Source organism: Ambystoma mexicanum, chromosome 13 (genome assembly GCF_040938575.1).
Source record: "Ambystoma mexicanum isolate Mex_15411 chromosome 13, UKY_AmexF1_1, whole genome shotgun sequence".
Taxonomy (NCBI): Eukaryota; Metazoa; Chordata; class Amphibia; order Caudata; family Ambystomatidae; genus Ambystoma; species Ambystoma mexicanum.
Genome location: NC_090938.1, coordinates 661,446,982 through 661,568,877, shown reverse-complemented (window position 1 = coordinate 661,568,877; position 121,896 = coordinate 661,446,982). Strand labels below are relative to the sequence as shown.

The 121,896-nt window shown below is 46.2% G+C and overlaps 1 long non-coding RNA gene across 1 annotated transcript; it reads left to right on the top strand.

The window, feature by feature from the left end:
* The first annotated feature begins 7,254 nt into the window (after window positions 1-7,254).
* Window positions 7,255-112,387, top strand: LOC138521667 (uncharacterized). The gene is made up of 3 exons (XR_011283093.1): window positions 7,255-7,357; window positions 18,630-18,717; window positions 112,182-112,387. It is a non-coding gene; the product is annotated as an uncharacterized lncRNA (long non-coding RNA).
* Window positions 112,388-121,896: the final 9,509 nt, after the last annotated feature.

Genomic DNA, 121,896 nt, shown 5'->3' with positions numbered 1-121,896 from the left:
TTCAGGTTAGTGCCTTGTAATACACGAGATACATTCACCAATGGCTGCCCGCCTATGTTCTCCCTTAATGTATGGACACATTTCAGCATCTGTACAATCTCTAGCAGGCAGCTGTCAAATAAATGTATTTTGGCTCCTTTATCAGCCAATCGTTCGACATGAATGTGGTTTGTTATTCGGCTCTGGTGGACATATCGAAAGAACTCGGCAAACTGAAGTCGAGATCTTTTGCAAGTTCCTCGGTCAGTTCCATTGAAGCTTCAGTCTCTCTTATTTTAGGTTGTGATATTTGCACGCGAATTGAAGAAACAGATATAATTGAATGTTTGTTTGGTGGAGCATTTTTGGCGGGTGTAGATTGTGTCAAGGGGTTTGCGAGGAATTGCAGTGCATCTTCATTGTATTCAGTCTCATCTTGTCGAGTTGTCACATGGTAACAATGGTCCATGGATACTTTGCACAAATCGCCGGTCACATTACATTCAGTTTCAGGACATTGTGCATGAGCATCACAAGTCTGCTTAGTGACTAGGCCATGCTGCGCCCCAAATAGTAGTTGCTCCATTGTGAAATCAGTTTGGCAAGCAACATCTTTTGTTTCATTGGTTGTCTGTGTTGTTATACTTCGCTTTCTTCTGGGCCTTTAAAAGATGTGTTGAGAAACATGCTCAATGTATAGCACACTTACAGCAGATACCACTTTATATACAGAAACATTATATGAATAAATCAACATCTTAAAAAGTTCTACAAAGTAAACTTGTTTGTTCGTTACCCTTGTTGTCTATGTTTTCTTGAAAACCGTGGCATTGTCTTTTTCCACTGCACCAGCAAGCTGAAAAAAATTGCGTTTTTATATGGTGTACATCCAGCACATTTAATTTGATCACAAACCAACATCTGTACATATCTACAAACAGAACCAACTTGATTGAATAGGAAAAATTACAACATTAAAATGTATTCCAAATGCAATGTGATGTCCAATAGTATTCAATATTAGGTTATGTTTACCTCTGGTCCATGTGCCTCCTCTTCTATATGGTTCTTACTCATTTAATAATACTTTGTGTGTAAGTGCACAGTGATTGTGGCCGAAGTTCCAGCATCCACCTGTAACACAGTACTTGTTTTAGTACGGGTGAAAACAGCAAAATGGAACTATGACAATGAGATTCAAACAATTGTACATATAGAGGGACACTCATCCATGCCACTTAGTGTTATTTTTCATTTTATTTTAAATTGTAAGCATAACACATTTTCGTAAAGGACACATATAATAAAACTACTTGATAGGCAAGCAAACTTGATGTTGACTCTGGAAATGAAATTGATGCGTAATCTTGTTGCTTCATTTTCCGAGCATTGTCATAAAGTGGGGCAAGGGAAAAACATAGTTGTATTAGATGTGCGGGCAGATCAAATGCTCGAGAATATCACTTTGTGTATGCCAGTAGGACTCACTATTGGGACACTGGACGTGTCGGTGGTTTCTTCTCTTGTGAGGGTCTGTGCATCCATCACTGTGCTCTACGCCAAAGAAGGACCATCTCAAGCAACCGATTATGAAAACACAATGCGACTTTTAAAGGGCACGATGGCATTGTTTTACAATGGTCATAATAGTTACATTTGTTAGAGGCTCAAGAAAGCGGGGACCGATGTAGTGTAGTGAAATCTAGTATATTAAAAATTCAATACTATCTTGTAGCAGTGAAAACCTCAGTAAGACACTTTTCAAGTAAATATACACTAACAGCTACCATTTCAGTACCCTACCAGATTTTGATAGCGAGATCATTGATAGTACTTATCTATGCTGCCCATCGTCCAACATAACAACAAACACAGCTAATTCATCACGCAGGACTCACCTGAGGCAGCGTGTGCATACATTCGGTTGGAATTGCATGTGGAAGCAATTTACAATGAATTTGGGGTTGGCGCTTAGTGTACTCGGATCGGTCATCCATATGGTCGGTAAAGTGCCGGTTGCAGATGCGGAATCGTTTGGACCTCACGTCCGTCAAGACAGCCTGGGCTCTACTTTCAATCTCGTCCATCCAAAAAACCACAGTATTTAACCCATTCTCTTATTAAATCAATATCCTTTGGTAATGTATGCAGGACCATGTCCAGACTTTTTGAATGGCTCTTAGAAGGGCAACCGAGTACCATACAGGCCACCATTCTTCAATTGTCACTTAGACCTCTGTAGAAATATAGAAATAATTCCAAAAAATTACTGTATGCCAGTGATTGATGGGATTGTATTACAGCTTTCTATGTAATATTTGTTTTTTTCAAAGAGGGAAAACATGTTTAGCATTGTCGAATGAACATGGCGGTAACTGTCTTACAGATATGATTGGTATACCGCTATTCGTAACGTGTTACTCGTCCGTTGCATGTACTTTAATGCATCAAAAGGGAACATGCTTACAAACATGTCCCATGAAATATTCTATTCTATTGCAATGGACAAAGATCCAATGTGGTATTTTTTCGAGATGAAAATACTTGAAACATTAGACAATGATGAAGTCATTGGGCTAAATAAACATTACAATGGCCGGTACAATTGGCTGGAATCGTAAAACAAACAAACAAATTGAGATCGGCAGTAGATGAGTATAGAGATGGAAATTCAGTGACCTACCCCCCTTAGCTGGACGAACAAACAAGCCGATTCAGCAAGCAGGGGAGCAACTATCCCGGGAACAAGTTGCACGACGAACAGATACCTTACAGAGCACAGAGATGTTCTCCTGTTAAATGTCAAGGTGTTTATAGAGGATTAGAAAAGAGAGTGTGTATGTGACTGTGTGACGTGTTTGTTGCGGGTTCCTGCAGAGGGGAGTCTGGAGACACTGGGTCTGGAGAGGCCATGAGAACAATGGTCACTGTGCAGAAGATACGTTTTGAAGTATACATTGGTGGTTGGCACCTTGGTCGTTCACACCCACTCAGACCCCTTGCTTGAGCATGGCCACAGGTGCGAGATGCCATTGATACTAGAGGAGAGAAGGATGGGCATGGGGCAAGCGGAAAAGGCCCGGAACACTGCTGAAGGGAGACACACTTCTGTGGATTGGAAGGGCGGGGTCTTGCAGAGGGGAGTCCCGAGACACTGGGTCTGGGGAGGCCATGAGAACAATGGTCACTGTTTTTGGTAAGGAGACGATCCTTTCCCCCCCCACCCTTTCGTCGCTCTAGAAACATACCATATGTAATAACCAAGGGGGGTAGGCGTAGCCACCCCCTGTGGCATTCTGTTGCACCACAGCCCATAGCAAATAAACAATACTTTATAGCCCCGACCTCAGCCATAAGAAACAATTTGTGAACTAGTCCCAACACCATCTTTTCTACCGTGCCCGAAAAACAATCTCTATGTAGAAATGCAGCTCTCATCCATCATCCGCAGCACCTCGTGGATTGCAAAGGCAGGGTCTTGCAAAGGGGTGTCTGGAGACACTGGGTCTGGGGAGGCCATGAGAACAATGGTCACTGTGCAGAATATCGCATTTGGAGTGTAAATGGTGTTTGGCACCTTGGTCGTCCCACCCACCCAGTACTGGAGTGGGGTGTAATGAAGGGAGGATGGCTTGTTGCGGGCAATGTGAGCACAAAAAGACACCAACCATTATTTCATGTCCCTGGAAACAACTATTCATATATGCTCAATTGTATTTTATTTAGTTTGGTGATGTTTGCACAAACAAAATACAAATTGTATACTTGAGGTTGCAGCACAGTGTGTGAAAATCCACATATTCCTCCTGCATATTCAAGCCAGACATTTACACCCCGCCCATTAAAAAATTCACCAGCCGCCACAGGCCGCACAAGATATCAGGTGATAATGATCTTGTTTTTCTTAAACTGCCTGCGTCAGCGCCACCATTACTTATACCACCTTTTGCATTGTTATTGTGTGTTAGGAGGGTAACCTGGATAAGCCGCATGAGTAGCAAGAGTGTCATAGGGTTACCTGATGCTACCGCTGGCAAAAACCCTAAAGTATGCCCTGGCTGGTTACTAAGCGACCATAACGTCTATCTGCACCCACACCAACATTGTATAGGGCAGAAAAGATGAGAATGATAACGGGTAGCAAGAACTTGATTATTTGAATTGTCAGTCCCAGTATCTCTGGTGGTAAAATAAGGCTGGTACTATGATTAGTCAGCTGTAGGGTTTATAGTCTTTGCATCGAATATTTTCCATCAAGGGTCTTTTCCATCGAAAAAATGTTGCATCGAAAATTTTAGCATCTAATGCATTTTTTTTTATGGGGGGTCTCTCCTCCAACCCCCCATTTTTTACCCTTGAAAACCCCCCAAAAAAGTACCCTTTCCCCTTTAAAAACATGCATTCGATGCATATGTTTCCGATGCAAATCCCTCAATGGAAAGTAATTCGATGGAAAATCCATCGATGGTTCACCAGATACCGAGCTGTAGGCGGATACCTAGGGGGGTACCAACATGGGGGCTCCAGCAGCATTGGACTGGCCTACAGGGCAATGCCCGAAGTGCCAGCCCATGATTCTACTATGGGACAGTATATTCTGGCAAGAATGGACCACTCTTTTGACCAGAGTGGGCCAGTTTCATAAGTTACTACACTAGTTTTAAGAAAATATGCTTTCAAATGCTTTCTTTGCAACATATTTCTATCAAAAACTTCCCCATTGGTAGTTCCCAAACGATCTGTTTTGTGTTTTGTGTAGAAGCAAATTGTAATATGTGATTGTGGGCCACTTTTTCCTTGGTGCCTGCATGGATTGTATGTGCCAGTCCACCCCTGGCCTCCAGTCCCAGAATCAGGCAATTTGGCACCTCTCTAAGAGGGTGGAGGATCGAACGTGGCACTTTGTGTGAGGCGGCATTAATCCTGGCCTGAGGCCTGGGTGAAAGCAATGTTCTGTGTTTTGCAGCACTCGAAAGCTTTTAGAGATGAAAGTAAATAAATACGCCTGTGCAGCCTTCAGATAATAGCTGCTGATAGGAACCTGAGGCTGACTGGGTGTCTGCTGGTAAAGTACACGCGCCTCGTGACATTTAGGGGTGATACTTTCGGAAAATACAATATTTCTTTTTACAGAGCTGGTGTGTACATCTCCGGTTGGGGCATGTGTGGATGGAGTCCACTTCCAGCCCTCTCTCGCAAGGATAACTCTCACCTTACCCTCATCTGGAAGATATCACAGACCGACTCTTCACGCATTCCCATATACTTCAATGGGACCCCTCTAGTAAACTCAACTCTTTGTGCTTTTTAGTTGTCTGTCGTTTTTGTACTCTGTGCACCTCTTTGCCCATGGGCCACAAACTATCTCCATTGACTTCACTGGGACAGCCCTAAGAGAAAATGTCTGTCATCACCCTATTTGGAGTTTCAACAAGTTGAAAGGTGTGCTGACTTGTCATGTTTCCCAGTGTAAGGCTCAGCCACATCCACTTCAGTGGAATTGATTTTACTCTTTGCATTCTGGTACTTGTGGCTTTACCTTTCCCTTTATAAGAGAAACAGGACTGTATCAGCTACTCAAACCCCTGCCATGAGCCCGCCTCAGAGATCAGGCCCATGGCTTTAGATATGATTTGTCTTCTGTGTCACTGTTCCCGGACCAGTCATTCATTCGTCTGTAGCATGCCGCTTCCTGTAGTCTTCTACTTCGTTACTTTACTTTATTATTTATAACGCCCTACACACCCAAAGGCCTCAGAGTGCACAATAGTGTGAAAATGAGAATCCACGGGAGGATACCCGTGTTTCTCATAAAGGTCACTTGTTGCATTTGAATGTATTTTAATGCATGGTATGACACATGGTGCATTTTAATGTATTGCATGGTTTTTCATTTCCACTAATGTATTCTCATATCACACTGTATATGACTGCACTTGCATTTCAATTTATTACATGGTTTTTTCATCCCCCACTGTATTTTTCATCTTGTAAACTTGTTCCCACCTTAGACAACAGCAATCAGCTGTCAGTTTTACAGCCAGTGTAAAATCTTCAGCCTGGAGAGGGTCCCACCCCCTTCCTGTACTAAGCTTCATTGAGTACTGGGAACAGTCACCCCCTCCCAAGGGGCCTGCCTATGTTTTCTCACCTGCCTCTTTTTCCCTGTCGCCAGCCCCTCTGCACCCTGGAACAGTTGGGTGGGTATCATTGTGTCCATCGCGGGATGTTTGCCCACCTTCCATGTCCCTGCCCCCTTCTTCCTTAGTCCCTTCATACCCCTTCCTGGGACAGCTGTGGAGGAGGGGGTTGTGCATCCACCATTGTGTCCATCCAAGGATGTTTGCCCACCTGTCATGCCCCCGCCCCCTTGGTGCCTTCATCTCCTTCCTGGGACAGCTGTGGAGGAGGGGGCTGTGCATGCAAATGTCAGCCTGCCCCCAGTGAATCTCCACCCTTTTCCCTGTCACTTGGACCCAGGGAAATATTTTGACTTCCTGAGAAACTCTTCTCCTCCCGTATGGAAGGGGGAAGTGACAGCTGTGGAGGGAGACCTATGCCTGCATGTGTCATCATACATTCTGTCATACTCCATGCCCCCTTCCTCCTTAGATCCTGTGGGCAGGATTTGCAGGGTTGGAGCAACAGCCTTGTAAGTGGACAGAGAGCCACCGCTGGCTCACTTTTTTGGCTGCAGTACTGGACGCGTGGGTAGGGGAAGAGGAGCTACAGAGACCAAAGCAGGTACACTTTTCCAAATCTGGCTTACTCCCTTTCCATCACCTTGTGCCCCTGCCTCTGCCCCTGTCTCTGTCCCTCCCTCTCTGTCTGTATGTCTCCCTCCCTCTCTCTCTGTGTCCCTCACTCTCTGTGCCCCTCACTCTCTGTGGCCCTCACTCTCTGTCACTCTCTATGCCACTCACCTTGTCACTCACTCTCCCTTACTCTCCCTCATTCTCTTTCGCCCTCACTCATTCTCTCTCTCTCTCTCTCTCTCTCTCTCTCTTTCTGCCGCACCCTCCCTCTCCTTCTGGGTCTGCCTAGCCCAGAGGTCTTCAATCTGTGGGGCGCTCCCACCGTGGGGGGCGCAGCCACATGTCTGGAGGGGCACGCGATGCCGGGCGGAATAAAAAAAGAGAAATTCATATGTATTTTAATTTTTTTATTTTTCTCCTGCACTGAACTGAGCAAGTGCAATGGGGAGCCACTGACTTCCATGCACGTGCACCGCCAGTGCGATGTGGTGTGGGCGTGGCCATGAAACAGGAAATAAACGCAGCCTGGACGCGCACTTCCCTACATTTGGATCGCGAGTCCAGGCTGCGTTGTGGTGTCCTGTCTTGCTGTGTCTGTCCTGCCTTGCTTCCCGTCCTGCCTGGTAAGTGCTTCCTGTCCTGCCTGGTAAATGCTTCCTGTGCGCCCTTCTCCCTCTGTGCCCCCACATTAGGTGCCATGAGGGAGAGGAGGCAAGCAGGGGACCGAAACTGCTGTTTGCTGGTGTCCGGTGCTGTATTTCTAACGCGGCTCCCCCGGGGTAGATTGCTGGGGCCCAGCAATCTGCCACGGGGAACCACGTTAGAACTACAGCACCGGTCCCCCCTGCACCCTTCTCCCTTTGCGCACCCACATTAGGGGCCATGAGGGAGAGGAGGTGAGCGGGGGACCGAAACTGCTGTTTGCTGGTGTCCGGTGCTGTATTTCTAACGCGGCTCCCCAGTAATCTGCTGCGGGGGAGCCACGTTAGAAATACAGCACCGGTCCCGCACTTTTCATAAATATTTGTATTCCTTATCCAGGAGGCTCTTTTTTAAATATTGACTCTGTGTCAATGTATTTCCAGGCCCCTTTTTGTCACAATTACTTGAAGAGGCAGCTGCTCTAAAGCCTGCTTGGAGGTCAGATAGGGCATTGCTTTCTAATATCCACTCTTCTAGTCACATCAAATGTATTTTGGCATATATTTTGATGCTGACATTTATTAATGAGATTGGGCGATAATTGTGGGGGTCACTGCGATTTCCCTTCTTATGGATCGGTACAATCACTGCAGTAGCTGATTTGTGTTACCGGGTTTGTGTTTACCTGCTGTTATTCCTTTGAACACTTTTAAAATAATTTGAACCCCTATATTTATGTTTGAGTGAACAAGTTCAGAAGGTTCTGGGTATAAACCTGGGGCTCTATTACTTCTCCGAAGAGTTACTGCCTGTTCTACCGCTTTGCCTGTTACACTTACACACATCTGGCATGTCCAGATTAAACTAAGGTTAGCAGAATTGTTGGCTTGATAATCATATAGGAGGTCATTCCGAGCTTGGAGGGAAGTAACGTCCCTTATCGGCATGGCGTAAATAGCGTGTCCGGGCTGTCACCAGTTCGCTGATAGAGGACTATTCCGACTTCGCGGGCATGAGCTTTACGCCATGCCGGTAAGGTCATTTGCGCCATGCCGTAAAAGGCACACAAAATGCCCTTAGCGGCATCAATCATAGCGCAGATAACACTACCGACATTGTTCAATGCGGCATTAGCGGTGTCTGTAAATAGCAGTGCTCGCTAATAACGGTCACCGCTATTTACGGTCACCGCTAATAAGCGGAACCGGAAGTAGCGTCATCGTACAGGAACGGGAAGGAGCATGAAGGCCATCTTTAAAAACACAATCCATTGCCATCCTCTGTCATGAACCATCGGACACGCCCCTTCTGGGCCTCCTGGTCCTTGACACGTCGGAGCTTACACTCTGTTGTACTGTCAACATGGCCGTAAGCACAGAACGCTGCTTACCAGCCTTCACGTCCGATGCAGCACGTTCTATAAATTAGCCACACCCCCGCGGCCCCGCGCTTCTCAACGCTACTGTTAGCTGTGGCTAGACGTGTGCTACGTAGTTCAACTTCGCGGAACTCTGTTGTTTCCTGGTTCCCGGATCCTTCGCTTTCCCCTACTATCCTTTCTCCTTCTTATTCAGCCTTCTTCCCGGATTCCGTGCACCCGCCTCCGAGTGCACCTTCTCCTTATCCTGGACTTCCTGGAGTTTCCTATTGATCCCAGACATCGAAGCTGAACGAACACTGGAAGCCGAAGACGGCCGAGCGGGCTTGTACAAGACCCGTACCGTACGAAAGAAAACTCCTCCTAAAGAGTGCAGCAAGCAGCGAAAACAGGTGAGAAAGGGGGAAACCTGTGATAGATTGAGACGCCACCTAACTGAAGTCGATACAGACATGGAGGCGGCCATTCAAGACCTTATGCGCGGCATGCAAGAGCTAACGACCGAAGTACAAAACCTAAAGGCAGAGAATGCCGCGTTAAAACAATTAGTCTTATCCCGCGACTCTGCCACGAAGGAAAGTGTACTATTGGGCGGCATTGTAGAAAAATACGATGGGACAGCAAAAAACCTTTGTGGATTCCTTGATTCCTGTTTGGTCCACTTTACTTTTGAGCCCTATTATTTCTCTACTCCCAGGGCTAAGGTGGGCTTTATTATTTCGCACCTTTCCGAGAATGCATTAACCTGGGCCACACCATTAGTTAATGCTGGATATGCCCTCCTGGATGATTATGACGGATTCATTCAAGCCCTTAAAACCATGTTTTACCACCCAGAACAGGTCTATAGTGCTCAGGAACGTTTACTCGATTTCCAGCAGGGCTCCCAGGACATGCTCACGTATGTAACACGATTCAAGCAATTGGCTAAAGAAGCGGACTGGTCCTCTAAAGCCTGCTTCACTCTCTTTCGAAGAGGACTAAATGAAGACATCAAGGATGAACTAGCCAGAGTGGCACGCCCAAGTTCATACCAAGCCCTTATGGATCTCGCTCTACAGATTGACCTCCGCATCCAGGAAATGAAGGCAGAGAAAAAGAAGACCAAGTTACCCTTCCAGAAGAGCCCCATAGAGACCTCCTTGAAACCCGAATGTGCTTCTGTTCCTAGTAACGAACCCAAACTATGCAACTAGGGGCCTTCTGTGGACCCATATCCCCCCAAGAAAGGTTGCGAAGGATCCATAGCGGCTTATGCATGTATTGTGCCTCGGACAAACATTTAGTGAGAGTGTTCTATAGCCCCCCCACGGCGTTCGGGAAACGCCAGCTCCCGATCCTAGATGGAGCACAGTGTCGGGAGAGAGATGTTTGCTCCACATCTATTCCATCCTTAAACTCTCCTGGACAGAACAATCTGGTCATTTTACAGGCCTTTCTATCGCCATCCAAGAAGGAAACCTACCCCATTCTGGCGTTGGTGGACTGTGGGGCCATGGAAATATTCATAGATCAAGAATGGGTCTTTAAACACCATATTCCTTTAGAATCCCGGAATATTATGTAACCTGTAGAAACAATTGATGGGAGACCTCTTTCTTCAGGACCCATAACCCTTCAGACCAAGGAAGTTGAGCTCGCAATAAACCACCACCGAGAGAAGATAAAGTTTGACATCATAAAGTCCGCCCATTACCCAATGGTTTTGGGAATGCCCTGGCTACAAAGACACAATCCATACATTAATTGGGCAGCAGGTTCCTTGTTCCTGGGTTCCGAGCATTGCATGTCTCATTGCCTACTCCTGGACCACGCTCCCACACCATTGGAAGGACTTTCAGCAAACCATCAAGGCCCACTCACAGTTTCAAACATCATCTGGGTTCCTAAAGTCTACCAGGAATACTCTGATGTGTTCTCTTCTGCTATTGTTCAACCCTTACCTCCTCATAGACCAGAAGACTGTGCTATTGAAACCGAACCTTCAGCTGTGATTCTCTTTGGAAGGATGTTCATTTTATCCAAACTGGAGAAAAAGGCCCTCCGTGAATATCTGGATACTAACCTTGAAAATGGTACGATACGACCATCCAAATCCCCAGCCGGAGCCTCACTGTTTTTTGTTACTAAGAAAGACACCAATGAGCTTAGACCTTGTCTTGATTATCGAGGCTTAAATCAGTGCACCCTTAAGGATCACTATCCGTTGCCCTTGATCTCAGATATCCTGGAAGCAGTAAGAGGAGGCCTTCCAATGGTTAAAAACAGAGTTTACACAAGCTCCCATCCTGGCTCAACCTGATATCAACCGGCCATTCCTAGTGGAGACAGACGCCTCTAACTATGCCATTGGAGCAGTCCTAAAACAGGAATTCGACAACAAGCTGGAACATCCTATTGCTTATCTTTCACGGACATTAACTCCCAGTGAAACCCATTACTCTGTTTTAGAAAAGGAACTGCTAGCCATCCGTCAAGCCTTCACAGATTGGCGTCATTTACTTCTAGGAGCAAAACATCCTGTCCAGGTTCGCACGGACCATCAAAATCTTCAAGTATTACAGGCCCTGGAATGTAGGACTAGCCGTCAAGCCCGTTGGGCCTTCTTCTTCGCCCAATACCAGTTTCAGATTCATCATGTCCCTGGAACACAGAATATAATTGCTGACGCCCTATCTCGACGTCCTGACTACAAAACTCTGGAAGACCGGTCATTCCCTAAAATATTTCCACACACGATATTCGTAGCTCAAGCAATCAGTCTCCTGGACGAGGTTAGGATACAAACACAGTCCTCTGAACTTTGGAAAGAATTTTCAGGAAAGAACCGATGGAATCTCAGAACTAAGGATGGATTTCTTTTCAAGGATAAAGGTTTAGTCATCCCCACACAGAAACTACATCAAAGCATAATAAACCTTTGTCACGATACCCTTCACTCCGGACATCGTGGCATCACAAGCACCCTTCATCTAATACAAAGACAATTTTGGTGGCCAAGAATGAAGACTGACGTACGACTGTACATTCAAGCCTGTGCAGTTTGCAGTCAAAACAAACATGATAACAAGAGACCGGCGTGCCTCCTACTGCAGCCTGCACTACCAACAAGGCCCTGGGAAATTATTGCTACGGACTTCATTGTATAACTACCACCTTCCAGGGGGTATACAACCATAATGGTCACCATAGATTTATTCACTCATATGGCTCATTTCACACCGTTATACAAGCTACCTTCTTCCTCAGAACTTGCTGGAATTTTCTTGGAACACATATTTAGACTCCATGGACTCCCTTCCAAGATCATATCAGACAGAGGACCGCAATACATATCACAATTTTGGAAACACCTTTGCCGAATACTAGGAATACAACGTGCCCTCTCTTCAGGGTATCATCCACAGACTAATGGGGCTACCGAACATGTGAATCAAACCCTGGAACAATATCTTTGTTGTTTCACTACCAAAGTCCAGGATGATTGGTCGCTTCTGATACCTCTGGCAGAATTCTCCTATAACAATTCGGATCACTCGGCTGTCAAGACTAGCCCTTTTTTCTGCAGTCAAGGATTTCATCCCTCAGTGCTACCTTCCACCCTTCCACACCCTACACCTGTTCCTACAGTCGATTCCTGGATTGAAACACTCATCAATATTCAAAGAGAAGCAAAAGAACAATTAGAAAGGACACAGACTCATACCAAGCATTATGCGATTCCAAGAGAAGACCAGGGCCCTCCTACGCACTAGGAGATAAAGTATGGCTATCCTCGAAACTCCTACCCCGACATCTACGGTCAAATAAACTGGCCCCCGGTATTATGGGCCTTTCACCATAAAAGAAATCATTAACCCAGTGGCCTTTCGGCTCAAATTAACAGACTCCTGGAAGAAAATTCACCCAATTTTTCATACATCTCTACTGAAACCATGCATCCAGACCTCTCGGACTAACCTCAGACCCAATCCTGTACTTGTCAATGACCAACTGGAATATGAAGTCTCCAGAATATGTGACTCCAGATTTAAACGTGGTCAGCTCCAGTACTTAGTGGAATGGAAAGGATACCCTCCCAGTGAACGCACGTGGGATCCTATCTCAAACTTAAATTCCCCCAGGTTACTCAGAAGGTTCCATCTCATAAACCCGGGCAAACCTGGCGGGACGGGTTTTCGGAGGAGGCATGCTGTCATGAACCATCAGACACGCCCCATCTGGGCCTCCTGGTTCTTGACACGTCGGGGCTTACACTCTGTTGTACTTCCAACATGGCCATAAGCACAGAATGCTGCTTACCAGCCTTCACATCCGATGCAGCACGTTCTATAAATTAGCCACACCCCCGCGGCCCCGCGTGTCTCAACGCTACTGTTAGCTGTGGCTAGACGTGTGCTACGTAGATCGCCTTCGCGGAACTCTGTTGTTTCCTGGTTCCCGGATCCTTCGCTTTCCCCTACTATCCTTTCTCCTTCTTATTCAGCCTTCTTCCCGGATTCCATGCACCCACCTCCGAGTGCACCTTCTCCTTATCCTGGACTTCATGGAGTTTCCTATTGATCCCAGACATCGAAGCTGAACGAACACTGGAAGCCGAAGACGGCCGAGCGGGTTTGTACAAGACCCATACCATACGGAAGAAAACTCCTCCTAAAGAGTCCATCAAGCAGCGAAAACAGGTGAGAAAATGGGAAACCTGTGACATCCTCACCACACAGGACCCCTGGGACTCTGCTGGGTTTCAGAAAAGATACACCTCCAACACCACTATCCCCAAGGCCCTGAAGAAGGGAGCTGCCCGCCAGCGGAAAGAATGAGGATAAGCTGCAGATGCTGGTAGACGCACTGCAGTAGTGTGCTGCCACAGTGTTCTCAAGCAAAATGAAGAGGTAGGCTGTACTAAAGAAGAAAGAGACCTGGGCACTTGTTGCCCAGAAGGTCAGTGCTGTGGGGAACACCCCACGCATGAATAAAGACTGCCGCAAGCGCTGGGATGACCTGCGATTAAGGGTGAGAAACATCCTCTCAGTGAACCGCAGCCAGGCCATGGGAACAGGAGGAGGTCCCAGTTCCCCGCTCAAACTCACCCCATGGGAGGACATCTGCGCCAGCATGGTAGGGATGGAAGGCATCGAAGGTGTCGGCGAGATGGAGTGTGGCGCCACAACATCAGGCGATGGAGGTGAGTGTCCAAAGTAAAAATTGCAATGGCAAATCTGATGAAAGTCAACCAAAATGTCAGTGCAAAGAGTCAAGCCATGGTCCCCCACACACACACACACACTCCAAGCAAAGTAGACTGACGCATTACAGACACATGCAGATGCCTGGTGCAAGGCAATATCGTACGTGACACATACCACACAAAGATGTAAATGCCATGAGTCACACAGCGTGAATGGCCAAAATACTATGCATGTCAGATAGCACTGCTCTTGGGCAACATGAATGACGCTGACGTATGCCTGCATAAACCAACCATGTATCAAACAATGTGCTCATCCAAAAACAAATGGCTATTACCCCCAATTGTGTGGGTGAGCAATTGTCCTAATGAATCTATGATGCCTATCAAAACATCACTTATGCCGTCCCTCTCTTCGACCCCCACAGGCACTGACCATGACAGCGATGGCCAGGATGCAACCCCTGCACAGGCCACACCCCGGAAAGGGTCCCGGGATGACAGCGACCGGCCTTCAACTTCGAGGTGATAATCCAAGGGCGCCGTGTACCAACAGCCAAGCCACCCCAAGTAGCCATTGCACCGGTGCCACCAAGGCCCGTAGAGGGCAAAGCACCACCACCACCTCCACCCATTGGCCATCCTGATGATACATGCGAGGCACCACAATCCGAGGAGTTGAGTTTGGCAGGGGAGGTGGCAGCCACGGCACCACTGGCTGTGGAGGACACACCGGAAGACATCTGGGTGCCCATGGAGGATGACGTCTCGGAAGTGGTCCATATCCCAACTCCACTGGCATCCCCCCCAAGTATCGTCGCTCGATACAGAGCACGCCACCACCCCAGAGCAGTCTGGTCATGAGCAGACGGAGGGTCACCTCAGTCCAATTTACACCACTAGGGAGGCTGATCAGGCTGGGCAGGACAGCCAGGGGACGACTACCTCCAAAGGTGCACCCGCTGGGACGCAGCAGTCTGACCTTCTTACTGCCCTTGTGCAGGAGTTTGTCCAGGACAACAGACTGGCCAGAGAGGAGTGGCGTCAGGACTTAGCCGCTCTAGGCAGGTCCATCACGGACAACACTGCCTCCTTGGCCAGATCATTTGCTGACAACATCAGCCGCCTCTGCGAGGAAGTCTCGGCCCTCCGGCAGGTGTTAGGCCACATAGCGGATGCCATGGAGGCAGGGCATCCCGCTACACTATCACAGCAGGCGGCCACACTGTCTTCCTCCAGTCCTACACAAACAAGCCCGCTCCGCAGGTCGGCACGTACCCTGCGCCAGCAAGACATACCGTCCCCTAGTCCATGCAGTGCCAATTAATCGCCAGGGCAGCCTCATGTAGGCTTTGGAGACTCAATGGAACTTGTGTGGGGGGGTTGTGGGGGGAGGTGGAGGGGGGTGAGGGTGTGTGGGGGAGTTGTGGGGGGAGGCGGAGGGGGGTGAGGGTGCGTGGGGGCATTGTGGGGGAGGGGAAGGGGGTGAGGTTGGTGGAGGGAATTTGCACTTACGTTTACATTGTTACATTTAATACACTGGTTGTGTGACAAACAAGACCTGAGTGGACATTCATCATTGCGCATGTGTCATTTATTAATTTGTGCATAGTGTACATGTACCCCCACACCCAGTGCCCTCTGTCCAACTTTCATGTCACCCTCTGCTGCCACGTGTGTCAGATATATTGTGCAATCACAGACTGGCGCACAGCACGTCCCTCTTGTGCATCGACACCGTGATCATGTCCAGCCACTTCTTCTTCATCCCCTTCATTATCACCAGGTGGTAGCAATTCAATGTCAAGGAGCAGGGGCACGTTCCGGCGGATACACATTTTGTGCAGCATGACACATGCCATGATGATCTTGGCCAACTTCTCATGCCTGTAGAGGAGTGCCCCAGCCGACCGGCTGAGGCAGCGAAATCGTACCTTCAACAGGCCAGAGGTCTGCTCGATGACCACATGGGTACGGGTATGGGAACGATTGTAGTCCTCCTCGTGCCTGTTCTGTGGGTTTCGGATAGGGGTGAGGAGCCACGGCTTCAAGGGATAGCCACTATCACCTGCATGAGAGGCAATTGAAGTTATATGTCAGGCGAATCATGATGGACAGCTGTACTAGTCACACATGCCTGCAGGTTTAAGTTGGCCACATGCACATCTCCCTGGATGTATTGATGCCTTTTTCAGTCCTTCAATGTGTACTGTGCCATGGACTGATGGTGTGGGTTGCATCTTCAAGAAGATACATGGCGTGCACTGCCGTCTTGTTGCACATGCATCGTGTACGCATACAGCTGTGTTAGTGTCAAATTAGTGAGGTGTTGTGTTCTGTGAGATTTACTTAGAGGGAGCGTTGGCAGTAGTCTGTGCAACATTGGGCAATCAGCGCTGATCATTCCCAAGGTGACATGCAGCACTCCTGTGGGTGTGCCGGCCCTGTGCCAGACAGTGGATTCCCTAGTAGGTTCTGTTTGATGCACTCACAGGGATGCTTGTCCTGTGTGGTGATATGCTGGAGACAGTCACATAGTGCATATGCACTGCATGGTGCAGGATGGCGTTACGGAGGGTGAGGGCCGCTGATGAGTGGTGCACGTGTTGTGGGATGTGGGGTGGTTTCCTGTTAGTCATGTAGTGATAGGTGTCAACCTTACTTCATTCCTATGGGATTTGGGTCTCATATACTGTTTGTGATGCTTTGGGGCACAGTGTTCGGTGATGTGCACATCATGCAGTCACCACACAAATGACACCAGGGTGGTGTGAGCATCTCTCCCCCCATTTCAATGCCATGTGCCGGTCATGCAACTTACCAAGCAGCCAGGCACATCGTCCAGCATGTCGCTCCATGAAGCGTGGTAGCGTGAAGTTCGGCAGGACCATAGAGTCATGAGTTGATCCGGGATATCGGACACAACAATGTGTGATGATCTTGCTGGCGTCGCATACCATCTGCACATTGATGGAGTGGTATTGCTTGCGGTTGCAGTACACTGCCTCCATGGCATGCAGGACCAACAACTCCACATGCCTGCCAGTGCATGGAAGCCAACTTTTGTATCAAATATCTCCTGGGGAGTCTGTGGTAGGGGTATGTAGTCCCTTGTGTGCTTGAGGAGGGCATCCAGCACTTGGTTCAGTATCCAGGAAAATAAGGCTTGTGATATGCCACGCATGTGCCCCACTGTGTGCTGGCAGGTGCCTGTGGCAAGGAAGTGGAGCACAGACACTACCTTCAGTAGAGGGGGGATGGCAGTGCGTATTTCAATGAGGCTCACTATGTCGTTGTGTATCAGCTCCACTATGGTGGTGATAGTGTCCCCGTCCAGATGGTACTGGGTGTGGATCTGCTCAGGGGTTAGGTTGAATGGACTTGCTCTGATGCGAGGGATTGGGGGCTGCCAGCGTGGTAGCAGTGGCTGCACTGGTTGGGCATGCTGGCCCTGTCTCACCCTCCTTCTCCTCTGTGGTGGTGGCTGTTGTTGTTGTTGATGTTGTGGCAATGCAAGCATGTCCTCCAGCTCCAGTAATGCTACTACTATTGGAATCATCTTCGTGTGGGAGGGGGTGTGGGTGTGCTCCTTTTGTACTGGGCCAGACTCCATTGCCTCCACCTGTGCTGATTGTGTGAACCTGTGGCAGTTGTGAACACTGCTCAGGGCATTTTACGGTAGGTCGGCGATGCCGGTATTTATGGCATGCCGGTAAGCACTATTTCCACCTTCATGAAGCCGTTATTTGCATGTCCGCTTCACTGGTGATCTACTCCAGTTTACGGCATGCCCCTGTTGCCGGCATGGTGGGTCGCGTGCCCGCGCCCAGACCGATATTTACAGCATCGTACTTTACGATGCCGCTAATAGCGGTCGGGCTGGTCAGAATAGCCCGTAGCAGTAATCGATGCCGGTATTCCTTTACCGGCATCGTTGTTCCCTTAGCACCAAGCTCGGAATTACCTCCACAGACTGCTGAAGCATGTTTTCCACACAGCTTGGGCAATAGGTACTTCTAAAGGTGTATGGGTTTTAGCTGTCCCAGAGGACACTACTTTCAAAAATGCTCAAGGATCTTTTTAGTTTATCACTGCTGTTAGCAATGTCCCACATTAGGGCTATTTCTGGACAGCGCTGTTCTGAGTCGTCAGCCGGAGAGGTTATGCTAGGTTTGTGTGGTAGTCTGACAAAAAAAGATTCACGCTTCAAGGCAAACTAGTGAATGTAAGTTTAAGCACCACCTTCGAGCTTGGAAATGACTTATTTTCTGTAGTGTGCTCAGCATGTTCAATGCCTGCTTTTAACAGTGATGCCTCCCCACATCTGCTCTAACACCTTCGACACCCCCCAGACTCCTCCACCCTGCTGCTGCAGAACGTGCACCAGTAGACCTTCGCCTTCATGTACTTTGACGGGACTTTCCAGCCCTTCATCCAATCGTCGTATTTCCCTGGTAGGTGTCAGTGCCATTTCAGAGTAGGTGGGAAGGGCGTATTGGGGACAGGGGTGTTGGTGCCATGAGGGGCTGGGGTGCGAATCGGGGATTTCAAACCTATTTCTGGGGCTGTGCCTTTCTTTGATGCCTTTCACCCAAGAGCTGGTTTTAGCTCCTGCTCATCTAATCATAATTTTGAAGTCTCGGGTAGACCCATGTATCCTTGTCTAACTGTTCTGTTTTCGTTGCAGCAGCATTGCACTAAGTGTCAATCTATCAACTGAACCACCTGTGCCCCAGCAAGAAAAATCCAGTGAAGCATTTGCCCCATTTACGCAGGTCAGGTGTTATTTTCCCTATGTGCCATTGGATGAGTGCATATGCTGAATGTTTGTATCTACCCTGTGCAAGGTTGCGCCTGCAACCTATTCCGGGACCACACTTCAAAAAGAAATTCGAGCTAGGACTGCATGATCTGAATAGGAAGTCTTCTGAGTCTTGTACCAATGTATTTTAATCCAACACTAGTGTTTCTGACCCATTTTTGGGTGGGGTGTTTCCCACCAACCCCAACGTTTTCACATGGGTCATTTTTACTCTTTGCTTCTTTGACATTTTTACGCTTTTTTGGGATGCATTTTTAATTTTTGAAAACTGTTTGCAATGTTTCGACAGATTCGGACGCCTTTTCTAGATGGATTGTTTCCTAGTGGCCAAAGATGGTAGGGGTCTCAAATGTAAAGCAGAAGGAGAGGTAGGAACAGACGAAAGAAATGCAATAACACAGAAATATGATGACTCTTATTTGGACTTTGGGTTCACATGTATCGCAGTTGCAGGGGAAGTGAAGCCGCAGTGTGTGATTTGTGGCGCTACATTAGCAAATGACAGTGGGAAGCCAAAAAAATTAAGGCGGCATTTGGAAACCAAACATGCTGATTTAGCAAAAAAGACCAGGGATTTATTTGTACGGCAGTTGCAAGGCATAAAAAAGCAAAAAGAGACTTAAAAATGTGGCCCCTCTACCTGCAAATGCTTTGAAAGCATCTTACCACATTTCGTACTTTCTCGGCAAAAACAAAAAGCCTTTTATAGATGCTGAGAAAGTGATTCTCCCAACAATTCTCGCTGTCAACCGGGTTATGCTTGGTGAAAGTGCAGCAGAGAAATGCAAAAGCATTCCTATGTCAGACACAACAATTTGCCGCTGCATTGCTGACCTGTCCTCTGATATCAGTACAGAATTGATATCACGCTTGAAACGCAGCCAGTTCGCCCTACAGTTGGATGAGGCCACTATCAAAAGAAGCTCCCTTGATTACCTATGTGAGGTACTGCCATTGAAAAGAGATGTTGGAGGATTTCTTATTTTGTAAGCCAATTAAGGGCAGAGCAACTGCTCCAGAACTCTTTGAAATTTTAAACAACTTCCTAAGTTCCAACTCCCTAAAGTGGGAGGCGTGTGTTGGTATTTGCACGGATGGTGCTCCTTCAATGTGTGGTGCTAGAGCTGGGTTAAAAGCAAAAGTGTTGGAAGTAGCTCTACATATTGTGTGGACACACTGCATGATACACCGGGAAGCTTTGGCTGCGTACAATATGGGGCATGAACTCACACAGGCTTTGACTTCTGTTGTAAAGATTGTACATTTTATTAAGATGCACCCCACAAGAGCCCGTCTGTTTGCCCCATTATGTGCAGAAATGGGAGCTGACCATGATGCTTTGCTGTTTCACACAGAGGTCAGGTGGCTATCCAGGGAAAAGGTTTTAAATCGCATTTATTAACTGAGAAACTAAGTGAGACACTTTCTCCTGGATTTAGACCAGACGAAAGCAGAGCCTCTGTGTGATTCACACTGGCTTGTACTGTTGGCTTACATTGGCGACATCTTCGAAAAGCAACATTTTCTAAACCTCTCCCTGCAAGGCACAGAATCCACATCATTTGGCATGAATGCAAAAATATCGGCATTCAAGAAGAATCTGGAGCTTTGGAGGAGGAGGGTTGATATTGGCATTACCGATCTGTTTCCATTGTTAGAAGATGCTCTTGAGGAGACGGAGTGTGATCTTTCATGTGTTTCTGAACTAATTGGAAACCATTTAAATGCCCTCAGAACCAGTCTCGAAAAGTACTTTGCAGAGGACAATTGCAACCTGAATGACTGGGTGGTTCAGCCTTTCCTAGCAGACGCAGGAGCCCATCTCCCAATACAACTCCAGGAGGAACTAATGGAGCTCCAAAGTGACCGCCTACTAGAGAGCCAATTCAGAAAATTGTCTTTGAGTGGATTTTGGCAACATGTGTCTGCAGAGTTTCCAACTTTATCGAAATGTGCAGTCAATGTACTTTTACCTTTCAGCACCTCATACCTATGCGAGATTGTTTTCTCAGCACTTGCAGCACTAAAGAGAAAATATCGGTCAAAGCTGAAGGTGGAAGAAAACCTGCGGTTGGCTATTGCAAAAATAGAATTTTTATTATTTATTATTTATTATTGACATGCTGACTGGTGAAAGGCAGGCCCATCCTTCACACTAGTTCTCCAGTGTGCCACTGTCCAACTTGCAAGTGACAGCATTGACAGTAAGTTCTTGTACTTGAGAAACAAATTGTTAAAGCATTTCCATGGCAAATATTACTGCAGGACAGCAATATTGGCTGTTTTTGTTTGTGTGAAATAAATATCCAACACTATTTTTCTCTCTGTATTATAGCAAAATAATCTGAATGCTTTGTTAACAAATATTTGTCCTCTAATCTGATTTGAATCACATGCAAGCAATGATTTTGAAGCAATTTGGTGTTTGGCACCCACTCCTGCATTAGGGGCACCATTCTACTCCAGCACGCGATAACCGTTTGCAACCAAGCACAATTTTGGAGCCTATGTGTATAGGGGGGACTGGGCCGGAGAAATGTTTCTTAGGGGGGGCTTGGGGTCAAAAGGTTTGAAGACCACTGGCCTAGCCAGTATTCCTCTCTTCAATGCCCCCTCCTTGTACCACAGGCCAGTGCAGACAATCATCCATGTCTAGTGTGCCTAACCTACTCTGCTGACAACAAGCCTTCTTCCCTGTCTGTGATAAATGTGTTTACTGTCAAGACGATGGTGCCTTCTTTTATGTGCTCACTTTCTTGGGTAGCCTGCCTGTTATTGCCAGATTTGGGGGGGGGGGGGGCAGTCTGCATACACAAAGCACACCTCACTGGGGTCTGTTAATACCCTGACCCAAAACTGTGGCTCTTTCTGGGGTCTCCCACACAGCTGTCCCCATTTTGGCCTGCCTTTCACTTCCACAAAAGTGCTGTTGGATGAAAGGCCAGGGTTTGCTGAAGGTGTCAGTCATGGGGTGTGGGGACCAGGTCTCATGAGATGTCGGGTCACCCGGCTATCACAAGATCCAAGAGAAATGTGCGCACGTGGTTCCACACGCCACTCCATTCAGAGCGTGCACTGTGCGAGAAGCACCAGCACCACGGCACTCTTCCTGAGAGGACATTTATAATAACTCAGACTCTGTGTATAGTGTACAGTCTAATGCTTAGATGAGAACTCTTATTATGATTGCAACTGTAGTCAGCATAAAAAGTTCCTTTTGAGGTCAATAAAGACATTAAACTCACCACGGCCTAGCGTGATTCATCAGGCCACAACATTATTGGAGACGAGGAGAGGGACGCCAACCCACCGCGAACAAGATGCAATGTGCACCGCCACCCCCAGCCTTCTTGCAATCTCAGGGAGGCCTGCAATAACATGGTGTACTCCGGAGACCCCGGCCGGCCATTGATCTTTAAGATGAGATAGCTGCACCCTTGAGATGGATGTGGGTGCAGATTTATTACTCCAACACCAATCAATAAGGACAACTCAGTGGTTTGGCAAAGGGAGTCTGTTTAATGACAAGAACAAAAACGGGGAGACATGGAAATCAGCAGTGATGCGATCGTCCTTCTCGCTTCAACTCCAACGAACTTCGTACAAGTTGGAACATTTATACTCAAAACTCGTAATAATTGATGTGTAACACTCAAAGCTAACATGCAATTCTATTGGTTAGGAAAAGGTAACTTTAATATAGGTACTATATCTGTATATGGTAATGGAGTGAGGGGATTTGGTAAACACTGTCAGGTGGGTGTCTAAGCCCTTCCTTCAAAATGACTACTGTAGACGTCACTAAAAGTACAACGTCCCATTGGTTCTACTAACTATAGGACCCTAGATTATTTGGTCCATTGTGATTGGGTTGGCACTAACTCCATGCATACATTTCCACTTTGCTTAGCAGCACGCAGAACGGTCAGCCATGTGCAGGGTGCTCCGCAGCTACCCGGCCTATCTCCAATTAAGGTTCCAATCAATCATCGCTTCAGCAACTATGTGTCAATTATTTTACTGTGGTTGGCCTCGAAACTGCATCTTCTGTCTGGAAAAGTTCTGATATCTCTGCCTGGGCAGATGCCAAGCGTAGGTACGAACCCATTCTGCCCCTCGTTCTGCTGGTCACATGCTTCCCACACCGTGAATTTGTCTAGTTTCTCTCAATTTGTGCATTTGATTCTTATTTAGCTTGCCACCTTCCTAGGCCTCCTTATCTCGACCTTTCAGAGACAGGATATTCTGTTCTTAAGTTTCAATTATATGTAGCTACTGTTCATTCCTTCTATTGGTATGACCTTGGCTCTCCTGGCATGAGTTGCATCTGCTGAGTTTCGATTCAGCCGTCTCTTCTCGTTTTGCTAGAATATGAATCTCTGCTCATTCGGCCTTTAGTAACCTGGGTTGATTCTGCTTTGTTTGAAAAGTGGAATGACACTTATAATACTGTGCTTCGTTTTGAGGTAGATTATGTATAATGGTGCTTGCTGCACTATTCTTCTACTTAGCATTGCTAGCCGTACTGTTTTCTTAGCTTTCTTGCAGTTCCAAGTATATGTACAGGCGTTAGCTGGTTGTATATCTTCATTCTGTTTACAGCTTAAGCTTCTTTGTATTTCAATATCGTTCTCCCCTTTTAGGTTCACAATATCCTTATTCATGAAGTTTCGTCTCTGTGTGTCATTCTCGGGTTGTCATTTCTTCTATTTGTACATCAGTCCGGGTCCTTGTGACGTCACCATTCGTCTTCCATTAAGACCTTTTTAGTTTCTTCCGGGACTGTACTCAGGCAATCTTCATTTCGTCTCATTTGCTGGTAAGGTTTCCTTAATGGATACCGTTCTGTCCATGGTTTTATTGGTATCGGTACTTCAATAGGTGTTGCTCTTCTGATAGGTACTGGGCAGAGCTCTACTGCGGCTCTCGGATGATTTATCTGCTCATCATACGTCACATATTTTGGTGGGAACATTCCTGGTACTTCAAAATGGGCGACTGGAGTGCAGGCTTTACTTGGGAACTCCTCTACACTCCCCCCTCTGGGCGATTCATCGACCACTTTCATCTCCGTCTTTGGATTCAACTTACTCGATTCTTCTGTATTTATCTTCACTCCATCACCTGGGTTCATTCCTTCTTCATCTTCTGGGTCTATACATGATGGTTTGAAGAAGTGTCTCTTTGGAGTCCATATTTTTATTACTCCTTTCAGGCTTCCTGCTGTTCTTACATGTTCGTCTTTATTCCATGTCATTAGTTGGCATTGTCCATTTGTGCTACAATAAACCCATCTTCCGACATAATTTCTGTGCTTCCTGGGGTAGAGAAACTTTGTTCCTTCTGGTGCGTGAATACTGGTCTTCACAAAGTCTCTTATTTCTTCATCAGTCAGGTCCTTGGGCTTCCATCCTGGCTTGACATCAATCATGATCTTCATCCCTATGGCTTTCTTCGCAGTCTTCTGGCACTGAGAGATTATTATCTTGATAACGCAAAATCCTAGCAATATCATCACTAGCAGGGCTCCCAAGAACTTGAATGCATCTGCCATCCATTGCGGGACCCACGAGAATAGTGATTCAAACCAGCTGTCATCATCAACTTCATCAGTTTCATTGATCATCTGGTTCAGCAGGTTTGTCAGCATACTTATGGCTTCTGTTAGGGTTCCATTCTCCTCATTGTGAGATGGTATAAATGTGCAACATGATTCTCCGATTTTTGCACAAACTCCTCCATCCATAGCTGTGATCATGTCAAGGACATATCTGTTCTGGAGAGTCATCGGTCGGATGGCTCTTAACTCTTCCTTAATCGCATTGAATCTACCCGAGAAATGCAAGAAAATCAAAAAGGCAAAGCAAGAATACAGAAATTGGATAAAGAACAACAGAGCCCTAATAATGCAAGATAACGCAGAGAAGATACTACAGACATTAAAAAACAGAAACACAAGACAGCTATGGGCGTTACTACATGATCAAACACATTCACAAAACAAAATGATTACTGATGTACCGGAAGCAAAATGGACGGAATATTTTACAGAGATTTACGGAAACAAGAATTCATCGAAAGAAATAAGCCACAAAACAAAAAACACAGCAGGGCAATGGGAATGGGACCCTGAAGACCTACAAAAGGCAATAAGTACTCTAAATATTTTCAGAGCCCAAATATGGTAATCAAGCAGAATCCTAAAGTCTGGGAAGTGATTTGCGAGAGCATCTTCAAGATGATCCAGAATACAAAAACGATCCCAAATACATGGAAGCAAGCTACAATAATACCCATATTCAAGCATGGATCCACAAAGAACCGCAAAACTACCGACCTTTAGCCTTACTTGATCCCTTGGGGAAGATTTTTGCAAAACTCCTACTAGGAAAATTGGACAGGTGGGCAAAGACTGAAAAGAAATATGCAACAAGACAAACAGGATTCATTAAAACAATAGGTGCAAATATTAATCTCTTTCTACTAAACATACTGAAACATGAAGCCATAAGAACAAAAACGCAGATCTATGCTGCCTTTGTAGATTTACGGCTGGCCTTCGATTTCGTGAGCAGAGATGACCTATGGGAAAAATTGAAGGCATGGAAGTGTCCAAATGACATTATCGAACCGATCAAACTCCTGTACGACGACACCAGCATAAGAGTCATACTATCGAGTGACGGCTCACTCACGGAACAAATTAGAACATGGAATGGCCTGAAACAAGGATGCCCATTGGCAGCTACTTTATTCCATCTGTATATGGCAGACCTTGAAACAAACATATACACACCTCAAATAAACCCTCCAAAAATAAATAACACAGCGATACCCTGTATCATGTACGCTGACGGTATAGTGCTACTGACAAAAACACCTAGAGGACTACAGATTGCACTAGAAAAACTAGAAGAATACATTGCAAAGAACCAGCTGAAAATAAATACGCAGAAAACCAAAATCATGTCATTAAATAAAGAAACCAAGAACAATCGACAGCTTCCCTCCTTTTGTATTGGAAAAGACAGAATGGAACCAGTAAAGACCATAAAATATCTGGGAATATGGATCTCCCAATCGCCAACAAAAGAAGAATGGGTTCTACATCTCAAAGAAAAAACACTGTCCTTAGCACGACAGGTGAAACTAATTCTCCCTGACCCCAGTAGTTACTTTTTATAAACAAAAAGTTACGGCTATCCTAGCATATGGAGCAGAATCCATGATAAACATCAATAGCAACATCTGGGACAAATTGGAAGGGCGCTTCTGGAAGAAAGTGTTAAACCTGCCAATGTCATTGCCTACCACACGCATCTGAGCTGAACTTGCACTCCAATCGCTTGAATTCATCATCCTATGGAAACAGCTCGATTTATACCGGAAATCATGACCAAATCCAATACCCCACCTCTTGAAATATTCAGAACTGAGAAAATTGACAATGCAAAACATGCCCTAGAAATATGGAAAACATCGACAGAAGCAGAAAGAGAAGAACAAGAGATATCAATGGAAATGTTACTAGAAAGACCACAAAAGGCGAAAATCAAACTAAGAGAGGACGACTGGCTGAAGACCAACCAAACAAAAGCTAAGTACCGGCATGGCATATACAGTGCATTTGACAATAGAAGAATTAACCAACTACCATCGTACTTGCAAATCTTTCCGTCCTCCAAAATAAGAGACACATTCATGAGACTACGGCTAAACATCCTTCTGACTCGAGAAATAATGGCAGCCAGGAAACAAATCCCTGAAAGCAAAAAATACTGCCAATTTGGCAAGAACTTAACAATGACAGAAAGTCTACATCACATAATCATGATATGCCCGGCACTGAATGAAAAAAGACAGCAATCCAGAGAATGGTTCATGAAAACCCAAACAACCCTTACACCTGAAGATCGCTGGGCGATTTTGATTGCTGGAAATGAAAGAAAATTAGTGTTTGCTCTTATATCTTTCTGGAACAACATTACGAACAATAGACAAACAAGGATACCGCACTGCTAGGATGAAGGAAAATAAGAATCCGAAGAAAGATTCAACAAAAACGAGGAAAGCTATGTAACCTGAGTAATAAAGGGAAGATAATAAAAAGAATGAAAGGTTTGAATGTAAATCAAACATTTAAAACAACAAAAAAAAATAAGAATCCTTTTATGGTCATATTGATGGTCTGCAGTAACTCCCATCTGCTTATCTGCAACCATTTAGTATTTACTCCAATTTGGATTCTTGGCATAAAAATCATTGTAAACACTGATGAGGTGAGGCTGAATAACCTGTGTTCATATGGGATTGCATGAAAGGCTTCTTCTGATTTAGCAGAGAAGTAATTCTCTCTCTTCATCCGAGTTATCAGTTCCACAGATCTCTTCTTCCTCATGTGAGCATCTGCTTTCAGGAAACTGTCAATATTCAGGTCACTTTTCAGGATCACTAATGCTGGAATGTGGACGTTCACTATTGTGAATATACCTCCCCAGTCTCTTGGCAGTCTGATGTATGCTTTGGATCCACACGCCCAGTAATGATCCATAATTACAGCAGTTCCATGTACCATTCCTGGAGCATCAAAAACTCGTCCACAGTTCTGATTCTCTGCCATCTTCCTAGTGCCATTGTTTCTGAAGCAGAATGTTGGGCTTTCTAGTGGCACTATCTGCAAGGGTCCTCCTCTGTCTTCGACCCATGCAAATAGTTTTGCAAGTTTCGGCCACAATGGCTTGCATACGTTTCGCACTATGTTGATGGTGGGCTAGTAGTGACCGAAGACCATCCATGCTCGGCATATCACTACTCCTTTCTCCCATCCGTCTGGTGAAAGTATTGTTCCCCAAATTTGCATTTAGCCTCGATTCTTCCATCTCTGAGCTTCTTCTGGAGTTTTTCCTTATACATTTAGCTTCTGGTTCGCTTCTCTTCTTATTTCTGCTCCATTAACTCCAGGCTTCTCATATCTGATCACAATGTGTTTCGTCTTTCCATTGTTTCTTGTCTTTATGTCCTGGACATAGTTGTCTTCATTTGAATCAGTTGCTTCAGTTGCCCATTTCAATGAGGCATCACTACCCATGAACTGGCCTCTGGTCTTGCACATTGCTACGTGTGACAGACAGTGTGCTGTCTGGACATCGATTTCTACATCTACAAAGATCTTGGATTTCCCCATGCTGTATGGTAGGAGTGGACAAACAAAGCATTCTCCTTCTGAATTCCGCCTTCCAACCTCTTTCATATGCTGGTACCAAATGTTGTTTCCCAGATGTTTTGTGCTGTCCAGGTAGTCATTTAGTTCATTGTCATCTCCATGCATGCTTCTCTTGATTCTTAGTGTTTTCCTGTAATTGGCTATAACTACATCCCTAAATGCATCTATATGGCTCTTTCTTGCTGGAGGATTCTCAGGTATCCCGGTCCATGGTGCAGGCTTCCTCATCTGTGCCATTTGAGTGGGTAAGAGTCTGGCAGCTCTTTCCTTCTCTTCATACATCTTTTTCTTGCTGGTTACAAATGCCCATACCAACCACCCTGACACTGGTCTGGTGTATGGTTGTATTGTAGAACTGGTACTTGTCCCTTGTGTTGGAACATATATGCTTGGTAATACAGTCTCTGCAGTTTTATTCTTCAGTTCCTCTTGTATTTGCCTTGCTTTGGCTATGAATGGCCATACTGAGTCTACTATTAGTTGTGCTTGTGAGATCTTCCTTGAATTTGTCTTTGTCTCCATCAGTGTTGTCTCAGGGGTGTTTATCATTATAATTACTGTTGGTTTCTTCTCCAATTCCTCTTGTCTTTCCACAATGTCTGTTGTGGAGTTTCTTATGGCAAGCAGTCTTGCTGGCTTGTGGTTCTGCAGTCATTGACACTAGGCCTGTTTCGTGTGTGTTCAGTGTTTGCATCCGTGTGGTTGTCAGTAACCTTTCTTCATTCATTCTTTGCTGACCCTTTCTCCGGCTTTTCTTTTTGGTTGTTACCACAATTGTGTGTGTGTCATTGCTAATCACATCCATTTCAAGTTCATTTATTCCTCCATCACATCTTCTAGGGAGTGGAATGAATATGTAAGGCCTGGGTGCTTTTGTGGGTTTCATATGTGCGTCATTAGGTGGGTGCACTGGAATTGGAACACTTTATGCACCAATAAAAAATGCAGTTCTGATCTGATCGTTAATGACAGTAAATCAATGATGAATATGATACACAAATACATTATGCCCCTGTAAGTCAGGCGGCAGCATTTACTTCCAGAGAAGCGTGGTTGTCTCTCCTCCTGTGGGAGAACCAGATTGCTGCTCTGAATCCCCATCTCGATCATTCGCCAAATGTAAATTTTTTCGTATTCCTTTAACCAACAGTGTCTTTCGGGTTCTATGTTTAAGAGTGTTAGGTGCTCCACAAGTGTCCCCCCTCTTGCGGGTGATGAATTGTCTCTTATTTCAGGATACAGTACCTTTACTAGACCGTGGGAAAAATCAAATTAAAAAACACTTCAGTAAGTCCTTTCACTGTGCATGTTCAAAGTAAGTAAGCTCCCAGTCCATGCCTCGGATTTGCTTCAGTCCCGAGGACATATTGTATGCTGATCAGTATGAAGAAATAGGGACAAAATAACAACAAATGCAATAAGTGAAGTCCTTGACACTGCTTCCTCGATCTGTTCCTCGGCGGAAGGCTTTTAGAATCTCCTCAGATAGTTCTGCTGATGGTTAGAGAGTTCTATTTTCAGTACGATTCCATGGAAGAGCATTCCCATCTGTGCAACATTAGCTGGATCTCTGATGAATGTGAGAACGTCAACATCGATTGGTCCCCCCACTAGCTCTGGAAAGTCAGTGACTAAACGAAAAAGCACATTGTGAGCTAACCTGCTGTCTTCTAGTGAGAGGGACATCCATCCTGTCTTGCTGAGTTTTTCAGGATTGTATGCTTTCTCTTCATTGTAAACAATGTCTGCACTGTCCGGTCATGTGGAGTGCGACCAAGATCACGATTTTATTTAAAAGTTGGCTTAAATGTTCTGTATTTGCTGGGTCTCGAAGAAACGCTAGTGTGTCTGTTGTTCTTCCAACAAGAGTTGGACAATCTTCGATTATGCGAAAGAACAATGTGTTGATAAGCTCATTTATTTCCGTCTGTGTTTGGGACATTTGGTTCTTTCTCACTGTACTCAGGAAGTAGGAGAAATTATTCGGCAATGACAGGAAGCAGTCTTCTTATCGTCTTTTCATTTTCAGGATCTTGAAGAAAGTCAGTGACATTGGTGAGCCTCCCTACCAATGACGGGTATGATCTTAGCACTAGCACCACATCATTGGCGATGTCGCTACTGCGGGACACCATAAGTGATTCCGAATAAGGTCTCGGTGTGGAATGAGTCGGGATACTGTATTTGTTTCCAATGTAAGTGTCCTAAGTCAAAATTTGGCAAATTCTTTTCTCATCAAGGCTTAAGTGTGCCTTAGTCCAAAGTTCAAAGTTCACAGGCTATGTTGTGGCTTATAAGTGCAATTTTTCTTCTTCACCCTGCAACTAGGATGCACAGAGTGTCCGTTTTTTATGTCCTTATCCCCTTTTTCTGCTTAGAGGAGTGTCCAATTTAAGCCACAACTTGCAAAAAGTTCTTTGTCTTTGTCTGGCTGGTCATGCGTCCTTCTTTCTCGTCATTGATCTTGTCTGCACGTGCTGTGGTTCTTCCCTGTCGCTCGTCGACTCCTCTCATTGGGGTGCAGGCAGGGGGCCTTCTCCGATGTAGGGTTTGATATCACCCAGAAAAATCCAAGCTCTCCTGCCTTGTAGTTTCACTGCGGATGGGGTACAGTCCTCCACCGTGAAAGGACCGTTAAACCTTGGCTTGTCCCACTTTTTCCATGTATGGTTCCTCACAAGGACGGTGTCTCCAGTGAAGACGGATGGAATACGTAAACCCTGAACTGTTGTAGTATCTCCTTCTGTGTTCTGTGCTGCTATGCACCCTTTTCGTCGTTGCTGCAGCTGGTCTGAAATGACAGTAAGGCAAGATGTCAGGCAGTTCAGATAGTTTTTCATTTCAGACCCTAAAATGTCTCCTGTTGACTGGGCATCACATCTAGCTCTATCTCGGGGTGTCAAGGGACTTCTCATTCTTCTTCCTGTGTCTATCTCGTGTGGCGTAAGATGATGGTCAGAACCGGGTTGGTTCCAAAGTGCATACAGTGCCAAAGGAAGGCTGTGCAACCATCCCTTTCTTAGAGTCAGCTTCAACTTGGCTATCCTTTCCTTTGAGCTTCTCACAGATTCTGTTACCTTGCGGATGATACGCTGACGAGAACTTGTGCTTTATACCAAGCAGCAAGCTAATCTGTTCAAATGTCTTGTTTACAAAATGAGCTCCGTTATTTGATATCATGACTTCACCCCCCCCCCCCCACCTGGGGAACACCTCTCTCACAAAAAATGTGGCCGCACAGGTAGAGTCTAGGTGTGTACATCGACCTGCCTCAATCCATCTAGAGAATGGACACACCACAACAATTAAGTATCTGTACCCGTTACATACTTGAATCATGTTGACGTAATCGACATGCAAGTGCTGAAAAGGCCCATTTGGCCTTGGGATGACTCCTCTCATTACTTTTTAATGTGTGCCCAGCCGTAAATTGCTGGCAGATTATACAGTTCACTATAAAGAATGCAACCTGCTTGGTTAAATTCGGTATGAACCAGTCTTCTGCAAGTGTTGCTGCTAGATTCTCTTTTGTCATATGTGCCGGATAATCTAACTGCTCCGGCGCTATTTTTAATATGACTACAGGCATTACTGGTTTACCAGTGCTGTCGTGTTGCCACAAGCTGTCAGAGGGGTTTAAAGAACACCCTTGACGTTTCCAAATATTCTTTGCTTCCTTTGGTGCCTCCCCTTGGAGTTCCATTAGCTGTGTTTGCCGCAAATTACTGTATCCTTCAGGTGCAGTTCGTGTAACCATCATTCGCTCGTTGGCATGGATAACTTCCATTTCCATGATCGTTTCACTTTTGGATGCCATATGCTTGGCTTCTGTGTCTGCTGCTTGATTTCCGTGTGAGATAAAATCTGTCCCTTTCGTGTGGGCGGCGCATTTCACGACCTCTATGCCCACTGGGAGCTGTAGTGCCTTGATCAGCCTGTCCAATAAGGCTGCGTGCTGCACTGGCGTGCCGTCCGCTCGGAGGTAGCCCCTCCTTTTCCAGCGTGCTAAGCCCGCATGCACTGTTGACGTCACATAGGCGGAGTCACTGTACACCGTTACTTCCTGGTCTGCGTGTGTCACGCCCCTACGGAGACCTTGGTCACTCTGGCATAGATGGTCGATTAGACGGGTTGCGGCCATCTTTACTCCCAAGATGGCCGCCGCTACAGAATGTGTGGGTCTAGGCTTGCACCATTGCCGCGCGCTGGAAGGACCGCCCCCCGACTCCGGAGCCGGTTCATCTGGTCCTGCGAACAACGCGCGGATGCGTTGCTACTCTTCAACAACAACGCTTCGTGAGTTCGATACTAGGATCTATTATAGGCTCGTTTGTTTGTAATGTCTTCCGTATAACTCTACCCTTTCCTCTCCCCTGTTTTCAGACTCGCTTCCTTCTCCCAACTCATACACGACATCTAAGTCTCGAGTGGTTTCCCTCTGCATCACTCGTTCCGAATTGAAGCTCACTGACCGGTTCGCTAGTGAGACTCCCTCCCTGGCGTGCGGTACGTGAATATTGCCATTCAATCCGTAATATATCAAAGGTTAGAAATAGACCAGAAGTTACACCTAATATTCTCTTACCTGTGCAGAGAAATCTGAGAACCATTTTCTTTCGGGAACGTCCTCGAAGTTACTTCTGTCCGCGGCTCTTCGGAAGACCTGCAATATAGCCTTATAGGTGCTTCCCCCTTCCCATCAGGTACTCCTCATTTCCTCAACCTATATTCTGCTTTCTAGTTTCCTTGCTCCAACTTACCGCTTTCCTCTGTCTCCAATCAGACGGCCCACTCCAGCAGACGTTCTGGTTACCAAGAACTTCTCCGGACAGACGACATCCATCCAGTGGACATCGACACAGGGTTTTCTTCCCCAGAGGGTTTCCCTGGAATCCTTCCCTTCCTTAATCTTTGTATTTGAGGCGGAGGAAGGGTCTCAGGGAGGCACTCATTCTCTACCCCTGTCGGAACCATTTCCGAAGAAGGAGGCGAAGGAGGGAGAACGACGAGTGTTTCTCTAAGGTAACCTTTCGGTCATTCACATCTCTCGTAACAGTCTGAATTATTACAGTTAGCAACGCCCAAATATAGAAGGAATACTGGGGCTTCCCCGGTGCTGAACGGTTGCCTTGGAGAACTCGATAGTTCTAGGTGATACCATGGACGCTGCCCAACAGCAGCAATTGGTTTCTGCAGTCCAGTCTCTGACTGCGGAAGTTCAGGCATTAAAGCAGGAAAATGCCTTTTTGCGGCAACAGGTTGGAAGGGTACCTAGTTGTTCAGAACTACCTCCAGGTCCCATTCCAGGGGGTTTATATGATGGGAATCCTCACAAGCTTAAGGCCTTTATCGAAGCATGTACGGTCCAGTTCTCATTTAAAACGGCATTCTTTCCGAACGATCGAGATAAGGTGGGACATATGATAGCTAACCTGACTGGACCGGCATTAGCATGGGCTACACCACTGGTTGTGACAAACAATGCTCTGCTAGACTCCTATCCTGCCTTTCTGAACAGTCTTAGGTCCATGTTTAATAGACAAGAGATCACTGTTTTTTCCCAAGAGCAATTATTAGACTTCAAACAGGGATCACAGGATCTAATGTCGTATATCACCTCCTTTAAGCAGCTTGCTGCTGGAACCTCTTGGGCTGATGATGCTCTGATAACACTATTTCGCAGGGGTTTGAATGAGGAACTTAAAGACGAGGTGTCTAGGGTTTCTCGACCCCCAAACCTAGCGGAAATGATTACCTTAGTGATGCAGATGGACTACCGTCTACAGGAAAGACTCAGAGAACGACGTCGTAATCGTTCTGTGAGACCATTTACTATGCAGCCTTCTAGTCCTATGAAAACCCCAATTGATGAACCTATGCAGATAGGAATCACAAGAGGAAGAGGTAGACTCACCTTGGAAGAACGTAATCGACGGAGGGCGAAAGACTTGTGTATGTATTGTGGTTCCAAGGACCACCGAGTACAGGACTGCCCCATCACCCCTATCAAACGACAGGGAAACGCTTCTTCCCAACCGCACGGGGAACCGCGGCTAGGGAGCCAATAACGGGTTCCTCATCCATGTCAGTGTCTTCTCAAGTCACAGACACTCCTGATCCTCTAATGATTGTCATACAGGTTTCAATGGAATGGGGCACCTCCGAACCAATTTTGGTTCCAGCATTGATTGATTGCGGAGCTGCAGGGAATTTTGTAGACACCCATTGGAAGAATGACAGAAGTATACCATGTTCCCTTAAGACCATTGCTGTTCCAGTAGAATCGGTTGATGGAAGTCCATTGACTTCCGGTCCTATCCGGGAACAAACAAGACCTATTCGAATGAAGATTGCGTCTCATCACGAGACCATCGTATTCGATGTCATTCGCACCGCACATTACCCCTTAATACTGGGTTTACCGTGGCTTAGAGCCCACAATCCATACATAAATTGGAAGGCCGGCACCATTTTTCTAGGATCAGAACATTGCATTACACATTGCCTTTCTGGTGGAGCGTTGGGGTTCTGTTCTACACACCCCGTCCAAGAAAGGAATAGCACTACTTCAGTGTTACATAACATACAGGAGATTCCTCCTGACTACCAAGAGTTCCAAGTAGTATTCTCCAATTCAGAGTTCGCTGAATTACCTCCCCATCGTAGAGATGATTGCGCCCTAGAACTAGATCAGGGTGTTCCAATCCCTTTTGGTCGCATGTATATACTATCAGCACGCGAACGGGAAGTCCTGAAGGAGTATCTCCAGAAGAACTTACATAACGGCCTCATTCAGGAATCCACTTCTCCTGCTGGCGCCTCGCTGTTCTTTATTCCTAAGAAGGATTCGACAGAACTCAGACCATGTGTAGACTATCGGGGTTTGAACAAAATCACTACTCCAGATCGCTACCCGATGCCATTAATCCCAGATATTCTTGAGGCAGTAAAGGGAGCCAAGATATTTACCAAGCTAGACCTACGCGGAGCTTACCATCTTATCCGAATCCGCGCAGGAGATGAATGGAAAACCGCCTTTCGTACTCCCTTGGGCCACTATGAATATAAAGTAATGCCATTCGGACTTTCCAATGCGCCAGCTGTTTTCCAACGTTTCATGGATCACATATTCTCGGATATCCTTCTACACACCGTCATTGTCTATTTGGACGACATATTAGTCTTCTCAGTTTCCAAGTCGGACCATATCCGACATGTGAAGGAAGTATTACAGAGACTGGAGGAGAATCATCTTTTTTGTAAACCTGACAAGTGTGAGTTTCACAAGGATAAAGTGGCGTATTTGGGTTATATACTATCCGCTGAAGGAGTTGCCATGGATCCCCGAAAAGTCTCTGCTATAAAGGAATGGCCAATTCCACTATGTGTTAAAGATCTGCAGAGATTCTTAGGATTCGCCAATTTTTATAGGCGTTTCATTCCCCACTATTCGGAGAAGATTCTCCCGATGACGACTCTCCTTAAGAAGAATGCAAGGTTCTTTTGGTCAGACAGGGCTCTAATAGCCTTTGAGAGTCTCAAGGAAGAATTCACCAAGGAACCTATACTCCTGACCCCGGACCAAAACAAGAAGTTCATCGTAGAATCAGACGCCTCGCATCATGCTATAGGTGCCGTTCTACTGCAAGAAAATGAACAAGGAGACGAGTGTCCTGTGGCCTATCTATCTAAGACGCTCTCGCCTTCGGAGATCAACTACTCGGTCCTCGAAAAAGAATTATTGGCTATTAAGAGAGCCTTTGAGGAGTGGCGACATCTGCTGCTAGGGGCCAAATATGCCATCGAAGTACGGACCGATCACAGCAATCTCCGAGTCTTACAATACTCTCAAACACGAAATAGTCGCCAAGCTCGTTGGGCTCATTTTTTTTCACCCTATAATATCATCTTCTCCTTCATACCGGGAAGAGTTAACCTCAAGGCAGATGCATTATCCAGAAAGGATTACAACTCTACCAATCCTTTCCGTTCTGAACCCTTGTTTCCCAAGGCCAGATTTTTGCAGGAAGTCACCACCTTTCTTCAACTAGTAGCTACGGAGACCTCTCGATTTATACAGACTAATCCTCGGTTTGCCGCTATCTGGAAGCTTAACTCATCTCAGGGATGTTTCTATAGAAACAAACAGTTATTCATTCCCTCCGAAGAACTGAGAAAAGTGGTACTTCAACTCTGTCATGATTCTCCGATGGCTGGACATCGCGGTATGGCTAATACCAAGGAATTGATTCAACGCCATTTTTGGTGGCCAGAGCTGAGCCGAGATATCAGAGACTATGTGACGGCATGTGCCATTTGTTTACAGACAAAGACCTCTCGGTCTGCCCCAGTGGGTCTCCTATCATTGATGCCGATTCCTGATCGACCCTGGCAGATAATTTCGACAGATTTTATAGTCGAACTCCCTATCTCGGAAGGTTGTACAGTAATCATGGTTACCATAGACTACTTCACGAAGATGGCACACTTTATTCCTTTACCTTGCATTCCCACTGCAGCTCAGATGGCGAAAATTTTCCTTTCGCGGATCTTCACGCTCCATGGGCTTCCAGAAACTATCGTCTCCGATCGTGGTCCCCAATATACTTCACGTTATTGGCAACAGATATGTAAAAGCCTCAAAATCTCCCGGGCTTTGAGTTCTGGCTTCCATCCTCAAACTAATGGCCAGACGGAACGCCTGAACCAGACATTGGAGGGCTATTTACGCTGCTACATTTCAGCTTCACAGGACAACTGGGTTTCTCTATTACCATTGGCGGAGTTTGCCTACAACAACTCCCGTCATTCCGCCCTGGGTTCCAGTCCTTTTTTTTGTTCCTATGGATTTCACCCTTCCTGTTTTCCTACTGGACTTCCTTCTTCGTCACGATTTCCTGATGCGGATAACCTACTTCGAGCTATCCAGACAGGTCATTTGGCGGCGAAATCTTCGCTACTTGAGGCTCAGGATAGAGTCAAACGGTTTGCGGACAGGCACCGTTCTCCAGCACCCTCCCTGAAGGCGGGAGATATGGTGTGGCTTGCCTCTCGTTTCTTACCACGGCATCTGGTCCCGTCCAAGCTGTCTCCTAGATATTTCGGACCTTTTCCCATTTTACGGGTGCTGGGCTCCTCTGCTTTCAAAATCAGGCTTCCCCCTTCTTGGTCCCGTATTCATCCCGTGTTTCACGTGTCCCAACTTAAGAAGGATGTGTGTGATCGATTTTCAAGGTTAAGGAATGCTCACCCTCCTCCGGTGTCTACCCCGTCGGGTCCTGAATATGAGGTGGCGGGTATTTGTGACTCTCGCATCTTTCGGGGTCGCCTGCAGTTTCTGATTGACTGGCAAGGTTATTCTCCGGCGGACCGTTCCTGGGAACCTGCATCTGCAGTGCATGCACCGGCCCTTATTCGCCGTTTCTTCCGTAATCATCCGGGGAAGCCGGGGGGCCCTGCCCTTCGGAGGGGGCATACTGTCACGCCCCTACGGAGACCTTGGTCACTCTGGCATAGATGGTCGATTAGACGGGTTGCGGCCATCTTTACTCCCAAGATGGCCGCCGCTACAGAATGTGTGGGTCTAGGCTTGCACCATTGCCGCGCGCTGGAAGGACCGCCCCCCGACTCCGGAGCCGGTTCATCTGGTCCTGCGAACAACGCGCGGATGCGTTGCTACTCTTCAACAACAACGCTTCGTGAGTTCGATACTAGGATCTATTATAGGCTCGTTTGTTTGTAATGTCTTCCGTATAACTCTACCCTTTCCTCTCCCCTGTTTTCAGACTCGCTTCCTTCTCCCAACTCATACACGACATCTAAGTCTCGAGTGGTTTCCCTCTGCATCACTCGTTCCGAATTGAAGCTCACTGACCGGTTCGCTAGTGAGACTCCCTCCCTGGCGTGCGGTACGTGAATATTGCCATTCAATCCGTAATATATCAAAGGTTAGAAATAGACCAGAAGTTACACCTAATATTCTCTTACCTGTGCAGAGAAATCTGAGAACCATTTTCTTTCGGGAACGTCCTCGAAGTTACTTCTGTCCGCGGCTCTTCGGAAGACCTGCAATATAGCCTTATAGGTGCTTCCCCCTTCCCATCAGGTACTCCTCATTTCCTCAACCTATATTCTGCTTTCTAGTTTCCTTGCTCCAACTTACCGCTTTCCTCTGTCTCCAATCAGACGGCCCACTCCAGCAGACGTTCTGGTTACCAAGAACTTCTCCGGACAGACGACATCCATCCAGTGGACATCGACACAGGGTTTTCTTCCCCAGAGGGTTTCCCTGGAATCCTTCCCTTCCTTAATCTTTGTATTTGAGGCGGAGGAAGGGTCTCAGGGAGGCACTCATTCTCTACCCCTGTCGGAACCATTTCCGAAGAAGGAGGCGAAGGAGGGAGAACGACGAGTGTTTCTCTAAGGTAACCTTTCGGTCATTCACATCTCTCGTAACAGTCTGAATTATTACAGCGTGATTCTCAATGGCGAGTATCAACACCAATAATTCTGCAGCCTGTGCTGAATAATGAGATGGTATTTGCGCACTAATAAGTACTCGAAATTCTCCATTTGCTGTGTGTTTCACTCAGCAAAGCCTGTATATCTTTGTCCGTCACTTTGATTGATCCTCGAAGACCCGTCAATGAAGATGATCTCTCCTCTTACCAAGGCATTTTCTTTCACCCTGGGGATTTCATCATACAATTCTTCATAATTTGCACAGTCATGTGTTGGCTCTCCTTCAGTGACTGGCTCTGCTATAAACATAGCTGGGTTCACTATCTTACATTGGACTACCTTAATCGATGGATTTGATATGATCAATTCATAAGCAGAAGTTCTCTGAGATGTCAATGTGCCCTTTGGTTTCTGTAGAATGGCAAATAGTGAGTGCTCGACGTACAATGTCATGGAGCATCCCATCACAATGGTTGTAGCCTTCTCTATGGCGAGCGCTGCAGCAGCTAAACTTTGTTCGCACGGGAAATTACCTCTCATTACTGGGTCCGAATTTCCACTATAGTATGCCAGGGGCTTGTACCCCAACGTGGTTCTCTGTGTGAGTACTGCTGTCATAAAGCTGCCATTAGTGTGTGAAAAAAGGTACAATTCCTCTGCCCTGTGAGGGTCTGGTGTCACTGATAGGATAGAACAAATCAGGGTTCCCAGTGAGCTGTCTTAGTCCATATACAAATTTGGCCCACTATGTGCTAGTGGATTTCCCCCATTCCCATTGTTACTTCCCATTCCAGGGTTCGTGGTCTGCCCTGTGCTCATTGTTTGCGATAGTTGCGACGGTGCCTGTTGGGATTGTCCTTGTGGAAAATTCCCCATGCTCTGAGGTTGCATGCCTTGTTGCGCACTTTCCGATTGGTGTTGCACTGTGTGATTCTGTGCAATACCCTGCTGTAAAACTGCAGGTGGATTCGCCATGCCTGCTCCTGTTCCTTGGCCGTTCTGCATCATGCCTTGGTTTCTACATGTGTGAGCTAAGTGCCCTGTCATTCCACACAACCAACATACTGGCGGTGGTCGGATCATTTGCCCGTTTGACATATCTTGATTACCATTTTGCATATTTTGAAAAACTCCTTGATTGTTTTGGAAACCTCCCGGATTACTCTGCCATCCTCTTCCCCTAAATCCTCTTCCCCTAGCGTAAAACCCTGTATTGCCCTGATTATTTTGCTGTGGATTAGTCACCTGTTGCATGCTTGATGCAGCTGTGCTAGTTATCATGGCTCCCTTTGACAATTTCTTCTGCACCAATTTCGCTTCCTCCCTCTTACGTGCAGCTTCCTTTTTGCAATTCTTTTCTTGCAGTAATCATCAATAGTGTGCGATGGTCAGCTGTATTTCAGCCCAAGGCTTGGCCTCAATTCCCACCAATTTCTTGAGCTGTTTCTGCACCGGCTCTGGCAACCCTCGGCACAATATATGGTAAAACACAGGTATAGATTTTGTCCAAGATTCATGAGTCTGGAGCACCCATGCGTCTTGAAAATTCTGTGTATAAATTAACAGATCCTTCATTTTTCGTGTCATTATAGCTCCCATATCGGAAGTATCTGGATATAGCACTCGTAGCATTTGCCATACTGCGGCTCTACAATTGTTAAATGGAGCTCCGTCATGCAAGGTATTAATTGTGGTTACACCAGGGTAGCCTGCTCGTGCCCACAGATCGTCTGCTCTCTCACCAAGTATGGCGATTAGGATACCTTTGATGTCCCCTATGGCTAGAGTGTTTACTCCTGTCATTTCTTCTAACTCGTGTATCCACTTTCCGGCTCCCAATGTCAGTATTGGAAACTTGTTTTTCAAATTTTCTCGATCCTTGTGTGGCCATGGAATATATTGTGGTCTTACTCCCCCTTTCTCGAGTAACGGAAATTAGGATTTATAGTTCTCTCTCTCTTCCCTCATGGTTCTTCTTTCTATGGCAGGGGTAATAGTCCCGCATCGTCACCTGCCTGTTAGGGACCTAAGTCTGTCCACATAGGACGGTGAAGACACCCCCCTCTGGCCGTGTGATACTTCTTCATGCCGGTCTGACTCTGTGACTGTTTCTGATGCCCTTTGTACAGATTCACTAGTGTCTAACCATCTTATTCCTTTCTCTCTTGGGAGTCGTCTTTCACTCCATCTCCCTTCCTCATTTTCCTCGTGCTCCTCCCTTTCCGAGTCGGACATTGTCTGTCCCCAATTCATGCAACTTCTTTTATCTTCATTGTTTCTACTGATTTCTAATCTATCCAGGGATAGTTCCCTATTCCCATTACTTCGGGTGACATCCTCGGTGTCGTAGAGCTGGGTGGTCTCCAGGCGCTCGTCTTCCCCCTCCCCTTGGGGTGTTTGTTCCAGCCCCATTTCATCATATATTTTATCGATCGTTTCTCCGATGTTTCTGGTGTCGAAGTCATCTTCCATATTTGCCCTAGACGTGCCTGGTACTAAATCGTACCCAGTAAAGAATTCTTCTATGTCTTCCCAATCTACTACTGGAGCGAATTGTCTAACCTCTCTCCCCAGATATTCAAGATCGTGTGCTCTCTGTCTCCGCTTACTTTCTATGTCATCATAAAATTCTCTGCGCTTCCTCGCCCCTTCTCTTACTCTTTCTTCTTCCTTTTTCTTTTCATTTCTACGTTCATCTGCCCTTCGAATTTCCTCATCTCTTCGTCTCTTTATTCTTTTCTCTCATATTCTTTGTTCTTCCTCTAACCTTTGCTGTTCCTGTCTGTCATGATCATTTGCTGCTCTTTGTTTGCGATCGAGTTGTCTTTCTTGCTCTTTGCGATATAGCTGTTCTCGCCTTTGTCTGTCTTTCTTTCTTATTTTTTCATCTCTCAACTCCTTCTCTTTCCCCTTTCTCTGTACATCCTCTATCCTTTCCTTTTGTTTCACGTCATCAATGCCTTTGCCATCAAGTTTCAATAAAATGTGTCCTCCCATCCATTTGTTTTTTGCGAATGCTATCTCATCAGTTCTATCTTCGTTTCCCTTCCATCTCTTCCCTTCTCTCTCTTTATTAAGAGATGTGCTTGTCTGTGCTTGATCCCTTCTTTCGTCATCGCGTCTCCCCTTGTCCCTTAGGACCGTGGAGGCAATATCCCTATCCTTATCTTTCCCTTGATTTTCGTCACTACTATGCGTAGTTGACTCATATGCAGGGTTGCTATACCCCGTGGCTGCTTTAAGCTCTCTCAGCGGGTATAATCCCTCGTCCTTACTTTCTTCACCCTTTGTTTCGGATGGTGCGGGTGGTGCGGTAGGCATCTCACCCCCCTCTGAGCATATATTCAGTATCCAATCTATTGGCGGCTCCTCTCCCTTCTCTTGTGCATACATTTTCCAAAGTTCTAAAATAGCTAGGCATTTGTCTAGCTTTTTGTCCGTGTATGTGGCATGCAAATGTGTCGTCATGTGTTGCAAGACGGCTTTAGATAAGGACCCACCCTGCGGCCATGGCATAAACATTTTGTGGGTGGTTCCTTTAACCCACTCTGTACTGTATTTCTTCAGTTGGGTGCGTGTTTCGGCAACTGTTTGCATAAGTGTGTCAATGGAGTTATGTCCTCCATGCTCAAATCTGTTCCCTTTCCTCTTATATAACACTTGTCAACACTTTCGTGTGGCTTAAACAGTTCCAACAATATGAGCGAGCACCAAACACTGCAAGCTCCAATCCCGAATTTTCACAAAATATTATGCATTCTATTTTACTCAAAAAACATCAATTCATATGCGATATTATCTTAGCTAGTCAATCGCATAAAATTTAAATCAGTTTTCTCCAAGAAATGTTTTCGATGTATGACGTCACAATGGAAAATATGTAAGACAGACGCTTAACAGACTAGACCAACACCAGCTGGTCACAGGTATCTCTGCCTCTAATCATTACCAGTTCATGGAGTCTAAACGTACCCCTTTCACAGCGTCTTTAACCGTTGTGGTAGTCTTATCGCCCCCCCTTTAGCTGGGACTCTGGGTACACGTTTCTTCTAGCCGTTTGTATTAAAAGCGTAGGAATAAGGCGACTGCTCTCTCTTCTCAGGCGTCTTCCCCGGTACCCTCTCTCTTCTCGGGTGTCCTCCCCATTAACCTTTATTTACTTAATTATTCTCGAGTCATTATACCCTTATATATATACATTGTTCTCTACTTCTAACTATATTTTGTTTTCCCACCTCCCTCCGTTACCTTTTCCCTTTACTTGTTCTAAGGCATGCACTTTTGCCAAAACATTAAATCTTTTTCACTCACCGTTCTCATGTTTCCTCTCTGGATCCTCAAGATCACCGCCTTTGTTACCTCCTTCTTCGGCTTTTTACCAGCTCAGCTGCCCGCAGGAATGGGAAGCGATAGCGTGGGGAACACGGGTCCCTTCAGGCCCTGGTCTGCAGTTTTTCTTACACTACCACTGTCTACAGGGAGCTTCACGGTCTACTCGGTCGAATGGCAAAGGACTTGTGATATTGCCAAAGACCTAGAGTTACCTTATGTCGACGGTCAATGGGTATCTTATTCTAATTAATAATCGATAATCGATAAACCATCAATCTCTGCTACCAAGTGTACTCCGGAGACCCCCAGCCAGCCCATAGAGCTGAGGTTTGCTCCAAAGTACTTTAAGACGAGATAGCTGCACCCTTGAGATGGATGGGGGTGCAGATTTATCACTCCAACAACAATCAATAAGGACAACTCTATGGTTTGGCAAAGGGAGTCCGTTTCATGACAAGTACAAAAAACGGGAAGTCATGGAAATCAGCAGTGATGCGATCGTGCTTCTCGCTTTAACTCCAACGAACTTCATACATGTTGGAACATTTATACTCAAAACTCATCATAATTGATGTATAACACTCAAAAGTTAACATGCAATTCTATTGGTTAGGAAAAGGTAACTTTAATATAGGTACTATATCTGTATATGGTAACAGAGTGAGGGGATTGGGTAAAAGGTGGGCGTCTAAGCCCTTCCTTCAAAATGACTACTGTAGACGTCACTAAATGTACAACGTCCCATTGGTTCTACTAACAATGGAACCTAGATTATTTGGTCCATTGTGATTGGGTTGGCACCAACCCCATGCATAAATTTCCACTTTGCTTAGCAGCCCGCAGAACGATCAGCCAGGTGCAGGGTGCCCCTCAGCTACCCGGCCTTTCTCCAATTAACGTTACAATCAATCATCGCTTCAGCAACTATGTGTCAATTATTTTACTGTGGTTGGCCTCGAAACTGCATCTTCTGTCTGGAAAAGTTCTGATATCTCTGTCTGGGCGGATGCCAAGCGTAGGTGTGAACCCGTGCTTCTCCTCGTTCGGCTGGTCACGTGCTTCCCACATGGTGAGTTTGTCTAGTTTCTCTCAATTTGTGCATTTGATTCTCATTTAGCTTGCCACCTGCCTACGCCTCCTTATCTCGAGCTTTCAGAGACAGGATATTCTGTTCTTAAGTTTCAATTATATGTAGCTATTGTTAGTTCCTTCTATTTGTATGACCTTGGCTCTCCTGGCACGAGTTGCATCTGCTGAGTTTCGATTCAGCCATCTCTTCTCGTTTTGCTATAATATGAATCTCTGCTCATTCGGCCTTTAGTAACCTGGGTTGATTCTGCTTCGTTTGCAAAGTGGAATTACACTTATAATACTGTGCTTCGTTTTGAGGTAGATTATGTATAATGGCGCTTGCTGCACTATTCTTCTACTTAGCATTGCAAGTCGTACTGTTTTCAGAGCTTTTTTGCGGTTCCAAGCATATGTACAGGTGTTAGCTGGTTGAATATCTTCATTCTGTTTACAGCTTCAGCTTCTTTGTATTTCAACATCGTTCTCTCCTTTTAGGTTCACAATATCCTTATTCATGGCGTTTCGTCTCTGTGTGTCATTCTCGGGTTGTCATTTCTTCTATTTGTACATCAGTTCGGGTCCTCGTGATGTCACCATTCGTCTTCCATTAAGACCTTTTTTGGTTTCTTCCGGGACTGTACTTAGGCAATCTTCGTTTCGTCTCATTTGCTGGTAAGGTTTCCTTAATGGATACCTTACTGTCCATGGTTTTCTTGGTATCGGTACTTCAATAGGTGTTGCTCTTCTGATAGGTACTAGGCAGAGCCTTACTGCGGCTCTCTGCTGATTTATCTGCTCATCATACGTCACATATTTTGGTGTGAACGTTCCTGGTACTTCAAAATGGGCGACTGGAATACAGGCTTTACTTGGGACCTCCTCTACAATGGCCTCAATGGGAACCGTTATTTGTAACATATTTGGAATCAGTGGTTAGTGCCGGCCCCGCTGCAGTAAGGAAAAGGGCCACGCTGCTAAACGCACTGGGCGTCGAAGGTCAGAGAATTATTGCAGGGTTGAAGCCTGAAGTCATAGGAGATTACGCTGATGATGTTTACAAAGAGGCTGTGAGGATGATCGTTAAGAGGTTCTCCAGCAAAGAGAATAAAGTACTACATAGATCAGATTTTACAGGCGGAAGCAAGAAAACACAGCCAGTGGATAACTATGTGACAAAGAAGAATGAAATTGGCTGTGTTACACGTCTTTGGTGATACTGCTGAAGACAGGATTTGTGACATGTTAACATTGCACACTAACAATGATACATGTATACTTGAGAAAGAACTACAACTCAACAAAGATATTCAAATTGCCAAGGCAGTGGAAGAAACTTTGTGCAGACACAAAGAATTGCTGGGAAGTCTGCCAGTCCCAGATGTGCATGTTGTGAAGTTCTGTGGGAGAAGTGACAAATGGCAGCCAGAGTACAAGGAAGAGAAAGGGGGGAAGCGAGAACCTCTGAAATGTCATAGGTGCATCAGCACCCGCCATCTTGCGAACGACAGAGAGTGTCCAGCCAAGAATAAGGAATGCTCGAACTGCAGAAGATTTGGCCACATAGCAATAGCCTGCAAATGGCAGGATAAGAAAGTAACTGCGTCTGTAATGAGTGAAGACGCGAGTCCTACCATAATAATAGTGAACTGAGGGATGGCCAGAAGGGAGAAACCACACTGCCTCATCAAGGTGGATGGCAATGAGACGAGAGTGATGGCTGAGTCAGGGTGGGACCTGACGATACTACAAGTCACCCGGTATGGAAATAACAGTGGCGTTAAACCCGCCCCCACCGTTGTTTCCATACCGGGTGATCTCGAGTCCTGCAGGCGGAGGTGTCATTCCCGCCAGGTCTGACCTGGCAGGTTTAACACCGCCCGCCTGCAAGCGGACGTGGAAACACTGGCACCATCACGAGATGGTGCCGGTGTTTCCATGGTCCCCATTCCCATTGAATCCTATGGGTCTCAATGGGAATGGGGATTTACTGAATTCCGCCTCCGGAATTCCCGGGTCACCGGGGTTGTAATGCGCCGGTAATTCCAGGAATCACGGAGGCGGAATGGTAATACGGAAAAACCGGCAGGTTACCGCTGGACTCGTAATGAGGCCCATGGTCTGCAAGAACACAGTAGAGGTTAAGAGGACGAAGCACAAACCCAAGGTCTTTGGAGGTGCCATCGTAAGCCTGTTGGGGTACGTCCATGGCATGATTGAATTCAAAGGCAGGGTGATGAAAACCAGAGTCTATTTTTTAGGGTGGGTGGGATGACCAACTCAAATTAAACATCAGATTAGATCCCAGCATATCGGACCAGGTATTATCAGTGAATACAGGAGGAGCGTTGGTGCCCAGAGAAGAATGCCTCTGATTATTCTCTGATATTCCAGGGAAAATAAAGAACTATGTGCACAAGATTGACTAAAACAAAATGCGGCTCTAGTAAATCATAAAGTGACGCCAGTGCCAGCAACTGCACGGGGAGCTCCACAGGCGGAATTGGAAAGAATGTTAAAGGTACAAAAGCGACTGTAGAATCATCCGAATGGCTGCGCCCGGTGGTTCTGATTAAAAAACAGCACTCAGAATATATCAAAGTTTGTAATTTTAATTGTTTATTTATAGAGCGCTTATACACAGGTGAAGTGCTTCAAAGCGGTTCAAAGTGGGAAGGGAACAGGGGAATACATAGACATTCTTAGGCCTTGAAATTTCCGAATGATCTTGCAAAAATAACTAGCAGACTTGGCCTGACAGCCTTACTACAAGTGTGGTGTAAGACAAGGAAGGCGCAGAGGGGGAGGAGAGGGAGAAGAACATACAGTCATTAAAGGGTAAGTGCGCAAAAAAAAATGTATTGTCCCGATCGTTCGGGCATGTATTGTTAAGCATACTGTAATAGATCATACATTTTTTTCCTATGCATCTTAACTTAGTTTCCCTCACTTTTACACATGCGAAAACAACAGGTTGTGCGCAGCCATCTTATGCCATTCTTATCTGCTGATGCATCGCCAGGTTTAAGTGCGCCCGTGGCAAGAATACAGATCACCCGCCCCTGAAACTAACATCACTAGTCAAAACGTTATGCTCCACCGATTTTCATGACGTTCGTGGCCAGCATAGCCAAACATGCCCCGTCATCACCCACACCAGAACGTTACTTAATGCAGAACCAGGAAGATAAACACATACATCCTCTCCCAGACCGTAACTTTTCTTTCTTGTCCCATATAGGATCGGAAAACATAATATTTTAAGAAAACATCAATAGTCTGCAATGCAACAAGTGCTTTTATTTATCAAAGATTGCTCACAAAAGAATATTAAGTCCACGAGATGAACAGTATATTTTTGCCATATAAGTTATACATAGCGAACATTGCATGCTTCGAATGTTGTTTAAAACTTTCTCATGATACGCCGATTGCGATCAACAATCGATTAATCCCAGTACTCCAATTCTTGTGTATCCTCATTCTACACCAGCAAAACTTTCTAATGACGCACATGGTGCTCCTTTTGGGAGAAGATATCAATTCTTTGCACTTTGAAGTGCAACGCTTTCGCTTCAGCACGTTGTTACATCGTGATGGCTGACAGGTTGCTCCTTATCGCTGGTACCGCCAAAGGGCAGATTGGTCCCTGTCTGTCGTCCCACAGAACGGTTATGCAATAAGCACCGTTTATGGTTAACCACCAATGTTGATTGAAGAATCCATCCGACGGTAGCTGGAAACTATGGCATATACAGAATGGTACAATATATCTGTGTAGATAACAGAATAAAACAATAGATTTCAGTAGCCGTTCTGTAATCGAAAATAACAAGTTACCGTATAATTCATAACCGGATGAAACCTAATCACACAAACCACACATATTGAAGACAAACATGACAACATGTTATGTTATGTGTTTGTTTATAACGTGCCGATAGCCCGCAGGCATCAGGGCGCGGGAGTGTCCGAGGTAATTCAGTGCGCATAATATTATATGCTGTAGAGGGCGGTCTGCGGAAAGATTATGAGATTATTATTGGAAGAGTTGGGTTTTCAACGGTTTCCTGAAACTCCGGTAGTTCTCTTCCAGTCGTAGAGTTAGTAGCAATTTGTTCCAGCGTTTTGCTGCCTTCACTGGGAAGGGTTTCCCCCGCCCTTGCACACGTTTAGCTCTAGGAATATTCAGATAAGCCTTATCCTCTGATCTAAGGCGTCTTTGAGGCAGGTACAAAGAAAATTGCTTCTTAAAATATCTCGGGGCTTCTCAATACAGACATCTGTGAACTATGCTCATCGCCTTAAAGTGTACTCTCTCTTCCACTCTTAGCCAGTGAAGGGATTTTCTCCCAATAGTCACATGCTCCCTTTTTTTGATTCTCTTGGTAGTTCGAACTACGTCATTTTCCATGACCTGACACTTTTGTATATCCCTCTTCGTGGCTCCTACCAGTAAGGCGTTATCGTAGTCAAGGCGTGACAGAATGACCGCTCTTTCTATAGTTGCTGCATTCGCTTAATTAATAAATGGCCTTATGGCTCTCATGAGACGCATGTAGTAGGCAGGCTTTTTCTGCAGGTAGTTAACCTGAGCCTCGGATCCTACTGATGCTTCCACGACCATCCCTAGGGTTTTTACCCTAACTTGGATCTGGCCTTTTGCGTCCCAAAAATCATCAGTTCGGTTTTCGCATTATTGAGACACATCCAATGACGTTGCATCCAAATGTCAATAATGCGGTAAACCTCTGATATTTTCGCACTGTCGATGCAGTATTCTCCCTTGAGTTAAAAAATTAGCTGTGTGTCATCGGCGTAGTTAGTAAAGAACACGCCGATTTGTTCCAGGAGCTTGCATAGACTTCTCATATATAAATTAAATAGCAGCGGTGACAGGCTAGCACCCTGGGGAACACCAAACAAGATAGGGGCAGCCTCAGGGAATGTGTCACCCTAGTGCCAACATGGGAGAGTATGTGAGACCACGAGGTTCATTAAGGGTTAGTGTTGTGAAGTAGGTATAGCTCCCAATGGGATCGAGAACCAGATGGAGAACATAGGACAAATGATAGCAATGTTTAATGTTGAACCACAGTCAGGTGGCATTATAACGGAACTGGTAAGATTACTGATCGAAAAGCAACCAAGTGCCCATGGAAAATGTTCATCCCACGCCCCTATCCCCGAACACCAACTTTATGATCCTCAAGGTTGCAACGTTGACAGCATAACTGGATATTCCACTGGACAAAGCGGTTTAGCTATCAGTAGCCGGCATACAGTTTGTGGTTGTGGGTCGTCAATGAATAATCATCATAATATGCTCCAGCTAACAACCCATAACAAGGCCAGTAAGCAATACTGCCAAAAAAAATCAAACCTCTATTCACTCCTCTTTAAATTATACACAATTAACAATCAATACTAGACAGATAAACAAACCGCAAGTTACTCACTCAGTTTTTTATGGTGCAAGTTATATATATAAATCAACATAACATAATGTGCTGTGTCTATTACTTTGGTAAAATCGCACATTCGCACGTTGCTGAATTAGTTATTATGCATACAGTACCCAAGCTGTTTTTTTGATTATGTACAGTTGAACTTACATAATTTTTTGAATTTTCCATTGTCTCGTTGTCACTCTGAGTAACCGCTCCGAACAACAGATCGCAGAAATAGAAACTAACTTTTTATATCTCCACTTTCAATATACTAAATGTTATCATTTTTTTGGCTATTCGACACCTTGGGCCTCATTACGAGTATGGAGGCAGCCATGGTGCAATTAGCGCCATGGCTGCCTCCATAACGGGCTCCAATACTGGGTTCCTTCAATGGGGAATTACCGGGTCATTCCAACATTGGAGGACCCAGTAATTCCTCCTTGAAGGAACCATTCCCCATTCCCATTTGAGCCCCCATAGGGCTCAATGGCAATGGGGAGGGAGGTGATAACGGTCACATTACAAATGGCCTGTTATTAGCTCCCTCTTCCCATTGCGGGACCCGGAAAGGACTTCTGGTTTTACCAGACGTCTGTTCTGGGTCTCGCAAAGGGAACCTCGTAATAGGCGCTCCCGTAATGAAGGGTGCCGGTCCCGTACCGGCACCCTTCATTACAGGACCGCCAGGGTCGTAATGAGGCCCCTTGTGTCCTTCAAAGAGTTACTGACTTTCGCTCAAGGCCAAATAACAATAGCAGCCTGTTTTCGTCCATTGAAGATAGAGATGGGTAGGTTTCGATTTGTTGAAAGAATGCCTCCAAAAAAAGAGCTGGTCAACACAAGGCTGCGTGCGAGTAATTTAGAAAACCAAGGACAGTTACAAACAGCTATGCAAAATATGTTTGAATGTAGGAACTCCATGAATATATCATCTGTGGATGAAAATTCAATAGAACCCCCCCCTCTTCCTCGTCCAGCACTGTTTCATGGCACCAAGCGCAGAATGTGTTGGTCAGTGTGACTGTATTATTTCCAACGTTCAACCGTGGCAGCATCCCACGAGCATTGCTGTGCATTCCGTAGTGATGTAGTAGTAGGCTTAGCATATTATCATACTTTTCGCAATGTGACTTATGAGAGACCTGACCTTCACTCCGTTGAGAGATGTGCCGGGCTGACCCACGCGGGAATCCACAGACAGCTGAGTAACAAAACATTTGCCGCGGCATCCCCTATGTAGCAGGATCACGTATACTGTTTTACCAATCAACAGGGCGGGTTCAGACTCTATATGTGATGTCATTACTGACACTGTGGCCTCTCAAAGGCACCAACATTCATTCTGTAGTCTGAACGTTGGAGAGCAGCAGAGACCTTTGCTAATAGTGAGCATAGTGGGAGACAGCTTTCAATTGCACAGCGCCTACTGTAATTGATGCATGTCCGTTCATACTCCCATGCGCACCTGAGGTAGCCCGCTCTCTACCTTCATGCAAGACAGGTGACAATTCATGTCCATACTAAATAAGTTACATTCATGCTCCGACTACGCCTTCTGCCAATCGGCTGTGGGAGTGTATAGGGTAAGCAAGGAGTACCCTATGGGTGTACAGGTGCTGGAGGAGGGTGATAAAATGGATTAATAAACTTTAACCTGATGTAACACGCTACGAGCATTAGACCATTTTTCGGAATCGCTCCCTAACTTTCGAGTCCAGCCCTGAGAAGTGGGTAACCTTGTTCTCAACATTGCAGTAGTGACTGAAAGCACACGATCGTGCCGTTGAAGCAAAAAGTGGTTCTTCTTGGGAAGGCTGCGGCAAGTTAGGAAGGGGCCTGAGGCGATGACAAATGGGTTGCCACTATTCGAGTAGGATGTGCCTTTGGCGTCAGATCAGTTTTCAAAAGGTGAGAATAGCTGGGGAGCGCAGGCTAACCCAGCCAACATCGAATAACTTTATGGGATATTCATGCTAAAACGGTATTGGTTGTGCCGGTTGGAAACCGTCAAGTGATGCAAGGGCTTGATCCATGTAGCCAATTGGAGCCATGGGATAGATTTTTTTTTTTTTAAATAATATTTTTATTTGATTTCAACTGACGAATACAAAATTAACAGGAGCACAAACAGTAGGACTTTCTAAAATACAAATCCCCCTACATTCCCACAACAATTCATTAATAATGTCAACTCATTGGTTTACAATGATAGCAACTAATCAAACCCTCTACCATGTTAAATTCATTAAACAATTCACTTAATTATCTGAGGGTTGTAGGGGAAAGCTGCGGGAAAGCAGGTAAGAAGATGGTAAGAAAGGAGGTAAGGGGAGAGATGAATGGAACAAGGAAGACAAGAAGCAAGAAAGAATGAGAAGAAAAAAAAAATTATTTAATTCATTGGGTCATCATTTATAATGAATACATAAATCTAGAGTAACATCACCTGTCAATAGTTTATAATGATAATTTCATTGGGTCATCCTTGCACCCTAAGGGGTCGTAAACATAACATCTGCAGTCCTGCTATGGGTTCATAAAGTGCTTTAGTAACTGCGGCTGAAAAAACATCTGCTCTCTATCAGAAACATATTCTAGGAAAGGGCCCCAGGTTCTCCAGAATCTCGGGAGCTTACCCTCCACGATGGCTGTAAGTTTTTCAAGTCCTAATAGTTCCCATACTTTAATCCACCAATAGGCAGGCTGTGGGCCCTCAATCGATTTCCAGAATCGGGCTCTCATAATGCGGGCAGCGTTGAGCAGATGCGTGATCAAAGTTGCTCTCTGCCCCGACATAGGAAAGGTCCCATTGTCCGATACATCCCCCAACAAGATCCCTCTTGGGTCCATAGGAAGTAAAGAACATGTGATGTCTTTGATTTTTGATCTAATCTCCAACCAAAACGTTTGTATGACCGAGCAATGCCACCACATGTGGGCTAAATCACCCCGCTTCCCACAACCATGCCAACACGAATCTGGGTATTCCGAATTAATTGAGTGGAGTCTACTTGGAGGCAAGTACCACCTAAAGCAAATTTTGATAGCGCCTTCCTTTATAAGCGTACAGCGGGAATTAGCGTGGGCTCTGCACCAAATCCGCTGCCAGGAGTCATCTGTGATGTCTAACCCCAGCTCCCCCTCCCAAGCTTTCATGTACGGGCTCTCTCCAGTAACTGATAGCACGTGGGTATTCTTTGTGACTGTTGGCCCTCGAGTATTCTAAGTTCGATGCCCAGTGGAGCCCTCCTATTCGCCTGTTGGGTCCCCTTATTAGTGAGCCAATGCTGCAATTGTATATAGCGGAAGCGTTCAGACTCCGGGAGACCAAACCTCTCCTTACATTCTTGAAAGGTCAGAGGCTCCTGAATAACGTATAGGTCTCTCAGTCGTAACGGGCCTTCCTGGCACCAAATACGATAAGCTGCGGCTGCAAGACCCGGTGTGAAGGCTGGGATAAGGGTAACGGGAGACAGCGGGCCCAGGCCCAAAGGGATCCCTCTCTGTGAGCGCGCTTTATCCTAACATTTAAGGGTACACATAGTAGACGACAACAGTCCCGCTCCATAATTTCGAGCCTCCCTAGTCAAGAATGGATAATGAGTTAGAGGGAGTGGGGCTACAGCTTGTTCGACCCCCAACCACCTAGGAGGGTCTGGGGAATTCCCCCAGGAGAGCATTACGGCTACTTGAGCTACCCGATAATAACGTGGGATCGAAGGAAGACCCAGGCCCCCCATCATTCTACTCCTTGTCAAAATCCTCCCAGCAACCCGGGGTCTTTTCTCTTGCCAGATAAATCTGTATATCTCTTTTTGAATATTCAGAAGTTCAAACTCCGGAATAAGGACCGGCAAGGAATGGAATACATATAGCCGTTTCGGGAGCAGCGACATCTTGACCGCTGTAAAACGGCCCAACCAGGAGATCTCCTGGGAGTCCCAACGCTGCAACCACTCCCCTGCATCCCTAAACAAGGGGGGAATGTTCGCTCCATAAAGACCCGCAAACGTAGGAGTCAGCTTAATACCCTAATAAGGAATCTCTGTTGTCAACCAGGGTATCTGTGACAACCCCCGTAACACTACCAATGTCTCGGGACTTTCAGTTAGTATCATTCCCCTCGATTTGGCCGGATTAACCTTAAAACCTGAAATCGACCCAAACCTATCAAAGAGATCTAGAAGGGGAGGGAGCGAATGCTGGGCATCGTTCAAAAAGCAAAGCAAATCATCGGCATACAATACAATTTTATGGCACTGACCCTGCCAGTCAAAACCTAAAATATTAGGGTGCCATCTAACATGTTGCGCCACGGGCTCCATTGCAAGGGCAAAAATTAGGGGTGTAAGGGGACAGCCTTGCCTGGTGCCCCTGGTTAGTTGAATTAATGGGGTCCAATCCTTATTAATTTTCACCTTGGTGGAAGGTATCTGGTAATTAGAGAGTATTCATTTGATAAACCCCAAGCCAAAGCCAAACCCCTTCAGAACCAACTCTAAATATCCCCACGACATGCTGTCAAATGCCCTATGGGCATCCAAGGACAGTAGTGAGAGTCTCCCTGGGATCTTCGGGGCGAGAGCGATCAAGTTGACGGCACGACGCACATTATCATCGGTAGACCAGTTATGTATAAACCCTGTTTGGTCATTGGCTATCAGAGATGGGAGAATTGCCTTCAAGCGACCTGCAATTAGTTTAGCGTCTGTATTCAATAGCGCAATCGGCCTATAAGAGGCACAATCTGTGGGATCTTTCCCAGGATTCAGGACCAATGTCGTTGCCGACTCTGCCATCGACCCAGTCACCACCCCGTTTCTCCATACGGTATTGAACAGCTTTGTTAAATGAGGGGAGAGCTCTCCCTGGAAAGTTTTATAAAATTTATTAGTGAAACCATCAGGCCCCGGGGCCTTACCCACTGGGAGAGAACGAACTGCTGCTTCTGTTTCCTCCAGAGTTATTGGATCCTCTATACTCTCACGGACTCCCACCGATATCTGTGGGAGATCCGCCTCTCTAAGAAATTCTCCTGCCAACAGTGGATCTGTCATATGCGGGGCCGCATGGATTCTAAAGAACCATTCTATAATCTGAAGTTTCCCGGATTCCGCAAAAACCTGTCTCCCATCTTCCCCCCGCAAAGAGGCTATATGGTTACGTTTAGCCTGTTTTTGGAGTTTATCTGTTAGAAGCCGGTTTGCTTTATTCCCTTTAGAATAATAATACTGTTTGGCGCACATAATGCTATAAGCCGCCCGACCCATGTGGTGGGCTTCAAGTGCTTTTTGCGCAATGCGCACATCTCTAGGGGCTCTCCTAGAAGCCTTTCTTCTATGCGCCTCTTCCGCAGACCGAAGCTGCGCTTCCAAGTGGGCCTGGACCTGACTGTGAGCCTTTCTGCGTTCCGTCGCCTGTGCAATGACTTGGCCCCTAATAACAGCATTCCATGGGATAGATTTTATGTAAGCAATGATATCCTTTTTATCCCTTTCCACTAACCCTTTAATCAAACTTGTTGTAGACAGGACGCACCTCCGCTGTGTACATATATAAAACATATACCTTACTGTAACGACTTATTGCATCTGCTATGGGGAGGCTGTTAGCACAGTCTTTCTAAAGTGCAAATAAGGGCTTAGTAAAAGCATTCAACTGAGGGACTCCAATACTCCAATCTTAGTACAATCCTGTACAACCTTTCAGGGCAGCGTTGACAGAGCAGCAAGGCTTGTCTTAGGAGGGAGAGGGGGTTGTAGAAACAGTACATGTGAAATTGTAATACAAACGGTCCAAAGAAACACTGAAACACTATGTATTAAAAAAATAAATGGTTTATTTAAATACGAGTAAGCCTAGATAAATCTTGGGCCAAATAAGTACTATCAATTGTATAAAACCACATTTATAAAATCACAACACTATGCTTGAAGGTACACACACCAAAGCATATAACCTTATTTGGAACACCTATCAGGAGCACTTGAAAAGTCAAAACCTCTAGACATTTAAATTACATTTAGTAATACCTGGGTAGTAGACCCTATAAGTTGTACCGTGTCGCTCAGCAAGAAATCATATACTGTAATGAACTGGACAATATATTTCTATAATCTAGTGAAACTCAGATACTGGTCACAGTATATACCGATAACTCTGAATCAGTATAACACATTTATTCTAGGGGTGTTGGACCATGGGGTGTAATATTCAATTACATTCTCTTTTCAGTTCAAATGTTATTGTGAGCGGATTTTGAATACAGCTACAAATCATTTCAATTTGGAAGTCAACCTTTCAACAAGTTCCGATTTTGGAGGACAAGGCTCGTTTGCAATGTTTTGTGGCATTGTATGTGTCCTGGGAACAAAATCAGCATCCAGTCCATGAATATGCATGCACAACACAGTCGATGTCAGATCTTTCACAAATTCAAAATCCATTTGCTAGTATATTGGCTTGGTCACCCACTGTTTGCCTCATTTTGTAAAGGCCATGAGGTAACGAAGCATACCGATTGTTTCTGAAGTTTTCGCTTCTTCCCTCCCAACGTTCTTGTTGTGCGCAAGTACAGCTAGTCTTGATCTGGCCTCCATACCGTCTTTGCCAAAATGCAACCTTTTGGGCCTATACTTTATGCACATATTATGGAACACCTCCAAATCTCCAGTATGACAAAATTCGGTGAGTCTCTTCTGGTCTCTTGAAAGCGTTTTATCGTACAAAATCTTCTCAAGTGCTTTGTGTGGAGGAAAGCTTGGCACCAACCACTTCTTCTTGTGTTCCTCCTCCTTCGATAAAGGTCCATGTGCACATTCGTAGAAATGTTGGTTTTCTGTCCATGAGTGTGCGTTGGAACAATGGAGCATCAATGAATGTCATTTTTCAAGTAGAATTTCTAAAGATCCATCACAAGTTTTGGAGCTCCATCAAAGATGGTTGCTGATAAGACTAACAACACTGTAAAAAGGTTTTCCAAAACCTTTTTTTAGCAGCAGCTGTAATTGTTTTATTGATTGATTTGGCAACGTGCCACACATCAAATTCATGCTGAATGTGTGGAAACTGCTCTCACATAGCCTTGGCTATCAGGTCTATTTGCATTCCCCTGGATTCCAGATGTTCGATGGCTTTAATGAAACCATTTTTCTCCATGGCCACAGACAATGTACATTCAGACACCTGCACAATGACCAAACTCACCATTTTGTCACTTTCCATGTCTTGAAAGTCATATGTGCAGTACTTAGCGGAAAATCCTGGACTGTCACACTGTCTGTTGCCAGCTAGCCTGAAACGTTTGCCAGAGAATGTACTGTCCATTGACATCTGTTCGAGTTTCCAGGCTTGACTAATAGTGAGGAATGAGAAATCTTACTGAAAGTCGATCCGCTGAACAGTAATGCTGCTGAACAAAGTACATTTCCAGCAGGCACTTTGCCCAGCATTGGTTGAGCAGACCATGAAAATGTATTATGGAGGTGGAAACAGCTGGCCTGGATTTTCAGGATGGTGCCTTGTAATACACAAACCACATTCACCAATGGCTCCCCGCATATGTTCCCTCTTAATTTATTATCACATTTCAGCATTTGTACAATCTCTAGCAGACAGCTGTCGAATACAATGTCTTTTGGCTCCTTTACTAGCCAATTGTCCTGCAGTACTGTGTTTTGCGACTCAACTGTGGTGTACAATTCCCCCATACTAGGCAAACTGAAGCCGAGATCTTGAGCAAATTCCTCAATCAATTTTGCTTTGAAGCTTAAGCCTCTGTTAGTTCAGGCTGTTGTCTTTCCACTTGAATTGGAGAAACAGGTAACATTGAATGTTTGTGGGGTGGAACATTTTTAGACGGTGTAGATTGTGTCAAAGGGTCTGCAAGCAATTGCAATGCATCTTCCACATCTTCAGTTTCATCAGGGTTGAGTTTGCACAAAGTAGCAATGGTCCATGGTAACTTTGTTGGGTTCACAGGTGAGATTCCATTCATTTTCCAGCCACTGGACATATGCATCATGAGTCTGAATATTGACTGGGCTACTCTGTGTTTCAAATAGTAGTTGCTCCTTTGTGAAATCCATTTGGCAAGCAACATCTTTGGTTTCCATTGTTGTCTGAGTCTTTGTACTCCTCTTCCTTCTGGGCCTCTAACAGATTTATAGAAACACATGCTCAATGTATAGCACACATACAGAATGTTACTCACCGGCCGGCGAGTAGACTGGGCAAGCGACCAGGATGGTTGTACTGGATGTTGCTTGAAGAGCTTGAGATGGAGCCTCCACCTGAGCCTCCTCTCTGTTGATGATATGACTCTCTGCTGCGCTTAATCGCAGACAGAGAGACCGATCACCCAAATGAGCGGGGAGAACACACCGCCACGGACCCAGATGAAAGAAAAAGACAAATGGTAAATACTTGGTGAGAGCAACAGACCACCACAAGAAAAACCTCACAAAAGAAGGAAGTTCCTGGGTCACCCACTCCCCTTGTAATCGAAAAGAACAAGAATGTAATTTCCCCTGTAAGTGTAGAAAAGATATTAGATTCTATTTTGATGGTTTCAGATAGGATATAATAAAGAAGAGTTAAGGAGGTCTTACCAGAACAGGAATTAAAATAACCTAATCAATCCAGGCTAGAAAACAACTGAAGTACAAAACAATAAACAGGAAGGTTAGTAGGTTTGCTATACCCGGGCGGCACGAGGAGCGCACTAGATATGGGTAGGTGCACTTCTCAGCAAGGCGTCCCTGTGTGCACTTTTCAGAAATGAGTCCTTGTGTACAATCAGCAAAGCGTCTTTGCGTACACTTGAGGAAATAAATCCAAAACAACGGAATGGAGTCGGAATCCAAAAAAAGACACTTGAATTGAAGAAGGGTACAGTTCACAGTATACCTAAGGTCAAATGTTGCAGGAGGCTACACAAATAAGGTAGCCATGTTTCAGTAGCTCAAATGTTCCAAATAGAAATTGTAACAGGAAGAACTCACCCTCGATTTTGAGAGGTTGAAGCTGAGAACTTGGAGTCAGCTGGGAAGGTGAGGAAAACCAGGTGAAGGCGGTGGTTGGGTAATTCAGGACAGAAGTTTCTGTACGGGAAGAACAGCGAAAGGCAATCCAGTGGACAGGCAGCGAGGTCTGGTACACAGGCGGGCTAAAGACAGTACAGAATCAGGATGCAAGTAAACCGTAGGGGAGGCAAAGGTCCGGTACACGGGTAGGCAGAAGAATTGAGAAATCTCAAGGCAGTCCGTAAATGGAAAACAGGAACTGGTACACGGGAAGGCAATAATTAGGAAAGGCACAGAAGACGAAACTTCGGATGCCGGTTGCAACGGTAATCAGAAGCAGCGTCCTTCCCGCTGCAGTGCCTAATATTACCCAGGAGGTGGAGCGTCGTAAGCCCGTCAGAGCTCACGTTCCACATAGGCGGAACTACATGCAAAAGGTAGGTTTCCTGGGAGTTGTAGGCAAAGGCTGGGTTGTTGATACTTTTGATGTTGTTGACCCCAATCTCCAGGGTAACCGCCACCGAGAGAAGTAAGGGGCTGAGAAACGTCGGATACTGTGGCGAAGCGTCACGACTTTGGTAGGTGCCTTGAAAGTGGTCTGTTTCGCCTGGCGTGATGAGGAGGCGAACGGGTCATTCAGACCCCGATGTGTGACACAGAAGATACGATTTTCCAACTAAAAACATAATATGACTAAAACATCTGCTTTAAAAACTTCTCCAAAACAAACTGGTTTGTTCTTTACCCCTGTTTTCTTAATTCGCTTGGAAATCATAGCCTTCTCTTTGCCGACATCAACATCAAGCTGAAAAAACAAGCGTTTTTATATGGTTTAAATCAAGCAAATTAAATTTCCACTCAAACGAACATATGTACATATATACAAACAGAACCAACTTGACGGACGTGTAAACATTACAACATTATAAAAATGTATTCCTAATGCAATGTGATGCCCAATTGGACTTCATATTAGGTTACGTATACCTCTGGTCCATGTGCCTCTTCTAATTCCACATTTGGGTACATTCTTTCAATAGAATAATCATTAAAAAAACAATAATGTCAATAGTACTATTAATTTAAATCTTTCATCACACAGAGTACTTCCGCACAAAGTAGTTTAAAATGATTACGAACCATATACTATACATTTTTTTTGTTGCTACACGAATAGAACATTCATATGAACACACCCGGGAAAACAGTGTACATGATTTGGTCATAATATACATTTCAGATTTCACCTGATAACCTTCCGAGATAACACATCGACTTGATCTGAGTTCACCCTGCAAAACAGTGATTATAATGTTGCCTTCAGAAGTAGTTTGCTTTGTAATGGTTCCTTTGTAATCTATTTCGCATTAGGCAGGAAGTGTAAAGTTAGAACCAAAATCAGAAAACTTTGAAAAAGTGCAAGGTTAAATGCATTTCAGTCTCAAAGTATATCCTTTGTAGGATTTACTTTCATTCTAGCAAGGGAACTGTAAGGGCCTCATTACACGGAAGGCGGTGGTCCAGGGTGCTATTAGCACCCTGGACCATGCCGGTAAAATACCGGCACCGCCTTGGCGGAAAGGGGATTTACCGCCCCATTCCAAGGTTGGAGGGGCGGTAAATCCCCTTTCCGCCATTGCCCTTCCCCATTCCCATTTCTGCCCCATAGGGCTCTATGGGACTGGGGAAGGCGCTAATTACGGCACCGCAATTTTGCGGTGCCGTAATTAGCTCAGAGGTCCCTTAGCGGGTTGGTATTTAACGCCTGCAAAAAGCAGGCGTTAAAACTCCAACCCGCTAAGGGACCTCGTAGTACGGCGGTAAGGGTTAACGGTCACCGTTGCCATTAACGGTGACCGTTAACCCTTACCGCCGTCCGTGTAATGAGGCCCTAAGTATGCATACCTCATACTCTGGACCTGTTGCAAAGGAGGAAGTGATTGTAGTCGAAGTTCCAGCATACCCCTACACAGTACTTGTTTAAATCCGGATGAAGAAGCAAAATTAAACTGAGAAAATTAGATGCAGATAGACACCCTTACAAACCACTTTGTGTAAATAACCAATACTATACATAATAATTTTCAATATGTTGAAATTCAAAGCATAAAACATAAAGGTCTAGTACAATATAATTACTTTATAGAGGTTGATGTTGACTCTGGACAAGTAATTGATGCAGCATCTTGCTCCTTCATTTTCAGTACATTGTCAGAAAATAGTACAATGGAAAAAGGTAAATTAGAACTAGAAATGTGGCCACATACAACGCTCTAAAATATCACTTTGTGCAAGTCGGTAGGGCTCACCATTGGAATACTAGATGTGTCAGTGGTTTCTTCGCTGGTAAGGTTCTGTGTCAACCAACACATTTCGAAAACATTATGCGACTTTTAAAGGGCGCTATGAAAGTTTTTATTGAGGGCCACAGTTCTCTGATTTATTAAAGTCTCCCGAAAGCGGGAATAGATAAAGTATACTAATGTGAAACATTTTAAAATTATGGTGAATGTGGTAACTATGAAAACTTGAGTAACACAACTTTGATGGAAATAAACACAGAAAACTGTAAACGGTTCATGAAGTTACCTTTTCAATACACTACTTGAAAGAAATTGAGAGATCATAGAGAATACTTATTTATACAGGCCATCGTCCTACATACCAACAAACATAACAAATTCATCGTCCACTACTCACCTGAGCCAGCGTGCGCCTAAAATTAAGTCGGAATTGCATTTGGAAGCAATTGACGAAGAATTCTAGGTCAATGCGTTTTTGTGTACTTTGATTGTTCATACATATCGTCAGTAAAGTGCAGGCTGCAGAGGCGGAATCGATTGTCCCTTGCGTCGAGCAAAACAGCCTGGGCTCTACTTTCAATCTCGTCCACTGGAAAACTGCAATTAGTAATCCATCTTCTTATTAAATCAATATCCTTCGGGAATGTATGCAGGACTGTGCCCTGAATTTTTTAATGGCTCATAGAAAGGCAACCGATAAAGATACATGAAGGCATTCTTGAAAAGTCTGTAAGATCTGTATAAAAAAATATTATTAATTATCCCAAATAATATTGTATGGATGTGAATAAAGCAATTATTACACAGCTAGTCGGATGAACACTGCAATAACTTTCTTACAGAATTGATTGTTATACCGCAAATCATAACGTGTTACACGTCCATTGAATGAACTTTCAAGCATAAAAAGAAAACATGCTTGCAAACATGGACCACGAAACATTCCATTCTATTACAGTGCACAGCGATGCAATGTGCTATTTACCGAGATCAAAATACATGAAACATTCGATAATGGTGAAGTCTTTGTGATAAATGAACATTACAATATTCTGTACATTAGGTGGAAATCGATAGGAACTTTCAGAGCAGCGACCGATATACATAGAGAAGTAAATAGGTGACCTACCCTTACTTGGAGGAACAAATGAGCCGATTCAGCAAGCAGGGGAACAAGTAGCCATGGAACAGGTATCTGGGGAACAGGTAGCTCGATGACAATATACCTATTCAATCTCAGAGATGTTCTCCTGGTAAATGTCAAGGGCCCTCATTACAACCCTGGTGCTAAACCATGGCGCTATTAGCACCATGGTTGGTGCCGGTGTTGTAACGAGTCCGCCATAGTGGAATGGGGAAATACCGCCCCATTCCAAGGTTGGCGGGGCGGTATTTCCCCATTTTACCATGGCCCTTCCCCATTCCCATTTTCGCCCCATAGGGCTCAATGGGAATGGGGAAGGCGCTAAGTACGGTCCCGCAAATTGCGGTACCGTAATTAGCACCGAGGTCCCTTTGTGGCACCCTACTTTAACGGCTGGTAAATCCAGCCGTTAAGGTCGGGTCCCGCAAAGGGACCTCGTAATCAGGCGTTAAGGGTTTAACGGCGCCGACACCTTTTACGGTGCCGTTAAACCCTTAACGCCAGGGTCGTAATGACCCCCAAGGTGTTTATAAAGGCTTAGAAAAGTGGGTGTGTTTGTGAATGTGTGAGTCCGTTGACACCCACTCAGCCTCGATGCCAATGTTTCACATCTGCCATACCCACCCACCAATCCCCTTTGGGAGTGCACAGGCATAGGCCTGCTTGTACTGCCTATAGGGCAATAGGGCCAGGGTTGAACCATGTACACTCCATTTGATGTGTGCATGGGGTTTGCCAACTTGAGTCTTCCTACCCACCCACCCCCTCTGGGAGCGCATGGTCACATGTGCGAACTGCCATGGATGTTGGAGGGGGGATGGATGGCATGAGGCGAGCGCAAAAGGCCCGGAAGGCTGCTGAAGGGATACAAACGTATGTTGATTGCTGCGGCAGGGCCTTGAAGAGGGGAGTCTGGAGACACTGGGTCTAGGGAGGCCATGTGAACAATGGTCACTGTGCGGAAGATCCCTTAGAAGTGTACATGGGGTTTGCAGTGTTCCCACCCACCCAGCCCCTTTGGGAGCACATGGTCACAGGTGCAAACTGCCATGGAAACTGGAGGGGGGGTGGATGGGCATGAGGCAAGCGCAAAAGGGCCCGAATACTGCTGAAGGGATGCAAACTTATGTTGATTGCTGTGGCAGGGTTTTGGAGAAGGGAGTCTGCAGACACCAAGTTTGGGTGAGGTTATGTGAACAATGGTCCCTGTGCGGAAGATCACTTTGACGTGTACATGTTGTTTGGCAACTTGAGTGTTCACAGCCACCCAATACCGGAGGGGCACTATTGGAGGAAGGATGGATGGGGACAAGGTGAGCGCAAAAGGGCACCACCATGACCCTCATGGACGATTGAGCGTGTTCTTGACTCACTGAAGAATTTAAACAACTATTTGTATATGCTAATTTGTATTTTTTTTAATTTGGTGATGTTGATGGCACAAACAAACTACAAATTGTATACTTGAGGTTGCAGCACAGTTTGTGAAAATCCCCTGTACTGTCTGATGTCACTGGGGAATTTGGCGTGAATGGCTCAAACGACACAGGCGGGTATTACTCATCGAACGCGGTATCCAAACCTCCCATGAAGCCACCATGTAAACAAACGATAGGCTACCAGCGTGTACGACCTGCGAAAGAGATACATACATATTTTAATTGAATGAACCTGATAAGTGTACTACCTTACTTGAAAGTGCATCCTAAATTATATGGAATAGTTGCCCTTAGAAAAGTAACATTCTGGAAAAATGAACTGGTGCTTTGAAGTGTCGACACATTACAAAAGTGAACACCCATTCAAGCCAGAACGGTTTGGGCCATCGAGAAATATTGTTGCTCAGTTAGACGTTTAAGAGACACGTAAGTGATGAACACTCTGTTTTCCAATAAGCGAGATAACTGTATTCAATTTACAGAAGGAATTCATTTGTCACTGATCGATCAAAGTTTGCACAAAGTAGGAGAAAAACATGAAATGCTAGTCGTCTCAGTGGTCAAAATGACCACACATCTAGAGTATACTTACTCGTTACTTGGATTGAGAAGGTGAAATGTTGCACGAAGTTCATGCATAGGCACCATCATAATCCTCAACACAGACCTTGTGGGGCAGGCTGCCCTGAAGTCATGCAGCTCGGTAATGCATAGTGGTGGTGTGTCTTCTTCAGCTATGTTAGCAGAGCATTCAGAGTTTTCCTGGCAGTAGCAGTTCTCGACCTTGGTTGACATGACCTTGCAACGATTGCAGGTACAACAGGTTGAAACATATATGCACAGGCTCATGCTCTGTTGATTCATCTTCCCAACTATCATCCGATTCACCACAGTTGCACCATCTTTGTCTTTCCATTAGTTCCTCCTCCGAATACTTAAGCTCGTACTGGTAGGGCTGTATTGTTGCCATTATACAACAAATATTTAAATAAAACACAAGTAACGAGTGAAATCAGTTCTGCTACTGTAAGTACCTGTTCGCAGGGGCTTGGCACTAGGAAGATAGCTGTACAGATCAGACACGAGTTACGGGCGATCTAAACTAAATACAGTGAAACGATTGACAAAGCAACTCCAATGTTGTCTTATCTGAAAGGGTCTTTTTATACTTGTTGAGGAAAGAGGCGTCCTGGCATTTCCATGGAGACACGTCAATAGCTTGCGCACAGAGAAGGTTGACACGAGACGTATATTGGCGTTGTGAAAAGGGCTGTATGCGTCTAGTGATGCCAGCTTCAGGGGAAGGCGATCTGTATTCTTGTGGCGACTTGAACTTAGGGCGATGCAGCAACGGATAAGAATAGCACAAGATGGCCGCGCCCAACCGGTTGTTTTCGCATGTGTAAAAATGAGGCAAACTAAGGTAAAATGCATAGGAAAATAATGTATGATCGATTACAGTATGCTTAACAATACATGCCCGAATGATCGAGACAACAACCTTTTTGAGGGCATTTCCCATTTAAGCTAATGTGACGTTTCAATAGTGCAAATACGTGACTGATGGTAAGGTGATAAAGGGGGTGGTTGTAGGGGAGGAGAAGGACATACAGAAATAAATACTACCGTACTAAGCCTGGCAGACCAGATCCAGTGCATACTAGGTAGCGTAAGTGCCAGACATAAAGTGAAAGGGAGGAGTGAAGGGAGCAAGTGTGCCCAGTCAAGGTCGTGGGTTAAGTGCCGGGAAGTTACCATTCTCAAGGAATGAGTAAGGAAGTGCAGAAAGTGGTGAGTGGAGTGCAGAGGCTTGGGGGAAAGTGCGAGGACTGGCAGGGGAGCATGTGAACTGTGTGTCTCTGGAGGTGCAGCAGGTGACTAGTCAGAAAACAGAGCTGAGTTAGGGAGAGAAGGAGGGCAGTAGACAGGAATAAGGAGGGGGTTAGCAAGTGAAAGGTGAAGTAAAGGAGGAAGAGAAAAGGAAGGTCTTGAGGAGTTTCTAGAACATAAGGTGATGAGGCTCAAGATGGAGAGAGGCAGGGAGGCTGTTCCAGAGGGAAGTGCCTGCAGAGGAAAGAGATCTACCCGCAAATCTCTGTTTTGAGAATCGGCTCACTCAGAGAGATTTGGAGGACGAGCGGAGGGCTCTAGAAGGAGAGTATTTGAGGAGAGAGAGTTGAAGATAGTGCGTGCCCCGGCCCCAGAAAGCCTTGTGGACTATGCGGAGGGTCTTGGACTTGATCCTTGCAGCTACAGTGAGACAGTGGAGGGATTCCAGTACCGGAGAGATGCAGTCCCTGGGCTTGAGGCCAAAAATAAGTTTTGCAGTTCTGTTCTGGATGAGTTGTAGAGGTCTGAGAGTTGAAGTAGGAAGATTGAGAAAGAGACTGTTGCAATAGTCCAGACTAGAAAGAACCAGGGCTCTAGAGATGGTAAATCTCTGAGGGAAGGTGAGAAAAGGTTGAATACCTCTGAGGAGGTGCAGCTGGTAGTGGGATTTTTTAGAGAGGTCCGAGATGTGAGAGGAGAAGGATAGAGTTGAATCAAAGATGACCCCTAAATTTTTTGCCTCACTAGAGGCTGAGGGTGCAGGGCCAAGGGAGGCCGGCCATAGTGACAGTGGGAAGTTGGGAGCCTGGGTCCCAATGAGGATGATCTCTGTTTGCATCGATTTGCACAATCTAAACATAGAGGTTTTCACAGACAGCTACCCCCTCCCCATCATCAATGAGTTGATCCTCATGATGAAGGAGGCCAAAGTGTTTTCTAAACTTGACATGAGATGAGGGATGCATATCATCAGATCAACCTGCATACAGAATCAAGGCTTCTGATGGCGTTCATAAAACCCATTTGGCACATAACAATTTACCTGAATGCCTTTCGACTTGTCATCAGCGGCATCAGCATTCCAACAAATGATTGACTCTCTCCTACTCAACGTAGGAAATGTGTCCTATTTTCAAGACGACATCCTAATCTATGCGGAGGATGTTGAAACCCATGATGTCGTATTGTGGAAGGTCTCACCAAACTACAAGAAGCTGGATTGAGGTTACACTTTCACAAGTGTGTAACCAAAGCCAAAGAAGTAGAGTACCTAGGCTACAAGATTTTGAGGGAGGAGATCAGCCCAAAAAGAAACTTGTTACAAGCCATTATGAAGGTACCGGCCAACAAAGAAGAACTGAGGTTGTTTTTGGGCCTCGCGGAATATGCCAAATGTGTTCCGAAGTTTTCAGAGACTACCGCACCAATGAGGGAATTGCTTAAGAAAGGTGCCGAGTACAGCTGGCAACAGGAGCAAATGAAGGCGTTCCACGAAGTCAAGGAGCGGATCATACATGCCCCGTGCCCTCAGCCCTTTAATCAGTATTAGCATACTTAATCGAAAGTCAAATTGACCTTTCCTATTTGATCAAATTTCGTTGATCGTTTTTTTGTTGAAATTCGGTCAAAATAAAATAACTATATATGTGCGGTGGGGTAAGGGAATAGGTCAAGGTGGGGGAAGTGGGGGAATGTGCAGGCCCCCCCCCCGCAATTCTGAACCAAAAAAGGACACCAAAAAATTAGGTCAAATAGGAAAAGGTTCATTGTTTTCGGTCAAACAGACCTAAACCCTTTGATCTGTTGTGGAAGACCATCATAACAACCAATGTCAATGAATATAGCCTGGGGGCGACAGTAACTCAGAAGAAGGCTAATGCGGAACATATGGTTGCGTTTGCATCCAAAGCATTATCCCAGGCTGAAAAGAGCTATTCAACCGTGGAAAAGGAAATGCTAGCATTCGCCTGTGCAGTTGAATATTTCAGGACGTATGCATGGGGTACAACATTTCAGTCAGTAACCGATGTGAGGAACTCATGGTATCAAAAGGAGGGTCACAAACAAGAGATGCAAGTTCAACAGCTTTATTTATAACTTTGCAAGAGGTCAGAGACTTCCTAACTTGCCCTAAATCTAAAGTGGGAGTAAACTCGACCATAAAGTAAAAGTAAAACAGAGCTAGTCAGTACAGTCAAAACAAAAGGTTCTAAACCAAATGCCTGCCCTAATTTGAAACACAAAAAGGTGCAAGGGAAATATACAGAATATGAAAAGGATAGTGTTCTCAACAAAAGGATCAGGATGGCAAGGGGTTTGAAGCAATAATGAATCCTTTTCCCATGATTTTACCTTGGGACAATGGGATTCGAGGGCATAGGGACTTAGGTAGCACAGTTTTTCCCAGTGAGGCACACTGTGCTTTACTGGGGCGAGCCAACAGGCTTCTTTCATTATCAAATGTTAGTTTAGACTTTCCAAAAACAAAGGATGCAAATGTTTTCCACAAATAAACTTCTTTGAATTGAAACATAATCTTAATAGTCACAATCTTTCACAAAGTTATCAGGGATACCCTTCCCCAAGCTTTCTTGGTCGAAGACTTTCGAGGCGGCAGAAGTATGGCTTCTGACTATGCCTGGCCACTTTGACCAACCATTACCTTCACTTTCTCCCAATACTTTCTGGTACTTGTAGTTGCAAGATTATGGGCAGCTTTCTGTCGGGCTTGAGCCACTCATAATATTACTGGTTTCCCTTAGTCGGGCTCAGACCTCTTATCTTTCACATCAGCATCCCTCAGTTGGGCTCAGGCCTTCAATACCTTTTCCACAATACACACTACCCTGCCTAAGTCTTGCTTAGGCTTGAAATGCATTTCTCCAGATCACTCAAACTCCCCTCAATCGGGCACAAGCTTCAATCCACATTATTTTCTATTTCCATCAATCCCCTTTGCCTATGGACTTTGAATAGTCAGGCATGTTACTACAGAGACTTTCGACTGTGCTGTATCCAACAGCAGGACCACTTTGTGTATATTGTATCACACTGTCTCTTTAAAGCGTTGATCTTTCTTTACTTGCGGTTGCCGTATTACGCAGAACCTTGTCTTGATACTGTTACTTTCAAGCAAAATAAGCCTGACCTTTGTTCTTCTCTTTTGTTAACTCACCGGCTGTGTTTTAATATTGTTTGCGTGTCCGAGTTCAAGGTTCCTTTACTCGTAGCTTTATCGAACCACCCCAATTCAATCATTCACCAGGAGGGCAGCAGGCTTCTCATCAAAGCTCCCCAGAAGGATGATTCCAGCTTGGTTATCAACTGCTTATTTCAAGTGCAGTTCTTTTGCCTGGATTTCTTGAGACTTCTCCACAGCTCATAAAGTCCTCTGGCGTTCTGCCCTCCAATCTCGCATTCGCAGCAGCTCCTGAAGTCTGGTCCATTCTCGCCACCAGCCTCACTCAGCGTTTACCTGTGTGTTCTGCCTTTTATCCCAGGTGGGGAAATGAACAGGTTTCAGGTGGGGATGATTGGAAAGGGAGGCCTGACCTTGTCTGGCCACATTACCGGGACAGAGTCAGAGGTAATCTTCCTAGCCTCAATCCTCCACTTCCTCTTCCCAGTAGTTGGACTTATGTAGTGGAAGTAAGGATTGTGGGAGTTGTAGTATCTCAAAGGGTTTATGGAAAAATCATGTAAGTTGTTGTCAGGACGAAGGGGGTAGATGTATGGTAGAGTAAAGGGGTTTTCTAGTGGATTCTCATGATTTTAAGGAGAAGTTCACACCCCAGTTTAGGGATGAACCTGATTTCCCCTTGTTTGTCTTTAAGGGAAAGTATTGGGGTAGGAGGGGATCTTGCTGGAAATATCCCATAAAGACTTAGGGGATGTTGGATAGGGATGCGTCAGCAAAAGGGGGATACCATGTCTTGCCCGAGGGCGCTCCTCCTGCAGTCCCCAAGAGCCCCCTCCCCAGGTGATCCTTCCTCGCTTGTTCACCCCCAGGGTTGGGACCCAAGCACGTTGGCCCTCCCCTGGTCACCTGAAAAAAGTGAATAACAAATCATATGAAGAAAATAAATATGCCTATCGAGCCGCCTACTATTGTACTATGCTGCTGTAAGACTTTCAAATTGTGGTGATCAGTGTGTATGGTCCCCGGATGTCTGGAACCAAGTAAGAGGTGATGCCATTTAAGGCATACCTTCTTTATTGCCAAAAGTTCCTTCTCCAAAACCGTATAGTTTTGTTCCGATGGTGTCAAAGTTTTCGACAGAAAGGCAATGGAATGCTGAAGCTGGTCTTCAATTTTTTGTTTAAGGACTGCTCCAACTGACACATTGGAGGCATCAGTCTCTAAGTAGAAAGGCTGAGTTTGATCTGGGAGATGAAGTGTAGGTGCCCGAGTAAAGTGTTCCTTTAATAATTCCTTAAACCTGTTTGAGCTGATCCGTCTCAATGAAAACAGAACCCTTTCTTTAGACGAGCAGTCAAGGGAAGAATTTTCCTCGAGAAATTGTGTATGAATTTTCTATAAAAATTTGAAAACCCCAATCTTTGTATGTCCTTAACTGATCTCGGCTTCTTCCAGCAGTTAATTGCTTGTACCTTCTTAGGGTCCATAGAAGCTCCTGTGGCAGATAATACAAATCCGAGATAACTCAGAGGTTTGGTGAAATTGACACTTCTAAAGTTTGGCGTATAGGTGGTTGTCTTGGAGAAGGGACAATACCTCTGAAAGATGTATCCAGTGTTCAGAAAGAGATCTACAGTATACCAAAATGTCATCCAAGTAAACCACAACTGAGTGTAGCATGAAATCAGCAAAGAGATGGTCCACACATTTCTGGAAAGCTGCCAGAGCTTTAGCCAGGCCAAAAGGCATTACACTGTATTTGTGGTGGCCAAAAGGCGTGCAGAACGCCGTTTTCCACTCATCGCCACTACGAATCCGGAACAGATGATAAGCTCCTCTTAGGTCTAACTTGGTGAAAATTGTGGCCCCTTGGAAGGCCTCCAGAATGTCTGGTATAAGTGTGAGAGGATACTAATCTTTGACAGTGATTTGATTTAAGCCTCTGTAATCTATACAAGGCCGTACAAGGTAGTATCTTTTTTAGGTATGAAAAATAATGAAGCCCCAGCAGGTGACTTGGACTCCTGGATCAAACCGTTCTTGAGATTGGTCTGTAGATAGGATTTCAGAGCTTCTTTTTCAGGTTCCGATAGGATGTACATTCTTCCAAAGGGTACTTGAGAATCAGATAAGAGATCTATCGAATAACCGTCTGCTCTGTGTGGAGGAAGTTCTTTGTATTCTTCTTCTGAGAATATGTGCTGGTAGGATTGATATTCTTTGGGCAAAGTATTGATCAAAGACACTGGGCCTCATCACGAGTTGGGCTGTATTCCCGGCTGTAATACCGCCGACTGTAATAGCCCTAGCACCGACCGGTCCAGCTGTATTACCGCCGGATCACGAGTTGGGTGTTAACGGTAAATCCCCATTCCCCATTGGGTCCATTGGATTCAATGGGGTATTTTCAGCGCTAATTATGCGGGCTAATACAGCCGGCGGTAATACAGCCGAAAACAGGGGATTTACACCTCCAGAGAAAGGCTGGAGGTAAAACAGCCCATTTAGCGCCCAACTCGTGAAAAAGCCAGCCCTTAAATGCGGCTGTAATACCGTTACCACCGCATTTAGGGGCTACAGCCCAACTCGTGATGAGGCCCATTGTCTTAGTTTCTGGTAGCTCAAATAACAATGAAAACCAAGAGCACCTTGACCCAGGCATTGAGCTAAACAATGTTGAAATCCTAAAAATAAGGTGCCTGCCGTCCAATTGAGATAGGGATTATGCTGACAAAGCCAGGGTAGGCCCATAACAAGAGGATAATGTGCTGCCTTAATGAGGTCAAATTGAATGGATTCAGAATGAGAAGCCAGATTCATGATGAGGACAGATGTGTGTTCTTTAATAGGTGCAGAGCTTAAAGGAGTACCATCCACTCCTTCCACAAGAATAAGTACGGACATGTGGGTTCCCTCTTCAAATGATGTTGAGAGGCCCATTGATCATCCATAAAATTCCCTGCGGCTCCGCCTTCAATGAGTGCAGGTATGTTTCAAATGGTCTTATCCGAGAGCTGTAAATCGACCTTCAAGACCACCATGCATGTTTCATGTTGCTGTAGTGCTTGGGAACTCAAAACCTCTCCTTGTACCGTAGTTCCCCTTAAGGACGAGGTTTGGCATTTCCAGCCAGCCTTGGTGGGGCCACATCGGTCCTCTGGCACTGCCAATTTGCATAGGTTCTTCCTCCGGAGCAGATCGTGAATAGACTCGACAGGGTTCGGAAGGTTTCTAAACCCGTCCTTTCCTTTTTTCTGTATGTCGCACCTGCAGGCAGAAGACTATTTGAAGGACTAAAGTGATCATTTCTTTCAAGGTTGTGGGTCTAGGGGCACTTGAGCTCTCATCTTTAAGTTCTTCTGAGAGACCTTGATGAAATAAGGTCACCAAAGCATCTTCAGGCCAATTGGTATTGGCAGCCGTCTGTTTAAAGACGGCTATATAAATCAGAATCTCCTGAGATCCTTGTTTAAGGTGTAACAGGTTTTCCTGACAAGTTATGGTCAACTCCTGTCGACCAAACATGGATTGGAGACAGTGTACAAAGGCAGGATAAGAATCCAACACCTGATTGTTTGTCACCACCAAGGGAGTAGCCCGGGCCATGGCACCGCCAACTAGATTAGAAATGAAAAAGCTGACCTTAGTCCTTCCAGTAAGAAAAAAAGAAGGCTTTAGAGTAAAGTGTTCAATACAGGACGTGAAAAATTCATTTAACATTTTTTTCGGGCGCTGCGTACTGTAACAGTTACTATGACAACCGTGCAACTTTGACAAGGGAGACTAACCTGGTCAGAAGGAGTTGAATGTTTTTCCTTGCAGTGTGATGAATGTAGACTAAGCCTTGGTAACCACTTATCCTTTCAAATGGAATACAAATAGGGTAGTAATCACCAGGCCAGGCCCAGAAAGTAGGGGAAAACCACAGCAGCAAGAAACCCTTCTGTGTAGTAGCAGTCCACGGGGTGGAAAATCTTGAATCCAGCCGGACAGAAAAATCCAGTGAGGGAAATCAGGACCAGCAGGAATCCAAAGGAAATACAATGCAATGTAACAAGAAATGTGCTCCAAAGGAATGAGCATGGGGAAAAATGAAAGGGAATCACAGTGAAGGCCAAAGAAGGAAAAGAGAACCTAAAAGTAGAAAAGGAACCCATCTTAAGGAAAGAGGCAAGTGAACTAAGGAAAAATGGAAGCGAGGAGGAGAGAGTCCAACCCAGTGGGGCCGAGAGAAGAGTGCCGGAGGTGCCAGAATTCCACAATGCCCACGGCTGCGAGAAGGGAGAAGCCTGACACAGCAAAACTTAAGTAAACAGAGCAAAAGAAAAGGAAGCAAGAGGAAGGGAAGCCCGACCCAGCGATACCGAGGGTAAAGTGCCGGAGGAGCCTGGACCCAAGTAGGAGGAACATGAATACAGGGGGCTCAGGGACGGAGTGGAGCAAGCAGAAGTCAGGTGTCAGAGGAGCCGGCACCAGAGCAAAGAACATGGGTAGGCGAATAAGGGGCGTAGCAAAGGCCAAGAGCATGAAGCAATGCAGAGGGCTGAGTACTCGGCTCACAGATATAGTGTATGCGAGGCGTTCTGTTGCCTTGACAAAGGCCTGCGGCGGCCATCTTGGGAAAAGCTAGAAGGCTGTGTGGAATAAAAAAAGTCCAATTCAGGATACACCATCTTGAGGGGGTTAAGATGCCATTAGGATGTCGGCGCCTCCAACGCTGCCACACTGACCAGGAATTGGGGAAAGTCCTAACAGTGGGTCCCGTGCCTGCTGTGCCTAGAGACCCAAGCTAATCCTCACTGATGAGGCCCAACAAGTCTGAAACATGTTTGAGGATGCTTGTGGTCTCGTGCAGAAGGGATGTGACCAACCAGTTTGGGTTAGACTACCCCTTTTGAGGTAGGACCAAGCCTGATTTGCATATGGTCTTTCCCCTTTTGTATTGGCTTGGCAGGCGAAGAACGATGGTCTGGAGGGGTGCCCAGAGCAATGGCAGAGGTTCAGATTAATTCAAAACCTTCCAGCCATCACCTCTTTTGTATTGCTGTAGTCACCCCGAGTGGGACGGGTATGCCCAGACGTGGGTCCCGTGCCTGCTGGGCCCAGAGACCCAAGCTACCCCTCACTGATGAGGCCCAGCAAGTCTGAAACATGTTTGGGGATGCTTGTGGTCTTGTGCAGAAGGGATGTGACCAAGCAGTTCAGGCTGGACTACCCTTTTTGGGGTGGGACCAAGACTGATTTGCATATGGTCTTTCCCCTTTTGTAATGGCTTGGCAGGTGAAGACTGATGGTTTGGAGGGTTGCCCAGAGCAATGCTTGAGGTTCAGATTAATTCATAACCTTCCAGCAATCACCTCTTTTGTTTTGCTGGGGTGCAGTTGTGGTCAGCTATCCAGTCCAGGATGCAGCCTTTAGTGTGGATGGGGTTAGTGATCAATTGGCTGAGCCCCAGGGTGTCTAGGGCTTTGGCAAGTGATTTGGCTTGGGAGTTCTCGGGATCGTTGACCCCAGGGTTCAGGTCTCCAAGTAGGATGGATTTAGAGCATGTTTTTAGATTGTTAGATAGGAGGTAGATGAGGATATCATGGAAGTCAGCCATGGGGGCCGGGGGGAAAAGGGGGCGGTAAACAATGTGTATAGTGATGGTGCAGTTGGAGTAGTGGTACGTTTGAGTGACAGAACGTCCCTATTACCTTCGAAAGAGTTGGAAACCTCTCGTAGCGGAAGGGATTCCTTGGCTATGAGGGGAACTCCACCCCCTGTGGTGTGTAGGCGGTACTGACGGTAGATGCTGTAGCCTTGTGGTAGGGCTAAGGAGTTGGCGGGGCCAGAGGCTTTGTATTATATATGTACTCATTCATTTGGAATATTCTCTAACGGCACACACCGCAGGATCATTCAGAATTGAAAGAAATGGCATTTGTCGGTCATTTGAACGAAGTGATGTAAATTAGGGGTGAGTTAATGACTTTGGTATTGAGATTTACCTGAATAATTTTTTTAGGAGTGTTGAGTTATACAATGGCCCCTCAAATATATTAAGTATATTGAGAGGGAGCCATATAGCATGGAATTGACTAACAAGTATCTATTAGTTACACACAGAAGCAAGATTAGTTGTTTAGAGCTCATTTGAGGAAATATCATGCGTGGAAATACATTTTTTGTTTTTAAGAAGGCACTATGAGATGGATGTCGGACGATCTGGGAATTGTTGTACTGATTCTGATTTTTCATGGACATTCAAGATGCACATATCTGTAGGCCGACAGAATAATTGACGTATTCTTTGTTTAAATTGATTAAAGAGAGGGAAGGATTTGGCAATTTTTCTATTTAGGGTTCTTGTTGACTATATTGGAACCCTGAAGAAGACATGGGAGGGATACACCAGAAACATAAATGCTTTTTGAATTGAGAGTTTGTTGGGCATGAATGCAGACATGTGCCTATTTTGCGTATCACCTCCATTCCGATGAAACCTGTGTTGGTTATGGACTTGTGTGACCACCATTGTTCACTTTGTTTATGGACTCATCCGTGGTTTCGGTCTCATGTAACATTCACCATTCCTTATGTACATGGAACCATTTATGCAACCTGATCTTTTTGTGAATGTAGTTGTGCTTGTCACCCTATGCATTCTAATCAATAAATTGTAATAAATTCTTGATGTCCAGATCTCATTTGGATTGAATATCAATACGGCTCTCTTGATGTTGTGATGGGGCGGTCCTTCCAGCCCTATAGGCCTCGGACTTGCTTGTCTATCTCAGATGTGCTTACAGGCTATCTGTGTTATGCCTCCCTCACCATCCCGGGTTAACTCACTCATGATTCCTCAGGCTTTGGCTGCTGCTTCTGACACACCCCTTGTGCCTCAAACATGTTTGCCCAAGGTATGCACTCCCATTGGTTCTTTCCACATAGCCCCCTTTGTCTCACAAGTTGCACTGTTCCTATGCAGGTACTAGTGTCAGTCGGTTGCAGCTGGTACTACATGCTTTGGCTTGCACACTTTCTGCCATGTCATTTAGGCAAATACTGGGTGTTTCGCATGTTCTGGGCCTGCCTTGGCAACCACACCGCTGTTGGTACTAGGTGCTGTTGTGGCCATGTTTTGGTTCCTTTATTTTATTTTATTTTTTATTACGTATAAGTTATAAAAACTTTTACACAAACTTAAAAGAGCAATATGTTCATTATTATTACATGTTGAAGCAAATATCTCAAAGCACATATTATTAATATTTGTACACAGTTATACTGAAAAAGAAAACATAAGCAACAGAAGATGAACCAACACAAAGCAGAAGAAAACCTAGATGTGAATCAGCAAAATGCAGGAAGGAGAACATTAAACAATAAGCTTAATTTGCTAAAGCCCAACTAATAATTTGACATGATATGATATGATATGATATGGCATTTATAACGCGCCTAAACACAAGTGTTTCAAGGCGCGACGAAGCAAGGGAGGGGGAACAGAGGGGAGACACACAACGATCCTACTAGGCCAGGTGTCATTCAGATCATGCAAGTGCATGGGAAGGGGGAATTCGCAGGGGGCCAGGGGGAGAGGATAGTGCAGTACATGGGATAATAGAATAAATAAACAATAAGTAAACGTATGGCCAGCAGGTGGCAAGTGCAAGGGTGAGTGCAGACATCAAGTGTCAAATGCTGGTAGTGGGACTGTAAGAAAACAGTCCCCAAGTGCGGGGGTTGTCAGGAAGGCAGTGCAGATGTGTGTGACTGGCGGGGGAGGGACCTGGGCCCGAGATCAGAGGGTGGCCATGTAAAAGGGCAGTTTCAGCCAGGAGGTCAGCAGAGAGGAGGAGAAAAAGCAGAAGCAAAGAGAGAGGTGTTGAGGTGCTTCCAGAACCAAAGATGATTCTCCTCAAGTTTCAGGGAGGCAGGGAGGCTGTTCCAGAGGGAGGCCCCAGCCGAAGAAAGAGATCTACCACCACCTTGTTGCTTGGGGAAGCGACTGACCCTGAGGGAGTTGGAGGCGGATGAGCGAAGAGCTCGAGAAGGAAGATATTTAGGAAGAGAGAGTTGAAGGTATTGAGGCCCCATGCCCCAGAAGGCCTTGTGGACAATGTAGAGGGTTTTGAACTTAATCCTTGCAGCCACTGGGAGCCAGTGCAGAGATTTCAGTCCTGGAGAGATACGATCCCTGGGCTTGAGGCCAATGACAAGTCTCGCAGTCCTGTTCTGGATGAGTTGCAGAGGTCGGAGAGTAGAAGCAGGCAGATTTAGAAAGAGGCTGTTGTAATAGCCCAGCCTAGAGAGAACCAGAGATCTGGAGACAGTGAGCTTCTGGGGGAAGGAGAGGAAAAGAAGAATACCTCTGAGGAGGTGTAGCTGGTAGTGTGACTTCTTAGAGACGTCAGAGATGTGAGGAGAGAAGGAGAGTGTGGAGTCGAAAATGACCAAGGTTTTTAGCCTCACAGGTGGGAGCAGGAAGAGGGCCAAGAGAGGCCGGCCAGAGAGTGACAGGAAAGGAGGGAGCGGGTGTGTGAAATAAATACGGAGGCAGAGGTGAGTGAGAGGAGCTTTATTCAACGGCCCCCGGAGACAAGGGCAGTCGGTGGGGGAATGAGGACAGTGTTCCTTAGTGGAACGAGGAGGGGGAAAACATTCTCTGTTCCATGTGGAACGGAGTGACATGTAACTTCACAACATCTCCTCATCTATAGGAAAAAGGGGTTGGGAAGGGGGGGAAACAAGGAAGGAGGAACGGGAAGGTTGGTTAAAGAATTTAGCAGGTTTGCAGAAGTTGATCAATAGTAGATGAAATCATTGCTGAAATTCCAGATGATCCTGCGATTCCTTTTCGACAGGCTCCTAGCGGAAGTTTCCTTATCGTTGGGACGGTGTTCGTTGCTTCTTGTATGTTTGGTGTAGTATGTCTCTTCAGGAATGAGTTCATTTCTTGACCCTGCGCCATCATGTGAGTCTGTGGAAATACTGGGTCTGCATGTGTCATTGGTTGTTCTCTTCACATCTTCTCTTGACCAGGTATCATTGTAGTTGTGTTTGGAAGTGCTCGGTCTGCAGGTGTCGTTGGTTATTTTCACGAGATCATCGTGGGACCATCTCTTTCCATTGTCTAATGTGACAGATTTTTCGTGGCAGTGTATGACTTTTTGTGGAGATCTGAATTTGGATTCACCCTTGAGTATTTTCTTGGGTTCTCTGACACAGACCCCATCTCCTTCCTGAAGGATCATTTGTTTTGCCCCGTTCTTCTGGTCGTAGTATGTTTTGTACTTCTTTTGTTTCTCTTTTATGGTTTTGTGGACTTATTCCATATCTACTTTTGGTTCTGATTTCATTCTTGCTTCACCAGTATCTAAGAAGATCCATGCTGGTCTCAGTTGGTTGGTTGCGGTTCTGCCCCGCATCAAAGTGAAAGGCTCTGATTTGGTGGTGGAGTATGGCGTTGTTCTATATGCGTATATAGCGTCCTTGAGGGTTTCCATCCATGGTAGAGCATTGGCTGTGTCTAGTTGGATGACTCTTTTTATCAGTCTATTCATTCTTTCTACCAATCCATTGGACATCGGATGGTAAAGTGATGTGGTGATGTGGTTGATGGATTTGTTTTTTAGGAACTCTTTGAATTCTGACGAAGTGAACTGGGACCCGTTGTCTGATACAATGTCTCTGGGGTCACCTTCCCTGTTGAATATTTCGGTGAGGAAGTCGATGACATTCTTAGTGGTTACACTGCCTTCCACCACACCCCATTCGGTCCATTTGGATGTGTAGTCAACAATTACGATGATGAATATTTTTATTGCCTCTAGGTTTTCGAAAGGGCCCATAATGTCTATTGTCAACTTTGACCATACATGTTCGGGGGTTTCCACAGGCTGAAGTGGTGTTTTTCTTAAGGTTTTAGATTTATCACTGGAAGCGCAGGCATAGCAGTTTTTGACTGTATCTTCCGCCTCTTTCCACATGTTGGGCCACCAGTAGTTGTTTCTCAGTCTATTCTTCGTCAAACTCCTTCCCAGGTGCCCCTCATGGGCTAGATCAAGCAGTTTCCTTCTGAGTGCCACGGCTGGAATTACTCTATTTCCCCTAAAGATGTGATTTTCGTTCATGGATATCTCATCTTTAAAAGGTGAAAAGTTCACCAATTCTTGTCTAACATCAACCCAGTCGTTCATCACAGCTCTTCTGATTTGTTGTTGTTCTGTGTCAGCCTTGGTGATGCGTGCCCATTCATCGGAGGGGATGGGCATCGTGTTCTTCCTCAGTTTTGGCTGATATAAGAATGTCATCCTGGAAGCATTGTACTCCATTGAGGCCTCCGAAAAGGTGTGACATGAGTCTCGGAACACTGCTGCGGCCGAAGCAAGTCCAAATGGCATTCTGTTGAACATGTACGCTCCCAAAGGTGTAACAAAGGAGGTGAGGGCTTTTGAGCTGTTGTCTAAGGCAATTTGGTGGTATGCTGATGAGAGATCTAAGGTGCTAAAAAAACTTGCCGGTTCCATGGTCGAGAGAAGTTCGGATATGTTAGGAAGTGGGTGTCTGTCGACCCATATGTTTTTGTTTAGATCTCTTAGGTCAACACACATTCGTATGGAATTGTCGGGTTTCTTTACTAGGACAATGCGGGCAAGCCATTCAGAACTCTCTATGGCTTGTGTGATGTTCTCCTTGCATAGACGTGTGAGTTCGTCCTTAAGTGCTGCTTTGTGTTAAGGTGGGAGTCACGTGAAAGTTGCGTACCTGAATATCTGGTTGATCTCGACGGGGCAGCCAGACTGACAAGAAGAATTGGTGACACGAGAAACCAGACTCTCCTCCACCCAGAATGGGTACTGGGTAAAAGATGGACCAATTCCCAACGTCACAAGCTGCTCTCTCCTGATTTCCGTGACGTCGGGACTGTGCAAGCACAGGCAGGAGAGGTTGAAGGAACAAGTCTTTGAAGTGATGAAGCTCCGGAGTCCAAGGATGGGAGAGATGATTCCAAGAAATGATGCTGAAGCTGTGGTGCTCAAGAGTCCAAAGAAGACAAAGGCGTACTCCAGGAGAAGACACTGGATGCTGTGGTGCTCAAGAGTCCAAAGAAGACAAAGGCGTACTCCAGGAGAAGACACTGGATGCTGTGGTGCTCAAGGGTCCGAAAAATGGCCAGATATTCACCAGGGAGATGCTGAATACAGAGGAGCTCAAGAGTCCAAGGATGGCTGAGGCGAATACAAGGAGAAGGCACTGGAAGAATGACCACAGAGCTCAGGCTGGCACACAGTTGGAGAAAAGGGAAAAATCAAGGCAGGGATACCTAGCCTGGCAAAAGGTGAGGGAACATGGGAGAATGGGAGAACTGACGAGGACCTGGCTGGGAGAGGAGTCCAGGAAGGAAGGGAACCCCAGCAAACAAAAGGGAAAACAAAGGGAAAATCCAGGGGAACCCAAGGAGAAGCAGGAGGCTGGCTAAAGAGGACAAGGGGAAGGAAAATCCCCTGAAAGCTGAGAAGAGCAAGGCAGGCGCAGGAACAAAGGGAGAGCGAGTAAAACGATCAGGAACAGAACGCGTTGAGACGCGATCTGCTCCCGATCCTCTCTCTCCCTTTATGGGCCGCCGGCGCCCGCGAGGCCTGCAACACAAGCTGATTGTCGCTGGGCGCCGGCGGACCCAGAGCGAGGCTTGGGCAGCAAGCCCCTCCGATCCCGGGTGACCAATCCACGGCGCATGCGCGGAACTGTGATCGCGGTCTCCCGTGGATGCGCCGAGGAGTGGCAGCACTGGTCCCCGAAGCTCTCCCTCCGGCGCCTCCCCAAGCGCGAAAGCGCGAATAGAGGCGCCAGGAAGGGAAAGCGCGTGTGACGAACCCCGGTCTCCTGGTAAGCGTGACACTATGCCCCCTCCCAGGAAGGCCCGGAGCCCCAGTTTTCCAAGGAAACCGACGATAGAACTCACGCACAAGACGTGGGGGGTGCACATGCCGGTAAGGTTCCCAAGTGCGATCACAGGCCGGGTACCCCTTCCAATCCACCAAAAAATGGAGCACCCCCCTGCGATAGCGGGCATCACATATCTCCCGAACCTCAAATTCGGGGACCCCCTGTACTAGAACAGGAGCCGGGCGAGGACTGGCACGACCATAGGGGTCAACAACATAGGGCTTCAAAAGGGAGACATGAAAAACAGGATGAATATGCCAGGAACGGGGCAGCTGAAGACGAAAAGCCACAGAGGACAGGCGCTTGGTGATCCTAAATGGGCCAAAATACCGGGGAGCCAACTGAACCGGTAAGTTGCGAAGTGGCAGATTTCTAGAGGACAACCAAACCCTATCACCAACCCGGAAATCAGGTTCCACTCTCCTCCTCCGGTCAGCCTGAGACTTCATATAGTCTTGGGCAGCCTCCAATGACTTGCGTGCCAACTCGTGCTGCTGTTGGATAGCCGAAATCAAGGCATCAGCGGAAGGAACCGTGCTGGACGGCACAGGATGGAAAGGTATCAATTTCGGATGCTGACCCGTCGAACAATAGAAAGGACTGGTTCCGATGGAAGAATGGGTGGAATTGTTGTTGGACACCTCGGCCAGGTCCAGATATGCCATCCAATTGGTCTGCGTGGCATTTGCAAAACAACGGAGGTATGCTTCCAGCGTCTGATTCGTTCTCTCCGTGAGACCATTGGACTGTGGATGATAACCAGAGCTCAGGGCTCTGCGGATACCAAGATGGCCACATACCTTGCTCCAGAAAGAAGAGAGGAATTGAGCACCACGATCAGAAATTATCTTCTCAGGAAGGCCATGTAACCGATAAACTTCATGCAAAAAGGCCGTAGCCATCTGGGCAACAGTAGGTATCTTCTTGAAAGGAATGAAATGGGCGTACTTTGTAAAACTGTCCACAACGACCATTATACAAATGTACCCCTCCGAGGGAGGCAGATCAACAATGAAGTCAGTGGCGATGGTGTGCCAAGGATATGGTGGCAACTCCGTAGGCAAAAGTAACCCCAAAGGACGTTGTCTGGGAACCTTGGATTGAGCCCAAACCGGACAGGTCTCCACATACTTTCGGACCTCACCAGCCCAGCCAGGCCACCAAAATTGTCGAGATAGCAGTTCTTGTGTTGCTCGAATCCCTCGGTGGCCTCCAATGGGGGAATCATGGACGCCGTGCAATATGCCATCACAAATCTCCCCCTCGGGAATGTACAGTCTTCTCCGGAAGAATAGAAGGCCATGATGTTCGGATATTGAAGGCTGTTGAAGTAGAGTTGACCTCCTAGAATCTATCCGGGTGGCATCTGATATCGACTGCAAGAGTTGTGATAAAGTCGATAAAAAATGATGAGAAGTGATCAGTGGTTGAGCCAGACTGGAGTGACCTTCTTCCTTCTCCATCTCCAAAGATCGAGACAAGGCATCAGCCCTTAGGTTCGAAGATCCGGGGATGTAAGTGACATGAAACACAAACGGAGAAAAGAAGAAGGCCCACCGGGCCTGTCGTGGTGTTCGACATTGCAACGAACGCAAGTACTGCAGATTGCGGTGATCAGTACGGACCTCAATAGAGAAGCGGGCTCCCAGCAGGTGATGTCTCCACTCCTCAAACACGGTCTTAATTGCCAATAGTTCCTTCTCAATGACAGCATAGTTCTTCTCACTAGGGCTCAGCTTACGAGAGAAGTAGGCCACTGGATGTTCAACCGAAGTAGCGGGATCCTTCTGCAAAAGAACAGCCCCAACAGCAAAGTCCGAAGCGTCCGCCTCGACAATGAATGGCAGTTCGTCGTGAGGATGATGTAGAATCGGAGCGGCCATAAAGGCTGACTTCAAGGTGTCAAATGCTCGCGTGCCATGAGAGTCCCACAGGTAAGCAATCTTGCTGATAGTCAGTCTAGTGAGAGGTGCCGAGATCTGAGAGAAATGAGGAATAAATTGCCTGTAAAAGTTGGCGAATCCCAAAAAGCGTTGTAAGGACCTTACATCATGAGGCTGTTTCCACTCTTGAATAGCCTGGACCTTCTTGGGATCCATCTCGATACCAGCTTGACTAATCACAAATCCCAGGAACTCTATCCTTGATGATGAAAGGAACACTTCTCTGCCTTGGCGAACAGATGATTGAGAGATAAACGATGGAGGACCTCTCGTACATGGCTTATGTGATCCTCCCTAGATCTGGAGAAGACTAGTATATCATCCAGATAGATCCAGACAGAAATTCCAATCAGGTCTCCGAAGATGTGATCCATGAGCCGTTGGAAAACCGCAGGGGCATTGCACAGACCAAAAGGCATCACCCTGTATTCAAAGTGCCCAAAAGGTGTCTTGAATGCAGTCTTCCATTCATCGCCACTCTTGATGCGAACCAGATGATAGGCCCCTCGTAAGTCAAGCTTAGTAAAGATCCGGGCCCAGTGCAGGGTTTCTAGAATACTATGAATCAAAGGTAGTGGGTACCGGTCCTTAGTAGTAATATCGTTCAATTGCCGGTAATCAACACAAGGTCTCAAAGTGCCTTCCTTCTTCTTTACGAAAAATAGGGGGAATCCTGCGGGTGATTTGGATGGTGTGATGTATCCCTTACTCAAACAGTCCGACAAGTAATCCTGTAGCACTCGTTTCTCTTCCTGAGTTAAAGCATACAGTCTACCATGGGGAATCTCAACACCAGGTGACAATTCTATGGCACAATCGAACGACCAATGAGGTGGCAGGGGTATGTTTCCTGGTTCAGCAAAGACCTGTTCAAAGTCGACATATTCTGGAGGAATCTGGAAAGTAGAACAAAGACTGACCCACTTGCCACGAAATTCCAGGGCCGTCGAAGAAACCTGAGTCTGGACTGGCAGGCGGCATTTCTGGGTGCAAGAGGTGGAAGTGAAGGTCAAGGTGTGAGTCCTCCAATTGATGACTGGATTGTGATGCTGGAGCCAAGGTAACCCCAAGACTAACTTGTAGGTGGGAGACTTGATAACATCTAGGTCCTGAAGATAAAGGAGTACCATCGATAACTTCCACAGGAAGGGCAGAGTGTCTGAGTAGAAGGGGAATCTTATTGATGTTTGCGAATGTTTCATTGATGTAATTGCCAGACGCCCCAGTATCCAACAGCCCAAAAACCTCTAGAGTCCGACCAGGCAATTGGATATGGACCTTCAGGGTTAGTAAGATAGCTGGTTGCATGGGATGAAGAATTGAACAAGAAGTGGAAAGGTCTGAAAAAGGGGTGAGACCTGTCGTTGCCTCTCCTCCACACAACAGGTCCTCTAGTTTCCCGTCTTCTTCTTCTGAGGTCGTAAAGGACATGTTCCCAGGTAGTGCCCAGCAGCGCCGCAGTAAAGACATAGGCGTAAAGTTCTTCTTCGCCTCCTTTCTTCATCAGATAAAGGCCCCCTTACAGCTCCCAACTGCATAGGTTCGGGTCCAGATTCCGCCGAACCAAAAGCTCCGGCGGGAAGGCTGGCCGTTCTAGGACTGACTCTCTCAAACAGACGTCTCTCAGCCTTTCGTTCAGCTAATCTCTGATCAATTCGGAGCACCTGATTGATTAAGAGTTGGAGGGTCTCAGGTTCGGGGATGTGGAGCAACTCATCCTTGTATTCTTCCCTCAACCCCCGGCGGAACAGGGTCTTCTGCGTGATTTCAGGCCATTGAGAGTCAGTAGCCAGTAGGCGGAAGCGACTGATGTATGTTATTATGTCGGCACTTCCCTGCTTGATGTGCATCAACTGATTTTGCGCAGCGGCGGCCCGATTGGGCGTCTGAAAAACCTCCAGGAATGTCTTCTCAAAAGCAGCAAAATCATTCAATATGGGACTGTTAGTAGCCACAAAAGGTGTTGCCCAGGCGAGAGCATTCCCAGTTAAATTTCCCAAAATGTATCCGATCTTGGCTTTATCGTTATTGAAATAGGTCGACCTGAAGAGAAAATGGATTCGACAGTGATTGCAAAATTCCGCCACTCGACTTGGGTCTCCATCAACCTTGATTGGGGTAGTATGAGCCAAAGAACTCTCAGCCTGCGGAGAACTCCCTGCCCCTTGAGTTACCATTTGACGTAAGACTTGGTTTTCCTGGTGTAAGGCAGTCATCTCTGCTCTGAGGGCTTGTAACTCATTCTGCAGGTCCTGTGTGTCTTCCATCTCCAAATCGGAAGGTAGGCGTCTCAATCTGTTAAGGTGGGAGTCACGTGAAAGTTGCGTACCTGAATATCTGGTTGATCTTGACGGGGCAGCCAGACTGACAAGAAGAATTGGTGGCACGAGAAACCAGCCTCTCCTCCACCCAGAATGGGTACTGGGTAAAAGATGGACCAATTCCCAACGTCACAAGCTGCTCTCTCCTGATTTCCGTGACGTCGGGACTGTGCAAGCACAGGCAGGAGAGGTTGAAGGAACAAGTCTTTGAAGTGATGAAGCTCCGGAGTCCAAGGATGGGAGAGGCGATTCCAAGAAATGACGCTGAAGCTGTGGTGCTCAAGAGTCCAAAGAAGACAAAGGCGTACTCCAGGAGAAGACACTGGATGCTGTGGTGCTCAAGGGTCCAAAAAATGGCCGGATATTCACCAGGGAGATGCTGAATACAGAGGAGCTCCAGAGTCCAAGGATGGCTGAGGCGAATACCAGGAGAAGGCACTGGAAGAATGACCACAGAGCTCAGGCTGGCACAAAGTTGGAGAAAAGGGAAAAATCAAGGCAGGGATACCTAGCCTGGCAAAAGGTGAGGGAACCTGGGAGAATGGGAGAACTGACGAGGACCTGGCTGGGAGAGGAGTCCAGGAAGGAAGGGAACCCCAGCAAACAAAAGGGAAAACAAAGGGAAAATCCAGGGGAACCCAAGGAGAAGCAGGAGGCTGGCTAGAGAGGACAAGGGAAGGAATATCCCCTGAAAGCTGAGAAGAGCAAGGCAGGCGCAGGAACAAAGGGAGAGCGAGTAACACGATCAGGAACAGAACGCGTTGAGACGCGATCTGCTCCCAATCCTCACTCTCCCTTTATGGGCCGCCGGCGCCCGCGAGGCCTGGAACATAAGCTGATTGTCGCCGGGCGCCGGCGGACCCAGAGCGAGGCTTGGGCAGCAAGCCCCTCCGATCCAGGGTGACCAATCCACGGCGCATGCGCGGAACCGTGATCGCGGTCTCCCGCGCATGTGCCGAGGAGCAGCAGCCCTGGTCCCCGAAGCTCTCCCTCCGGCGCCTCCCCAAGCGCGAAAGCGCGAATAGAGGTGCCAGGAAGGGAAAGCGCGTGTGACGAACCCCGGTCTCCCGGTAAGCGTGACACTTTGGTCCCAAAAGGTACTCCACGCACTCGATGGACCACAGGGACAGCACCTCTTTTCAATATGATTCTGTGTTGGAAGCCTTTAAGCAATCCTATTTCATTGCAGAACACTTTGGGAAATAGTTCAGCCAAATTAGCTTTGATGTCAGTAGTGTTTTTGAACACACTCAGTATGGGGATATCCTCCCCGGGGTGGATTCTCACTTGGAGGGCTGCTTGCTCTTCCCATCCTACTACAGAGGATCCATTCTTGGCTACGAACAATTTGCAGTAAGTTTGTCATGAAACTTGAGTTTGATCCACGTGTACCCCATGATGTCAATGGGTGTCTTTCCATACCCTGTGGCTCTCAACGAAGAGCTCCGTAGATCGTGGACCATGCCCGAAAGCACTTTCACAAAGGTTTTTCGAGATCCACCATAGTATAGCGGGACCCTGTATCTACCATCACTTTCAATGGTATGTCGTTGATATACATGTCAACCCATGGGCCACTCGATTCTAGGAAGGAGGTGACTGTGAGGATTTGCACTCGTGGGCATGTTTGATTTACAGACAGCATGCTGTCTAACATTTGGTCGTAGTCCACTGTTTTCACTGACCCATATCTGTTGATAGGTCGTCTGTTGCTGTTGCCAGATCTACGTGGTACCCCTCGGGTGTTTCGACAGACCTTGGCAAAGTGGCCCAACTGGCCACACTTGTAGCATTCAACATTATTAGCTAGGCACGTTTTCCCAGCGTCGTGGCGTTTATACCATCCACACTTCTGACAGCGCGTGGGGTTTTGATTGTCGTAGGCTGATGCCCTTCCCCTTCTGGAGTTTCCTCTAATATTTTGAGGAGCACTTCTTACAGCTGCTACTAACGCCCCATCCCGGTCGTGGTCAAAACCGCCTTCCACAGACTTCACCTCAACACCTTCTTTCAGGACCAGCCTCTCCTTCATGCAACGGTCCCCAAATTCCATACTTCTCACTATTTCAGTAGCTTGGTCCAGTGGGGGATTCTTTGTCTGCCATAGTTTTTGCTGTATGCGGGGATCAGCTACGTTGAGCACTAGTTGATCTCTCAAATACTCGTTGCTAACACCTGTAAATTCACACGTAGACATTTATGCATCAACTGACTTGCCCTTGGTTTGCTTTCGAGAAAAGAACTTGTATCTTTCCAGCACCACGTTTGTTTTGCTGCCGAAGTGCTTAGTGAGTTTGGCCAAGGTAGTCTCAAACTTTCGATTGCCGTCTCCCCCTGCACCATCTGGGTCTGGAAGCGCTCTAAATAATCTCAGGCCCTCGGTTCCTATGCAGTTTAAGAGGGTTGCTTGAGGTCATCATTGAATTTACTTCCTCCAATGGCCCTGAGACATATCTGGAAGCTGTCAAGCCATTGCTCCCAAGGGCAGGTTGGGGTTCCAGGGCAGGGAAGAAACTTAGTGGGGTGTGGCACGTTCTGCATGGTTGGCTGGTATGGATGGTGGAGGTTCTGCGGTTCAAATTGCGCTGCCGGTGAAGGAAGACCAGGGAGGCAGTGATGCAATGTGCGTTATGGCGGTTGGTGAACTTTCCCAGGCAGTGTTCACAGTGGTGTGCTTCGGCGTGGCGCTGTGGATGACTGGCAAGGTGTGATGTAGGTGTGTAATTTCTGGTACACCTTCAATCCTGGGTGTCTTGGGGCTGTGCACTGTTGCTCGTGGTCACAGTTATTTTATAATGTCTCTTAAGCGCAAATGTTGGATGCACGTTCATTCCAGGGTGCCCTGGGAATGTGCACTGTGCCTGGTGTCACAGTTTCACCATAACACATCTTGCGTGCTGGTGTTTAATGTGCTTTTAATTAAATACTTGTGGTGATTTGTAATACTTGCTTGGTGCGCCTTCAATTCAATGCAGTGCGTGACGTTGTAAATTGTGTTTGCGTATGGTTTACTGTGTCGGGGCCGCCGAGCACAGCTGATGGATAATCACAGCGTCGTCGCCGTGGAAACAATGGTCGGGCCTGCCAAGATGAATGCACGTACGGCACATATAGAGGTTCTTTCCTCTAATTGCCGTTGATCGGCGACTTGAAGGATGCGCGCTTGCGCAATGCCCAGTGACGGCGTATGAGGATTTTAGCCCAAAATGAAACAAAGAGGGGTCGTACCTCTGTCACCGTTGCTGTGTCTGTGCTGTTGGCAGCTCCTTCCCCCCCCTTTGGGGCAGTGGGGTGGGGGGGGCGAGCGAGGGCGGCGGTGGAAGAGTGCTGCCGAGGAGCCGCCGGGTCTGCTGTCGTGCCGGAGGATGGCAGGGATGCTGGCAGGGGAGCTCCGGGGGCCGGATGTCGCTCGCTAGTGGGGCCTCATCGCCAATTGAAATAAATACGGAGGCAGAGGTGAGTGAGAGGAACTTTATTCAACGGCCCCCGGAGACAAGGGCAGTCGGTGGGGGAATGAGGACAGTGTTCCTTAGTGGAACGAGGAGGGGGAAAACATTCTCTGTTCCATGTGGAACGGAGTAACATGTAACTTCACAACATATAAGGATAATCTCGATCTTGCTGGCATTAATGCAGAGATCATTGGCAGCACACCCAGGGCCCGTGCAAGGAATTTTGCCACCCTAGGCAAAGTGTCAGATTGGCGCCCCCCCCTCCAGATCCTAACCGTTCTCAACCAACCATGCTCATTTTGTTACTGATTGCCACAAACCCCTTTCTACTCCATAATATACTTGTGCATGAGGGCTTGATTCTGTGAAACAGTGCCGTAAAGTCCTCTTCCATCCAATGTGATGAGTTGTAAAAAGACCAGATTTTTGGCAGCTATTTACCAATTTTATAAATAAGTTTAAAAAGTTACCTTACCACATTTCCTGGGGAGGCTATTGAAATCACCCCCTATATTGGGGATTAGGGGCTGTTGGGGAATAGGCATTTGAGAACAGGATTGGATAATCATTTACTGAACCTCCTAGAAATGCAACTAAAACATAGGAAAATAAACCATAAAATAGATAGTGGGTTGAGCGCTCACTCCTGCGATCGATGTGTGCTCTGCAGGTGCATGTTGGAATCCCGGCATGGCCAACTCAGCCTTTCATCCTTCTGAGGACGATAAATGAGTGCCAGCTTTGGTTGGGTGATAATTGTACCTAAATATGTTTAATGTAGGTTCCAGGTCTGTGCACTCACAATGTAGACACTCAAGTGGACTGGGCGACAGAAAGCAACTGTGATCTGCTCAGTATCACACAATTTTGGTAAAGTGGGTTATCCCGTTTTCTGACCCAGTTTTCCTCTTGCCAAATGACTTGCATGCACCTTCAACAGTTTGACACAAATATCCCATAGATCCATCCAAATAAGAGGCATTGTCTTTCAAAGACCCACCTTACAGAAAATCTCCACCAACAAACATAGCAAAACATTTGGTTGACTTTTCTGGGAAACAACTGCTGCTCATGTGTGAATCTGCCAATATACAGAAGGTTATGGAAACATGTTATGCAAAACATGCCCAATTCGCTTTTAGAGGAGAAATGTCCACAGGAGGAGATGTATTTCTTCAAATGTTGACACCATAAAATAGGTTGCTCAACACATTACAAACACATCTGTGTAACTCTACCAAGGGGCATGTCAAAAACGAGGAAGGACACATGCTGAGAATTAAAATGTGAGAAGTAGACAAACTTAATGAAACAAACCCCACTTCCACATTTCAAAAAAGATGAACTGATTAAGTTCAAATTAAGGGCTGAAGACCGCTGTTGGCACTTGCTGGCCGGCTTCACTAATTGAACTGCCCCCCTCCCACCAACCACACCCCCCACAGCCTTAAGTTCACGAGGTGTGAACTGCCATGCAGGAGGGGCTAACTTCTAGGCCAGCATGCATAAAATGAAATAAAAAACAAATGTGGGTCAGCTCAAGGCAGCAGCTCCAGGTGCCCTGCCAGATTTGGTGCCAAACCACCAAAACAACAGAAACAAGCATTGGCAACCCCAATGGTTTGGGCCTTTTTGTGGACCAGGGAAAGCCATTTTCCAGGCACTGCTGTAGTGGTATTAACTGGCCATTGCTGATAGCAGGTGCAAATGGTGCGAGTACCTAGGCATATAACTGCAGTGACTGGCAAATGCCTAATGCTTGTTTTTAACAGGACTTCAGCGAAGGACAGCATAGTGCTTATACATCGAGTGGCTGTAGGCAGGTCTGGTAAGACATTTTTATTCTATCAGTACCGCATGTGCGGCTCAAATTAAGTGAGTAACTCTCAGAAGACTGATTTGAAAAAACATTGGCAGGCATGACAAGTGCAAAGTTGTATGGTAAGGCTTGAGTAAAGCAAGCTCAAAGACATCCCAGGAGTGGATTCGTTTTCTGCAGAAAGTGAGTTGGAATGGCCATAGGGATTAGCATGCCCTTGGGTAGTCAATGGGTGGGTCAACAAGCAAACACCGACAACCTTTGTGTCCCTCCTCATACGCCATTGCTCCCCACTCAGATACAGTTGTTTGGTGGTGCTTTCCAAAACAAAAAATAAATGTTCTCATCACATGGCCTGTGTGAAGTCCAGAACTGCAGGACAACCGCCCCTTCTGCCCACAACCTCTATCAACATTGTAGCATGAATGGGCCAGACTGCATTTTATTCTTAAATAAATTGTAACCAAATCTACAGTTACCTGAACGTATCAGTTCACTGAAAGCCTGTGGCTCGAAAAGAAGGCATGGATAGGCTCTTTGCATTCCGGGGCACAGGGGAGTTGTAGACGTGGGTATCTTCTCAGCACCCTCCCCTGCACGGGATCTTCTGAGTTGCCTTGGACCGTGGTAACCCTAAGATTTGCTTATTGCTAAGCCACCTCTCTCCTTCATTGTAGCCGGGGAGTATTCGGAGGGTACACTGGAAGCTCAAATGGGCACAAGTGTGCCACACAGGCAGATGAGGCAATTTGGCCCGCACAGCATGACCATTGCGGAGGAGACGAAATTTAATCCCCATTGGATTATCGGATTAATAGGTGAGAGGTCAATGAGCTAAGGAGGGGGGCATGGATGCAAGATGTGGGAAGAAAACAGTGGGAACGGGAAAGGAGGACAAGAATAGAAAACAAGAGAAGGAGTAAGGGGGGCATTGGAAACATGAGGGGATCAGACAGGGACACACACACACATCCAGGATAGAGTGATGGTAATATGTGGATAGGGCATATGGGCAGGTGAGTAGCAGCAAAAGGAAGAGGCCAGACAGAGGGGTGGACTAAAGGACACAGAAGTGCATATAGATTAGAGAAAGGGAGATGGTATCCCAACCACAGTGCTGTGGACACGAAGGTGGGGCCAGGGAGCATGGCATCCTTCTGCGTGGAGGGTGTTCGGCAGAGACAGAGCAAATCCACAAAAGCACGTGGACAGAAAGACTAAATAGGGGAATGCAGTGAGTACTAAGGGCAAGGGAGGGTGTGAGTGAAGAAGGAAATGCACAGGCAGCAAAGAACGGGAGAGGAGCGGGACAGTGACAGAAGATTGGAAGTGACTGGGATGAAAACACTGGAGTAGGGCACAGGGGGGGCAGTGAGCCAGTGATGTGAAAGTCTGCATGCTGCATGCAAGAATATGGTCGGCCGGCGGCGAGGACCGTGCAGTGTGCAACTGAGAGAGGAGAGTAGGGGTTGAGTGTCCAAGCGGGACAAGGGGTAGAGTCGTATCCAGGTACACACTAGCATCAGAGCACAAAGATGATGCAGTCTATGCTAAGGATATGAGCAACTCACATAGCGAAAATGCTATAACAATAGAAAATGATCTACTGATGCTTAAATGCTTAAAAAACGGATTCCGTTATTTTTCATAATATTGCTGTAAGCCGCAGTGGCACAGCAAAAGGCTGCTGCAGGACGGTAGCTAGTGCAGAGTGTGCAGGCATCCACCACGTCTGATAGTCCGGACCAATACAAGTTAACAGGCTCATGGGCTTGGCCAAGCTGCATAATACACTGCAGAATTCACTGACTCGAGTCGACAAAGATTATGCAGCCTATGCTAATGATATGAGCAACTCATATAGCGAAAATGCTATAACAATAGAAAATGATCAGTAAATGCTTAAAAAACGGATTCCGTTATTTTCCATAATATTGCTGTAAGCCGCAGTGGCAGACTGGAGGCCTCCCCCCGCCCCTGAGGCGTGCTTACTGTTAGAGCCTGCAGCCTGAGCCATTGCCAGCAAGCATAATGCACTGCAGATTCACTGACTCGAGTCGGCAATAGGTCAAGGGGGCGCAGGCAGTGCTTCGTGGCCTGCTAATGCGCAGGGTCCCATACTGTCATGCCCATGCAACTTGTGACGCTGACCCGACCTAAGTCCCAACATTCATGGCGCCACCTGGTCTGCTGCTTCTACAGCCAGCCTGCAGACAGTATAACAGGGCAGGTGCTATCACTACAGGCAAGGCAGTAATTAGTGTGGAGGTGTTAATGCAGAATTTTGCTGCTCTAACATTTCCAACATATAGGCAAGCGCCTAACCTTGCCTAGTGATAGCACCGGCCCTGAGCACACCACTCCTGGATAGCAGACAGACAGTCAGAGGTGAGAGAGGGAGAAGAGATGGCTGTCATGGTCATGAAGTCAGGGGCACAGGCATGCAGGGGTTGCATGCACAGGAGACCTGGGTGGACACTGTCCTGGCGCCTTTGGCGCCAGGCTCATGAACAAAAGTAAAACAAGAACATCCATTTAACACCAAAAAGCTTTTATTATGGACATAGCATTTCAGATGTATTAACCTTGAACATTCCATCCATTAAGCAGGATGCATTAACCTTGAACATTCCATCCATTAAGCAGCCCCAAGTGTATTCTTGGGTGTGGCTACTAATGGATTGCCTTTGCACGTGCTCCCTCTCTAGGAGTGGCAGGGTGTGGCTGCTAAGCCGGCCCTAATGGGCGTGCCCACGATCTCAGCTATATAAGCTGCCCCGATCCTCAAGACAGACGATTTGCGTTATTCTGCACTTGCAAGCAGCGTAACGCTCACTGTCGCCTGAGGTTAGACTTACCTTTGAAGATCCTGCTTCCTAGACATCCTGCTTCCTGCCAGCATACTTACCAACTGGGGGAAGCTGTTCTTACCTGTACATCTCTTCGGCGAACCAAGTATTCATCTTTACACTTTCCGGAACGCCGAAATCTTCATCTTGGCACCGCAGCAGGACACGCTCCATCGTCGACAGCAGCGCCTGCAAGGAAAAACAGAAGACAAGATTAGACATCGAAAAAACAGTCCGTTTAAGGTTGCGCTTCGCCATGCTTTGCGCTTTTCCTTAAACCATCACTTACCTGCTGTCGAACATTGCGGTAGCATCCATCTTCCATCCGGCCGTGTCTCGCGTCGCACAGCTGCATTGAGGCCGCATTTCCATCTAAGGGAAGAAAACAGACAGAGACATTATTGCAGGCATAAATAGGAGCAACATACAAAGACATTAAACAGAACGAACTGCATCACAAGAGCTCAAGAAAGACTTACCAATCATAAGGAGAAGCATAGTCGCAGCTGGACTGGGATCAGTGAAGGAACTAGATCCCATTCGACACGCCCCTGCCAGAAGTAGCAGGATGGAGAGCTTATCTTCCATAATTCAGAGGTGAGCTTCATGGGCCGGTGTATGCTCACAGAAACCGTACTTTGGGGTGAAGGGTTCGAGAGGTACAACAATCACAGATTGGCACACTCACACCCTCGTATCTCCATGCAGGAGCAGTATCACCACGTACCACCGCTCGCAGATTTTCTACTGAGGGAGAGGCCTGAAGGGGGTGATTCAAGTTCAGGGAGGGCTGCAACCGTGCCCCAATGCCTCCGCAGAGACCAGGTGACTGTAACAGTGGCTGAGTGTAGCCTGCAAATGAGCTGAGTGTCATCCGCATAGCACTGGAAGTTGGGACAGAGCGCAGCAATACGGTGGGCAAGAAGTACCAGGTATTGGTTGAACAGCCAGGGAGAGAGGTTAGACCCCTGGAGAACACCACAGGTAGCGATAGAGGAGAGTAAGTAATGCACAGGATCTTGAGGGAGGCCCGTCACCCAATCAGGAGCCAGTGTAAGGTGCGGAGGGCAGGCATGATGTGATCCCTTCATCCGAGGGCAAGGAGGAGCATGGCTTCGGAGTTCTGGACTCTTACTGCTTGTTTAGTTGCTAGGCATGTGCACCCAGTTATAGGGATTTCGCATAGTCACGTCCAGACATGACAATAGACATAATTGCTTACAGTCTATTCGGGTAGGTGAGGTAAAGGAAGATGTGTCTCAGAAGCTTAAGGTGGAAGTGGCAGGATTTGGATACATTGTTAATGTAGTGTTGACAGAGTTAGGTCAGAGTCCATTGTGCAGCCAAGGTTTTTGACAGAGGTGGAGGTCATGGGATGGAGGCTAGGGAGATGGTTGTCGGAATAGAGCTATTTTACCGCACGTTTCCACGGGTTGAGAAGGAGATGGTTGCTCGTCTTCCAGAGACCAAAGTATGCCAGGATGATGCTAGGTCAGGGTGATTGTCAGAGGCCGATTTGGGATTCCTAAGGATGATTTGTGTGTCATTGGCATAGTTGTAGTATGTGAGTTTGTGAGAGTAGATGAGCCCAGAAAGAGGGGTCATATAAAGGTTGAAAAACAGGGGTGCGAGGCGGGCTTCTTGGGGTACTCTGGTGTTCACAGTGGAGAAGAGAAGGGGGATATTTGATTTGCTGTCTGTTACTGAGGAATGATGCGATCCAGTCGAACCTTGGATTCCTAGGGACTGCAACCTGACAAAAAGGATGGTGTGGTTAACAGTTTCAAAGGCTGATGAGAGTTCAAGAAGAAAGGTGGCAGCGCAGCCTTCTGAGTTTGCGGTGACTTTGAGGTCATCCCAGATAGACATTAGTGTGGTTTCAGTTCCGTGACAGGGACGGAAGTCAGATTACCCTGGGTCTAGGAGGTCAGGGACAGAAGTCGGATTACGCTGGGTCGAGGAGGTTGTTGGTTTCTATGAAGCCGTTCAGCTGGGAATATGCAGTGAGGTTGTTGGACATTGGGATGTAGTTGGTTGGAGAGGGTCAAGGGATGGTTACTTCAGAAGGGGTTTGACATGCATGATGTTGAAGGGTTCTGGGGAGATGCCGGAGGTAAGGGAGTCATTAAGGATGGACCTGGCCAGTTCCCCTGCACATGTGGAGGTGAAGATTTCTTTGAGAAGTGAAGTGGGACAGGGATCGAGGGGATAACCGAAAAGTCAGCTGTTAAACAGTTTTATGGACTCCTGGCTCAAGATGGGACTGAAAGAGCAGAACTGAGAAGTCTCTGCGGACATGTGGGATGGTTCTTGGAGAGAAGGGGTTGGGCGGGTGGTGAGTTTGGATAGTTTGGTGTTGAGGGAGGCTGTCCTGTAGAAGGCTGTTTTGTGGAAGCGTTCAGAGAGGGAGTTGCAGAGTGGTTGGGAGGTGATGGGGCAGCTGTGCGAGGTGGGTTCGTGAATTAAATGATCCTGTGGCGCTCTTTACTGCTGCTGTGGCATCTCAGGATTCCGTTATTGTAACAGACTAGTCAATTACATAATCTACTAAAATAGTCATAGCAGGTATCCATTGCTATGGTACATCTGCTTTGGGACTGTTGTGTCCTATGGTCATATTTAGCAGTTAATGCCTCAGTTCCTCCCATTTCTTCTGCTCAGCCCGATACCTTCTTTTGCCTGATCAAATACTTAGATGATTGTTGCAGCGCTGCCATTTCGTGTTTAACTGCATTGGTTTTTAATGCCTTTAAGTTATCGCTCTCTGCAGACTGACATTCTTTGTCAAACTAAATATCCCTTCATCGGGTTGGCTGCTTGGTGGGTTCAGCAAGCTTAGTAACATACATGGACAGGGAGAATGAAGTCATGTTAAAAATGCTCTATAGAAATGTTTTGCATAACACTATTTCGTTATATGTAGAATTGCCGAAAACCAACTCCACATTACTCAAGCAAAAGATCAGCTTGATAAATATGAGAGGATGTGGGGTGCATTTAATGATCTCTACGCTTAAAATATTTGATTGTGTTCTAGGTTTCTTATTTTGCTTTGTTTTTGTTTTTTTTCATTTTATTTCTTTCCTTTACCTTCTGTCACCTTACTCCCTGTATTCAGTTCCCCTCTGTTACTTCTTAAAGATTTATTTAGGAAATTATGGGTGAATAAGTATCACCTTGTGCATTTGAGATATTGTATTATGTTCTGTTGCTTCTGTAAAGTTCTAAATGTATTAATAAAGTTTTGAAAAAGAATTGCCGAAACATATCTGGGGTGATTGTTGCATAATGCACACTGGCCCATTTAACATCTCTTCAATATTAGAGGGCACAATATGTGGTTTAGCCAAATGATTTGAATTATTAAATGGCCCAGTTTGGAATCTTGCCACTAAGCAGACTGGGTCATGATCTCTTTCAATCCTCAATCCTCTGAACGACGGCGTTAACCCTTAACGCCGGATTCCCACTTTAACGCCTGCTTTTGGCAGGCGTTAAAGTCCATGGCGCTAACCCGCCATGGTGCTAATTACGCCGCCGTAATTTACGGCGGCGTAATTAGCGCCTTCCCTACTCCCATTATGCCCTATGGGGCAAAAATGGGAATGGTTAAGGGAAAATGGGAAATGGGGATTTACCGCCCCACTCACCTTGGAATGGGGCGGTAAATCCGCCATCCACCATGGTGTAAACATAGTTTACACCATGGTGGTAAAGTTGGTGCACTTAGCACCAAGGTTGTAATGACCGCCAATGACTCCATAAAATGGAGGACATCCTCCTCAAACGTTCTCAGTAGTTTATCAGCACATTTCCAAACTTGCGTAATGGCTATAATCAGGCCCCTATTTTGATCCGACCGATATCTCAGCCAAAAGAATTCATCAGTTATTTGTTCCATGTATTCCACATACTTGGTAAAATATCTTTCATAAATGGCTTGCATAGCTGGGCATTTGGTGAGTATATGGGCCTCATTACACGGAAGGCGGTAATGGTTAACGGCCACCGTTAATGGTAACGGTGACCGTTAACCATTACCGCCTTACTACGAGGTCCCTTAGCGGGTAGGTGCTTTAACGCCTGCTTTTTGCAGGCGTTAAAAAACAACCCGCTAAGGGACCTCGGAGCTAATTACGGCACCGCAAAATTGCGGTGCCGTAATTAGCGCCTTCCCCATTCCCATAGAGCCCTATGGGGCAGAAATGGGAATGGGGAAGGGCAATGGCGGAAGGGGGATTTACCGCCCCACCAACCTTGGAATGGGGCGGTAAATCCCCTTTCCGCCAAGGCGGTGCCGGTATTTTACCGGCATGAGCCATGGCGCTAATAGCGCCATGGCTCACCGCCTTCCGTGTAATGAGGCCCTATGTCTTGCAGATGATTCAGTTTCATTTTTGTCACAGCATAATCTACTAGATGTGTTGGTTCCAATGCTACGCATCGGGGTGAGAAGCAGAGAAGAGTTATGACTCATCATCTTTACAGATCAGGGTTTTTCCGAAAATAACTTTCGGGCTTCTCTCCCCTGAACATTTCAGCCTTTGTCCTTGCCGATACCCCCGCCCCCTCCCCCCTACTTACCTTGCGGCGGCACACTTCAGTGTGTGCCACTGACTCGCTGTGTCCCTGCAACGCCTGTTCCCTTTCACTTCTGTGATTGGGAACCGGCGCCGCAGGGTCCTTTCCTTTTTTTTCTTTTACTTTTTTCGAGTCCAGCTGTGGGGGTCACCCCTCCAACCCCCACTCACAGTATAGTGAACACGGGTGCAGGGGACGCCCCTGCAGCCACCGCAGCCCTTGTCAACGAATGGGGGATTTGGTCAAACTTTTCGACCGTTCTGAATTTTCGAACAGCCGAAATTCAGCCAAATCTCCCATTTGTCTTTTTATCTGACTTTTTGGACGTTTGCATATTTCCTGCCAGCCTTCCTTGTATTTTTCCAGAGAACCGCATGGCAGAAACAGAGTGCAAAATTGCCATGATGGTTTGGGAAGACGCCAACCTTCAAGGTTAGAAATAAGTATTGGCAGACATCTTAGAATGAGCAATCAGAAATGCTAATGTACCACAACTGTATCCCAGATCCCAGCCACCAACAATTACGCAAGCTCCTACCATTGATCATATTACTCATTTTTCTCCATTCCTGACCAATGACTGATGTTTCTGCTTTACTTCATTTCACTCTTTTTGATTGGCCAATTCGTGCCTTTACCCATGTCTCCGCAGCCTTTATTATTAGGGTATTTATTGAGAAAAAACCTAGCTTCAGGAAGCAACAGAGCTCTTTACAATCATAGGGAGAAGAACGCGGTGAAGGAAGCAGAGAAACAGGGAGTGGGAGGGCAGGGCGAGGGTGGGCAATTTGGCAGCATGGGATCTACAAGCAACCTGGGAAGGAAAGAGTGGGGAACGGGAGTTGGGTGTGTGTGGATCTAGGTGTTAGGGTGCAGCTCTCACTGAAGAAGAGGGTCTTGGGCCCTTTCCTGAACTTTAAAAGTGTGGGTGTGATTCTGATGTTGACTGGGAGGAGGTTCTAGTGTCTTGGGGCATAGACAGAGAAGGCCTGTCTTATGGTTCCTTACTTCCTGCACCAATTGAGTTTGAGTCTGCACATGTCCTTACTTCTGGTGGATTGTAGCCCTCTGGAGATGCTAAGTTTCTCCGTAAGGTAACTTGGAGACTTCGGGTGATAGCCGTGAAGATGATGCAGCAGGATTTGAAGATATATATGCTTGCAGCAGGAACCAGTGCAGTTCGATGAGGGTCGAGTGATGTGGTTGAATTTACAAAGTCCTTTGAGGAGACGCACTGCACCAGACGGCCTTCCAAAAGGTCATTTCCACCATCCAAGTAGGAGAGGACCAAGGACAGCAGATCTGAAGTTGTTTTTTGGGGTTAAACTCTGATTTTCTGCAGGAGACAAAGTTGACACCAAACTGTTTGTAAGAGAGAGAGATAGAGTCAAAGGCTACCTCTCTATCTTATTGTACCCCTCACCCTCTAGAGTCAGGTCCCCTTTACAAAAAAGAGGGTTCCGCCCGCTTATCTCTCAACCAAACTGTTTGTGTCTTCCTTCCATGAGCAGTTTGAAGAAGAGGTGTCTGTTGATGTCTAACCCAAGGGACTTGGCACAGGTGGCTAGCTGAGGTGTGAAGCCCTCGAAGTTCATAGCGGAGAGCCAGGTCTGGATGTCAGGAAGTTTGGGTTGTTGGTCAGCAGAAGTAATTCAGTCTAGGAGGGGCTGAGCTTCAGGTAAGCAATGGACATCATGACTGGCTCAATGTGGAGGTAGGCCTTGACCCTGTGGATACCTTTGATGGAGGATATTTTGAGGTCGATCTGCGTGTCATCTGCGTATTGGTGGATGTGGATGTTTTGTGAAGTGGGAGCATTCAGAAAGGTTCCATGTAAAAATTGAAGATCACAGGGGAGAGAATGGATCCTTGCGGGACTCTACATGTGATGGGTAGAGTTGGTGATCTGGAGGAATCAATTTGTAGAACTGGTGGCGATTAGCAAGGAAAGTTTTGAACCAGCTGAGGACGACCTTGCTGATCCCCATGCAGCAATGAAGATTGTCGGTGAATGTCTGGTGGCCTACTGTATAGAATGCTGCTGAGAGGTCAAGGAGAATAAGGGGGCAAGAATGGCCATCATCGAGGATTTTAAGAGTTTTTTGTGGACATTGGCGGCGGCGTATTCTGTGTATCCTGTGATTTCGAGAGGTTGCTAAAGACTGTGGTCCCTTTAACCTCACCCCACCCCCTCCATCTACATATTCTCCTCCTTAGCACGAAGCGCTACGCGAGAGTTGCGCAGAGTTCACTGGCGGTGTTGGCGGGCCAGTCTCTGCAGTTGTTTGTGGACATTGGCGGCAGTGTACTCTGTGTATCCTGTGATTTCGAGAGTTTGCTAAAGGCTGTGGTCCCTTTAACCTCACCCCGCCCCCTCCATCTACATACTCTCCTCCTGAGAATGTAGCGCTCTGCAAGAGTTGCGCAAAGTTTATTAGAGTTAACTCAGAGGTGGGAGGAGGGTGATAGGATGGCGACTGCTGCAGGACCGAGAACGCAAAATCAGCGGAAGAAAGGTTTTCCTCCAACTGGAGAAACACAGGAAACAAAGATACCAGAACTGGTGTTTGAAACGTCAGATAATGTGGGCAGCAAGAATGAAATTGAAACTGAAACCGAAAACGTCCTCAGCATTCGAGCGGAGGTGTGTGCGCTGCCACCCGTGGCACAGGCTGTATGCGGAACAAGTGATTTAGACTGTGGCCCTCATTACGATTTGTGCATGATCCATTATCTATACCCAAACTTATGTTTTGGCGTTATTGTACGAATACATCGAACATGCATCTATTCATAGCCTTGCATAATGTCTGGCAACAGATAGAACATGAAATGGTAAAATGAGCAAACTCCACCACTAACTTTTGGGTAACGATCCGGATAGGCATTTGCACTTGACTGAGCTGTCCAAAAATTAGTTTTGAACAATATGAAGGTTGTATCAACAATTATATTTATCCTGACCCTTTACCCCAATTCCCACCCCTATTGTTTGGACTTTAGATTTTAGATTTGTTGTGTATTTGGTGTTAAACAATAGTAGGACGAGTCTAGTTGTATGATTTCTATATGTATAATTTTCATTTTTAATGTATATTGATATATGTGTAAAGTTTGAATTTATTTTTCATACTATATCACATTAAAGAATTTATTATTATTACGACCCAGGCGGTAAGGGGTTTACGCCGGCGTAAACTTCGCCGACCCTTACCGCCTGAGTACGAGTTCCCTTAGCGCCATGGCGGATTTAACACCTGCTTTTAGCAGGTGTTAAAATCCATGGCGCTAAGGGACCTTGTTGTTAATTACGCCACCGTAATTTACGGTGGCGTAATTAACGCCTTCCCCACTCCCATTATGCCCTATGGGGCAAAAATGGGAATGGGGAAGGGTAAATGGGGATTGGGGACTTACCGCCCCGCCAAGGTCGGAATGGGGCGGTAAGTCCGCCAACCACCATGGCGGAGTTGGCAACTTAGCGCCATGGACCATGGTGCTAATAGCACCATGGTTCTCCGCCAAGGTCGTAATGAGGGCCTGTGTCGTGCACGAAATGGTGAAGCAACCGTTGCGGCGGGACAGTGACTCGTGTGGATCCAGTCTGAATGTGCCAGAGGTACTGGAATCCCTTCACAGTGTTGGCCGTGATAAAATCTTTCAATCAGAGTTGCATGAGCATCTGACAACCAATGCTGCAGCAACCACCTCATTCCTGATGGCTCTCCCAGCCACAGATGCCCGTCTGGTGATGCCGGATCCTGTATGTTAAGCAACACACACAGAGCACTCAGATCCAGGTCGCACAGGATCGGAAAACGCTACAATAGATAGCATTGCACATGACAACAGGAAGATAAATAAAGATGCATATGAATTGACAGTGTGAGTGAAGGAACTAAACAGTGCTTCCATACCTGATGTTCCTGTTATGCCAAATGCTCTGGCCGCCTGGCCAGTCCATACAACTCTTGATATAGCGATGCATGGACCCGGGCGTGCAGCGAGACTTTCGCTAGACCTAACAGAAATGTAGTCGTTACTGCATAATCACGAAAAACAGAAAGCAGTATTTGGAACTAGGTTGCCTTCTAACGATCTGAATAACAGGAAAGCAGATCTGACATCAATGCCTCATCACTATATCACTAGAAATATGCATAATAAGATCAATGGGGAACCTTACCTTACTATTTAGCCCAATATAGATGATTGTGCTGTGCTATCATCAACAGAAAAATTGAAAAATACCCAGCAAGCATTGGCACATCAATTGGCACGAGACCCAGACATAAACCACAATAAAGAGTGCTTTTCAGACAAAGATGTTACTCTGGCTCCGATCGTGAGATCGATAAGCACCAAATAGATCCAAGCCCCGCGGAAAACAAGAACAGATTACCAGCATCTAATTGCCAATGTTCCTCAAATGATCATGATGGGATGCCTGTTATACCAACCAGGATGATGGATCTTCAAAACACCTTCATGGCGGCAACTACGATTGCCCTGACACCGTTCCTCAAGCTATACGAATCCGCCATGATACATACTAAGCAGATTCCCTTGGAAGCTTTTGTAAACACAATCCCCGGGCAGATAGATATGGAAGCAGAGCGTTCTACCCAGTGGCAGGCACGGCTGTTCAATATTGCAAGAGGTGAACACACTGACAAAAACACAATGATGACGACAATGTTGGAGATAGTCCAAACCCTCCGGCTAGAGAGAAACATATTCTGAAGACTTGATGGCTCCCATACCAATTGCACTACTGTGGAAGACAAGTGTCGAGTGAATAATCAGCCCAGTAAGATAATGGCAGATAAAGAACCTATTTGAAAAATGAAACAAAAAGAACCAACCAATGTAGAGCTCCAGAGAGAGAAGAGGAAAACAGTTTCACAACTTCCCGATGCAAACCAGCCCCCTGTGAAGGGCCGCTTACATGTACCTACAAATCAACAAGATGTGGTCATAATAGATCGGATTGCGGCTCCAAAACAGTCGGACATTGCTGAACAACAGACCCTTGGAAACACAGAGACGACAGAGTCTCAAGTAACAAAAAGGATGCATTTCTCACCAATTGAAGAAACACTGGCGAAACAATAATTTGCAATATTTTCAAAAAAGCCCGGCCCCGGCGACTGCAAAAGACTTACCAACAAAAAACATCCACAGAAAAAAAATGAAAAACCAACCACGAAGTGCCAAAGCTAGATCAAGTGGCTCACGGGCATTTCTAAGGTACATCAGAATGCTGGCCCCGAAGGTTAATTCACCAAAAAAAAGAATGCAAAGGCTAAAACCACAACGAATGTGGAAGAAGCCTTAGAAAATACTGAATATGACAACTACAAGATGACCAATGAAGAAATCGAACAAAGGGACCTCCTACTAAATCTATCAGTATATATGACTGATGATGCTGATGAGGAAGAGCTTGTGTTGTATTGTGAAGAAATCTCAGAGAACGAGCTGCAAGTCTCAGTAAATTGGGACCTCCTACTAAATCTATCAGTATATATGACTGATGATGCTGATGAGGAATAGCTTGTGTTGTATTGTGAAGAAATCTCAGAGAACGAGCTGATGAGGAAGAGCTTGTCTTGTATTGTGAAGAAATCTCAGAGAACGAGCTGCAAGTCTCAGTAAATTAGGACCTCCTACTAAATCTATCAGTATATATGACTGATGATGCTGATGAGGAATAGCGTGTGTTGTATTGTGAAGAAATCTCAGAGAACGAGCTGATGAGGAAGAGCTTGTCTTGTATTGTGAAGAAATCTCAGAGAACGAGCTGCAAGTCTCAGTAAATTGGGACCTCCTACTAAATCTATCAGTATATATGACTGATGATGCTGATGAGGAATAGCTTGTGTTGTATTGTGAAGAAATCTCAGAGAACGAGCTGATGAGGAAGAGCTTGTCTTGTATTTTGAAGAAATCTCAGAGAATGAGCTGCAAGTCTCAGTAAATTGGGACCTCCTACTAAATCTATCAGTTTATATGACTGATGATGCTGATGAGGAAGAGCTTGTCTTGTATTGTGAAGAAATCTCAAGGAACGAGCTGGAAGTCTCAGTAAATGGGAAATGATGAGGAAGAGCTTGTCTTGTATTGTGAAGAAATCTCAGAGAACGAGCTGCAAGTCTCAGTAAATTGGGACCTCCTACTAAATCTATCAGTTTATATGACTGATGATGCTGATGAGGAAGAGCTTGTCTTGTATTGTGAAGAAATCTCAAGGAACGAGCTGGAAGTCTCAGTAAATGGGAAATCTCTATCCAACTCCAATCAACAACCTTATGATGTCTTAGCAGGCTCTTGAGAAAGGCTATTTCGGACACTCAAGCAGAAAAGACACAATATAGTTAAACCCAAGAATAAAGGCGTGGCAATGAATAGAACACGTATGTCATCCACCAATGAGAATAGATAATTTCCCAAATTTGAAGACCCCAGACACAACCCGTCTTCCCATACTTTGATTACAGAGAGAATGCTTAAAACAATGGATGGATTGATACTTAATGGCACTAACGTGCTGAAACTGCTCCATGCGCTGCCAAAGTTGCGAAGAATTGCTAAGCAAGATATTAAAACTGTACAATTCATCAAGGGAGAAAAACTAACTGGATAGTATTACATCTGTTTTCCAGGGAACTCCATATGAATATTTTAGACCAAAGAGATGCCTTTTTGCCCTACGGTTTTGACTTTACATGTGCTCTGCCCCCTAACAGCACGAAATACGTCGAAGGGAAAATGGAAATGATAAAGAGAGCAGATACCCTACCATCAAACAAACCGGTAGATGGGAGAATCAGTTCCCCAACTGAGCAAACGAAAGGAAATGCAGGAAAGGATATAGCAATCCAACAGCTGACAATCAAATTTGATTCCACTAATTCAACAGGGTCCAGAGAAATAACGAAAACAGAGAACTACATTGTTTCTATGGGCCTCATTACACGGATGGCGGAGAACCATGGCGCTATTAGCACCCTGGACCATGCCGGTAAATTACCGGCACCGCCTTGGCGGAAAGGGGATTTACCGCCCCATTCCAAGGTTGGAGGGGCGGTAAATCCCCCTTCCGCCATTGCCCTTCCCCATTCCCATTTCTGCCCCATAGGGCTCTATGGGAATGGGGAAGGCGCTAATTTTGCGGTGCCGTAATTAGCTCCGAGGTCCCTTAGCGGGTTGGTACTTAACGCCTGCAAGAAGCAGGCGTTAATTCCTCCAACCCGCAAAGGGACCTCGTAGTACGGCGGTAAGGGTTAACGGTCACCGTTGCCATTAACGGTGACCGTTAACCCTTACCGCCGTCCGTGTAATGAGGCCCTATGTGTCCTAACAAACAAAATTCCCTAAGAGCCTTACAGAAGCATTAACAATCACGAATAACAGAAACTAAGCCCTGGAAGTTATGTTCATGGAATACTCGGGGCTTTGCCCACCTATTTAGGATGGGGAATCAGGAGCTACAAGCTTTTGATATTATCTGTTTACAGGAAATTTAGCTACATAAACAACCAATCTGTGATGGCTACACAATATACCTGAATCCAGCCATTATGAGAGCAGCTGGACGTCCCTCCTCAGGTCTTTTGACTCTGGTGAAATTAGCAGCTAATCTGGAAGTGCTAGAAACATTTAACCCTAATCCCTTTATGCAGATTACCGTTATTAGAGAAGAATCTAAGAAGAGTGGAATCTAGAATATTCTGGGGATCTGTAATCTGTACTGGAACCCAGTGGGTATCAACAATGCCATCTTTATTGATTCGCTGTTGTCTAACATCAACGACCTTCAGACTCGTTATAAATCCTTGAATTTGATCTTATGCAGAGATCTAAACGTTCACCTCTTTCAGATCTCTGGAGCCCTGATACCGAAAAGAAAACTTCCCTTGAAAGGTCAAATACTGCTGAAAGAATACAGCTAAGAGATATTACACTAATTAATGTCCAATTGAGAGATGATATACCCCCGATACCAATGTGGCAAAAAGGAACGGCCCTGGCATTTCTAGTTTATATTTTCACCTCCCAAGCATTGATTGCGGCCTTAGATTACATGAAGGTTATCCCAAATATCCTTAGCGATCATAGCTTGCTGACTCTGGTTTGGAAGGATCATCAAGAAAGAATTGAAACCTGTAGGCTACCATTGTTTGAACCGAATAACGGGAAGAACAGGCTGCATATTACACCAGAGGAAGTACAAATTCTGACAGAAAGGTTCAACAATAGTGCTAGGGTTGGCAGTAAGATATTGACCTACGAATGGATTTTGAGGCCATATAAAATCATGGACTCTCGTTCATCCAACTCAAGCTCCACCTATGAACATTCCCATTACGCTGCACTAGTGGAGAAGAAGAAAAGACATCAAACAGAATTGAGAGCAGCAAAATCTATGCCACTGGCAGAGCGCATGAGGATAATCAAGCAAAGTAAACAGAAATATAAGAATTGGCTCCATAACTCTAAAGCCCAACGTGCTCAGTGGGATGCAGAATGCATGCTGAAACACTAGAACGCTATGGCCACTGCTGAATGGCCAGAACCAACATGGACACCAAATAATATCAGACATCATCACAGAAGCTGCATGGGTAACCTATTTTACTGAACTTTTTGCTAAGAAAGCAGAATAGAATGAGCCCTCTGAATTTACAAATAGAACCAATTAGGATATCAAATGGCAATGTGATGAGATATTAAATAAGATCCGAAGACTAAACAACTCTAGAGCAACAGGCCCCGATGGCATTTCCAACACCATCTTAAAAGCCAACCCAGAAGAGTGGGACGATTTTTGTCATGCTATCTTTCAAGTCGTCATGGAAACCAAGCAACTCCGTGACACCAGGAAAACTGCAGTCCTGATCCCCATATACAAACAAGGAGAAAGAGCGATTACAACAAACTATCGCCCAATAGCATTATTAGACTAGTTAGGGAAATGGTTTACTGCCATGCTCTTACAAAGACTAACAACTTGGGTGTGTGAAACCAATAGAAGCGATATGCGTGAGACAGGTTTCGTAAAGAGGGCCGGGAACAGATATAAACCTAAAGATTTTGAACTTACTGAAACTAGAAACATTAAGATCAAAAAACAAAACCCATGCCATTTTTGTCGACTTAAAACAGGCTTTTGACAGCGTAAAACACGAAAAAATATAGAAGAAACTGGAATCGTGGAACTGTCCCCCTTATCTCTTTGCCGCTTTTCAGGCCCTATATTCTAACACTTAGATTCGAGTAAGGCTATCAGCTCGAGGGGCTTACACAAAAGAGATAGCTACAGTGAACGGCCTAAAACAGGGCTGCCCCTTGGCAGCTACTCTTTTTAATCTGTACTTATCGGGTATAGTGGCCAATCAAGAACTGCTAAGAGAAAATCCTCTGATTGAATGGGACGGCGCTACCATAGATGGCCTATGCCGATGATTTGGTTTTTCTCGACAAAACACATATAGGACTCCAATGAACAATGAATGCCCTGGTCAAATATGTCAGCGGAAATGACATAATAATAAATACAGCCAAGACTCAAACAATGGTTTTCGCCATCCACCAAGAAAACAGAAAGAGCGACCGTTCCATATTCTTGACTAAACTAGTCAAAAGTCAGCGTTAAAACAATCAAATATCTGGGAGTATGGCTCAACTCAAGTATAAAAGAGCAGGAGTGGGAAGTAATCCTAAAAGCAAAAGCAGTATCGCTAGCACGACAAGGTTTAATCCTGCATAAAAAATATGGAAGATTTTCCCTATGACCAATCATTGCTTTTTACCACCAGAAGTAATACCAATCTTCACTTATGGAGGCGAAGCAACATTGAACCTGACTTGGCGCATCTGGGATATATTGGAAGGAATCTTTTGGAGGAAAGTATTCTCACTCCCCCAATCGTATCCAATCCAACAGATAAGATTCAAATTGGCTCTACAATCTATTCACTCTCTAATACTATGGAAGTGATTGGACTTTATTCGGAAAAAGGTTGTTTGCGACAAGTTACCGCCAATAGACATCCAGAGAACAAGACCGACAGATAACCAGAATAAGAGACTAAACAACTGGAAAACAACCTGTATTTAGTCGGTTGGAAAGCGAGATTATACTATTGAAACACTGAAGTGTCATCCATTATCGGTGAAAAGGAAACTCCAAGGGACCGATTGGTTTGAGACCCAAGAAAGGAAAAGGGAATACAAACTATCCATTAACTGTTCAGCAGAGAGTCAGGCATTAAATCAACTCCTAGTCTATCTAATGTTATTCCCCTGTCCAAAGTTACGTGACTTGTTCCTGAGAATGAGATTAAATCTACTACTGACGAGAGAGGTTTTAGCTCAAGCAAGACAACTGCCAGATTTGAACAGTGATTGTCGGTTTTGCAAAGTTGTGAATCAAAAGGAATCCCTATTCTATCTGATGATGGTATGTGATGGACTCACCTCTATAAGAAGGACATATAGAGATAATGATGTGTTATTTTATATAGCGCCTAATCCAAAGCGCTTTACAGCGCACATATTTACATACAATATCACCCAACCAAAATTGGTACTCATTTATCGATCTCGGAAGGATGAAAGGCTGAGTTGGCCTTGCCGGGATTCGAACCTGTGATCTGCACATCACGCGAAGATTGCAGCAGCCAGCGCTCAACCTGCTGAGCTACTGCATTGGACCTAACGCTTGAAGAAAGATGGGCTAACTTGATCATTGGAGAGCAAAAAAGCCTAGTCTTCAGCGTGATGCAATTCTGGTTAGAAATTATGAACTTGGCTAACGTCTAGGAAATGGAAACACATTACTTTTGATTTCACTTTTTGTTTTTCTTCTGTTTTATTCTATCTTCCTACTGAGGGAAATGATGATGATGAAATAATAAAAAGTTTGTAACAAACAAAATCATTTAAATAAAAGGGCATTGCCAATCACCTTGATGGTAGCGGTTTCTGTGCTGCATCTTGATCTGAAGCCAGATTGGTCAAACCGAAGGAGGTTGTTGGCTTTGATGTGTTGGAGGAGTTGTGTGGCTACTGCTTTCTCAAGGATCTCACCTAGGAATGGGAGATGGGGTGGGTTGCTGAGGTTGTCAGGGTCCAGTGTTGGTCTCTTGAGAGGCATGAGGATTTGTCCAGCCTTGATGGTCGAGGGGAAGGTGCCTTGAGTTAGGGAGCGGTTGATGATTGTCAGGTAAGGCAGGAGTGCTTCAGTTGGAAGGGTCTTGAGTATGGGGCAGGAGGATGTCATCTGCGTACGATGTGGCCTTGAGGGATGTTAGTTTGGAAGCGATGTGTTCCATAATGAGTGTCTTCAAAGTTGTCCAAGTAGTTGTGGTTTTCCGAGATGGGATGTGTAATGTTCTGTCAGTTGTGGCGTTGGTGTCTGTGTTGGTGGATCATGCTGATCTTGTTGATGAAGGAGTTGATGGCAGTTGATTTTTGTTTTCCAATGGCGCATGATGTTGGTGGGTTGACAGAGGGTTGGTGCACTGCTTGATGGCTTTGAAGAGGGATCTGCTTCATTGTTGGCCTTTGCTGTGGTGTTCTGGTAGTAGTTGCTATTGGCATTGGTGATCAGCCGTCTGCGTGTAGCACAAACGTCCTTGAGGAAGGTGAGGGCAAATGCATAGCAGGATTTTGGCCAAGTCTTTTCTTGTTTTCAGATGGTTCGTTTGTTGAAGTTGAGGGCTTGGGTGTACCAGGACGTGGAAGTGTTAGGCGTGAGATTGTGCGTTGTTTTAATGCGGCATGGTGGTTGAAGTTTGTTTTGAGGGTGGTGTTGAGTTATTGAAAAAGCAAGTTGCAGTTGTGGTTCCTCAGAGGTAGATCAGCCCATTTGAGGTGGATTATGGTAAGGTTTTCTGTGAGAGCCTCTTCTATAGGCAGGGCCCACTATAGCTATTCTTTCTTTGCTTCTTGTGTTTTCTCTGGCTTGTATGCTCTCTTCTCCCATTTTACAAGACTGTATCTGAGCTGGGCATGTAAAGGTCTCTCTTGAGTATAATCTATACACTCTACAAGCACGATTCTGCAAGTTTTTGTTTTGCACAAGTGATGAAACTCATCACTTGCGCCAAAAACATAGCAGGCCCATTCTAAAAGGATATCTAAATGAGATGCGCTCTTTGAGATACTCTTTTTCTCCCTTTGTGCATATCAGAGGGCATACGGGGCATTAAAAAGCACATCCTGAATTCACAAACAGAATGTTCTTTTAAATGCCCAGAAATGAGGCTCATCCCCCTGTGCCTGTTGTGAGAAACCTGAGGGCGCTCTCACATCTACTTCACTTGGTTTTCTCCTCCCAGGTGGCCAGGGAAAGGCCATCGCATTTGGATCCTCACCCTGCGGGTGGAGAAGCAAGGAAGGATCACCTGGGTGGAGGGTCCTTGGGGATTGGGAACGCAATGTTATCAGGTGAGATGCGGTTTTCAGCACTTCCCTTTCACAAAGAACCCCTCTATCCCAGAGGAAGTTATGGGATATTGTTAACCCTATCCCACTGACCAGGAACACATCAGGAGATATTATCCAGCCAGAAGCACCAGAACAAGGCTACAGAAGAGAGGGGTTAAGGGTGGTGCTGGAAAGACATGTTATCCCCCTTTTCCCTGTGCAAGCCAACTTAACCCTTGACCGGCCTTTGTGGGCTATTTTGCAGCAGTTCCCCTCAATTTTCCTCATTCAAACTACTACAGTACTGGGACCAGGAAGAAACAACTATGATTAGTGAACACTAGTAGCTTATTTCACCACTCTAGTACTGGGAAGAGGAAGAGGCCGCTAGGAGTAGTGGACACTAATAACCTATTTCACCACTCTAGTACTGGGATGAAGAAAATGCCTACAGAGTATTGTGAAAGTCAAGCATGCCATTTTAATTGTAGTCTGGCAATTCTGATTGAAGACTAACACCTGCAACCTGTCAAGTGGTTGCAGGTGTATAAAAAGGGAGGAACCCAGCAACACAGAGACCAACAGGGAGAACAACAGGGAGACCTGCGTGGAAGAGTCCAGCAGGGAGTCCAGTTAGGAAGGAGGCAGCCATGGTGGGTTCTGCAGTGCAGCCAAGACGCTGGCAGAAGACCCAAAGGACTTGTGGGGCCCATGATCAGCCGGGCCTTGAAGGAACCGCAAGTTTGGGAGCCTCCGTGGTCGAAGCCGTGCTGCCGGAGCTACGAGCATAGAAGAGGAAGGCGTGAAACTGCCAGCATCCATGGAAGCAGTATCGGAGCTGACAGCAAGGATCGGGAGCCATATGAGAGAGAGCATAGCTCACGAGCAAAGGGGAATCCACGAGTGAGGCTGTATACCGGCAGCGCAGGTGTCCGAAAGGAACGCACAAGACACGTGAGTGAAGAAAGTAAGTCACTCCGACCAGGAGGATCCTGGGGGCTGTAGGGAATGAGAGGCAAGCGCTGAACAGGTGAAATCGTATGAAATTGATTAAACAAACTTGAGGCCCCGGGTTAGATGAAATAGAAATGGCAAAGTCCACAGAACAGTTATTGAATACCGCACTGAATTAAACTTTTATGAGCAGAGTTATAACAAAATAAGAAATGCATATGAACTACAGCTCAGCAAAAAAGTATGAATAGAAGATTGCGTGAGAGCATAACGATAAGGTGGTAATGGAGTGAAATAACCCTTAAGTGAACTCTTGTAAGTGAATACAGTCTGGCAGGGCAAAGAGGTTGACAAGGAAAAGCCAAATGAGTGAGAGCACCCACATAGGAACAAAAGCAGAAGAACATGTGTGGGTAAAAAGGCCTAAAGTTCCTGGTTACGTGACCTGTAATGGGTGGACAGTTTGGTCTGAAAACTGCACCTAGACTAGGGAACTCTCAACTATGGAAGCCAAAGACTCTGTTTAAGCAAACCAGGAAAGAATAACTTGAAAGAGTTATTAAGTTGATCCAGAAGGAAAGAACATTTTGTTTTGAACACTGAAAAACAGAAGCCAAGCAGAGGCTGGCAAGTTGAAGTCTTGGGGAAGGGAATCCTAGCTAAACTTTGGTGTTGACTTCAGGACGGAATCCTCAAGCCCTTTTCTGTGGAACTGTTGCCTTGAATTTGGGGAAGGGAACCCCAAGGTCTTGTGGAACTGTTTTGAACCTAATACCGGTAACCCAGAGACTTTTATGGAACTTTCTTGAACTTAGGTTAGGGGAGCTGAGAGGGAAGCTAATAGCTGGAAAAGGCTGAGAACTTTACGTTGATCACCATGTCTTTGATTATTAACATCCCTACACATTTTTAGCTTTAGTTGTGAGGGCAAGGATAGGTTTTGTACACAGACAGACTTGTGTTGAACTATTGGTCTCCGATTGTCCTTAGTTTCGTTCAAGTAGGGAAATCCCACCTTAGCATAGGGCAAGTGAGGCCTTCTACCATCCTGACATTTGTTTTGAACTTTGAATCTGTTGTCTGTGTCTTGCTTCATGATGCCTTCACACTATGAGAGCAGATGCAGGGGAGGCCTGTCTCAGAGAATGCGTGCCTGGCATATATTAGTGTCGGGAGCCTGTATGCAAGATGGCTGGACAGCTCATCTTTGCTCCACTGTCCAGCACCTCCAGAAATGCTGAGGTCACCTTTGAGAATAAGGTGACATGTGCATTTCTGAAAGAAGCGCAAATGAAACAAGAGCATTTTGGGTGCTCTTTCATTTGCGCTACATTTTGAGAAACTGGCCGTGTGTATTTATTTTACTGGAATATTTTGTACGCTTTTATAAATCGAACATTTGCTGTTAAATAAAGGCATTGTTTAGCCAATAACATTTCTTGCTGGTGCCCTGTGCACTTGTGCCTCCCTAGTCCCGGTTCCACTCTCTAGTGCCTCATTGAAAGTGTGGGTTGCACTTCCTTGTGCACGCTTGAGCAGTGGCCCGAATCTGAAAGTGTCCCAAATTGAACTGATAATGCATGTGGTAAACTTACGGTGGCTTGGCTGTGAGTTAGTTATTTGTGGCAAACTACCTTTGCCTGGTAATGCCTCACTAGCCCATTTCCTTCAACTGATTCCCGCGATGTTTTTCCCCCCTCACTTGCCTTCTTAGGTTTATGTTGTCCATGATCGCCAAAGCCCACTCCTCAAGACCCACAAGGACCCTGTACACCGTCAAGCTTAGAGGTCCCAAAGTGAAAAGATGCAAAGCCGGAGGTTCCAGCTTCCCTTACCATGCTGCCAAGCTCTGGAACGACCTCCCACCCTCCTTGGGAGCAGAGAAAACTCAGCTTTTCACCTAAACCTGAACTCCCCACCGCAGGCCAGTAGATCATGTTTCTATATGTTTGTTTGATAACTGCCATCAGGCTACACCGATCTTACCTACATCTGTATGTAACTATGCCTGTTCAACTCTGGCTAAGATGTATGCTGTAGGAGGACTGCCAGTGGTCCCGATTCTGTGTGTTTACATTATGGCTGCCAGTAGGCCATACCTACCTCACCTTTTATCTGTATGGGACTATGCCTGTTCAACTCTGGCTAAAATGTATGCTGCAGGAGGACTGCTAGTGGTCCCGATTCTGTGTGTTTACATTATGACTGCCAGTAGGCCATACCTACCTCACCTTTTATCTGTATGGGACTATGCCTGTTCAACTCTGGCTAAGATGTATGCTGTAGGAGGGCTGCCAGTGGTCCTAATTATGTGTGTTTACATTATGACTGCCAGTAGGCCATACCTACCTCACCTTTTATCTGTATGGGACTATGCCTGTTCAACTCTGGCTAAAATGTATGCTGCAGGAGGACTGCTAGTGGTCCCGATTTTGTGTGTTTACATTATGACTGCCAGTAGGCCATACCTACCTCACCTTTTATCTGTATGGGACTATGCCTGTTCAACTCTGGCTAAGATGTATGCTGTAGGAGGGCTGCCAGTGGTCCTAATTATGTGTGTTTACATTATGACTGCCAGTAGGCCATACCTACCTCACCTTTTATCTGTATGGGACTATGCCTGTTCAACTCTGGCTAAGAGGTATGCTGTAGGAGGACTGCCAGTGGTCCCGATTCTGTGTGTTTACATTATGACTGCCAGTAGGCCATACCACCTCACCTTTTATCTGTATGGGACTATACCTGTTCAACTCTGGCTAAGATGTATGCTGTAGGAGGACTGCCAGTGGTCCCGATTCTGTGTGTTTACATTATGACTGCCAGTAGGCCATACCTACCTCACCTTTTATCTGTATGGGACTATGCCTGTTCAACTCTGGCTAAGATGTATGCTGTAGGAGGACTGCCAGTGGTACCGATTCTGTGTGTTTACATTATGACTGCCAGTAGGCCATACCTACCTCACCTTTTATCTGTATGGGACTATGCCTGTTCAACTCTGGCTAAGATGTATGCTGCAGGAGGGCTGCCAGTGGTCCTAATTATGTGTGCTTACATTATGACTGCCAGTAGGCCATACCTACCTCACCCTGCTAGTGGTCCCGATTCTGTGTGCTTACATTATGACTGCCAGTAGGCCATACCTACCTCACCTTTTATCTGTATGGGACTATGCCTGTTCAACTCTGGCTAAGATGTATGCTGCAGGAGGGCTGCCAGTGGTCCTAATTATGTGTGCTTACATTATGACTGCCAGTAGGCCATACCTACCTCACCTTTTATCTGTATGGGACTATGCCTGTTCAACTCTGGCTAAGATGTATGCTGCAGGAGGGCTGCCAGTGGTCCTAATTATGTGTGCTTACATTATGACTGCCAGTAGGCCATACCTACCTCACCTTTTATCTGTATGGGACTATGCCTGTTCAACTCTGGCTAAGATGTATGCTGTAGGAGGGCTGCCAGTGGTCCTAATTATGTGTGCTTACATTATGACTGCCAGTAGGCCATACCTACCTCACCCTGCTAGTGGTCCCGATTCTGTGTGCTTACATTATGACTGCCAGTAGGCCATACCTACCTCACCTTTTATCTGTATGGGACTATGCCTGTTCAACTCTGGCTAAGATGTATGCTGTAGGAGGGCTGCCAGTGGTCCTAATTATGTGTGCTTACATTATGACTGCCAGTAGGCCATACCTACCTCACCTTTTATCTGTATGGGACTATGCCTGCTCCACACTAGCTTGTCTAGTACTTTGTACCTGCAACAGCGCCTCAATGCCTACGGGTTGTAGGTGCGCTTTACAAATAAAATAAATAAATAAATACATCTGCCTGTTGGCGCTACTATACCTGCGTGCCTGCTCGTGGCGCTGTACAACTTAAGAAAGTAAAGTAATGTACCTATGTACTGTTGCTACCAGATGCTGATTTCTGTGCCAGATGTTATGCTTTTGTGTTCCCTGGCAATGCTGCTATCGCCTGGCAACCGTCTGCCCCTTTTCTCCCCACGCCCTGAAGCAGCCTTATCGGCCACGATTTATAACCCCCACCCCGAAAATATGCAATAACTAAAGTAAGTGGCCCTGCAGCCCCCCCCCCCCCCTGGCCCGGCAAAGGGCGCCCATCCGTTACAGGCATAATCTGCACATGGAAATGTTTGTTTTACTTTTCTTCGGAAATAGCTTCTGCTGACGGACCCCTGGCGCAAGATGCAAGCGCCGGGTTATCCTGGTGTCAGAGATCCCTCTGGGCCGGGGCCGCTTTAATTGGCTCCACAGATGAGGGGGGTCAGGCCAGGGCAGGGGTGGAGGAGGCTCCAAGGTCTCGGGTTACAGCTAGCGGTGAGTGGTGCCATTAATTAACCCATTGGGCGGTCGCCCAGGAGGCTTCATAGCTAGTACGCCTTCCTTTGGCCGATTAGATGCACCTTTCACCACAATATAGGCGGTCGTGTGTGCCTTACTGCTTTAATTCTGAGCTCCAACGTGGAGGAGGGCAGCAAAGCGGAGTTTGCCTCTCAGAATTGGGAGAGCACTTGGCTTTTACTCCTGCATGAGATGTGAATGCTGCAGTAAAACATGGTTCCCAATGCAAGGCGCCGCTGTGGTTTAATGCCTGCTAAAGACCAGGTGGCTTCCACTGGAATACATTATAAAGCACAGCCGGCAAAGTGTAGTTTGCAGGCAGCCTTTTATCTCCCACAAACCGTAGAGTAAAAGTGAAGAGTAAAAGCCATTTCGCCTTCATTTATTCTTCAAAATGACGCTGTGTTTGTGAGTTTTGAAAATTGCATGCATGGGACCATAAACAAGTGAGTGCAAGCGTCGCTGATCCACCGCATGCAATTGCGGCCCTGATTCATGGAATCAGGTGCGGAAATGACGCAAGGGCCCCGCGCCGAGATGGACCTTGCACGAGCCATGGCGCAGATAAAAAGTTGCGCGGCACGCGTATTCATGGATTCCAAAAGGCATTAGTAGCCGATGCGCAAGTAATAGCAAGCTGTGCGAGGAATGTCCCCAACACGCCTCCACGCACACCAAAAAGCAAGTGAAAGGACGAACACGGCGCAATCCTCCGTGCCATCCCTTGCCCAGCATCCCAGCGAAATTGTGCCACAGCACTTCGTAATCCCTGGCCGCACCCCAGACCAAACGTGTGCCCTCCCATGCAAGCCCAGGCTGTACCCCAGTGAAATCGCGCGACAACACTTCGCAATCCCTGGCCGCATCGCAGACAAAACACGTGCCCTCCCACACAAGCCCAGGCCGTACCCCAGCGAAATCGCGTGACAACACCTCGCAATCCCCGGCCGCACCCCAGACAAAACGTGTGCCCTCCCGGACAAGCTTGTGCATCCTGAGTATGTGTAGGGAAAACCAACAAAGAAGTATGATTGAGTTGCACTTGTGGCTGTATTTGAATGACTGCCCTGGCTGAACCATGTCATGGTGTACTGACTCGTGCACAGTGTACTCTAGAGTGGATACAACCCATGTGTTGTACATCCGTTGCACATGGCATTGTGACAGTAGTCATCATCCACCAGCATACACAAACAACATTTTCAAAATGTCACCACAATGTCGCATCTAGTTAGTTGGATCAGTGATGTCAGTGACTCTGCTCTGCTAGACAAGTGCTTGTGTCTGAAGCACATGTTACACATCATGCACTGCATGGTGTACATTGTCCATTCACACATGTACGTAGGTGATTCCATGCTACAGATAACTTCCATGAAGACTACCAGCAGGCCTCACAGTGTGCCATGAGTGACATTGCATTTTTCAAAACTATGCACATAACCACTGGAGCTATAGCACTGCCACTGTTGTTAAATATTTGTCAGGATTCATCCCTGTTCACCTCCCAGACTCATCACACACTCAATGGGTCCATGCCCCTGTCCCACTTGTGTGTCACTGTCCCTTCTTCCTATCTCCCAGTGCATGTAATTACTCTCTCCACATCACACACCTTGTCTAGGTGTTACTCTTACAGTCATACTCCAACTGGGACTCCACACTCAGGCCATGTCCACATTCTGTGCACTCCCTGTGCCAGTTCTACACTTGTGTGCCATGTAATTGATGTGCACTTGTAAGTGAATTTGTGTGCAAGTGTTGACATGTGAGGTAATGGCATGTTACAGAGCTGCATGACCATGCCCATTTAGCATGTATTTGACAATTGTTTTCTGTGCCATGGGCCAGAATGCGCTTTTAGAGAGCCATGTCTGTTGGCAATATGTTCACTGGCTACATGACCAGGGACATGGGATGTTGTTGCAAGTCTGCATTCGCCATGACCAGATGGCTTCTTGTACATAGTGTGTATGCGATTTCGCGCATGGTAACATGTCTGGCAATGTGTTGCAGGACAGCAATGTGATACAGATGTTTATTGTCGACGCAACATGAATCTTCATGTCTTTATATGTCCTGGTGCAGGTGATGAGGTACCAAATGCAGAGGCGGAGGTAGAGGAGGAACAAGGGTCTGTGCCGTTCCAGACCACCAGTGGAGGACATGGTGTGGCAGCCAGGAGAATCCACTGGTGCTACAGACCATCCTGGGAATGTCTAGGTACGACACAAAATCTTATGAGTCCAGTAGCTCTAGTGCTGAACCGGATGTCCAATCCTCAATGCTGTCTGAGGTGAGTGCACCAAGTATTGGAGCTGTTGTTGACGTGAGTCTGCAGGGGGTCAGGTGCCCTCACAAGGCCAGTCAGTGGCGTCACAACCGTCTGTGGTGGTTTCGGCCGCAAAACCATGCTCCCGTCAAGATCTGAGGTCCACGTGGATTAGTATACCTCCGTCCCCAAGTACCAGTCAGGGAGGTAGTAATAACTCGCTGACCGATTATTGAGGCCACAAGTGGCTAGAACAGAGAACACCGGGTCCCGGGTTGCTGCAAAGGAAAGCACTGGGTTAGGTATGCAATGTAAACAAACTATGACTGTGACAATGTGCAGTATGGAAAGACAAGAGCACCTAACCATAGGATGACCGAAGACAGCTCTATACCTAACTGTTCCCCCTGTGAATGTTGATGTAGGAAGAAAGTAGAGGAGATGGAAGATACCTCAATAAGCACAGGGTCCACCGTGAAGCACAACTTGAGTTCAGGACAATGATAGCCAAAGGTGCTTGATTCCTGATAATGAATCCAAATATCAAAGTGCCAGGATACCAAAACATGAAGATAAAACAATCCGTGTATACAAAGGCAAAGGAAGCAGCAGTTCAAGTAGGCAGTCCAAATAACATCAAATCCAAAGAGAGGGCAAATCCAAGGCAGTCCAGAGTCAGAAAAATCCAGAGGTCAAGGAATAGCAAGTTCAAAAATACAGGAGTCCCCAAACGCCGTCAGGACAGCTAAGAAGCACTGAGCAAATTAATTGGGCTTCTTTTATTCCGTGACTTCCTGGTCACGGGATCACTGTTCTGAGTCACGTGATTGCCAGGCTCACATCACGTGAACGATGCACGACCACTTTCTGTGTTGTGGAGTGTCGCGTGAGCGGTCACGTGAGCGGCCGTTACTCCATCTGGACAGTAAGTGCCATGGGTGCCTCCAAGAAGAACGAGGCCAACAGCGCCACAGATGCTGCCAAGCCGGGGAGCCGACAAAGCACCTGAGAGGCATGGCGGCAACAGGCAAGTGCGGCCCGCAGGCAGGCCCGGGGGCTAAGGGCAAGCGCAATCCCTGTTGATGCCGGGCCGGACCCCCAGCAGGATGCTTCACCATGGAGAGGTAAGAGGATGCGTGTCAGGTTGTGTGACAGAGCCCCCCCAACGGCCCACGTCCATGTGGGCTATGAGGATAATCCCTGTGAAAACGAGATACCAGGAGCGGAGTATGAACCTCGCTAGTGGGTTCCCAGGACCTCTCCTCCGGACCGTGCCCCAACCAGTCTACCAGATAGTAAAGGCGCCCCCTGCAGACATGAGACCCCAGTATCCCACTAACCTCGTATTCCACCGAGGAACCCTTCATTACATGTGACAGGGGCAGGACAATACGCATGGAAGCAGGGCAAGGTTTGAGGAGAGACGTATGGAATACAGGATGGATACGCCATGTACTAGGTAGAGAGACACCACAGGTCACTGGATTGATGACTTTCGTTACTCGATAAGGGCCAACAAAATGAGGAAGTAGCTTCCGGCAACCCGGTATAGGCAAGTGTCTTGAAGAGAGCCATACCGTATCTCCCACGGTGTATACGTGGGCTACAGTGCGTTTTCTATCAGCCATCTGACGCAAGGAGTCTTGTGCTTCTCTAAGGTGCATTAACATCTGATTGTGGACATCTTTCATGTTCCTTATACAAGTGGAAATGGCGGGCAGATGAGTGGAGGAGAGCTCCGGGAAGGGCAGGACACGAGGGTGCTGACCATACAAAGAGTAGAAGGGTGAAGTGCCAGTGGATGAATGTGGTGCATTGTTATAGGAAAACTCGGCTATGTGTAAGACCTGGTGCCAGGAATGTTGATGTTGTAAAGAGAGACAACGTAGATACTGCTCCATAGTCTGATTGACCCTTTTGGTCGGCCCATCTGTTTCTGGATGATAAGATGAGGAATAGCGGGAGTCTATGCCTAACAGTTTTGTGAGGGATCGCCAGAAACGAGAAGTAAACTGAGAACCACGATCAGAAACCACAATGCAAGGCAACCCAAAGAGACAAAATACATGGCGAAAAAACATGTCAGCCAAGACAGGTGCTGTGGGGATACCGGTACATGGGACAAAACGTGCCATCTTTGTGAATAAATCCACCACCACCCAGATAGTGTCGATTCCCTTCACCCTGGGCATGTCAATAACAAAATCCATGGTGATGGTGTGCCATGGTCTAGATGGGAGTGGTAAGGGCTGCAGCAAACCTTGAGGTTGACGCTTCCGGTTCTTGCTCTGTGCACACACAGAGCAAGAAGCTACATGTGTCCTCATTCATGGAAGGTCACCAGCACCAATGGCAGAGCAGAGCTACTGTTCGAGCCTGACCGGGGTGACCATTTATGACTGCATCATGGGACCAATCTAGGGCTATTGCACATGTATCAGGCCTGGGTAGGTAAAGTTTGTTCTGTATAAACGGTAGACCGGTGTGCATAACTATGTCCCAATCCCGTAGTTGTTCGGTGTGTGTGGTAACCCATTGGCGTATCAGAGATATGAGATCAAGAGATGGTGTGCATAAACATATCACGTGTTCATTTTCTAATAATGTCTCAGGATAGACAGGAAGGGATACACCCCAGGCATACGGAAAAGGGTGTCTGCTTTGCCGTTTGCAGTGCCCGGACGATGCTTTATGACAAAGTCGTAGGCTGAGAAAAACAGGTGCCATTGTACCTTTCGGCGGTTGGTACATTTGAACGTAGCCAGGTCCTGGAGATTCCGGTGGTCTGTATACACCACAACCTGATGTTTGGCCCCGAGTAAGTGATGTCTCCATACCTGGAAGGCTTCCTTCACCGCCATGAGCTCTTTTTCGGTGACAGTGTAATGATTCTCTGTCGGGTGAATTTACGTGAATGGAAGGCCACCGGATGTAATAAACCAGTGGATGGACAAGATTGTGACAGTACGCCTCCTAAAGCGTATGACGAGGCATCTGCCTCTAGTACATAGGGAAGTTCGGGATTGGGGTGTTGCAAGATAGGAGCAGTGGTAAACGCCATTTTGAAAGCCACAAAGGCATCCTGCTGTAACGGCATCCAGACAAACGGGACATGAGGACTCCTGAGTTGTGTCAATGGTTCAGTGATGGCTGAAAATCCCGCAATGAAACGTCTGTAAAAATTGGCGAAACCTAGAAAGGACTGTAATTCTTTGATGGTTTTGGGAACAGGCCAGCCATGAACGGCACGTACCTTGGTGTTGTTCATTGTTAGACACCCAGGGGTGATGTGAAATCCTAGGAAGTCTACTTCCTGGACATGGAACAGACATTTTTCCAGCTTAGCATAGAGACAGTGGGAACAAAGCCAACTAAGGACTTCCCGCACCTGCGTGATGTGTTCCTGCAGTGATTGTGAGAATAACAGAATATCGTCGAGGTATATCACGACAAAGATATCAATAACGTCATGAAATATCTCGTTCATGAACCTTTGAAAGGTAGCAGGGGCGTTGCATAATCCAAATGGCATGACAGTAAACTCAAGGAGTCTGTATCGGGTACAGAAGGCCGTTTTCCACTCATCAGCCTTTCGAATGTGAATCAGATTATACGTGCCTCTTAGATCTAATTTGGTAAAGACTGTGGCATGTGTTAGACGATCCAATAAAGGCGTGATGAGCAGAATCGGGTATTGGTTCTTGACAGTGACATGATTGAGCCGACAGTAGTCTTTACAAGGGCGGAGATCACCTTCTCTCTTTGGTACAAAAAATATCGGACTGGCAGCGGGGTATTGGGAAGCCCTTATGTGACCCAACCGGAGAGAGTGTTGCAAATATTCTTTCAAGATCAAGTCCTCCGACGGAGACAGGGAGTATATACGTCTGCATGGTATTGAGGCCCCCGGGACTAAATCAATGGGGCAATCATAGGGGGCGATTTGGGGGTAGATGTTCTGCAGACCCCTTGTCAAATACTTCTGCAAAATCATGATATTCTGGTGGCAAGTCAGTCGTAAGGAGACCCACCACATGTCCTGGGGTATCAATGTCCATAGTTTGTGGTTCATGTATTGACAACTGAGCCAGAGACCCCAGAGCCTGAGCGGGTGTATTCGCTAATTCGGGGGCTAATAGACAATGTTCCTGACAATATAATGAATCAAAGACAATAGAACCCTGGACCCAATTGATGACAGGATTGTGGGCACGCAACCATGGGATGCCGAGAATAAGGCCATATTGAGGGGTGGAGATCAAATCGAAAGTGATGGACTCATGGTGTTTATCCTGTAGAATCATGGTCAAAGGGGTGGTTTGTTTGATGGGGCCAGAAACCAGAGGAGAACCATCCACGGCCTGTACCGGTTCGGGGTGTCTTTTGTTTTGCAAGGGTAGATTCAGGGACGCGGCCAGGGATATGTCTACATAGTTCCCTATTGCACCGGAGTCAATAACGAGATGTACTTGATGTTTGATGTTGTCATTGGAGAACAAGAGTGCCTGTAAATACAAAGGCCTAGCTGCTTCTGAGAGGGAAGGGGGAACGTGGGAATGTACAGACTGGCTCGTCCGTGCCCCCTGTTCTAGGGACAAGCCTTTTGAAAACCCAGGGACTTCAACTTTGGCCTTCTGGGACATTCCTTAACAAAGTGACCAGTAGTCCCGCAGTAGAAACAAGCATTGGCCTGTCTACGACGTTCACGTTCTGTGGGTGAGATGGGACTGCGGATACCCCCTATTTGCATGGGTTAGCTGGGTGGTTCTGTGGTTGTTGAACCT